The sequence below is a fragment of the Dendropsophus ebraccatus genome, chromosome 8 (genome assembly GCF_027789765.1).
Source record: "Dendropsophus ebraccatus isolate aDenEbr1 chromosome 8, aDenEbr1.pat, whole genome shotgun sequence".
Classification (NCBI taxonomy): Eukaryota; Metazoa; Chordata; class Amphibia; order Anura; family Hylidae; genus Dendropsophus; species Dendropsophus ebraccatus.
The window spans coordinates 91387099-91531277 of record NC_091461.1 but is presented as its reverse complement, the minus strand read 5'-3'; the positions used below and the strand labels follow the sequence as shown (position 1 = coordinate 91531277).

The following is a 144179-nucleotide window of genomic DNA, read 5'->3' as shown; positions in this document are numbered from 1 at the left end:
TTGGGGAGCACAGGGGAGCTATATACTATTGGGGAGCACAGGGGTCTATATACTATGGGGGAGAGCACAGGGGGCTATATACTATTGAGGGGGAGCACAGGGGGGCTATATACTATTGGGGGAGAGCACAGGGGGGCTATATACTATTGTGGGAGAGCACAGGGGGGCTATATACTATTGGGGGAGAGCACAGGGGGCTATATACTATTGTGGGAGAGCACAGGGGGGCTATATACTATTGTGGGAGAGCACAGGGGGGCTATATACTATTGTGGGAGAGCACAGGGGGGCTATATACTATTGTGGGAGAGCATAGGGGGGCTATATACTATTGGGGGAGAGCACAGGGGGGCTATATACTATTGTGGGTGAGCACAGGGGGCTATATACTACTGGGGAGAGTGCACAGGGGGGCTATATACTAATGGGGGAGCGCACAGGAGGGCTGTATATAACTGGAGGAGCACATGAGGGTCTATATACTACAGGGACACCTTAAAACTATGGAGGCACAGAGGGGTGTAACTATGTAGGAGTACAGAGGGGTGTAACTACTGTATAGGGGTACAAGGGACCTAACTACTGTATGTGTTGGAGCCTAAAATATTTGTCTGGCAGATTCTGGAGAGAAGATTCACAGCCAGGAGAAGACTTCAAGGTGGCCCACGCTGGATGGAGAGAAAAAGAAAAGGTGACAGACTCTGATCGGAGAAGACGCCTCCGGTGAGTCACTGGATGTAACTTCACTCTGTTATAGGCTTGTACTGATAGGGGTCATGGTGTGGCGGTATTATGTAATGGTATCAATGGTGATATCTTTCTGTTTTGTTTAGTGCAGTTTTTATGTAATATGTAATCACTGTATGGTGGAAATAGTGTTATAAGGTAACTACTGTATGTATTGGGGCTCTTGATACAGTGTGGGGGCAAATTCAGTACATTATACAATGTGCAGAAAGGTAAGGGGGGGGGGCCCACTCTTGAGGGCTGTGCACTGGGCCCACCAATGTATTAAAACGGCCCTGACTGTACCATGTACTGGAGCCCCCCCGCCCCCGGGCAGTATCAGAAATGAGATGCTGTGAGCGGGGGAGACTGTATTCATAAGCGCCGCGCTGTACTAAATCAGCCGCGCGGTGCTGATACTACAGCGCGGCGCTTATGAATACAGTCTCCCCCGCTCACAGCATCTCATTACAGATACTTCCCGGGGGCGGGGGGGCTCCAGTACATGCATTCCACGTCCGTTATCCGTCAGGATCACGGAACGTGGGAATGCAGCCTTAGTCCCCCGGCTGATGTGCGGCTGCCCGGGGTGTCCCGTCCTGTCCCCGGCAGCGCGCATCTGCTCTGTGATGCGCGCGCTGCCGGGGACAGGACGGGACACCCCGGGCAGCCGCACATCAGCCGGGACCAGACCAGAGAGGCTCGACGGGGGAACGGAGGGCAGGTGATTTGTGTGCTGTTTTTTGTTTTTGTTTTATCTGCTGTGCAGGGGGGGGGGGGAGAGGGGGACCATCTATAAGGTAGGGGGGGGGAAGGGGGCCATCTATAAGGGAGGGGGGAAAGAGGGGGACCATCTATAAGGGAGGGGGGAAAGAGGGGGACCATCTATAAGGGGGGGGCCATCTATAAGGGAGGGGCGGGAGGGGGACCGTCTATAAGGGGGGGGAAGAGGGGGACCATGTATAAGGGGGAGAGGGGGACCATCTATAAGGGAGGGGGAAAGAGGGGGACCATCTATAAGGGGGCATCTATAAGGGAGGGGGGAGAGGGGGACCATGTATAAGGGGGGGAGGGGGACCATCTATAAGGGAGAGGGGACCATCTATAAGGGAGGGGGAGAGAGGGAAGAGGGGGACCATCTATAAGGGGGGGGGGGAAGAGGGGGACCATCTATAAGGGGGGGGGAGAGGGGGACCATCTATAAGGGGGGGAGAGAGGGAAGAGGGGGACCAACTATAAGGGGGGGGGGAGAGGGGGACCATCTATAAGGAAGGAAGAGGGGGACCATCTATAAGGGAGGGGAAAGAGGGGGACCATCTATAAGGGAGGGGGGAGAGGGGGACCATCTATAAGGGAGGGGGGGAGAGGGGGACCATCTATAAGGGGGGGAGAGGGGGACCATCTATAAGGGAGAGGGGACCATCTATAAGGGGGGGAAGAGGGGGACCATCTATAAGGGGGGAAGAGGGGGACCATCTCCTAAAAGATCAGCACCCTCCTCTCCTGACATCCTCTGTGCTGCTGGGACTTCTCCTATAGGATTAGCACCCTCCTCTCCTGACATCCTCTGTGCTGCTGGGACCTCTCCTATAGGATTAGCACCCTCATCTCCTGACATCCTCTGTGCTGCTGGGACCTCTCCTATAGGATTAGCCCCCTCCTCTCGTGACATCCTCTGTGCTGCTGGGACCTCTCCTATAAAGTCAGCCTCCTCCTCTCCTGACATCCTCTGTGCAGCAAGGGACCAAACATTATGTTTATTGGGGACAGCAGTGGGGGGGGGGGGCAGTAGTGGATTATAATGTGGGCGGATTGACGGGGGGGGGGGGGGCGTCATTCTATAGTTCGCCTCGGGCAGCAGAGAGGCTAGAATCACCCCTGAGTACAGCCATACAGTGTATATAGAGTCATTTATTATACAGTGGTCAGTCTATAGCGGTAATATTGGTCTGTATATAGTGTATATAGAGTCATTATGCGGTGGTCACTCTATGGCGGTAATATTGGTCTGTATATAGTGTATATAGAGTCATTATGGGGCGGTCACTTTTATGGTGGTAATATTGGCCTATATATAGTGTGTTTTCTTCAATAACGGTATGGAGGTAATATTTGGTCCTGATTATAGTGATTTTTTTTAATTTATTTTTTTAAAGCAATTCATATAAATAGTTCTTGTATTTACACCACTAGCGGCAGTCCTGACATTTAGCGGCAGTCCTGGCATGTAGGGGCAGTCCTGGCATTTAGCGGCAGTCCTGGCATGTAGTGGCAGTCCCAGAATGTAGCGGCGGTCCTGACATGTAGTGGCGGTCCTGACATGTAGAGGCGGTCCCGACATGTAGAGGCAGTCCCGACATGTAGAGGCAGTCCCGACATGTAGGGGCAGTCCCGACATGTAGGGGCAGTCCCGACATGTAGGAGCAGTCCCAAAATGTAGCGGCGGTCCCGGCATGTAGCGGTAGTCCTGACATGTAGCGGCAGTCCCGGCATGTAAACTTCTAAACTGAGTAAGGGCCCTAATACATGGAGCGAAAATTGTCCGAATCAGGACGCTATCGCACTGTGAGGACACTGGGGAACATGATCAGGTAGTATATATCACAGACAAGGCCTGAGGACACCGGGGAACATGATCAGGTAGTATATATCACAGACATGGCCTGAGGACACCGGGGAACGTGATCAGGTAGTGTATATATCTTTATTGTTTACTATATACAGCAAGGATTGCACACACATCACTAATGATATACTGTATATATACACATAGGGGGAGATTTATCAAACATGGTGTAAAGTGAAACTGGCTCAGTTGCCCCTAGCAACCAATCAGATTCCACCTTTCATTACTCAGATTCTAAGTAGGTGGAATCTGATTGGTTGCTAGGGGTAACTGAGCCAATTCTTCTTTACACCAGTTTGATAAATCTCCTCCATAGCTTTTGCTGTAGTAGGCTCTCTAAGCGAGCTCCATTCTACCAGATTGGCGCTCACTTCTGCAGAATATCAGGCCGTGTAATACGGCCTTAAAAGTGGCCGTATGCTTCCAATAACTGCTGGCTGAACATTCCTTCAGCTGACAATTATCTCTCCCATCTGGTCCCGTCCTCCCCATACACAGAAATTTGGCACATCTGAGTTTTCCTGTGTTTTATATGATAGGGTAAAGCCATAGCCATACAGATCTGATGGCGGCTTATCTCTCTTAGAACAAAGAGGTTGGGCATTGATTTTCCATCAAGCTCGATCCCCTATGTCCACTGATATCATCTGTCAGAGGACTGTCCAGAGAGCCCCATACACCTTACACTGATGGCCGAACCCACCAGGAGCAACAGGTACCACCAACAAAAGAGTAAATGGGGGGACTTTAAATTGTTGCTAAAATATTTCAGCATTTGGGGCCCCACCTTTAACTTTGCCCAGGGCCACATCTAGTCTAAAACCGGCCCTGATGCCAATGGGACGATAGGGAAGATGTGATTTGTGGGTAAAACATTTCCCACATTCTGGACATCAATATGTTTTTTTCTCTGTGTGAGTTCTTTCATGTGCAAATAGAGATGATACCAGGTTCAAACACTTTCTACATATGGCACAGGAAAATGGCATCCCCACTGGATGAATTTTTTGATGTTGAACAAGAGATGCTTTCCGTGAGAAACATTTCCCACATTCTAGACAACAAAATAGCTTCTCCTCTGATGTTTAACAAGAACTGATTTTTGAGAACATTTCCCACATTTAGAACATGAGTACGGTTTCTCCACTGTGTGAGTTCTTTGATGGTCAACAAGATTTGATTTCTGTGTAAAACATTTCCCACATTCTTGGCATGAAAATGACTTTTCCCCTGTGTGATGTCTTTGATGTTAAAGAAGGGCAGCTTTCTGAGTAAAACATTTACTACATTCTAAACATGAAAATGGCTTCTCTCCTTATATGTGGCGCACACACACAGAGGTTGCACCCCTTCTGCTTGCTGGTGGGAGAGAGGGCCGCAATGCAAATAAATCATCATGAAAACAAGCGTTTGTGAATAGGTTTAATTGCTTCTGGGCCCTTGGTGCCACAACATGGTCTCTGTGCCATATAATAAATGTCCCCAAGGTCTTTTACAGCCTTATATCTTAAAGTGTCACTGTCTTTATAACTTTCAAAACCTAAATCAAAAGTAGATGTGCTATAAAGCAAGTTTGCAATTTACATTTTTTTTTTTTAGTTCTAGGATCTTCTGCTCATTGATTTCCTCCTGTATCAGGAACTGAGGTAAAGGCTCCATGATTAGGTGCAGAGTTCTTATCGATTTTTCAGACACAGGGGCTTGACGGTGCTTAATAGACATCTTCTTCACTACTGTGTAATCCTGTTGATGAAGATACTTGTTAACACCTATTACTACATACATTTACAGACCCCCTCACCTCTTTACTCATCTATATCTTATTAAAGGGAAACTAACAACAGATCAGAACACTCTAACCTGCTTTTATGTTCCCATAGAGCACGGGATGCTGAGCATGAAGGTCATTTTCTTACCTTCATCTTCAGCACTGTTTTAGTTAAATCTTCAGTTTACTTAATATGTAAATTAGTTGGTTTGGTGCACTGGGGGAGGGACTACAGCCCTTAGTGCACTGATTTGTCCCTCCCCTTCCCATGAGTACTGAGGCAGTGCTCTGTAGTATGAGAGGGGCGGGTAGATGGCTAAATTGGTGCATTGAGGATGGTAGTCCTGCCTCCAGTGCTCCTCGCTGCCTAATTTTCATCTAATTAAATTATAGGTTTACATAAACTGATGCTGAGGATGAAGGTAACAAAATGGCCTATATTCTCAGTGATCTGTGCCATAAGCGAACATAACGGCAGGACAGAGTCTTGTAACCTGCTGTTACTTCCCTTTTAACATGCATAAGTATGATGTACTATGACATCCCAGAATCCGTTACCTCTCCAGTCAGCTGGAAGAGCATTTCTAGGATTAGATTTATTATACTGTCTGCCATCTTTTTCCCGTCTCCACCCATCCTAGAAACAATCTTATATTGTAGGTTTTTTATTGAACATATTAGAGACACATTGGATTCCAATTAAGCATCCTTTTATAAATTCTGAGATGCTTTTGGATTTTCCAGATTTTCGACTTCACTGAATGTAATGTTGAGAACTTCAATAAAGTAGTTCACACAGTGGTGTTGTCTTATGTTTTGTATTGTTTATTTTATTTATTTATTTTACAGACACATACATATAATTATTATATTACACATTATATTCAATTTTTTTTTCTTCTTTATAACCTTTAGTAACTGCATATGATACCCATAGTGTGTTGTATAATCACCTTGCTCCTTGTAAATTATTTTTATTATTGGTAATATATATATATTTTTTTATTTTATTTTTTTTAATAGCTCTTCTTCAGGCTTTCATGATTTACAAATGATAATCTATATTCTACATCAACTTTCTCACAGATCAGCTTTGCAACATAGAGCCATGTCGTAGACCATGTTAGTCAACTGATATCTGGACTGTTTGCTGCCCATGTCATTTAGTCCATATGTTGAGGAGATGAAGTAACATCCTGAAAAATCACATTGCCACTACCAATTTTCTATTGATGTAATACGTATCCACATTTTCCGTGTATAGTTGTGCATTGACTGTAGAAGCTACTGTTGATTGGTACTTTGCAGCAATTCGCTTTAGCGGTCTGTAACCTACATTTCTACTGTTTAGGTTATTTCCTGTAATAAGTGTATATTGGTGATTTGTATAACTTTTGGGGGGCAATACAATACTTTAATAAAATTTTCTCCTTAAGGCTACAAACCCACTTGGCGGGTCTGCAGCGAGTCCCCTTGCTGCGTATTTGCAGCGAGACTCGCTGCAGATCCCGGCCCTATACTTTTAATGGCAGACAAACACGCAGCAGGGATGTACTTCCCTGCTGCGAGTTTGTCTGCAGCCAACCCCATTAACCCCCCGGCCGCCGGAGCTGATACTTCACCTGATCCCGGCTCCGGCGGTTCCCGATGTCTTCAGCAAGCCGGAGCGGGGACCAGGTGAAGTATATGCTCCAGCCAGCCGCCCGCAGCCCCTTTAACACCTCCCGCAGCCCAGGCCGCCCGATCGCCCCCCCCCCCCCCCCCACAGCACCGATCGCACGCCCCCACCAATTGCCCCGGCTGCTCGATCGTCCCCCCCGGCAGCACCGATCGTCCCCCTGCAGCCCCCATCGGGGGGGGGGGGGGGGCCATCGAGCGGCCGGGGCTGCAGGGGGGCGATTGGGGAGGGGCGTGCGAGCGATCGGTGCTGCGGGGGGCGTGCGATCGGTGCTGCGGGGGGGGGGGGGGGGGGGGCGATCGGGCGGCCTGGGCTGCGGGAGGTGTTAAAGGGGCTGCGGGCGGCTGGCTGGAGCATATACTTCACCTGGTCCCCGCTCCGGCTTGCTGAAGACATCGGGAACCGCCGGAGCCGGGATCAGGTGAAGTATCAGCTCCGGCGGCCGGGGGGTTAATGGGGTGGGCTGCAGACAAACTCGCAGCAGGGATGTACATCCCTGCTGCGTGTTTGTCTGCCATTAAAAGTATAGGGCCGGGATCTGCAGCGAGTCTCGCTGCAAATGCGCAGCGAGGGGACTCGCTGCAGACCCGCCAAGTGGGTTTGTAGCCTAAGGGTGCGTTTACACATACAGGATCTGCAGCAGATTTGATGGCGCAGATTTGAAGCTGCAGATTCAAAGCAAGTCAATTCTGGGCCATCAAATCTGCTGCAGATCCTGTACGTGTGATTGCACCCTTAATGGTGGTTTTTCTCTAACTTATTACCGTTGTCTCCTAAACGTTGACCTCTGTTCTGCCCATCTCTTTATTTGTTGTCTTGTGCATTCTGTATTATGCCTGCTGCTTTTCTATCCTGATTCATTGACATGTTCCTTGTTCTACCTGTATGTTTTCCTTTTATAACCCTTCTGTTTAATCCACACCGACAGCTGGTGTCCATTGTGTCAATTAACAATTCTCTAGTTGGGGCCATGTTTGCATTCAGTTAACCCTTTGATGACCAGGCTAATTTTTGTTTTTGTGATTTTGTTTTTTCTTCCCTGTGTTTAGAAGGCCAAAGCGCTTGTATTTTTCAGCTACAGACCCACAAAAGCCCTTATTATTTGTGACACCTGTTGTAATTTGCAATGACAGACTTAAAGGTGAAGTCCGGCGAAAATTTTTATTAAAGAAGAGGGACACAGGGCACTGGAGGGACACTGAGCATCCCTCTGCCATCATCCTCTCCAGCAGCCACAGCCCGCACAGCTCTGGGAGTCGGGTCGTGACATCACCATTTTATGGTGTAAAGTGTATGGTGCTCTCCTGACTCATCTGTCGGTGGAGATAAGGGTTAGGAAAATTAATTCCCGATTCCTTTGTTCTAAGAGAGCTAAGCCAGAGCTCTCTGGCTGCAGCTTAACCCTTCCCATAGAGAACAAAGAAATGCTGGACAGTGCTGAAAGTTCCAATGTATGGAGAGGATGGGGAGATATAGTTTGTCCGTCAGTTATTGAGGGTGTATGACCACCTTAGTTGTGGTGATTCCACTAGTTGTCAGCGTTTGTCTACCATTAGTTTTATTCCTGTTTAATGGTAACCAAAAAAGGTATCTTCCCTCCATGACTCATCTGATGTTTAGCAAGATCTGATTTCTGAGAGAAATATATCCCACATTCAGAACATGAATATGGTTTCACCACTATGTGAGTCCTCTGATGTCTACCAAGATCTGATTTCTGGGTAAAACATTTTCCACAGTCCAAACATAAAAATGGTTTCTCCCCAGTGTGAGTTTTTTGATGGATAATAAGATATGATTTCCGAGTAAAACATTTACCACATTCTCGACATGAAAATGGCTTTTCTCCCGTGTGAGTTCTTTGATGTTCAACAAGAGTTGTTTTAAGGCTATAACGCTTTCCACATTCTGAACAAGAAAAGGGCTTCGCCCCTGTGTGAATTCGCTGATGTCTATCAAGATCGGATTTCTGTTTGAAAGCTTTACCACATTCTGAACATAAAAATGGTTTCTCCCCAGTGTGAGTTCGTTGATGTACAACAAGAGTTCTTTTGAGGGCAAAACATTTGCCACATTCTGAACATAAAAATGGCTTCTTCAGTGTGTGAGCTATTTGATGTTCAAATTCGCTTTGGCGGCCTTTTTGTATAACAGAATGTGATAAATCAGCAGATAGGACCTGTTTAAAAGGATCTGAAGACAGAGATTTGCTGTGAAGTTCTGAGGGTATATCTAGGTAAATGACATGCTCATCATACATATTTCGAGTGATATAACAATCATCTGCTTTAGACATCAGGTGTCCCTCTGAGCTCCCGATAAAGTCACCTGCCAAAAAAAAACCAATTAAAATTTTTTGAATAATTTCACTTTAAAACTTGAGCATTGATATTTAATAATTCATTATAAAGAATGGCACACATATTGCAAGGCAGGTAGCAAAATTCTATTAGTAATTCAAGCAAAACAGATTCCAATCTACAACACTAGGCCCAGTAAGGACCAGTAGATCATTATACAGAAAAAAGAGAGCTTTGGTCAGCTCTCCTAGAACACCATTCACACTAGGCAGGAGCACGTTGCTATGGCTGAATTTGCAAACATACAAAAACACAGAAAAATGCAACAGCTCATGCAATGAGCAATGGCAAGATACAGACCCACTACAGACATGAAAATTGTTAAAAGCAGCCCTCCCCAACTGCCAAAAAAAAATTCCCACAAAAATAATGAGGCTTTTGGTTACCATTTAAAAACAGTGTAAACCACCCCACCACGATAAGGTGGCCTCATATCGGGGTGGACCTTACACCGTACTATGGCCTCTCCATGTCTGTACTGGGTCTGTATCTTGCCATTGCAGTGAGCTGTTGCATTTTTCTGTATTTTTGTGTGTTTGCAATTTCAGCCATAGCAACGTGCTCCTGCCTAGTGTGAACGGTGTTTGAGGAGAGCTGACCAAATTGGTCTTTTGTTCTGTGTTCTGCCTCTACTTGGTCGTGCACTCCACCCATCCCACCCAGGTGGTGTAATTACTTTTGCAGGTCCATTTACACAGAAAGATTATCTGACAGATTATCTGCCAAAGATTTGAAGACAAAGCCAGGAATGGATTTGAAAAGAGGAGAAATCTAAGGCTTTCCTTTATTACCTGATCTCTGTTTATGTTCTGTTTCTGGCTTTGGCTTCAAATCTTTGGCAGATAATCTTTCTGTGTAAATGGACCCTAAGATGGATCTTGCATGCCCAGAGCATAGGCGTATTTCATGCCATGGAGAGGCCATAGTACAGTGTAGGGTCTACCCCGGCATGGGGCCACCTTATCGTTGGTTGGGTGGTTAACACTGTTTGCAAATAGTAACTAAGAGCCTCATTATTTTTGTGGAGATTTCTTTTTAGCAGTTGGGACGCTGCTTTTAACTATTTTCATGTCTGTAGTGAGTCTGTATCTTGCCATTGCGGTGAGCTGTTGCATTTTTCTGTGTTTTTGTGTGATCACAATGTTATACCATCAGGCTCTTCAGATGCAGTTTCCCACTTCTGTATCTAGGCCAGAAATTTTGTAGGTTCACATGTCAGTGTATGACCACTGTTTTCTAGTAAAAAGCTGAGTGATGAAATACAATGGGACTTGTGACTCTGTGCTATAGGGTAACATACAAAAAGCAGGGTGGAACAATGAGCAGTATAGTAATGTTTGTAGCCATGGCTTTGGAGTGGATTTAATCCAAGAAGGATTTTTTTAAATCACCTGGTCCCAGTACGTTATACAGATTTGTAAATTACATCTATTTAAAAAAAACTCAAGCTTTTCAGTACTTTTCAGCTGCTGCATGCCCTACAGGAAGTGGTGTATTCTTTCCAGTCTGACACAGTGCTCTCTGCTGCCACCTCTGTCTGTGTAAGGAACTGTCCAGAACAGGAGAGGTCTGTTATGGGGACTTGTTACTGCTCTGGATAGTTCTGCTAACAGTTGATTTGAAAAAAAAAAAAAAAAAAAAAATTCTCTGTAGTAGCCCTTTAACAAATACACTTGTTTTGTCTAAAAGGACCTGCTTACATAACAGCCCCACAAATGGGTGTACAAACGTATGCTTATGTAACTAACTGTGGCTGTCATCACTGATATGAGGGCACTGGGTCATCTGAGCACATGCACATAAAAAGGAAGCCATGGCATGTTATTTTTTAACATGTCAATTCTTTGGGCGGATGGCGGAATCTGCCTGAGCATAAAATGGAGCCTATGGGACGGGCGGAACTTTAAAGGACAACTCCCGCGGGACCCCAAAAAAAAAAAAAACACACACACACACAGACACCATACTCACCATCTCTCCGGTGACGATCGCCACTCGATTCGCCCGCCGCCCGCCTCTCCGTCGCCGCCGTCCGCCATCCAGCGATGTCTCCGACTTCCGGGTCCAGGGGATGGAAAAGGCTGCCAGTGCGCTTGCGCACCGGCAGCCTTTTCATTGGCTGGAGCGCATCACCTGGCTTCCAGCAAGCTCAGCCAATCAGGGCTGAGCAAGCTGGAAGCCATGTGATGCGCTCCAGCCAATGAAAAGGCTGCTGGTGCGCAAGTGCACCAGCAGCCTTTTCATCCCCATTCACTTTGCATGAAGACGCCGAGGAGGAAGAAGACCCGGACCGCCCCTCGGCTCTGACGTCGTCGTCACCAGATGCCGCCCCGGAGAAGAGGACCGTGACGATCGTAATAGGTAATGTATACATTCTTTAACTTCCGGGGTGGGGGGTCGGGGGTCCGAAAGTGGGGGAAGGGGGCCAGGCCGGGTATTTAACCACATTACAAAGTTATATAACTTTGTAATGTGTGTTAAATGAGCAAAAAAAAATTTTTGTGGGAGTTGTCCTTTAAGCTTGGGTACTCCGCTCGGAATCTGTAGTGTGCACATACCCTAACAATTATACAAAGCACAGTGTGTGGCTGTATTATAGTCAGAGGGCAGAGTGTGTAGCACTATTATAGACAGACAGAACAGACATTATTGTAGCCTGTACATCAGTACAGACTAAGCGACTCTATGGTTACTCACCTTGGGGGTAATCTGTAGGAATGTTTTCTTTACACTGCTCATCTCCCTTCAGAAATCTTTCTACATGTTCCATTATAGCAGTAACATTATTCAGATCTTTACCCTAATTGAAAAAACATGCTGTAAAATTCAGCTGAGACTTGGATAAGTCATGTGAAATTTTTTAGGTGACCTAAAATGATCATGACTAGCAAAAATTACAATATTTTTTGAGCCAAATGGCTACAGGCATTCTAGAAGATGGACATAAATAATAGATAACTTCTCACTGATAACCTTGAAGAGTTGCAGAGGAGCACTAAGGCCCAGAAACGCTCCTTTGGCCTATGATCGGCCTGTGTAATGCTGCGTTTACACGGAACGATTATCGTGCGAATTCGCACAATAACGGTCGAATTCGAATGATAATCGTACGTGTAAACGCAGCGAACGATCAACGATTGATCTTTCAACAGGTTCCCAAATCGTCGTTGATCGTTCGCAAAAAATTCCGTGTGTGTGTTCCGTGTGAACAGTCGTTCGCCGATTTAACCAATGTGTGAGATAGGCTTTAAGCGATCGCAAAACGAATTTCCGTACGATATATCGTACCATCTAAACGCTGATCGTTCTAAAAAAAACAAAACATTACTCCGACATCGTTAATCGTACGATCGGGCGAATTATCGTTCCGTGTAAACGTAGCATAAGAGTGACATTGATCAGCTGTGAAGCGGGAAAATGCCTGATCCTCAGCTGATCATATCTTTTGTGCAGGCTTTAAAATCTATTGCTATAGGCCGCACATCTTTCTGTGTTAACAGGGAATGTGCAGCTGATAGCAATAGATTTAAATGGCCACATAAACAATACAGTGACCAATTGTGTGGCCTGGCCACTCAATTCTTCGTGCCTTCTAAATCTCACTGATCTCACTTCTAAATCTCACTGATAGGCACTTGCTTGTGTCCTTGCACGGCCTCATATCGTGTCAAAGGACCCCTAGACAGGTATAAATCCAACCTATTGGTTCCATATCAACATAGGTGCGAAAAGTGTTAGAAAATCTAGGTAAAGTCTAATATCTATGGTCTGCTTTATTCCTAAAATCTCTGCTCTTCTCAATAAACAACTGTAAAACAAGTCATACTGTTGGATAAAGCAAGACTGAACACAAGGCCTTCATAGCTCTTTGACAGATCACAGGTAATATTTTTAGAAAACTTATTTCCATATACCTTATAATCCCATGGAATACTGTGATTTTCTTCTGAACAATCTTGTTGAATAGAAGGACTCGGACATCTGTCTGGTGTTTCTATCTTGCTGGGTCTAACTGTAAGAGACATTTACGTGACTGACTACATTCTTTCAGCAGAAATAAAGGATGTGTGTATTCAGTGATGTCTTACCTGGTGATGTGCAGGACTGGTGCTCCTCCCACATGACGTCACTGTATAGATCTTTGTGTCCTTCTATATACTCCCACTCCTCCATGGAGAAATGGACAGTGACATCCTCACATCTTATAGGGACCTGAAATACACAATTATATAGTCATCTTATATCCAGAATAATATTAACCCTTAGACAACCCAGGACGTATAGTTACGCCATGGAAGTCTGTCCCCAGACAACCTAGGGCGTAACTATACGTCCTGGGTGTTTCTCCGGCTATGAAGCGTGCTCCGGAGCGGAGCTCGCTTCATAGCAGGTGGGGCGACCGCGGCGTTTAAGTGTAAGTGACAGGGGGAGTCCCCTGTCACTTACCGATCGGGACCCCCGCAGTGTTACTGCGGGGGTCCCGATCGTTAAAACGGACTGCCGGAGGTCTCTCACCTGCCTCCGTGCGGTCCGATCGGCGATCTGCTGCACTAAGCCTGCACAGGCAGGCTCAATGAGCAGATCGCCGATAACACTGATCAATGCTATGCCTATGGCATAGCAATGATCAGTGTAAAAATCAAAGTACTGTATGTAAAAGTCCCCCAAAGGGACTTCAAATGTGTAAAAAAAAAATTTAAAACTCTAACACACTGCCCCAAAGCCCCTCCCCCAATAAAGGTTGAAATCACCCCCCTTTCCCATTATATAAATAAAACATATAAAAATAAACAAATAAACATATAATATACCGTAGCGTGCGTAATTATCCAATCTATTAAAATATAACAAGCGTCATTGCGAACGGTAAACGGCGTACATGAAAAGAGGGAAAAAAAGTGCACGGATTACCGATTTAATGTTACATTATATACAAAAAAAAAATTAAAAAAAGTGATCAAAACGTCCGATCTTCACAAATATGGTATTAATAAAAACTAGAGATCATGGCGGAAAAAATGACACCCCATACAACCTCATAGGTGAAAAAATAAAACCGTTATAAGCGTCACAATAGGGCTATTTTATTTATAATTAATTGCCAAAAAAAAGGATTTCATTTAAAAAAAATATATATATATAACATTAGAGAATTTGTGTAACCTGCATATGGTTGTGTTCGGGCTGACCTATAGAATAATAGTATCATGTCGTTGTTACCATATAGTGCATTACGTAGACACAGGAACCCCCCAAACATTACCATATTGCATTCTTTTTTACGATTTTACCAATTTATACTTCATAAATAATATATTTGGGATTCCATCATACATGTTATGGTAAAATGAAAGATGCCATTACACAGTACAACTATTCCTGTAAAAAACAAGCACTTACATGGCCTGTAGATAGAAACTGAAAGTGCTAGAGCTCTTAGAAGGGGAGGAGGGAAAAACAAAAACACTAAGATCAAAATTTGCGCGGCCCACTGGGTCATTTTGGGCCTGGTCCTCAAAGGGTTAAAGGGACCATCCTTGGTGGCACTTGCCACAGCGTAGCTGCATATGCCAATGATTTGCTCTTCTTCTTGTCCTCCTCTGGGATCTCTTTCTCTACTCTATTGGCTGAAATTAAAACTTGAGCAACTGATAGCAATGTTAAACAATAGACTGGAAGCCTTTGAGAAAGTATTGTCGTCATGGGATATTGGGTCCAGAGGGAGTCACACAGACCTCCTAGCTATGCTGGCTAATTATCTTGGTTGAGGGCAGTCTCTTATTTCCCTCCCCTTTCTCCCTATGTCTCTCATCTTGTCTTACCCCCTGGTCAAAGCCAAATCTATATGAACTAGGAACGTCTTTACTATGTATACTATTAGAAAGATGAGTATTTTTGCTGACTACATTTTTGTAATGTTATCCTTATGATGATCTGTATGTTCTATTGTTTGTGAATGATTTTTGAAAATGTATTAATAAAAATAGTCTAATAAAAAAAAAAAAAAAGCTCATCACTTGGTTCCTATGTACTGGTCAAGAGACATGTTTAACTAATAAGCCATTGAAACTAAGGGCCCTATTACATGGGATGATTATCGTGCGAAAAATCGTTAAATCTTTCGAATTTAAACGATCATAGTTCTGTGTAATTGCAGGCAACGATCGAAAAATCGTTCGTATGTCGTTGATCGTTGATTTAGATCTGAACCTAAAATTATCGTTCGCTAATCGTTTGCTGTAATTCCACGTTCGTTCGCTCAAGTTCCGCGTTTTTTCACTAATCGTTCAGTGTAATTGCACATTGTTCATTGTTTTTCTGGAATCAGAAGGAATAAACGATCATAGTAACGATAGCAATAACGATCATAGTAACGATTGTAACTAACGATTATCACTCTGTGTAATATGGTGAACGATTTCAGGTTAACGATAAACAATCTTGTTTGCGATTGTTTATCGTTAGTCGTTAATAGTTAAAAATCGCTCAGTGTAATAGGACCCTAACTTTCTCCCCCTCCTACAATGGATCAAACTGAATCTAGTATCTCTTCCAGGCTTTATCGACCTTTATGTTGGGTAAATTAGTTTCCAATAAACCGGTCCAAATTGCCAGTTCCAAGCCCAAATTGCCTAGTCTGATGGTGGCATTGGGCTTCCTGATATTGATGCTTATCATCAAACTGCCCATTTGATAAGGGTTGTAGACTGGTGTTGCACTAAGGGGCACAAGAAATGAATATCCATGGAACAGGTCTTCCTTCACACCCTACTAGGGGCTGCTATGGTTAGGGAGGCAGATCCCCTTGAAGGTGCAGCCACCCTGCGATTAGACCCACCCTAAAGTAGTGTCTAATGGTGTGTTTACACAGAGATTTATCTGACAGATTTTTGAGGCCAAAGCCAGAAACAGACTATAAACAGGGAACCAGTCATAAAGGAAAGACTGACATTTCTCCTCTTTTCAAATCCATTCCTGGTTTTGGCTTCAAAAATCTGTCAGATAAATCTCTCTGTGTAAACGCACAATTCCTCTTTCCCTAATGCAGATATTTATCCATCTTAATGTACCTGGCCTTTCCCCCAGAGACTGTGACGCTTGGACGCTGGGGCATCTCTCCCATTAAAAGTGTGTTTTTGTTTTGCTTTTCTAATTATTTACACCTTTCATATTTTTTTTTTTTATCAAAAATAAAGAATAAAAAAAACAAACACACAATGACAGAGTCATCATCCAGACACCACAATAATATTACAATATAGTGTCCCAGCATTCGCAGCAGCGCTCACCTCTCCAGTCAGCAGTTCTATGATCTTGTTGGCGAGTTCTAGGATCTTCCGTTCACTGATTTCCTCCTGTATCGGGGTCGGAGGTGAAGTCTCCATGAGTGGGCTCAGCGATCTTTCCCATCTTTCAGACACGGGAGCCCGGCAGCGCTCACTAGGGCTCTTCTTTACTACTGTGTAATCCTGTTTATGGAGAGACAACTTCATACCAATGACTACATACATTTCTACAGTGTGTCGCCTGTCCACTCATACACATATATTATTATCATGTTATATGACATCATTCTCAACATTGACAATTGTTGTTATTATGTAAAATGACATTATTCCCAGTATCTCTCACCTCTCCGGTAAGCCAGAAGATTATCTCTAGGGTGAGATTCAATATAGTTTCTGCCATCTTGTTCCTGTCCCTATCCCTGTCCATCTGTGATGCGTCAATCCAAGAAATTATATTACAAAGAAGATATCGACCGAGAAGCCCCTATGTTGTATGAACCTAAATGGAAAGAATTTTTTTTTTTTTTTTAAATAAAATAACTGGATATAAGTGGCAATATTTGAGGAGATATAAAAGAGGACCTGTCAGCTCTCCTAACAAATCTCTTGAAATCCACGTTAGTTCTTAACCACATATGTACAGAACCCTGGAGGTCTGTAAAACCTAGTCAGGGGCTTAAACCTAAACTGGTACTTTTTTATAAAAAAATGGGTGATGTGTAAGATTAGGGGGGACTACTGGGACACCCTGGGATCTCCAGAATGGGGCCCTGATTAATTGTTATGAATGGAGTGGTATGCGCACCGCCGCTCCATTAAAGAGGTAGTGCGAGCTAAACAATTATTCACAAAATAACACACATTACAAAGTTATACAACTTTGTAATGTATGTTATGTATGTGAATGGCCCCCTTCCCCGTGTTTCCCCCCACCCACGCTAGACCCAGAAGTGTGGTGCATTATACTCACCGCATCTCATGTCGACCCCCGTCCGCCATCTTGGGACAATGACGTAGTCTTCGGTAGGCTGGACAAACCACTCCATCCGCCCCATCTGCCGCCAATCGCGGCTGAGCACAGTTATGACGCGGCAGAGGGGGCCGGCATGAGGGACGGATGGAGTGGTGCGGCCGGCCTACCGAAGACGACGTCATTGTCCTAAGATGGTGGACGGGGGTCGACATGAGATGCGGTGAGTATAATGCACCACACTTCCAGGTCTAGCGTGGGTGGGGGGAAACACGGGGAAGGGGGCCATTCACATACATAACATACATTACAAAGTTGTATAACTTTGTAATGTGTGTTATTTTGTGAATAATTGTTTAGCGCCGCACTACCCCTTTAATTGTCTATGGAGCTGTGAAAGATAATTAAGCGTTGTATTCAGCTGTCTCCAGCAGCTCCACAGACATTGAATGGGGTGGCGGAATGCTGCATTTACACGAAGCGATAATTCGCTCAATTGATCGTTTAACGATTTTGAAGCAACGATTTGGTTTTTATAACGATCAGCGTTTAGACGAATAAATGATTAGAAAAAGTTAGAAAATTTGTAAGAAAAATTGTTATTGCGATCGTTTTTAAGATCGCTTAAGCCCATCTTTCACATAGGGTGAATCTTTGAAAGAATGTTTACTCGAAGCGATCTGCAAATTTTTAGCGAACGATGAACAACGATTTGAGAACATGTTGAAAAATAAAAATTAACGATTTCTCGCTCGTCACTGTGTTTACACGCAACGATTATCGCTCAAATGTGATCGTTATTGGGACATTTCAAACGATAATAGTTCCGTGTAAACGCAGCAGAACACATACTTATCTTGTTTGCCACTTCATTCAGAGCGATCATAAATCTGTTACTTGTCTGACAGATATTCCTCCCAGCCTCACATGCACGCTTAGCTGAAAAGAAAGTATGGATAGTAACAGGGAGAGTATTGTGGTTTTATGTTTTGGCTGATTGGTGTGCGCAGACACAGATGGAGAATGTGTATACATATGCTCCCAATAACCAGTCTAGTAGTATGTGGAGCTCCTTTTCCTTTAGAATATTGGCCCATATGGACAGGTTAGCGCTTTACGGTTGCTGCAGATTAGATGGCGGTGTACTCTAAACAGTTTGTCCCCTATAGGACTGGGGCAGAAGATGGCAGCCTGGCTAATTATAGATTACACTTTGTTCCCTATAGAACCATCAGAGGTAAAAGTCAGTACCAACATATATGTCCACCGGTACCTTGTGAGGAATGCCGCACACAGGCATTTATGACCCAAGGACTCCCTATTTAAAGGGATATGCCCATCTCAACTAATATAGTTATAACTGTAGGGGACATCAAGACAAATATTTATGCAAGTACATGTTTCCTCCTGATATGCTGCTGTTTCCCTCCCATTGTTGACAGCCTGTTGTCTGGGTTACTGACCACCACTCTGCTCTAAAAGCAGTGGTCTGGCTAGCTTTTCTTTTACCAGAGGAATATGAGAATGAAAGCTGAGCTGTGATTGGTTGCTACGGACAGCAAATAGGCTCCCCCTCCCCTGTATATAAAACCCCTGTGCCACCTTTGCCATTTCCAGGTCAGACTGATTAGAATAGTGTATCAAAGGTATTTCAAATCTATTGCAGATCAGTTGCGGGAAATCTGCAGCAAATCAGCATTGTGTGAACATCCCCTTTAAGTAAATAATGTTAGGGCTGACATCTCATTCAGGGTATATTCACACCTACAGGAACTGCGTGTGCAATCACTCCAGTATACAGGCATACATACAAGGAGAAATAGAGCGTCACACACCTCATTCAGCAGTAGTTATGTGGATGCACTGTGAGTACAGGACCTGTGATGATGTCACAGTCATGTGATCAGACATGTGTGGGAGGAGTCAATGAATCACATGATCAGGTTTACGAGCTCAGTGTTTGCAGCAGGGAACATGTGGCAGTGCTGTGTGCTTATACTGTAATTTCTGTAATATGGGAGCAGGGAGGGGAGTTATACTGTAATTTCTGTAATATGGGAGCAGAGGGGGGGGGGGTATACTGTAATTTCTGTAATATGGGAGCAGGGAGGGGGGTCCATTTATATGCCGAGAAGCCAACCGGGAGATAAGAGAATAGGTAAAGGCAGCCAGTAGTTTATAATGAAGCATGCATTTATAAAAAAGCATGGCATGCATCTCTTTTGGGGCATCCCATTATTTTATTAGCCATGGCAGCGGCTGCCTGGCACTGATCACTAAAGTTGAGTTTACTGTCCACCCAGTGGCGTGACTCCCATAGAGGCAGGGTAGGCAGCTGCTATAGGGCCCGTGCAAGAGGGGGGCCTGGGGTAGAAGGTAAGAGTGTGTGTCCTTCTGCTTAACCCCTTATGTACTGCAGTGTGTAAGTGACCCAATGTTTACTTACATGCTGCAACACAAAAAAAGGGTTATCAAGCAGAAGACAAAGATCTCTGCTTCATTGCACTGATAACCTCTGACCTCTGTTCTCCAGCTGCGCAATCAAGTAGGAAAGGAAAATGTGCAGAGCTCCGTAAGCATATATATATATATATATATATATATATATATATATATATACACGCAGTGCTTTGTGTTGTGCGTAGGGGGGGGGGGGGGGCGTGAATCCTAGCTACACCCCTGTGTCCACCAATACCCCCAGGTCCTTTGTGGTAGCAGTTTTACCCAGTGTTTTATTATTTAGCACATTAGTAAACATAACTGGATATCAGGCGCTAATAAGGACCAAAAAGATTTTATAATTCTGTTCTACAATGCTTGTGGTAAGCCTGGTGGGTTGCATGTACCCCTCCATACCTCATGTCTATTAGACACTGCACTAGAGTACCCCAGACGTGTGCATGCAATGCGTGAAAATACACTAAATGCAAAGTGGGGAACCAAATACAATTGTAACCCCTCCATACGCAGTAATAAACATTCCAGTCCAGTATAAAGGCTTTATTCTGATAACAAAATCAGCACATCATACATCCATAATAAACTAATTTCCTTGCATAAAAGGAGTATTAATTATAAACAAAACAAAAAAAAAAAAATAAGAATGGTCTCTTGGGTGCAGTTAAAGGGGTACTCCATGATTTTTTTTTTTTCTTTCAAGTAAACTGGTTGATTTGTAAATTACTTCTATTAAAAAATCTCAAGTCTTCCAGTACTTATCAGCTGCTGTATGTCCTGCAGGAAGTGGTATATTCTTTGCAGTCTGACACAGTGCTCTCTGCTGCCACCTCTGTCCCTGATAGGTACTCTCCAGAGCAGCAGCAAATCCCCAAAGAAAACCTCTCCTGCTCTGGACAGTTCCTGTCATGGACAGAGGTGGCAGCAGAAAGCACTGTATCAGACTTAAAAAAAAAAAAAAAAACATTTCATGCAGGACATACAGCAGCTGATAAGTACTGGAAGACTTAAAATTTGTAAATAGAAGTCATTTACAACTTTATATAAAACTTTCTGAAACCAGTTGAAACTGAAGGGAGACAATCTAACCTGCTGGTAGGTCCCTATAGCACACGGGGAGCTGAGGATGAAGGTAATTTTCTTACTTTGTTCCTTTTGCCAGTTTCGGGAACTTTGTAGTTTATTAGATATGTAAATTAGGCAGTTTGATGCCCTGGGGTGGGACCACCCTCAGTGCACAGATCCAGCCTGCACCTTCTAATGAATATTGGGGCGGCGCTCCTCACTGCAGAGAGATGGCTAATAAGTCATTAGGAAGGTGGGCCGGCCAGGGTGGATCGCCCCCAGTGCACCAAACCACCGGCTCTATTCATTGCTATGGAGCGACGTAAAGAGCCGAGCACAGTGATTGGTTGCTAGGGACAACTAAGACAATTCGACTTTACACCAGTTTGATAAATCTCCTCCATAGTGAATATTGCAGCAGGAATGTATATGAGATTTTGAGGAAGTAAAATGCTGCAAAAAATCTGCAAGTGTTACAGATTTTACTGCGTCTGAATATCTGATTCACCGTTTATGCCTAAATATTTTCCAAAATACTTATTAAAATGGCTACTTCTCTGTGTGAGTCGCTTGATGTTTAAGGAAAGTTGATTTGTGGGCAAAACATTTACCACATTCTGGACATGAAAATCTTTTCTTATGAGTTTTTTCATGTGCAGTTACAGCCGACTTTTTATTAAAATCTTTCTTACATATGGAACATGAAAATGGTTTCACCGCTGTATGAATTTTTTGATGTTTAATAAAAGGTGCTTCTCTTGAGAAACACTTCCCACATTCTGGACATGGAAATGACTTCTTCTTGTGAATTTTCTGATGTTTAATAAGAAGGTCTTTTCGTGAGAAACGCTTTACACATTCTGGACAAGAAAATGGCTTCTGCCCTGTGTGACTCCTCTGATGTTGAACAAGATTTGATTTCTGTGAAAAACCTTTTCCACATATATTACATAAATATGGCTTCACCCCTGTGTGAATTCTCTGATGTCTTTCAAAATCAGCCTTTTTAGTAAAACTTTTTTCACATTCTGAACATGAAAATGGCCTCTCCCCTGTGTGAATTCTCTGATGTACTTCAAGAATTGTTTTGAGGGCAAAGCATTTACCGCATTCTGAACATGAAAATGGCTTTGTTGGAGCATGACGTTTCTGATGTTTAACAAGATACTGTTTGTGGGTAAAGCATTTCCCACATTCTGGACATAAAAATGTTTTTCGTGTGTGAGTTATTTGATGTGTTATTAGAGAGAACTTAAAGTTAAAACTATTTTCACATTCAGTACATGAAAATGGCTTCTCTCCTGTATGAGTCCTTTGGTGTGTATCAAAATTGGATTTTCTATAAAAGCATTGTTCACATTTAGAACATGAATATTTAGTCTTTTCTATGTGAATTCTTTGATGTGCAACAAGATTTGCTTTCCCAGGAAAACATTTCCCACATTCTGGGCATGAAAAAGGCTTCTTTAATTTATGAGTCCTCTGATGTTTAACAAGGTCTGATTTACGATGAAAACATTTTTCACATTCAGAACATGAATATTTAGTCTCATCTATGCGAGTTCTTTGATGTGCAACAAGATTTGCTTTCCGAGGGAAATATTTCTCACATTCTGGGCACGAAAATGGCATTTTCCCTGAGTGAGTTCCCTGATGTTCAATAAGATTGTGTTTATTGTTATAACATTTCCCACATTCTGTACAGGAAAACAACTTCTCCCTTGTGTGAGTTTCTTGATGCATAACAAGAGTTGATTTGAAGGTAAAACATTTGCCACATTCTGAACATGAAAGTGATGGCTTTTTCCTTTGATAAATGTGCCTCCGAGTTCTTGGTACAGCCATCTGCCAAAAATAAAATATTTTATTTTTGAATCAGTTAAACATAAAACTATTGACATTTTATAACATTCTGTATAAAACTTATTCAATCTGAAGCACCATTAGGTCCCGTTCACACTACAGAATCGGCACCCCTGCCGCCGAATCCTGCCTTCAATGTGTTTAAATGGGAGGGCTTGTACGCCTCTGCTCTCCGCGCCTCCCTGCTTAAAGAATTTACATGTCAATCCTTTGAGCGGAGAGGTGTGGAGGCACACGAGCCCTCCTGTTCACAGAGATTGAAAGCAGGATTCGGCACTGATTCCAAAGTGTGAACGGGGCCTTACACAGAGAATATCTGCTACAATACAGTGACTGAATTTTTTTTTTTTTATTACAGATTAACATCAAAGATATCTAAATAGAACATAATGCGTAACATAGAGTACAGGAAGGATAATATAATCACCCCCCGACATGTTGGCCATTTAACACATGGCTAACAAAAAGACAACCGGTTGAATGTCATTTAGATAAATAGAACCAAGAAATAAAAACATAATGAACCCCTGGATCAAATCCTACAGGGTATATGTATTTAGTCGTGTGTATTACCTGATGAAGTTAGGGGCTGGTGCCCCTTCAGTATAATGTCCTTGTACAGATCCTTGTGTCCTTCTATATACTCCCACTCCTCCATGGAGAAATAGACAGTGACATCCTGATACCTTATAGGAACCTGATACATACACAATAATACAGTCATCATCCAGAGACAATACCTCATTATTATTACTGTATAATGTCCCAGCATTCCCAGCAGCGCTCACCTCTCCAGTCAGCAGCTCTATGATCTTATTGGCCAGTTTTACAATCTGATCATTAGTTTCCTCCTGTGTCGGAGACTGAGGTGAAGGCTCTATAATTGGGCTCAGAGCTGTTCCCACAGGGGCCTGGCAGCGCTTACTAGACGTCTTCTTCACTACTGTGTAATCCTATGTATGAAGAGACATATTAATAACTATGACTAGGGGCGGACACAGACTGCATAGGGCCCCTGTGCAAAAAATTCTCCTGGGCCCCCCCATAAGCAAACTATGCCACCTCATTCCTGGCTGCCCCCCATCCCTACACACAATCCCCAACCTGACCCCCCAGTGGTCCTCCAGGTCATCAGGATGCCCAATGCTGGGATCGCCAATGTATGACAACCAGGTGAGGTCCCGAAGCAGGGCAGGAGCATGGAGCCGCTTTGGCCGGCCATGGCTCACATATCCAATGCGGTATGTAGGGCGGGGGGCAGTGGAGGGGTTCGCTAGACTGAGGCTCATAGTCCGAGCCTGAAGGGCCCCTCTGTTGGCCTGGGCCCCTGTGCAGCCGAACAGGTTGCACAAGTGATATTTCCGTCACTGCACTACATATACAGTATTTAAAACCCCCCTTACCTCTCCACTCATACACATGTATTATTATAATATAATACGGCATCATTCCCAGAATCTCTCACGAAAATGATCTTATGAAAACATCGACCAAGAAGATCCTATAGTGGAAGAATCTGAATAGATAGTGAGCTCATGTCAATCACACAAAAACCCATGTAAAAAAAATAATCAAAAACTCAATTATGGGGATAAGGGGAAACATATAAAGCGATAGTAGTGTATACTGGATGTGTAAATGTTGTATTCTCTCTGGTATGAATTGGAACATAAGTTTATTTACTTGTAAGTGAAGTGCCCCCAAGTTTAAAAGGAGTTGTCTGAGGAAAACAAAAACTTTGCCCATGGATGGGGGTGGTGAAAATAATAAACATTCTATACTCACCTCCTCCTGTCCAGTCACTTCCAGTCCTGCACTGGTTTATGCTTCTTCCAGGTTGTCCTGACCCCATAGGACTTGCCTACTGAGCCAATAGGACAGGACAACATACAACCTGCAGGGGACTTGAGCAGAAAATTATGGCAGGTTTAGTATTTTTACACCAACCCCTGCTGTGGAGAAAATGTTTTTCCTCGACAACCCGTTTTTTTTTAAAGAGATTATCTGCAGAGAAGAAGATGGCTAAAGCCTACTGCTCATCGGCACCGATTATCAGTCATGATAATCGTGTGCTGATAAAACTACATCCGCGCTTGATGTCAAATAGTTGCACAGTGTCTGATATTGCTGAGAACACCCTCGCACACTGTGTGCGTTTTGGAAGGAGGGGGAGAAAAAGTTTCAGCACTGCCAAGCAGGTGGGTTCAGCTGTCTACTGCTCACTAGACAACCCCTTTTAGGGTCCATTTACACAGAAAGATTATCCGACAGATGATCTGCCAAAGATTTGAAGCCAAAGCCAGGAAAAGACTATAAACAAAGATCAGGTCATAAAGGAAAGATTGAGATTTCTCCTCTTTTCAAATCCAGTCCTGGCTTTGGCTTTAAATCTTTGGTAGATAATCTGTCAGATAGTCTTTCTGTGTAAATGGACCCTAAGGTTAAAGCAGCTCCTTTTCATTACTATACCAATCATTGGATGCAGTAGTAGCGCTATATCCGCTGCGTGAAATCCGCTGCGAATCCGGTACGTGTGAAGCTACCCTAACAAAAATTTAGCAGTTTTTTTTTTACAGCACTATAATTCCATTTCACATACACCAAGGTTTTTTTTTTTTTTACAACATTGTAAAATGACTAATGTATTGCTTACATCCACTAATGATGTTTTGTTGGGAATAAGTTAGAATTGGGTATTTTCAAGTGTCAAAGAGGAGTTGTGGCTCTCTGGCCGTGCCGCACTCTGTCACGCCTCCTCCTTTTAAATAGTAATCATCTCAGCCTTCAGTTCCTGCGCCGCTGGTGATGCGCACGTTCTGTGTCGTAAACTTGTTCAAGTGCCATAGCCAGGAGGAAGAGCGGCACATGTATGCCGAGCAGTGACTCTTACGTCCGTCAATACGGTTGCACCGCTCTTTCTGGCTGCAGTGGAAGTTTAGCCGTACGGGAACTGGAGGCCAAGATTAAAATAATATTCAAAAGGAGAAGAAAGGAACCACCAAGGAGGAGGGGGGACAGAGGGCGGCATGGCCGGAGAGCCGCAACTCCTCTTTGACACTTTGTTACACTGAGAAAATGAAGATAGCACATTTTCTGCTACATGGACGGATAAGCTACAGGTATCACGTTGTATACAGGGATGTGACCGATCTAACACTGTCAGCAATTCAGCTGTTCGAGCACTGACAGATTCCCTTTAAGAACGTGTCCATGTAGTAGTATAAGTGAAACATTATGACGCTAAAAGTAGTCACTAGTAAACTTGTTTTCTGTGGAAAACAGCGCAGCTACTGACATGAATATTAACATACCTTGACCATTGATGAGTTCATGACCATGTGATCAGTAACAAGCAAAGGGAATCGGGGATGCTGAAAAAGCTAAAAGACTTTTGATGATATCATGATCATGTGATCAGCTACAGGTAAAATCAGGCTCCAGGTTGTGCTTCTGGAGGAGCTAAAGGACCTTTGATGATGTCATGACCACATGACCAGTCACATGTATATTAGGAGTCAGGTTAAAATTTTAAATTTAGAATATCCAATATTAGGTCAAGGAGAATTAATTAGACAAAAAATTTTTTTCAAATAGAGGTGCTTTCAAATTTTTTACCTCTTAAGGACATAGGACGTACCGGTACGTCCTATGTCCTCACTTGCACTTCCAAGCTTTGAAGTGCCGCGATCCCGGGTGCCGCGAGTAGCCCGGGACCGCTGCTATTAGCGGGCACGGTCTGATCGCCGTGCCCGCTAATTAGCTAATCGGAGGCAGCTGTCAAAGTTGACAGCTGCCTCCGATTACCGGAGGCAACGTTTCCCTGGTGTCTAGTGGGGGAGATCGCTCCTCCGGGACCTTGTCCCGGAGGAGCGATCTCCGTTACTGATGCCGGCCGGGGACGCGTCCAAGATGGCGCCGTCCTCGGCTCGGCACTCGTTCGTTTTCGGCTGCAGCAGCCGAAAGCAAACGAGTGCCGATCTCATGGATCTCTGCAGCATATCTATGCTGCAGAGATCTCAATGAGAGATCCAAGTGTATATACTAGAAGTCCCCCAGGGGGGCTTCTAGTATATGTGTAAAAAAAAAAAAAAAAGTGTTGTTAATAGTAAAAAGCCCCCTCCCCTAATAAAAGTCTGAATCACCCCCCTTTTCCCAGGTTTTAAATAAAAGTAAACAAATAAATAAATAAATAAACATGTTTGCTATCGCCGCGTGCGTAATCGCCCGAACTATTAATTAATCACATTCCTGATCTCGTACGGTAAACGGCGTCAGCGCAAAAAAATCCCAAAGTGCAAAATTGCGCATTTTTGGTCGCATCAAATCCAGAAAAAATTTAATAAAAAGCGATCAAAAAGTCGTATATGCGCAATCAAGGTACCGATAGAAAGATCACATCATGGCGCAAAAAATGACACCTCGCACAGCCCCATAGACCAAAGGATAAAAGCGCTATAAGCCTGGGAATGGAGCGGTTTTAAGGAACGTATATTGGTTAACAACGGTTTGAATTTTTTACAGGCCATCAGATACAATATAAGTTATACATGTTATATATCGTTTTAATCGTAACGACTTGAGGAACATGCATAACAAGTCAGTTTTACCCCAGGGTGAATGGCGTAAAAACACATTTCCCCCAAATAAAAGAAATGCGTTTTTTTTTTTCAATTTCACCACACTTCGAATTTTTTTCTGGTTTCGCAGTGTACTTTATGCAAAAATTCAGCCTGTAATTGCAAAGTACAATTAGTGACGCAAAAAATAAGGGGTCATGTGGGTTTCTAGGTGGAAAAATGCAAGTGCTATGACCTTTTAAACACAAGGAGGAAAAACCGAAAACGTAAAAACGAAAATGGGCCATGTCCTTAAAGGGTTAATAATTTTAGTCCAAGAAGAAGAATGGAGACAACCCAGTTGGAGAAGATGTGAATTTTTCTGTGGCATTCACCTGCACTGACTCCCTTATTCAAGTGGTTGTCCAGGAAAAATCACGTAGGAGGTGGTGGGGGTGCCGGCCTCTGTACCCCTAGCCAATCTCCGTATTGGGCCCCGCCGGCTCTGTTATGAATAGAGTATGGCATGTGACCCACGGCTCTATTTATTCCTATAGAGCGCCAGAAAGAGCTGAGTACGCTGGAAGAGCATACTCAGCTATGCAAATCATTGATTATGTAAATTTGCATAATCAATAAACAGTGCCATTTCTTTGCCACAATTTGAAAAGAATCGCTGTAAAAGGCAGGAAAAACACAGCAAAACCGCACTGTGTGGACACAGCCTAAGCCGAATCTCTAGCACTCGCTGGGAGCAGTTGATATGAAAGATTTTTTTTTTTTTGTGAAATACCCTTTTTAACCCTTTGAGGACCAGGCCCAAAATGACCCAGTGGACCGCGCAAATTTTGATCTTAGTGTTTCTGTTTTCCCTCCTCCCCTTCTAAGAGCTCCAGCACTTTCAGTTTTTTATCTACAGGCCATGTAAGGGCTTATTTGTTACAGGAATAGTTGTACTTTGTAATGGCGTCATTCATTTTACCATAACATGTATGATGGAATTCCAAATATATTATTTATGAAGATATAAATTGGTGAAATCGCAAAAAAGAATGCACGCTTCATAGTGGGAGAAACACCCAGGGCGTACAGTTACGCCCTAGGTCGTCTGGGGACAGACTTCCATGACGTAACTATACGCCCTGGGTCGTCTAAGGGTTAAGGATAACTTTAATCTTTAGCGAGCATGAGAATACGCTGTGAAAAAAAAACCTGCCACCACACTCCCCATATACGGTTTTCTTCCAGCAGCGCAGTTGATTGCATTGTATAGAATGAGTAATATATATATCGGTAATATATAAGTGACTTTCGGCTATGATATTGTGTTGTAAACATGTACACCATTAGACTACGCCATTGTACACAATGCTGCTTGCACTAGGTACACTATATGGGGGGAGGGGGTGAATTTATAATTTGGACGTACAAAAAACGTGTATTTAGGAAACATATATGTAAATCAATGGGAAATTGATTCTGCTGTATGTCATACAGCAGCAGCCATTAACGTACAGATTTTTTTCCTTTTCAAAGGCTTCAGCTTCGCAAACACCGTCACTGCGATTTGTAAGATGCTAAATCATGATAGAGTTTACTTTCATCAAAGTTCCAAGCTGCCTGTGGAAATCAGGGACAGGTTCCCTTTCATTTAAATGATAAATGTCATATAAGTTATCGCTGAATGCTTAACCAGGCTTATGCACTCCCCATCATTCAGCACTCAGTACCCCAAAATGACAAAGGGAGAATAGAGCGGACCTTTAGACCTTGATTGGAGTTACCTGTCATAACTTCAGCTGACTGGGACAGGACTTAGGGTCCTCTTACATTTAAAGATTTGTTATAAACATGTGCCTTTATGGGGCACAAATTGAGCAACTGGACTGCATGAATGATCCTTGTATCATTCGTGCAGCCATAAAAACTGACAGCACAGATATGTATATATCCATGCTGTCTGATTCCAGATCACAAGCAATGCATACTTACCTTCTGCTCTGCTGCTGTGATCTGGCATCCAACAGTTCTGCTCTCCGGTATCTTCAGACCCTGCTTTATATGGCTGTCAATTATTCTGGAGGAGGTGGCAGCCTGAAGATACAGCAGTGGCCAGAGGACGGGAGAGACGGATGCCAGATAACAAGCAGCACTGATGTAAGTATGCACTGCTTGTGATCTGGAAACTGACAGCACGGATATATATACATATCTGTGCTGACAGTTTCCCTTTATCACTATTGGCCGCACATCCCGTTTACACAGGAAAATGTGTGACCGATAACAATGTTTGAAGCCTGCTCTAAAGACACAAGCAGTGGATGATTGGGAATTTGCCGGTCCTCAGCTGATTTCTGTAATTTTTACACAGGACGATTTAGGGCTGGGCGATATAAACGATATGCCAAAATATCGTCATCAATTCGGTTGACGATATAGATTTTTGTCATATCGTCATATCGCGATATACCACGGAGCGGTAGTGAATAAGCTTCTCACTTACCGCTCCGTGGTACCGCGCTGCAGGGCCTCCCGTTCACGCATCGTCAGCGCGCTAGCGCGCTGATGCGTGTGACGTCAGGTCTCCCAGTGCATGCTGGGAAGAAGACGCGGCCCGTCTCGCCTCGCGGACTCCATCAGCCAGCCCTGCAGGAAAGGTAAGTAGCAGAGGGTCGGGGGCGGCAGATGGCTTGGCATGGGGCTGATGATGGCCCTGGCTGGGGGGACATGATGGCTGGCATATGAAATGGCTGGAAAACTGAGAGGGGAGATGACTGGCACTGGGGGGGGGGCTGATGACTAGCAACGGGGGGGCTGATGACTGGCAAGGGGGGCTGATGACTGGCAAGGCGGGTGATAACTGGCACAAGGGAGGGCTGATGACTGGCACAGGGTGGGCTGATGGCACAGGGGAAGGCTGATGACTGGCAAGGGGGGCTGATGACTGGCAAGGGGGGCTGATGACTGGCAAGGGGGGCTGATGACTGGCGCAAGGGGGGCTGATGGCACAGGGGAGGGCTGATCACTGGCACAGGGTGGGCTGATGGCACAGGGGAAGGCTGATGACTGGCAAGGGGGGTGATAACTGGCACAAAGGGGGCTGAAGGCATAGGGGAGGGCTGTTCACTGGCACAGGGGAAGGCTGATGACTGGCAAGGGGGGGGTGAGTATACACACAAAAAAAAATTTATATATTGTGATATATCGTTATATCGTGCATGCATCAAATTATATCGTGATATAAATTTTAGGCCATATCGCCCAGCCCTAGGACGATTATTAGCCGAAGGAGTTTTTCTAGCAATTCTAAAAAATTGACCAATGGAAAGGACTGCCTGTAGAGCTCAGATACAGGATTGCGTACAGATCTGTAGAGACTTATAAGCCATTCATGCTCTAGTAAGAATTCTGGGAAGAGAGATATTCTTTTTGTCCAACTTTTTACCACAATGGAGGAGATTTATCAAACATGGTGTAAAGTGAAACTGGCTCAGTTGCCCCTAGCAACCAATCAGATTCCACCTTTCATCCCTCACAAACTCTTAGAAATGAAAGGTGGAATCTGATTGGTTGCTAGGGGCAACTGAGCCAGTTTCACACAATGTTTGATAAATCTCCCCCATTGTTCCTGCATGGTGAACAGCGTAAACGAAAAGAGTATCAGAAACAAAGTTATAAAAAGTGATCAATAATTTATTATTTTTTTAACAATATGATACCAATAAAAACTAGAGATCATGGTGAAAAAAATGACGCCCAAATCAGCATTATGGCTCTTAGAAGACTGGGAGGAACATTGCTTCAATGTGACCTGGACATCCTTGTATCAAAGACACACAGGTCATGAAGGGGTTTATAAAAAAAAGAGGACCAAATGTATCAACTTTCAAAGCTTTATTATAAAAAACACACACACAGGAACACTGAAAAAGATTGCATACCAAGTGTTAAAAAAATAAAGCGAAATAACAATAAAGACCCAGGCATCTATAATATCTGGGCCCAGATGTATCAATCTATGTGAAACAAAAACTGGTGTGATTTGCCTACAGTGACCAATCACAGCTCAGGTTTCATCTTACCAGAGCTGTAAGCTGTGCTGTGATTGGTTGAGATGGACGAATCACAACAGTTTTTGTTTCACATAAATTGATAAATCTTCTGTTACTTTGCCTGTAGATAGAACTATTGATGCACACTTGGATCTGACCCCCACAATGTCAACCAACGTATATGCTTTTATACGCCCCATATCCTATTACCTAGCCCAATGCTTACTGTTAACAAGCGCTAATCTTACAGATCTGACAAGGCTTAACCACATGAACAATCCCTGCAGCTCTTAGCGTCCATCATTTGTTGACTGCACATCCCTTATTACACAGGCTGAAAAGCAAGTATTTTTTTATTATGCCACTAAGGGTGTCCAGAGCGGTAGCAAATCTCCATACAAAAACCTTTTCTGCTTTGGGCAGTTCCTGTCACTGTCAGAGGTGGCAGCAGAGAGCACTGTGTCAGACTAGAAAAAATACACACTTTCTGCAGGGCATACAGCAGCTGATAAGTACTGGAAGATTTCAGATTTTTAAAGCGAATGTACCATCAGGTAAGTGTTGCATATCAATACAACGGTGGCATGGTGAAACATAGAAAGAAGGGGGGGGGAGGAGGGTATGGTGTACCCTGAGCTTAAAGCGAATGTACCATCAGTACATTCGCTTTAAGTCTTGCACATGGATAGAATGGCGCCGGCCCGGGAAAGCCAGCGCCGCAGTCCTTTTTTTCAACTGTGGCCCGGTTCCGCGTACAGAGCCGTTCTATTCCCGGGCAGCGCTGCTGAAACACTGGAGGCGGGCCAGCAAACCCACAGTGGGAGGAAACCCCCTCGCTCTGTGCTGCGGCTCCATTGATTCTAAAGAAGCCACGTCACAGAGGGGGTGGGCCAGCCCATCTCCAGTGCTTCGGCCCCGGACGGTGCCCGGTAATAGACTAGAGCCATGCGTGGCAACTGGGCCGTGGTTCAAAACAAGGACCGTGGTACTGGCTTCCCCGCGTTGGCGCCGTTCTATTGATATGCAACACTTAAAGCGAATGTACTTGATGGTACATTTGCTTTAAATAGAAGCAAATTACAAATCTATATAACTTTCTGCTACCAATTGATCTGAAAGGAAAAGATTTTCACCAGCATTCCCCTTTAAGTTCCATACAGTACCTACATAAAACACCTTTTTTACACATGTAATTTAAAGCCAAACATATATAGATGATAAAAAAAAAAAAAAAAATCGAAAGTTTTGCATAAAAAAATCTAAAATCTACTAAAAAGAATGTTCTCTTTATAACTTTTAAAAATATAAATAATAAAATAAAGAGCTTCAAATGTAATAAACCCCTTTACTTGCCTCTCCATTACATTTGTTCTGTGACCTCAGTGATGGCTGTACTACTGGCATCATGGCTCTCATCGCTGAGCAATGATGCTAGTATAGAGTATCACCACCGATTAGTTAGGTTTAGGGTAGGTATGGGATTCTTGTATATTTCCAATAGAAGCAGATTATTCCCCAAACCTGCATGGTATGGATTTACCGGGGTTAAAAGTGTGCAGCGTGGGGCAGTACCACCATTACATTATCCACAAACCGAACATTCTTCATTATTACATTGAAGGACAACAAGATGTGAGCTACTTCTCAGTAAGAGTTGCTTGATGATTAAGGAGAATGGATTTGCGAGTATAACGTTTCCCACATTCTGCACATGAATATATTTTCATGTGCAATTACAGCCGACTTTTGGTTAAAAACCTTCTTACACATGGAACATGAAAATGTTTTTTCCCCTTTGTGAGTTTCTTCATGTTTAACAAGAGTTGCTTTACTCGAGAAACATTTCCCAAATTCTGAACATGAAAATGTTTTTTACACTTTACACAGTTTTCTGATGTGCATTTGAGAAAGAATTTCCACATTCTGCATATGGTAATGACAAATTCTTGTGAGTTTTCTGATGTTTAATAAGCGTTGTTTTCCGTGAGAAACACTGCCCACATTCTTAAGAGGAAAATGGCTTCTCCCCTGTGTGAGTTATCTGATGTTTGACAAGACCAGATTTCTGAGAACAACCTTTTCCACATATATTACATACATATGGCTTTACCCCTGTGTGAATTCTATGATGTCTTTCAAGATTTATTTTCTGAGTAAAACTTTTGCCACATTCCGAACATGAAAATGGCTTTTCTCCTGTGTGAGTTTTTTCATGTTTAACAAAAGTTCCTTTACTTGAGAAACATTTCCCACATTCTGAACATGAAAATGGCATTTTCCCTAAGTGAGTTTTTTTATGTTTAACAAGAGTTTCTTTACTCAAGAAACATTTCCTACATGCTGAACATGAAAATGTTTTTTCCACTTTGTAAGTTTTCTGATGTGCAATAAGAGGTGCTTCATTTGAGAAAGAATTTCCACATTTTGAAGATGGAAATGATGAATTCTTGTGACTGTTCTGATGTGTAATAAGAGATGATTTCTGTGAGAAACACTGCCCACATTCTTGACAGGAAAATGGCTTCTGCCCTGTGTGAGTCATCTGATGTTTGACAAGATCAGCTTTCTGAGAACAACCTTTTCCACATATATTACATACATATGGCTTCACACCTGTGTGAATTCTATGATGTCTTTCAAGATTTGATTTCTGAATAAAACTTTTGCCACATTCTGAACATGAAAATGGCTTTTCCCCTGTATGAGTTTTTTCATGTTTAACAAGAATTTCTTTAAACAAGAAACATTTTCCACATTCTGAACATGAAAATGGCCTTTCCCCTGTGTGAGTTTTTTTATGTTTACCAAGAGTTCCTTTACGCGAGAAACATTTTCCACATTCTGAACATGAAAATGGTCTTTCCCCTGTGTGAGTTTTTTCATGTTTAACAAGAGTTCCTTTACTCGAGAAACATGTCCCACATTCTGAACATGAAAATGGATTTTCCACTGTGTGAAATTTTTCATGATTAACAAGATTTTGTTTAGTCAAGAAACATTTCCCACATTCTGAACATGAAAATGGCTTTTCCCCTGTGTGAGTTTTTTCATGATTAACAAGATTTTGTTTAGTCGAGAAACATTTCACACATTCTGAACATGAAAATGTTTTTTCCACTTTGTAAGTTTTCTGATGTGCAATAAGAGGTGCTTCATTTGAGAAAGAATTTCCGCATTCTGGATAAGGAAATGACGAATTCTTGTGAATCTTCTGATGTTCAATAAGAGTTGCTTTCCGTGAGAAACACCTACCACATTCTTGACAGGAAAATGGCTTCTGCCCTGTGTGAGTCATCTGATGTTTGACAAGATCAGCTTTCTGAGAACAACCTTTTCCACATATATTACATAAATATGGCTTCACCCCTGTGTGAATTCTATGATGTCTTTCAAGATTTGATTTCTGAAAAAAACTTTTGCCACATTCTGAACATGAAAATGGCTTTTCCCCTGTATGAGTTTTTGCATGTTTAACAAGAGTTGCTTTAAACAAGAAACATTTTCCACATTCTGAACATGAAAATGGCCTTTCCCCTGTGTGAGTTTTTTCATGTTTAACAAGAGTTCCTTTACTCGAGAAACATGTCCCACATTCTGAACATGAAAATGGATTTTCCCCTGTGTGAAATTTTTCATGATTAACAAGATTTTGTTTAGTCGAGAAACATTTCCCACATTCTGAACATGAAAATGGCTTTTCCCCTGTGTGAGTTTTTCCATGATTAACAAGAGTTCCTTTACTCGAGAAGCATTTTCCACATTCTGAACATGAAAATGGCTTTTCCCCTGTGTGAGTTTTTTCATGATTAACAAGATTTTGTTTAGTCGAGAAACATTTCACACATTCTGAACATGAAAATGTTTTTTCCACTTTGTAAGTTTTCTGATGTGCAATAAGAGGTGCTTCATTTGAGAAAGAATTTCCGCATTCTGGATAAGGAAATGACGAATTCTTGTGAATGTTCTGATGTTTAATAAGAGTTGCTTTCCGTAAGAAACACTTCCCACATTCTTGACAGGAAAATGGCTTCTGCAATGATGGGCCTTTGCTGTATTGAGTGGAGTCTATATCTGAGTTATTGGCATGGTCTTCATTTATATGTTGAGCAGTACAATCTTTCTCTGTGTTGCTGGTCATGCAATCTGCCAAAAATAAAACTGTTATGTTTACTGTAACTTTCATTGTTGTTTCGAGAACTTATGATTTTTATACATGTTAAAAGACACGGCTTTAATACACAGAGTGATATCTGTCCCAATCGGACTAATTCAGCAAATAATCGCTCTGTGTAATAGGGCCGAGTGAGGGTGCATACCCATCTGGGACCCGCACCTATCTTTAGACTGAGGGCTCCGTTGCCCCCTCTGACCTTTTCATGGCTACCTATGGGCCGCATAACAGGCATCTATTTATTGGGGGGTGAAGTGTAGGTTTAGATCTCTGTTTGCTGATTGTGAATGAAAACATTCTAGCTCCATCCAGACTCTTAACAACATCTATAACACTTACAATATACAGAGCTGTGACGCAAAGACAGGTGCATATGCCTACATTCACTGACAGCAAACAGAGATAGAACTATAACTTTTCATATTACAGAAAGCTAGGCTCAGGGACACATGTAAGTCTATGGAAGCAGCACAGGTGCATGGAGATGATGCAGATAATGTCTCCTGGGGGTCGGGTTACCAAGTCAATAGACAGCTAACCCAGCCCTCAGAGAGGAGATCACATGTCATGTGAGGGAGGGGGGGGGGAAGAGGGAGCTGAGCGTGGTCATAGTGGACCCATAGTAGAGGATTTTAGACATCTAGAGCGGATAAGAATGAGGAAAAAAACAGGGAAAGGGTGCAAGTTAGGTTATACATGTATATTAGATGTAGGGTGGTATTAGGAAAGAGGATTGTTTAGAATATTGTTTTTGTTACCCGGATAACCCCTTTAAGGCCCTTTCAAATGTGTCGATATTTGCTAACAAGTGTTCCTAGGAATGCTTATTCAGCCAATAATTGGCCCATGTATAGGTGCCAGAGATCAGCCAACGCTTTGGAGACCCACTAATACTCTTTTACTATTCCTGTTCTCCTAGTGTTAGACAATGCAGCGGATTATGTACAATCTTATGTCTCCTACTGTACTAAAGAGTCACAGAGCTGTTGTTCGTGCCACACTCTGGTATGCATTCTCCTCCCTCTTCATGAATAATCAATTCTGCCCGGCCTCCTGCTCACTCAGCTGTCAGATTGCAGATCAGTCCTCTGTAGGCAGTTTATGTCTGAAAGAATCTCTTCTCCCTAATGTGTTGGAGCTGTGGTCTATGGGTAAGTCACCTGTCTAGAGACCTGCCAGCAGTTCATTCTCTGGTTCGAATCCCCTGATGGAAATTAAATAGATGTCTTTTTTTTTCTCATTATTCATTCAGTATCATTTTAAGGCTATGTTCACACACAGTATTTTTGCTCAGTATTTTGCAACCAAAACTAGGAGTGGATTAAGAACACAGAAAGGCTATGTTCTCACACTGCTGAAATTGAGCGGATGTCATTTAACCCCTTAAGGTCAAAGCCAATTTTCGTTTTTGCGCTTTTGCTTATTCCATTTTAAGTTTAAAATTCCATAGCGCTTGCATTTTTTCACCTAGAGACGTATATGAGCGCTTATTTTTTGCGAAACCAATTGTACTTTGTAATGACAGGCATTATTTTTCCATAACATATGCTGCGAAACCGGAAAAAAATCATTTGCGCTGTCAAATTGAAAAAAAAACTAATTTGTTTTGATTTCGGGGAGTTTTGCATTTACGCCGTTCGTCCTATGGTAAAACTGACTTGTTATGCATGTTCCTCAAGTCGTTACGATTACAACAATATATAACATGTATAACTTATATTGTATCTGATGGCCTGTAAAAAATTCAAACCTTTGTTAACAAATATACGTTCCTTAAAATCGCTCCATTCCCAGGCTTATAGCGCTTTTATCCTTTGGTTTATGGGGCTGTGTGAGGTGTCATTTTTTGCGCCATGATGTGTTCTTTCTATCGGTACCTTGATTGCGCATATACGACTTTTTGATCACTTTTTATTACATTTTTTCTGGATTTGATGCGACCAAAAATGCGCAATTTTGCACTTTGGAATTTTTTTGCGCTGACGCCGTTTACCGTGCGAGATCAGGAATGTGATTAATTAATAGTTCGGGCGATTACGCACGCGGCGATACTAAATATGTTTATTTATTTATTTATTTATTAATTTATATTTATAAAATGGGAAAAGGGGGGTGATTTGGACTTTTATTAGGGGAGGGGATTTTTTATTAATAAATACACTTTTTTACTTTTTTTTTTACATGGACTAGAAGCCCCCCTGGGGGGCTTGTATATACATAACACTGATCTCTCATAGAGATCAATGCTGTGTATATACACAGCAAACATCCATCAGATCGGTCATAGATTGCTATGGCCTGCTGCAGGCCATAGCAATCTATTGCCGAGCCGGGATCAGCGTCATTCCGACGCTGAGGCCCGGCACGGGCAGAAGAACGGATCTCCCCCCCCCCCGCGATCGCATCGCGGGGGAGAGATCCGACCCACTAGACACCAGGGATAGTGTGCATAAAGCACTTCAATGCAGCTGTCAGGTTTGACAGCTGCATTGAAGTGCTTAATTAGCCGGCGCGGCAACGGGACCCGCGTCGCTAACAGAGGCACTGCCCGGCTGCACGTGTCAGCCGGGATCAGCGGGACCCCGCTCTGAACACCCCCCGCGGCACCATGACGTATCAGATACGTCATGGGTCGCTAAGGGGTTAATGGCAAATATCGGACGTTGTTTTAAAATAACAGTAATTATTTGCCATTAAATGGCGGCCATCCACTCAATTTCAGCACCTCAGGTAGGGCCCAGGAGCTGACAGATTCCCTTTAATGTTAATTCGTTCATCCCTAGTAATTTGGCAATGGACAAAAGAAGCTGTAACTTATGTACCACGGTGGTACTGTGGCAGTCACAATATCACTTTTAGAGGTTTATATATTTAGTTGTGTATTACCTGATGATGTTTGGGGCTGTTGGATCTTCATGAGGTCTTTGCACAGATATTTGTGTCCTTCTATATACTCCCACTCCTCCATGGAGAAATGGACAGTGACATCCTCATACCTTATAGGAACCTGACAATAATAATAATAGTCATCATCCAGACACATAACCCCATTAATATTACAGTATAATGTCCCAGCATTCCCAGCAGCAGCGCTCACCTCTCCAGTCAGCAGTTCTAGGATCTTGTTGGTGAGTTCTAGGATCTTCTGTTCATTTATTTCCTCCTGTATTGGGAACTGAGGTGAAGCCTCTGTCATTTGGCTCAGCGTTCTTTCCGATCCTTCGGACACAGGCGCCTGGCAGCGCTCACTAGAGGCCTTCTTCACCACTTTGTAATCCTTTTTATACAGAGATACATTCAGATACATTTACAGACCCCCTCATCTCTTCATTCATACACATGTAATATGGCAGCATTCTCAGGATCTCTTACCTCTCCAGTAAGCCAGAAGATTATCTCTAGGGTGAGATTTAATATACCGTCTGCCATCTTGTTCTTTTCCTTATGCATCCTTGGGGGAACAAAATGGTGGAAGAAAATTAGAGATGAACGAATCTACAGTATTAGCGAAGCCCTTTGCTACAATCGGCTGTCAGCTTGTCAGCCGGCTGCCCTTGAACTCCGCTCTGGGTGCCTGGAAAAGCTGGATGCAGTCCTAGGACAACATCTAGATTTGCCAGGCACCAGGAGCGGAGATCAAAGGCAGCCGGCTGACAAGCTGACAGCCTATTGTAGCAAAGCGCTTTGCTAATACTTTAGATTCGGTCATTCCTAAGGAAAATTATCTTATGATGATATCGAATGAGAGGATCCTATATTGTAGGAATCTGAATATAAAGAAAATGCGCCAATGTCAATCACACAAAAACTGCAAGTACCAGAAATATGGAGGAACAATTGGAGAAAACTAGTTGAACACATTGGGGGGCATTTATTAAGTCCGGCGTTTTTTACGCCGGAATTAAAAATGCCCCCGCAGCTCCGGCGCTACGGAGATTTATGTAGAGGCGGACTGCCTCTACATAAATCCCGTGTGCGCCGGTGCACACCGCCGAAAACCTACGCCAGCTGTGGACTGGAGTAGGTTTTCGGCGTATATTTGGGCGGAACGGATGGTAAATCGAGCGGACTCTGAGTCCGCGCCCTCCGTTCCGCCCACTACACGCCCCCTTTTCGCCCCCCTGGCGTACTTGGCGGAAAGTGCCGATTTGCGAATATATTATTCGCAGATCGGCCATTTGCGTATAAAAAAATACGCAAATCGTCACTTTCCGCCGAAAATCATCCGTTCGCAGGATGATACATGTGGCCCCTTGACTTTCCTTCATGTTTATCTCCCAGTAACCTTATCCTGCAGTTCATTTACATTTGTCACATTCTTTGCCTCACACACATTCACCTTTCATCACCAGTATATCACTAAGGATAGGCTATCAATATGCGAAATTGCAACTTTTATTGGAGGGCAATGGGGGATATCCAGATGTGGCAGCCCTGCAGAACCTTTATAGCTAAATTGTGGCAGGCCTGGAAGCCTTCACTAGGCTTCTGGCTGCCATGACAAGCACTGTAGCAATATGTATATGCTGTGTATGGCCTCTAGGGGTCTCACTACTTATATTGTTCATATTGGTCAACTGTACTGTGATATATCTTGTTGGTTGTTGTTCAGTAGTTACCTCATGTGTAATGGCAGCTAGCTGGGGCACTGAATAAAATGTCTGCTACTTACTACACTGCCTCTGGATAAAGCACCAACTAACAGAACATGGTGGCAGCTGGGTACAGGACCTCTGAAAAGAAAGTCTGCTGTCTACAAATACAGATTGTGTGAAGCTACAACTGCACAGAAAATCATAGCAACTGTAAGTGCAAACCCCTCATATACTGCACTATGGAGACTAGCAAGCACCTGACTGTTTATGGAGGGTGCTCACAGACTGCCTGTGGCATCCTCCATAAGTACCCCTTCGCCCTGTTTTCCTTATGGCCGCCAGGAAAGGGTTAATAGAGGAACGTTTTACTCTCCCCTCCTCCTCTTTCCTAGTGTCAACCCCCCTTCCCCTTTTTCCCTCACACATGTGTTCAGTGGCCAATTAGTATAATTCCCAGGCTTGAGAGCCTATCAGGGACCAGAAGGAAGTTACACCAGACCTCATTTATAAGGGTTAGCGCAGCCCGCGCTTTCAGTCTACTGCTTACAAGAGCGGTTTCCCGCCTTCCCTCCCCTTGTGAAAAATGTACATGTTTATGTGTTGTTACAGTGATGCGTTTAAAAAACAAACATATATATATATATATATATATATATATATATATGGAAATCCTTGAAGATGTTAAATAATTGAAGATGTTAAATAATTGTGTGTGGGTTTATAAGTCACAGCTGGCTGAGTACACCTGCCCAGCAGGTTAATGGGTTAAGCGGGCGTTTGTGTACGGCGGGAGTCCGCCGGTGGCACACCGTGGCTTCCCTCCTGGTGAGTTGGCACGTAGTGCCGGTTGGTTAATTACGGTTAAGAGTACGGTTAATAAAAGCTGTGGCCGGCCATCACCCAGCAAAAGCAGTTGAGAGTTGTGTTTTTATTTCCTGGCGGCGTTGGGGAATATGGTGCAGTCTTACATGTTTGGTTTGGAGATCTAGGCAGTCTGGCCTGAAACCCCCTCAGAGACTGGATGTCACTTCTTCCAACCTCTCACAGACATGGAGACACTGGAAGGAAGAGTTTACTCTGTATGTGGATCTGACAGTGGCCGCCAGAGAAGAGCAGAGGAAAGTTAAAGGAGACCTGTCACCCCCCTCGTGCCGGGGTGACAGACTCCCGACCCCCGTTAGAGCCCCCTATACTCACGTGATCCCGCAGGGTCCCGCTTCCTGAGCCGGACGGGTCATGGAGATATCAGCGCCCGAAGCCCGGCGCGCGCACTGACAGCAGAGTCAGATGCCCTTAGAGAATGAATGGGGAGTCCGATTCTCTATGGGCATCGGACTCTCCTGTGAGCGCGTGTGCTGGGCTTCGGGCGCTGATATCTCCGTGACCCGACCGGCTCAGGAAGCGGGACCCTGCGGGATCACGTGAGTATAGGGGGCTCTAACGGGGGGTCGGGAGCCTGTCACCTTGGCACTGGGGTGACAGGTCCTCTTTAAGCTATTTTACTACTTAGTTGGGGAAAAAGGCAGAGAAATAGCCCAGACCCTGCTCCCAGACAGCACAGACAGCCTGGCACTGACAGACCTACTGCAGGCATTTGATAAACACTTTGACCCCAAAAAGAATAAGACAGTGGAGAGATACAAGTTCTTCTCAAGGAATCAGGAGGCTGGGGAAAGTGTGGACAGATATGTGACAAAGCTGAGGAGACTGGCTGCAACCTGTGGGTTTGGGGACATTAGAGATTCCCTCATCAGAGACAGAGTACCCTCAAAGTAACGGTAAAGCAGAGTCAGCCGTGAAAACAGCTAAAAGACTCATGTGGAAAGCAAAACAGGCAGGTACAGATATATACCTTTCCATACTGGATTACAGGAACACACCCACACAAAGCCTAGACACCAGTCCAGCACAGCGGCTTATGAGTAGACGTACAAGGACTCTCCTACCAACTGCAAGTCGATTGCTAAAGCCAAAATTTGTGGGCAATGTTAAAGCCAAACTGAAGAGGAATCAAGATAGGCAGGCGTTCTATTACAATAAATCTGCAAAGGATCTGCCTGTCCTCCAGAGAAATGAAAATATACGGATTCAGCCAATAGACAAATATGATAAACACTGGCAAAAGGCGAAGGTTGTTCAGAAAGTGGGACCACGGTCTTATGAAATTCTCACAGAGGAAGAAAGAAGATAGAGGAGAAATCGGAGACATCTGAGAAAAAAACAAGAAAGAGATGATACAGGACCTTAGGAGTATTATGTGGACACTCAAAGCAATGAGACTATCAATACAGGCAACAACGAAACAGAGAATGTTGGGGAGCATGGGGAGAACTCTAGACAGAGACAGCCAGTCCCAGAAAGTAGTGTGCCAGAATCAGAAGAGCACCAAGATGTGGGTGAGGAAACCCGCAATGTTACACGAGCTGGCAGAACAATCAGAAAGCCAGTTCGCCTCAAGGATTATATATGACTTATAGCTATTCCCTATATGTTTATGTTCACAATTTTGAGTTTATTATAGTTCATTTGTTTTTCATTCCAAAGAGAAAGGATGTAGCAATATGTATATGCTATGTATGGCCTCTAGGGGTTTCACTATTTATATTGGTCAACTGTACTATGATATATCTTGTTGGTTGGTGTTCAGTAGTTACCTCATGTGTAATGGCAGCAAGCTGGGGCACTGAATAAAATGTCTGCTACTTACTACACTGTCTTAGCCTCTGGATACAGAACCAACTAACAGAACAAGCACGTTGTAATAGGGGAACAGAGGGTCAGAACACAGAGGGAGCCCCCCTGTTACCTAATCACAATGTGTCTGTTATGGCAGCCAGCTGGCTGTACAAATATATCAATAGCTTCTTGTGTAAGATGGGTAGGGGGGCCCAAGTTGACCTCTTGCACCAGGGCCCAAGAGACATTAGCCGAGCCCCTGGACAGCAGCTATTAGCCGACACGGCAGAATCGGCCATGCGGGCTAATTAACCATTTAAATGCTGCAGTCAAATCAGACAGCTGCATTTAAAGAGAACCAATCATGGACGAAACTTAAAAAAATTTTATTCCTTAATTAGATGCAAATCATAATGCGATGCCCTGGCCCCTGGGGGCCACTTCCGCAGTGCTGGTGTTATGAGCGGGCAATGACCGGGGCAGCTGCAGGGGTTATACTTGTCACGGTATAGGCCCGAGGGCGGCACAGCTGTAGGGCCGGTCTGTGGAATCTGCGGGTGATGATGGGCATGCAATTCTTCGCTGCACCTAGTCAGGGCACCAGTTAGTGGACACCAATGCCAGGGTTCAGTAACAGCTGTTTTATTATAGAAAAGGTAACTAGTAGCAACAGTTCTGTCCGGATGCAACCGGGTATATAGCAGGCTCGGACAAATAAAGCAGGAGTGGTGCTGCATAGGCTGTGAGAATACGTGCCGGATGATGGGAGTAGGAGTATGAGAGGAATAGCGTTGCTGGGTGGATTAGCTTGAGAATAATACTTGCTGTGAATCCTTGCAGCGATGAGGAGAGATAACAGAATGACACCCAGATGAGAGAGAAGAATCCGGTCACTTGAGCAGGCAGATACAGCCGAAGACTTGAATACAGCAGAGCACTCGATCCACAACTCCTCTGAGGCAGGAGAGGGACGACACACATCCTCCTTGCTTGGAAGCAGGGGGAAGACTAACTTGTTAGGAGGAAGTGGGAGGTCACATGGTTGCTCCTGGCCAGAGCTAGTCGGCCATTGGAGGAACCATGGTTACAGGTCACGTGATCAACAGCCTTGCATACCACTGTACACTGTAATAATACACAGGAATACATGAGAACACACATGAGAATGCACATTACCAGAGAATACTAGGGGAAAACCAGCAGCAGTTGCAGTGCAAACACTTACCAGAACAGGCATAGACACAGCAAGAGAAATGGCCATAATAGGAGTAGTAGTCTGCATGTTCTGGGACACTGCATACCTCCCTAGCAAATTTGAGCCGACCTCGGCGAATCTAGAAGGCAGCAAACATGAATAGACTGGACAATCAAACAACAGGAATGAATTATGAGAGTGAGTGTGATGAGGTGTGTGTTTCCCACGCCCAAGGCACAGGTGAGAAGAGAGAGAATGAGAAACCCTAGTGGCAGGACTTCACCTAGGGGTGCCTAACGTACTCTGGCGACCAGGTAGCTAGTGCGTGAACCATCTGACGTGTAAGCCAGGACAACTTAACTGCTGGCGGGGGACCCTCAATATTCCAGCCAGTTAGACAGTAGGTTTTCTGTTAAATGTGTTACCCTACTGGAAAAGAGAACTGTGAAGACCTGTGTACTACCTTGGCGTGTCTGAGTAGTGTCTTGGATATCTGGAAGAGAAAAGAACAAAATAATAAAAGCAAACATACATGGGGAGCTCCCTTTCATACCACTCAATCACACACACAAGCACTCCACAGGCCAAACACACGAAAAGGTATCCAAGGTGCGATATGTATGGACAAGTGTGAAGGTTAGGCATGACTATGTGTGATAACTACTGTGTTGGGACAAGACAGAGGCGAACAAATACTGGAAACAAAAGGAAAGGAAACACAAGGGACAACAAATACTGCGAGGTCTTGAGGAGAACTGGCTCACATGAATCTGAATGAAACCTGAGAGAAATCTGAATGAAAATCTGAGAAAAATCTGCATACGAACTGGCTCAACTAAATCTTTCCAGCTATAGAGATAATAATAATACACAATAATGAGACTGGATGAGAAAATACACTCCTACATAAACTGGACTTTCTCTGAGGTATATGTAAACTGACTTCTCTTACTCAGAGGAGGAGCTATCTGACTGGAAAATATACTGTTTTACAAAAGAGGCACTCTACTCTGAGGCAATCTATGTAACCTTGTGCTTACTCAGAGGAGGAAATACAAAGACTCCGATAACACTGGAATGCAATAGTACAATAAGTGCAATAGTAGAAAAAAGTGCAATAATACCCTGTGTGGAACACACAATCACAGGAAAGTGCATTAGGAAGGAATGGGTTAAGTGTCTCTGTGAGGTAGAGTCTCTTTTAGGCAATTGGAACATCGTCCATGTAAAAGGCTCTGGGACAGGCACTAGAGAACTTTTTGTTACTGTAAGTGTCCATCAGCTCATGGCTGGTTAGTACAGGGAACTTGGTCAGGAGGACCAGGCACGAACCTTAAACGTTGCAGGAACTAAATGGTGGAACAGCACACAAAAAAAAACACAGTCATAGAACTCAGCCTTTGAAGAGAACACCTAATAGAGGTGTCCTGGAGGACCCCAAATGGCACCCCTCTTCTTCTCCCAGGGGTAATACCGGGAGGAAGCCGGAGCAGGAGCCTCATCTGCTGCGGTGGTGACCACGAGGCTAGGGGTCACGGTGGTCACAGGAGAGACAGTAGGGGCCACATGGTAGGTAGTGGTGGTGGTCGCAGCTTTAGCCACGGCAGTGGTAGGGGGAGTCACCGTAGTAGCCATGGTGAGGGGGGCTTTAGCCACCGGAGGTAGCAAGGTTAGGGCCTGCTTGATCTCATCCGCCAACTTCTTGATAACCGGGTCGTTCCCTAACACCCACTGAGGCAGGGATGGTGTCTCGGGCCCGGGGAGCCTCCAGGGACTGGCGTAGCAGGTGGCCTTAAAGTTATTCCCCTGGCTAGAAGCAGGAAGAGGGGCGCCCGGAACCCCGGTACTCACGGATCCATCGTTTTCTGGCGAGGTCGATCCTCCTGTGGAGAAGGCAACCTCGGGAGTGCTGGAGCAACGAGATCCCGGTGAGACACTGGCGATGGAGACAGGCTCTTCCTCCGGACCGTTGGAGACTGGTGTAGAGCCCCAACTGATATCGCTGTCGGAGGGTAGCGGCATTAGCAGGCACGCAGGATTGAGCAGAGGCAGACTCTCAGGCAGTGTAGGCATCACAAGCGCTGGGGCTGCAGGCAGGTGCTCTTCATAGGCCGCCATCTTGCGTTCCACTGGCCGGAACTTGTAGCAGGAAGGGGAGGAGCGCCAGGCTGGAGGATCAGGCTCCAAAGTCTGCCCAGCAACAATGACGTCAGTGGAAGCGGCCGGCCAATCAGGAGAGACACAGTCATTATCAATGGCGCCAAGCAATTCCCGCTTCTCGGCCGCATGGCAGTTAACCCTCTCGTCACTGGGGGATGGCGCAGGTAGAAATAACAGCAAGAAGCGGCCATTTTGTGTACAGTCCCAGCCGTGCAGCGACTCAGTTATCAGAACTCCCATGGCAATTTTAGCAAAGTCTCTGGAGACGATATTAAACTGTAGATCTGGTACACCGCATGGCGGGTATATCCTGTTCGTGACGCCAAAAATGCGATGCCCTGGCCCCTGGGGGCCACTTCCGCAGTGCTGGTGTTATGAGCGGGCAATGACCGGGGCAGCTGCAGGGGTTATACTTGTCACGGTATAGGCCCGAGGGCGGCACAGCTGTAGGGCCGGTCTGTGGAATCTGCGGGTGATGATGGGCATGCAATTCTTCGCTGCACCTAGTCAGGGCACCAGTTAGTGGACACCAATGCCAGGGTTCAGTAACAGCGGTTTTATTATAGAAAAGGTAACTAGTAGCAACAGTTCTGTCCGGATGCAACCGGGTATATAGCAGGCTCGGACAAATAAAGCAGGAGTGGTGCTGCATAGGCTGTGAGAATACGTGCCGGATGATGGGAGTAGGAGTATGAGAGGAATAGCGTTGCTGGGTGGATTAGCTTGAGAATAATACTTGCTGTGAATCCTTGCAGCGATGAGGAGAGATAACAGAATGACACCCAGATGAGAGAGAAGAATCCGGTCACTTGAGCAGGCAGATACAGCCGAAGACTTGAATACAGCAGAGCACTCGATCCACAACTCCTCTGAGGCAGGAGAGGGACGACACACATCCTCCTTGCTTGGAAGCAGGGGGAAGACTAACTTGTTAGGAGGAAGTGGGAGGTCACATGGTTGCTCCTGGCCAGAGCTAGTCGGCCATTGGAGGAACCATGGTTACAGGTCACGTGATCAACAGCCTTGCATACCACTGTACACTGTAATAATACACAGGAATACATGAGAACACACATGAGAATGCACATTACCAGAGAATACTAGGGGAAAACCAGCAGCAGTTGCAGTGCAAACACTTACCAGAACAGGCATAGACACAGCAAGAGAAATGGCCATAATAGGAGTAGTAGTCTGCATGTTCTGGGACACTGCAATAATTTAATTGACATTTGCAAATATAATTAATTATTTTTATTGTCACGTTTTTGAATTATTCCCTTTTTACTTTCCTGTCTCGAGCCGGCTCTTTTCAAAAGAGCCGGCGCGAGACAGGAAACTCCCGTCATGCAGAGTGGCAGGAAAGGTTCCCACGATCCTTTGCCTGCCGCTCTGTTAACACACAGTGATCTCGCGCTATACAGCGCAAGATCGCTGTGTATTATCTAAAGTCCCTCTTCTCTAATCTATTTATGAAGATACAGACTGCCTCTGCAGTCTGTATCTTTATACTTTACCTAATCCTCTTCTTCGGTGCAGCAAGGCCGGCGGCGCCATCTTGATTACGTCACTTGCGTTCCAGCGGTGGAACGCAAGGCCCGTAATCAAGATGGCGGTGCCCGGCCTTGCGGCACTGAAGCAGAGGATAGGTAAAGTATAAAGCTACAGACTGCAAATGCAGTCTGTATCCTCATGAAGTCTATCTATGAAGATACAGACTGCCTTTGCAGTCTGTATCTTTATACTTTACCAGATCCTCTGTTCCCTGGCTGTTCCGGCGGCGCCGCCATCTTGATGACGTCACTTGCGTTCCAGCTGTGCGTTCCAGCGTGACGTCATCAAGATGGCGGCGCCGGAACAACCAGGGAACAGAGGATCTGGTAAAGTATAAAGATACAGACTGCAAAGGCAGTCTGTATCTTCATAGATAGACTTCATGAGGATACAGACTGCATTTGCAGTCTGTAGCTTTATACTTTACCAGATCCTCTGTTCCCTGGCTGTTCCGGCGGCGCCGCCATCTTGATGACGTCACGCTGGAACGCACAGCTGGAACGCAAGTGACGTCATCAAGATGGCGGCGCTCACCGGAACAGCCAGGGAACAGAGGATCAGGTAAAGTATAAAGATACAGACTGCAAAGGCAGTCTGTATCTTCATGAATAGACTTAGGGAGAGATGTACTGTCATAATAGGGACAGTTATATTTAGGTGATTGGTTCTCTTTAAATGGCTTTTAACCCTTTAAGGACATGGCCCATTTTCGTTTTTACGTTTTCGGTTTTTCCTCCTTGTGTTTAAAAGGTCATAGCACTTGCATTTTTCCACCTAGAAACCCACATGACCCGTTATTTTTTGCGTCACTAATTGTACTTTGCAATTACAGGCTGAATTTTTGCATAAAGTACACTGCGAAACCAGAAAAAAATTCAAAGTGTGGTGAAATTGAAAAAAAAAACGCATTTCTTTTATTTGGGGGAAATGTGTTTTTACGCCATTCGCTCTGGGGTAAAACTGACTTGTTATGCATGTTCCTCAAGTCGGTACGATTAAAACGATATATAACATGTATAACTTATATTGTATCTGATGGCCTGTAAAAAATTCAAACCGTTGTTAACCAATATACGTTCCTTAAAATCGCTCCATTCCCAGGCTTATAGCGCTTTTATCCTTTGGTCTATGGGGCTGTGCGAGGTGTAATTTTTTGCGCCATGATGTGATCTTTCTATCGGTACCTTGATTGCGCATATATGACTTTTTGATCGCTTTTTATTACATTTTTTCTGGATTTGATGCGACCAAAAATGCGCAATTTTGCACTTTGGGATTTTTTTGCGCTTACGCCGTTTACCGTGCGAGATCAGGAATGTGATTAATTAATAGTTCGGGCGATTACGCACGCGGCGATAGCAAACATGTTTATTTATTTATTTATTTGTTTACTTTTATTTAAAACCTGGGAAAAGGGGGGTGATTCAGACTTTTATTAGGGGAGGGGGCTTTTTACTATTAACAACACTTTATTTTTTTTTTTTTACACATATACTAGAAGCCCCCCTGGGGGACTTCTAGTATATACACTGTGATCTCTCATTGAGATCTCTGCAGCATAGATATGCTGCAGAGATCCATGAGATCGGCACTCGTTTGCTTTCGGCTGCTGCAGCCGAAAACGAACGAGTGCCGAGCCGAGGACGGCGCCATCTTGGACGCGTCCTCGGCCGGCATCAGTAACGGAGATCGCTCCTCCGGGACAAGGTCCCGGAGGAGCGATCTCCCCCACTAGACACCAGGGAAACGTTGCCTCCGGTAATCGGAGGCAGCTGTCAACTTTGACAGCTGCCTCCGATTAGCTAATTAGCGGGCACGGCGATCAGACCGTGCCCGCTAATAGCAGCAGTCCCGGGCTACTCGCGGCACCCGGGATCGCGGCACTTCAAAGCGGGGCCGCCGCGCGGCCCCGCTTTGAAGTGCAAGTGCGGACATATGACGTACCGGTACGTCATATGTCCTTAAGAGGTTAAAAGTCTATGTTTTAATGGCAGCCCTATTGCTGCATCCATCTTCTGCAGCCATGGGGAATCAAACGCAGAGGGTTTGAGTTCAGACAATATTGCCGAACCTGAACATTTTACAGGTTTGCTCATCACTACTAGTAAAACCTAATAGATCATAATAGATAAAAACCATTAATAATAACATACCTTCACTCACACAGGAATTAGTTGCAAAGCCACTGATGATGTCATGATCATGTGATCAGTAACAGGCATAGGAGGAGGGTGGAGGCTAGAATGTAGCTGCCAGAGGTAGGTCTTGAGGACCTTTGATGACATCATGCCCATGTGACCAGTCTCCTGTGTGGGAGGAGCTATATTCCTCTGCAAGGCTTTCTATGAGGGTAGATGCTAGAATGTATCCTCTCCTTTAAGGTGTGATGTCACCAGGAGGGGCGGGGCCTCGACCGGAAGTAGGAAGCAGTGAGCTGCTGCACCATTCACTGTGCAGAAACAGAGGGAAGGAAGCTGCAATATCCACAATAACATGGAGGGGTATACAGGGAAGAGGACTGGTGTGTGTGGGGTCTGTATACAGGGGAGAGGACTGGTGTGTGGGGTCTGTATACAGGAGGAGAGGACTGGTGTGTGGGGTCTGTATACAGGGGAGAGGACTGGTGTGTGGGGTCTATATACAGGGGAGAGGACTGGTGTGTGGGGTCTATATACAGGGGAGAGGACTGGTGTGTGGGGTCTGTATACAGGGGGAGAGGACTGGTGTGGGGGGGGTCTGTATACAGGAGGAGAGGACTGGTGTGTGGGGTCTGTATACAGGAAGAGAGGACTGGTGTGTGTGGGGTCTGTATAGAGGGGGAGAGGACTGGTGTGTGTGGGGTCTGTATAGAGGGGGAGAGGACTGGTGTGTGGGGTCTGTATACAGGGGAGAGGACTGGTGTGTGGGGTCTGTATACAGGAAGAGAGGACTGGTGTGTGTGGGGTCTGTATACAGGGGAGAGGACTGCTGTGTGGGGTCTGTATACAGGGGAGAGGACTGGTGTGTGGGGTCTGTATACAGGGGAGAGGACTGGTGTGTGTGTGGTCTGTATACAGGGGGAGAGGACTGATGTGTAGGGTCTGTATACAGGGGGAGAGGAGTGATGTGTAGGGTCTGTATACAGGGGGAGAGGAGTGATGTGTAGGGTCTGTATACAGGGGGAGAGGAGTGATGTGTAGGGTCTGTATACAGGGGGAGAGGAGTGATGTGTGGGTTTTTATACAGGGGGAGAGGAATGGTGTGTGCGGGCTCTGTATACAGGGGGAGAGGACTGGTGTGTGTGGGATCTGTATACAGGGGGAGAGGACTGGTGTGTGTGGGATCTGTATACAGGGGGAGAGGACTGGTGTGTGTGGGATCTGTATACAGGGGGAGAGGACTGGTGTGTGTGGGATCTGTATACAGGGGGAGAGGACTGGTGTGTGTGGGATCTGTATACAGGGGGAGAGGACTGGTGTGTGGGGTCTGCATACAGGGGGAGAGAACTGGTGTGTGGGGTCTGTATACAGGGGGAGAGGACTGGTGTGTGTGGGGTCTGTATAGAGGGGAGAGGAGTGATGTGTGGGGTCTGTATACAGGGGAGAGGACTGGTGTGTGGGGTCTGTATACAGGGGAGAGGACTGGTGTGTGTGTGGTCTGTATACAGGGGGAGAGGACTGATGTGTAGGGTCTGTATACAGGGGGAGAGGAGTGATGTGTAGGGTCTGTATACAGGGGGAGAGGAGTGATGTGTAGGGTCTGTATACAGGGGGAGAGGAGTGATGTGTAGGGTCTGTATACAGGGGGAGAGGAGTGATGTGTGGGTTTTTATACAGGGGGAGAGGAATGGTGTGTGCGGGCTCTGTATACAGGGGGAGAGGACTGGTGTGTGTGGGATCTGTATACAGGGGGAGAGGACTGGTGTGTGTGGGATCTGTATACAGGGGGAGAGGACTGGTGTGTGTGGGATCTGTATACAGGGGGAGAGGACTGGTGTGTGTGGGATCTGTATACAGGGGGAGAGGACTGGTGTGTGTGGGATCTGTATACAGGGGGAGAGGACTGGTGTGTGTGGGATCTGTATACAGGGGGAGAGGACTGGTGTGTGTGGGATCTGTATACAGGGGGAGAGGACTGGTGTGTGTGGGATCTGTATACAGGGGGAGAGGACTGGTGTGTGCAGGGGCTGTATACAGGGGAGAAGTCTTGTATGTGGGGGGGCTGTATACAGAGGAGAGGACTGGTGTGTGGGGGGGGCTGTATACAGAGGAGAGGACTGGTGTGTGGGGGGCTGTATATAGAGGAGAGGACTGGTGTGTGGGGGGCTGTATATAGAGGAGAGGACTGGTGTGTGGGGGGCTGTATATAGAGGAGAGGACTGGTGTGTGGGGGGCTGTATATAGAGGAGAGGACTGGTGTGTGGGGGGCTGTATATAGAGGAGAGGACTGGTGTGTGGGGGGGCTGTATACAGGGGAGAGGACTGGTATGTGGGGTCCCACACTGGCCCCCTGTATACAGACCCCCCACACTGGCCCCCTGTATACAGACCCCCCACACTGGCCCCCTGTATACAGACCCCCCCACACTGGCCCCCTGTATACAGACCCCCCACACTGGCCCCCTGTATACAGACCCCACACACCAGTCCTCTCCCCTGTATACAGACACCGTACACCAGTCCTCTCCCCCTGTATACAGACCCCGCACACCAGTCCTCTCCCCCTGTATACAGACCCCGCACACCAGTCCTCTCCCCCTGTATACAGACCCTGAACACCAGTCCTCTCCCCCTGTATACAGACCCCCCACACCAATCCTCTCCCCCTGTATACAGACCCCACACACCCCAGTCCTCTCCTCCTGTATACAGACCCCCCCCACACACCAGTCCTCTCCTCCTGTATACAGACCCCCCACACACACCAGTCCTCTCCCCCTGTATATAGACCCCCCACACACTGCAGTCCTCTCCCCTGTATACAGACCCACACACACACCAGTCCTCTCCCCTGTATACAGACCCCGCACACCAATCCTGTTCCTTGTACAGACAATGGTGTATTACACCAAAGGATTCCTGCCCGTTCCGTCTGATAATCATTTGGTGTAATATTCCATGTTATCAGCTGATTGTGGTCTTCAAACTGGTTGAGTAATCCATATCACAATAGAGCTGCTGTCTACAATGGGCAGCTTGAACAATCTAAGGATTTTTTGGGCTGCCCCTCCCGCAGTCCCCCCACTCACTGTCTGTGCGGGTAATAACACAGACAACGAGCGGGGAACAAAGGGGAAGCGAGCCCTGACCTAACACATAGCCGATCGATTTCACCTCTTAATCATGCTGTGTAATATGACCCGCTCAGGGAGAAGCTCAGAGGAGAGGATATGCTCAGAGGAGAGGATACATACTAGACTGTATACCCTGCAGTGAGAAAAAACATTCTAGACCAGAGATGTCAGGCCCTCCAGCAGTTGCAGAACTACAATTCCCACCATGTCTGGACAGGTAAGGCATGAAGGAAAATGTAGTTTGTAACAGCCGAGGGACAAAGTCTGACACCTGTGCTCTAGACCTTTCAAAACTGCACTTGCTAGAATGTATGCCCTCTCAGAGGAGAGGATACACCTGGTGGAGATGCCCTCTCAGAGGAGAGGATACACCTGGTGGAGATGCCCTCTCAGAGGAGAGGATACACCTGGTGGAGATGCCCTCTCAGAGGAGAGGATACACCTGGTAGAGATGCCCTCTCAGAGGAGAGGATACACCTGGTAGAGATGCCCTCTCGGAGGAGAGGATACACCTGGTAGAGATGCCCTCTCGGAGGAGACGATACACCTGGTAGAGATGCCCTCTCGGAGGAGACGATACACTCCAGACATTTCAATACTAAACATTCTAGAATGTATGCCCTCTCAGAGGAGAGGATACTCGATGGACTTTACATTACTAGGCTATGTTCACACATAAAACACAGCACTCGGTTTTGGTTGAAGAAAGAATGACCGAAATACTATGTGTGAACATAGCCCTAAACATGCTAGGATGTATACCCTGCAGTGAGAAACTCAGAGGAGAGGATACATTCTAGACACTTCAGTACTGAACATGATGCTAGAATGTATCCTCTCCTCTGAGTATATCCTCTTTTCTGAGTTTCTCACTGCAGGGGATACATTCTAGCATGTTCAGTACTGAAATGCCTAGAATGTATCCTCTCCTCTGAGTCTCTCACTGCAGGGGATACATTTAGCATGCTCAGTACTGAAATGGCTAGAATGTATCCTCTCCTCTGAGTGTATCCTCTTTTCTGAGTTTCTCACTGCAGGGGATACATTCTAGCATGTTCAGTAGTGAGAATGCTAGAATGTATCCTCTCCTATGAGCCTTTCACTGCAGAGGATACATTCTAGCATGTTCAGTACTGTAATGGCTATAATGTATCCTCTCCTCTGAGTATATCCTCTCCTTTGAGTTTCTCACTGCAGGGAATACATTCTAGCATGTTCAGTACTGAAATGGCTAGAATGTATCCTATCCTCTGAGTCTCTCACTATAGGGGATTTATTCTAGCATGTTGAGTACTGAAATGCCTAGAATGTATCCTCTCCTCTGAGTATATCCTCTCCTCAGAGGGTATATATTCTAGACATTTCAATACTAAACATGCTAGAATGTATACCCTCAGAGGAAAGGATACATTCTAAATATTTAAATACTGAACATGCTATAATGTATACCCTATAGTGAGAGACTCAAAGGAGAGGATATACTCAGAGGAGAGGATACATTCTAGCCATTTCAGTACTGAACATGCTATAATGTATACCCTATAGTGAGAGCCTCAAAGGAGAGGATAAACTCAGAGGAGAGGATACATTCTAGCCATTTCAGTACTGAACATGCTATAATGTATACCCTATAGTGAGAGCCTCAAAGGAGAGGATAAACTCAGAGGAGAGGATACATTCTAGCCATTTCAGTACTGAACATGCTAGAATGTATACCCTATAGTGAGAGCCTCAAAGGAGAGGATACATTCTAGCCATTTCACTACTGAAGATGCTAGAATGTATCCCCTACAGTGAGAGACTCAGAGGAGAGGATACATTCTAGGCTCTTGTTAAGGTTAAATTTAGATGTTGACCCCTCTCTATGGAGAAAAGTCAAAAACCCAGGTACAGGATGGTTTTTAAATGTATCTAGAGTTGTAACCTGCAGTATTACCAACTCGTTACTTATAAATCACGGACACAGATAAGACATTGTATCATGATTATAAGCCTGGATAAAATGGCCCAAGTTTTATTATGGTAATCACATTTTATAGTCAGATAAAATATAGGGTGGTAACAAATGCTAATAAGGCATAGATGAGGCGGTGCTAGTGATTTAGATATTCAGTCATGCGCAATGGCATCTATATTAGTATTCATTATTATTATTCAAAAAGGTCAAAAAAGTTAGAACAATACATTCTTTGCAATGATACTTTCACATTATTCCCACTGTAAGGGTACTATTACACGGAACGATAATCGGCCGAATTGGCCTGATTCGGCCGATTATCGATTATATAGGTTAGACCCTATTTTTGTCGGCCGGCGTCTAACGATATACATTACCCATCCACGTTCCAGGGCTGCTCCTGCTGTCCGCTTCTCCCGGGGTCCCGTACGCGCTCTAGCTTCACAGCAGCCTGTCAGCTGATAGGCCGCTCAGCCAATCACAGGCTGCGGCGGTCCCGGCCTGTGATTGGATGAGCGGCCTACCAGCTGACAGGCCGCTGTGAAGCTAGAGCGCGTACGGGACCCCGGGAGAAGCGGACAGCAGGAGCAGCCCTGGAACGTGGATGGGTAATGTATGCCAGTTTAGCAAGGGCTTCAAGGACATCGGTAACGATGTCCTTGCAGCTCTTGTCAAACGATTATCGGGCCGTGTAATAGACCCAGTAAACGAGCAACGATCTAGCAGATCGGCGCTCGTTTACAGGTATTATCGGGCCCTGCTCGGCCCGTGTAATACCACCCTTACAGACAGTCAACTTTCCTCTGAGAATGTTCTTGAACGCTGCTAAAGATGTCTCTGAGTGAAATAGTTCTTGAGACAAAACATTCTTTCTAGTGTCCATATCAGAAGTTTTCCAAGGTAAGAAATGTCCCAACTATATGTTAACCCTATCAGGGACTCTCTAATGCGCTGGAGCTTCTAAGCAAGAGGCCTATATATATGTAGTCATAGAGGTACGCTGCAAGCAGGTAAGATCACATCCCTGAACTTGTCAGTCCCCCATTTGACATCCGTGAAGCTTGGACTGGGATCACTGGAGTTGGTGAATAGCCAGATGGTTCCTCAGATGCTCTCCCAAGCCGACGAGTGTTGCTTGAGGGGCCACATCTTCTCCAGGGGTGGACCCATCCTCCAAGTAGTAGTCTAGCATCCAACCTCTAGAAATGTCCAGGCGACACAGATTTCAAGAGAACCGGAAAAGGAAGGGAAAACAGTTAGTTACTCTTTATCTAAGAATTGATCTTCTCCTCTTTCGAGGTTTTATGCGAAATAAAATACACATAAACACTTTGACTAACAGATCAGTATTTTGCATAAGACCACCTGGAAGAGACCCTGAAGGACTCCCATTAGTTTATGGGCATCACCATAGGATAGACAAAAATAGTACTATACGTTTTATTGAAAGTTATAGATGGCGGAATAAACTTTCTGCAGATGTGGTAGGTATATCTGCAATAACCGAAAGAAAATACTAAACAATGGGTGAGTCTGTACAGTATACATCAATATACAGCTTAGTTACAACAAAACAAATAAAAGCTTATTATCAATACCCAAACTAATATATGTATATGACAAATACCTCTCTGGATTTTATCAAAATAACCAAACCTTATTGTCTCATCACTCCTGTCCCTAAGATTTGTCCCTAATCTTGACTACAGATGTAGCCCCCTTCTCTAGGTCCCTTTACCGTAGGACTGCCCCAAAAGGTGGAACAATCCTCCGTCCCGAACCTAACCTAGTCTCCTGTCACTCCTACGTCTCCCTGTGACATTGAGTGATCAGACAATAAGTTCTTCACTGTATATAACAGACTTGACTATCACAAGGACTTTACCACGTCGGCATCATGTGGGTATTGGAAAGTCACAAAAACTAACTTTAACCCCTTGCCTCCGCACCCTGTTTTGGCCTTAATGACCAAGGACTATTTTTTAAATCTGACCTGTCTCTTTATGTAGTGATAACTCTGCAATGCTTTTTACTATCGCGGTTATTCTGAGATTGTTTTTTCGTGACATATTCCTCTTTATGTTTGTAGTATACTTTGGTTGATACACTCAGTATTTTTTTGTAAAAAACACAACATTTGCACAAAAATTAGAAAAATGTACATTTCTTTATATTCAAAATTCTCTTTTCCTAAGAAAGATAGTCATGTCACATAAACTAATTATTACTGTAACATCTACAACATGTCTGCTTTATGGTGACGTCATTTGGTGAACGTCCTTTTACTTTTTAGGATGTTCGAGGGCTCCGAAATTTTGCAGCGATTTTTCAAATTTTCAGGAAAATTTCAAATTCTGATTTTTTTTGGGGACCAGTTCAGTTCTGAGGTGGATTTGTGGGGCCCGTATGTTAGTTACCCTCATAAATCCCTCCACTGTAAAAACTACACCCCTCAAAGTATGCAAAGTAACATTTCATAAGTTTATTAACCCTTTAGGTGTTTCACAGAAATTTAAGCAAGTTGGAGGCAAAATTTAAAATGTAAATTTTTTTGGCAGATATTCCATTTTAATTCATTTTTTCCTCTTACACAGCAAATACTAACTGAGAAATACCACTCACTATTTATTCCCCTTATTCCAATGTTTCTAGAAATCCCCCATATGTGGCCGCAGTGCGTCACCTGACTCAACCACAGGCCTCAGACATGACAGAGACCTGGTGAATTTTGGGGCCTTTTTTTATTTCACGTTTTCTTTAGCCATTATACCATGTCACAGAGGCCTTGCGGTGCCAAAATATTTGTGTAAGACAAGTTGAAGTTCCCATCGGTACCATTCTGAGGGACATGTGACACCCTGATCAATTTTTATGAAATTTTTTATGAGGCGGTACAAATAAAAAACCCAATTTAGCAGCCGTTTTTCACCATTTTTTTGTACGCCATTTACTATACGTTACATATGACATATTATCGTTATTCATCATGTCGGTACAGTTACAGTGATATCCATTTTATATAACTTTTGTTCTAGTTTATGGAATTATACTATAAAAACTGTTTGTGTCTTGCATATTGTAAGGGCAGTAATATTTACATTTTTTTGCCAATGGAGTTATGTGAGAGAGTTTTTTTTTTTGTGGCATAATCTGACATTTTTAGTGGTACCTTTTGGGTACATGTATCGTGTTGATAGCTTTTTTTTCTATATTTTTTTATATTTTTTAGGGGGCGGGATTAATAAAAAAATTGTCATTTTGGTTAGGTTTTTTTTTATTTTTTTTATTTTTATAGCGTTAATCGGGCGGGATAATTAATATAACCGGTTAATAGACAGGGTCATTACAGATGCGGCAATACCAAATATGTGTATCTTATTCATAGGGGATCATTTATAAAGGGGGATGGGGAATGTGTATATATATTTATATGTATTTATTTATATATTATATATTTATTTAATTAACTTATTTATGTATGTATATATTTATGTATTTATTTAATTAATTACTTAATTATGTATTTATTTGTGTGTGTTTTTTTTTTTTTTTTACTTTCACTTTTACAGGTATATATATAATGCAGTACAGCACCTGATCTGTGCTGTACTGCATTATATAGTGAATGGGCTGTCAGTGTTACACACTGACAGCTCATTCTAACGATCAGGTCCCTGCACTGTGCAGGGTCCTGATTGTCACTAGCCATAGTAACCCAGACGCACCGGGTAGCGTCTGGGTTACTATGGTAACCCGGGGGCGCAGCTCCGGGGTTCGGCTAGCTGGCAGCTCCCGGCGGGGGGTACTGGAGGCTCCCGGTGGGGGGAGGACTGGAAACTCCGGGCGGGGGGAGGACTGGAAGCTCCAGGCGGCGGGGGGACTGGAGGCTCCGGGCAGGGGTTGTGGCTGCAAGCTCCGGCCGGCCAGGCGGGAGGGGGTGGCGCTGCAAGCTCCGGGCGGCAGACTGGAGGCACGGGGAGGACATCAGTAGTGGCGGCAGGAGGAGGCAATGTGCCGCAGCCTCCTCCTGCCGCCCGATCGGCGAGGGAGACAGCAGATCTCCCCATAGACGCTGCGGTCACAACGACCGCGGCGCCTATGGGGTTAACTGTCATGGGGGAGCACGGCACCCCTCCGGGCAGTGGCAGCAGGAGGAGGCTGTGTGACCCGATCTCAGATATGGACAGAGGGGGGAGGCAGAGAAGGCATGACGTCCAGGGACGTCATGATGCATTCTGCCACGGCTTTTCATGACGTCCCTGGACGTCATATTGGGGGAAGGGGTTAAAAAGTTTCTGAAAAGAAAAAGTTTAGATGTGAGCAAATCTTATCTCATGGCAAAAGCAAAAATAAAAAAAAGTTGATTGCTACATAAACCAAAAACAGCATAACAGGTAAATGCAATAAAATCTCCACAATGTGATCTACTATGTAACCACTATATTCACTAATAATAACCAATCAGTGAATTCACAATCGTCAGTAAGAGATTCTCAAAATTTCCACTTCTTTTTAGTCTTTTGACTTCATTTTGTACCTAGAAAACGTCTTTATGATTAGATCACACAGGTCTAATGACTGGTCACATGGTCACATCTCTTCCTTTACATAATCATATAGTATAATACATACACCAATAATATGAAGTAACTTGGCGCTTATTACAGATATAATATTTGGATCCTACTGAATTATCTCTTGTCTGACTGAGATCATCACATATTACACATAAAATAACCACCATAGAAATACAAGCAAAGTATATACTATACATCATCTAAGGTTTCAAACTTTTTTTTTAAATATACCATATGATCCTTTTTGTAATAGTAGCATTGGTATGGATTCTTTATCCTTAAACCTATCTTTTGACTGACAGGCCTCTTTACAGACACTTGGACTCTGGGCCTCAGTTATATCGCTTCTTTTAAGGCCACTAGTATCACCTCAGACATTGGCTTTGTTTTCTCCCATAGCTTTGGCTGACCTGTAAAGAAGACACCAGTACAGACAAGGACATACCTATATGGACCACCTGTAGCAGTTGGATGACGTCCACTAACATTCCCTGAAACAGGCAGGAAGATGACAGACTATGCAGACAGGCACTTTACGGTATTACTTACAGTAGGTTATGGCAGGTGTAGATAATACAGCCGTACACAACCCTCTCTGCTATATTTGTTGTCCCCTGGGCCGCCCAATGTGAGGATACTACACCACATTACACATGGCTTCCTTCTGCTGGTTTTGTCAGATAACTTACAGTGAGATACAAGGCGGTTGGCAAATAGTTATTGGATGCCATCTTTACCCCGTACCTCCTCTCCATCCGCTGGTCTCACAGCTTGCCGCTGATTGTCTCTGGAAAAGACTTAAAAACAAACAAATCCACATCTCCCCCTCCACCTGTACACTATGTACGGTTACCTCAGGAAGAGACTGGAAACATCTCCCCATTCCCTTGTACGCTTTGTAGAGATACCTTGGGAAGAGCACAGAAACCACAGCATCGGCAGCTTCATCCATCATCCATCACCCTTTTTGGCATCAGGGTTTGTCTGCTTGAACGTTGCGTCAGCCGCTCTATGGCAGCTTTTCTTCTTTGAACAGTTTTTTTTTTTTCTTTTTTTTTTTTTTTACAAGTGTTTTTGGTAAGCCCAGGGACCAAACAAATCTCTCATTTGCCAATTAACCCATAATAGTGGGCTTCATATAGACATCTGCACAGTTACCTTCAACCATCTTACATGTCTCAGTGATTGTCCTCACCTCCAGCTTATGGCAGGAGCGGTTTCTGCAGTGGAACGTCACGCTGCATGGCGGTCACCATATATCCTTGCGTCTTGTGTCATCCATCTTTGAAAAGTCTGGGATAATCTACAATGAAAACTTTTAAACTTTCATTAATATTTGGGCTTTCAATTACATTTTCTTCTTTCACAATTTAAAATATCAAACACAATAAGTAACAAAAACATCCTTATTCAAAAAAAAAAAATCAAAATATTCACCTCTATCCCCTCCCCCATTCGAATCTACATCAAGAGGCAACAGAGATGCTGGATTCAATGCACTTAGCAAAAAAATATATATATATTGGGGGGCATAAGGAGTGCAGACTGGAGCCATAGATATGGGTTTGGCTTTACTAGGGATAAGACAATATACACTCACCGGCCACTTTATTAGGTACACCTGTCCAACTGCACGTTACCACATAATTTCTAATCAGCCAATCACATGGCGGCAACTCAGTGCATTTAGGCATGTAGACATGGTCAAGACAATCTCCTGCCGTTCAAACCGAGCATCAGTATGGGGAAGAAAGGTGATTTGAGTGCCTTTGAACGTGACATGGTTGTTGGTGCCAGAGGGGCTGGTCTGAGTATTTCAGAAACTGCTGATCTACTGGGATTTTAACGCACAACCATCCCTAGGGTTTACAGAGAATGGTCCGAAAAAGAAAAAACATCCAGTGAGCGGCAGTTCTGTGGGCGGAAATGCCTTGTTGATGCCAGAGGTCAGAGGAGAATGGGCAGACTGGTTTGAGCTGAAAGAAAGGCAACAGTGACTCAAATAGCCAACCGTTACAACCAAGGTAGGCAGAAGAGCATCTCTGAACACACAGTACGTCGAACCTTGAGGCAGATGGGCTACAGCAGCAGAAGACCACACCGGGTGCCACTCCTTTCAGCTAAGAACAGGAAACAGGCTACAATTTGCACAAGCTCATCGAAATTGGACAGTAGAAGATTGGTAAAATGTTGCCTGGTCTGATGAGTCTCGATTTCTGCTGCGACATTCGGATGGTAAGGTCAGAATTTGGCGTCAACAACATGAAAGCATGGATCCATCCTGCCTTGTATCAACGGTTCAGGCTGGTGGTGGTGGTGTCATGGTGTGGGGAATATTTTCTTGGCACTCTTTGGGCCCCTTGGTACCAATTGAGCAACGTTGCAATGCCACAGCCTACCTGAGTATTGTTGCTGACCATGTCCATCCCTTTATGACCACAATGTACCCAACATCTGATGGCCACTTTCAGCAGGATAATGCGCCATGTCATAAAGCTAGAATCATCTCAGACTGGTTTCTTGAACATGACAATGAGTTCACTGTACTCCAATGGCCTCCACAGTCACCAGATCTCAATCCAATAGAGCATCTTTGGGATGTGGTGGAACGGGAGATTCGCATCATGGATGTGCAGCCGACAAATCTGCGGCAACTGTGTGATGCCATCATGTCAATATGGACCAAAATCTCTGAGGAATGCTTCCAGCACCTTGTTGAATCTATGCCATGAAGAATTGAGGCAGTTCTGAAGGCAAAAGGGGGTCCAACCCGTTATTAGCATGGTGTACCTAATAAAGTGGCCGGTGAGTGTATATATATATATATATATATGTCATAAACTAGTTTGCTCTAATCATCACAAAACTGTTAACCCTAAAAATAACAAATAAAAAAAAAAAAAAATAATAATACATCTTACACTCGGCTAGTCCAATTTAACCTTCTTTTGCTATAAATCAAATAAAAGACCCCTTATAGATGAAATGTAAAACATACAAGATATAGAATAATTCTTTTTATCAGAATTCTTTTTGTCAGAACCTTCAGCTTAATTTGTACCATTATTAGCTGAAATGAATCCATTCCTCCAGTAAGCGGCTCTTATCAGTAATGGCCCTATTTCACGGCACTTTTTCGAACGATTATCGTTAAAAAAATAGTTCAAACGACCGCTCGCTAACGATATTCGTTCAGTGGAATAGCTATAAACGAGCGAACGACAAGAGCGAAATCATCGTTGAGTCGTTCACTATCTTTTTTCAACATGTCGAAAAAAAATCATTGGTCTTTGAACAAGAATTGGCAAATCTTTTCGTTGAATAAAAAATCGTTAAATCGTTCTTAAAACGTCTTTCAAAAGTAGGTGTGTTGTATTCTAATTAGAATTAACTAGTTTAGTTTGATTCGTTCGTTTGAACAATGTAGTAGCGCGGGTTCATACCACGTGGAGGAACGTTTAAATTATGTAGGCGTGTTCTAAGATACGTCATAGGCTTGAAATGTTTTCTATTCGTTCGTAAAAACAGAGGACACGAGCAGTTTGTACCGAGCATTCCTTCACGTACATTCAATTATAATTTTCTCAGAACGTTCGTTCGAGGATATTCGTTTGTTTCTTTTTTGTGTATTACATTGATTAATCCATGGAGAATTGTATCTTCTATCATCCATTTTACTTTAAATTTAGGATCTTTTTGTTACTATTTAAATTTTTCCATTATATAAATGGTATGTGTGAGTAACAAATGTTCCATCCGTGGCAACCATAAATTGGTTGATATATATATATATATATATATATATATATATATTTTTCTCTCTCTCTCTCTCTCTCTATATATGTATATTTATTTTAAACACAAAAAAAATGTAGTTTTTTATATATATATATATATATATATATATATATATATATCTATCTATATCTCTCTCTCTCTATATATATATATATATATATATATATATTTATACATATTATATATATATATATATATATATATATATATATATATATATATATCTCTACATATATATATATATATTTAGATATATAGAGAGATGTTTATATATATTTTTACCTACAAATGTATATAAATGTACATGAAAATATGTAATTTTTTTTGTATTAATTTTAAATATTTTAATGTATTTTTTTCATAAATTATTTGTTAAGCATTTTATCACATGTATATATTATTATTTTAGCAATTTGCTTTACTAATTTTAAAAATTTAGTTTTTTTCTCTTTTTTTAACAGAGTGGAACACGAAAACAATATCATGCGTGATTTTATAGAACTATATCGTTCCTTACCTTGCTTGTGGCAAGTGAAAAGTACCAATTACCATAATCGTCACAAAAAAATGGAAGCATATGAAAAGTGCATTTCCTTTTTTTAAAAATTCTATCCTGCTGCCGATATTAAATTTGTCAAGGCCAAGATACAAAATATGCGTACAGTTTATAAAAAAGAATTGAATAAAGTTGAGAACTCCAAAAAATCGGGGGCAGGAGCTGAAGATGTCTATGTTCCACGTTTGTGGTATTTCGATTTGCTGTCATTCACGCGGGATGAGGAAATTGGTAGAACTTCTATAGGCTCTTTACCGCCTGCCGAGTCGAGTTTTGAACAAAGTCCTGGACCTAGTGCCTCACTTGATGAAGAACTATTGAGTGGGAGTGAAAATGTAAGTACTGATCAAAAATGTTTATACCAAATCTCTAAATCGTATTCTAACATTGCCATTTTGGTTCTGCAAATTGTGTTAAGTTCAACCTCTTCTTCCCGGGGAACCGGCTGATATGTTGCACTGGTAGAGGACCTCATCTTCTCAACCGCAATGTTAATTGGAAAATGCGTTGTGGGGGGAGTAGGAAGGGGTGGATTTTGCAGCGCACGGTGGTGCTTGTGGTTTTCCGGCAAAACCCAAAATGCTGTAATAAACAAAGTACTACCTGGGGATTATAGCAGCTTCACTTTTAATGAATCTGCGGATACTGCCACTGTACAATGTGATGCCTTCGTATATGTTCCAATGTTGCTGTGAGTAGTGTACTGTAGCATTTCGGACTAAAATTCAAGATATTTGCTGTTATTTATTTTCTATAGGCCACACAGGAATTGCAGGAAAGCATAGAACCAAATGACACTTCCACCAGCAGCTGCAGGACAAGTACTCCTATAGACAGTTCATCTTCTTCAGTTTTGAGTACACTATCCAATATGCTGCCTGCAGCAGGAATGGAAACTCAACGTAATGGAAAGAAAAGAAAAATAAGCGAAATCCAAAAGAACCAGTGAGGTGCTAAAAAAAAGCAGATTCATTTTTCTCAGGGGGAGGAATAGATGAATATGAATACATTGGTGGCAACGTGACATCCAAAATGCGGAGGATGGATGAAACTCAAAAATACCACTTTGAAAGACTGCTAACAGAACTCCTCTTAAAAGCAGTTGCCAAAAAACTAGATGACAACACAACCATCTGTCAACGTCCACCTATTTCTCCGCCTCTGCCTCCAAATACAATGCAAAGTCCACGACCACAGCCATATGTACAACCACATGATTATTATTTTTCTTCTGGTTACCAAGGCCCCAATTCAAGCCAGGACTATACTTTCACACATCTATAGTTTTGATATTTATGTATAATTTTTTTGTATGATGCTTTGCACTTTACCTAAAAGTTTTTTAGTTTTTTTTATATTAATTTTATGTTTCAATGTTAGCGATTACTTAAAGCCATTGATAAATAAAAAAATAAGAATAAATGTTTTTTACAGCCAAAAAGTTTTGCAGCTGTCTTTACAAATACTTGTTGTGTTGCATTACCATTATTGTTACTGACACCATGCTTTTAATCACAATTGAATGTCAGGATAAATGTAATATTGATTCAGGTCCTATAATGAAATAATTTTGACTGTCCAATAGAAGCCAAATATCATCAACACTACTGTAGTACTGGCTAGAAGATAACTACACACAACAGACTATAGAGCTTTCAAATGTGCTCTCACAGTTTGCACAGTCTTGGGTTTCTGCAGGCAAGCCTTTTTTTCCTTGGCAAACTCCACAAGAGATAAATTTTTCAGCATATCTATAAATGTGAAGTGTTTTTTTTAAGATTAGAAAGGTCACGACTACTGGAGTGGATTTATGAAAAAATTTCATTGGCTATATACCCATAATCCAACCCCCAAAACCAGTAGGACCTTCATATAGCTGCTTTTAATCCAAGGTCAGTCCTGGGGTCAGTTCACCAGGGGATGCACTACAAGTTATCATCCTTCAGCGTTGTGTGTATCGGCCAGGGCTTACATTGCATATTCATTAGCCTGAGAACACCTCTCCGCCCTTCATCCCCTATGTCCTCTACATTTGGACTGACCCAGGAACAATGAATGCAGCTTGACCTTTGCACAGGTGTATTAACGATACAGCCCATGGTCCATATGCACGCAGCTGAGAAATAGTAAGCAATGAGCCTGAAGGTTTCAAATAATGAGGAGGGTGGGGAGGGAGGACAGAGAGGATGTGACTGCATATACAAATGTAAGCCCCAGTCATTAGACACAGCGCTGCAGGATTATAGCTTTTTTTTTTTTTACAATAACTGCATCCGCTGACAAACGGACCCCATGACGGATCTTCGGTTACAACATGGTATCAGAAGTTAAAAGAGATGTGGGGAAACAGATTATGTGTACAGAACCTCTTTAATATAAAGTAACATTGAGGGCAATTTAAAATGACAAAATTTAACATGAGCCGGGAATTATTAATCTTGACGGCTCCAAAACCCCTGTGCAGTCACATTGAGGTGGCTGTAATTTGTGTTTAAAATTGCCCTTCTGGGAGGTTAATAACGGACATGGGTCAATCACTGTCGTAGAGTCCGCTTTCAGCAAGAACATTTTGCATACAAAGTTTTTTGGGATAGCCTATTTCCTGCATTGCGACATGACATTTTCATGACCAAAAAAAGAAAAGAAAATGCATGTAGCGGACTCCCCGCATGTCCTTACAGCATATGTATTAACATGCTGGAAGCGGCGGAACAGTATCCAAAAGTGTGGCACATCTGATTCATTACAGTACAGTACTTATGAATACAGTGCCCTAACTTCAAGACTGTAATGACAGATGCTGTCAGGACAAAGGAGGACTCCGGTACATCCATTCAACATCTGTGTTCCTTCTAGCACACGGAAAGTGTGAATGCACCAAAAATATCTGCCATGTTAACAATAGACACAGGGACGGTGCAGGGTCACATGCTCCGACATGTAGTCCATTTTCTGGACATAACTTCACACAGCAGTACAGCACAACCTGTAGGAGAGTATGAATATAGTTCTCAGAAGTACACACGGAGCAGCTGAGAAAAAGTTTAATATAAAGTACTGAAAGTACTGAGCCGGTAAATAGGGAAAACAAGGTCAGTAATACAACCCTATATACTGGTAACAATTGTACAAAATGTACAATCATGAAGTCATGTTAACTTAACATAAAATAACTTATGCATTACAAAACTTGTGTAACATTTACAACCTGATATGTGAGCATTACATTTTTGGCATGCCAATTGAATTTTAAGATTCAATGGTCACTTGAACATTGACCTCTGAGCAGGGGCGTAGCTAGGATTCATGGGGCCCCATAGCAAAAAAACTGTATGGCCCCCCCCCCTCCCCCCAATGCGTATGATGCCTGGAGAGCTGTAAGTGTTTAAATGTTCACGGAAGTCTACTGATGCAGCTGTATCAGTACAGTCCTGAAAAGATTTATACACTTCCAGCATCATATTGATATGATGTCAAGAGCAACTTCACACTCTGTAACCTCTGTGGATTACGAAGTGTGGATATAAACCCTTATATTTGATTCTAGACAGTTATTCTTAACAGTATTATATAGTACTAAATTTAGGAAGCAACGAAGTGGTGGACTGACACACTGACTCGTGTCACAAAAGGTATTTATTAGGTGAAAAACACACATACATGTTGTGTAAGTCTTAATAACAACTAGGACAGGTTATAGAATACGTGTACCTATTAATCCCTGCCTAGTCTCTAAAAAGGGTCCGCTAGGATAGGGCGTCCCCCTCACCATACATAAGTGACCCTACACTAGTAGAGGAACGCAGTCCACTTGTCCGACCCTTAGTGTAGGTTAAGAGGTTCAGTAGGTATCAGGTGAGTAATGATGACTAGTTCATGTATGCACTTATGTATAGTCTTGTAGTCAGGCTATTTATGGATCAGTAGAGATTCGCTGGCCACTCAACATCCATGTATTAATGTAAATCGGGCTAGTATTAGATTAGTAGGAATTTGTAGAAATTCAATGTCCACTTGTCATCTGACACATTTCCCCCAAATAGTACATAACCGGGTTCATCAGGGATGGTAGTGGATTCCAAGACCACTGGAGTGGTGTGTGAGATCTGGTGAAAGAAGTGCATCTAGGTCAGAAAGGTTGTCAGGTGGACATATCGGTACGTGTGTATATTAGTAAGATAGAAAAAGCATGCGTCCATTACCTCTCTGAGATATTAGATAGTCGTTGAGCATATCATAGGTTGTAGAAACAATAGATACTTCTGATCGATGTAGGCAATATTGTTATATCATGGGAGGGTAAGAGGTTTTCCCACATACATGAATAGATACATGAATTGTAGTCTGCAAAAGAGATCAGCAGAAAAACTGTTTATGCCGGTTAGAGAAGGTTGTGGCGCATGGCATAATGATGTCATTGCGCCGCATGCATTCTGTGGGACGCAAGTGAGGGCAAAAGGTTTGCCCTTCCTGTGTCTGTTGCCAGAAAGGATATTGCGTGTGTGACGCCGGTGACGTCCCCGCGCGTCTGGTATTGGTAAATGTGTATTTGCAATAGGCTATTTGCACGAATTAATTAACAGTATTATAGAATTTACCTGCCTCTTTATTAGCCGACAGAGATGATCCGGATGTTTTCGTCACGTTTGGACAATGTGAGAATTAAAACCCTGAAAGCAAATAAAACCGAAGCAATCAAATTCCATTCTATTGTGTTTCCAACTGGTTATTTTTATACATTAGACTGTAAATACTTACATTAATTGATGACGAACGCCCAGATGTAAATGAACAAAAATGTTTTTCAACCAGAACCATACTTTAAACAAAAGGTTTTCAACATTCAACAAGAAAACAGTAAAGCACTATGCCAACCTATAAAACAAAAAGCAAAAATTCGTTTTTTTTAAATCCAGCCTAGTATACCTTTTCCCATTTTGTGTAAACAGCTCATGTATACCATGAAACCAAAAACCTTAGTATTTAATATAATTGTAACAGTTAGAAATCCATGTAGTAGTTTCTAGGTTTAAAATTTTGTTACCATTTAGTCACAAACAATGTGGGAAATAGGGTATACATGAGCTGTGCACATACCTGGACAAAGGATGTCAAGTTAAACAGTGTAAAAAATATGAAAATAACTTCATGCAATTGAAACAACACACTGATAAACTCTGACAAATAGAAATGGGTGTACTAATAAAACACATTAATATTATCAGTAAATTTGGGTTGGAATGTATCTGTGGTAATAAATGAAGAAGATAATATTAATGTGTTGGCAATAAAATGGGTGAACTAATCTGCTTGGACTTAAAACAGGTTCATCCAGGCAAATTCTGGGTCTAAGTAGAGTCACCCATTTCTAAAAGCAAAAACTTTTCCAACTTGAATACTCACTCATTACATTATTTTTCAAAACTGACGTCTACGTGCCTTGCTTTCAGCAAATTTGTCAATAATGCTGTCTATGACATTGTACTTCTCAAATAATTTTTAATCAATTTTACTTTCGAGAAGGACCTTTCTGCAGAAGCCAGTCACGGGAACAAAAAAAAAAAGCTACGCACACCTCTGATAAATTAAGATGACAGAGCACTGTTCTCCACTAAGAGCAAATCTGCAAGGTCTTTCACGGACAGTGCCTTTTGTATGTCATTTTTAAGTGCCGATCTAAAACTAAGAAGCTGCCCTGGAAATGCTGTTGAAAGATCTTTGTCATACTTTTGCTGAAGTTTAGATGCAGCTTCAAATAAAGCATCATCAGATGCAGAAGCCAAAACTTCTGGCTGGATTATTTGAAAACGCTCAACTACTTGATTCATTCCTTTAAACCTGTTTTTCAGCTGACTTATAATTATATCTAGACAGCTGTAAAAAAAACTGTAACTTTAAACCTCTGTTCGGGATCTTGTAGCCTCTCATCCACACATATTTCATCAAAGTGATGTTTCACTTTAGGAACTCGTTTTTGTTCAAAATGTGGAGAAATTTTCCAGGTGTTTGCCAATGAGACAGCATTTTCTTTGGCAACTTCAAAATTGTTCCTAAACCTAGAAATTTCTTCAGTGACATTCTTAATTAAATGTGTTGCTTTCGACAAATCCATGCTTTCAGCTTGGAGCATTATGGATAGGGCATTAACACTTTGAAATACTTTAGTTTGAAGGACCACTAAGAATACAAAATGGAATGACTCCATTTTCTTTTTTAGTCTCATTGCCTCATCTCTTTCACTCTTTTTGGATGAGAGGATGATGATTTTTGACAATGTTTTCAAAACATCTGGAAAGCGAAATCGCAGAGCAAGCAATGCCTCATAACGTGACGACCAGCGTGTTGGGCACAATTTCTTTAAAGTTACTGTAGACTGGCTTGTGAACGAAGACAGAATTTCCCAACGCTTTACACTTTCTGCAAAAAATTTATATATGGTTTGAACCACATCGCTAAAATTGGAAAGCTCAGTAATTTCAGAAACAGCATCCTGAAGCACTAGATTCAAGTTATGTGTAGCACAATGCACATAGAGAGCGTTTTCTTCCTTTAGTAATATTCGAGACTGGACACCAGAATAGACACCACTCATTGTAGCTGCACCATCATAGCCCTGACCTCGACACTTATCTAAAGAAAGACCATGCCTATCAATGCATGCCAGAATATGTTTTTCAATACCAGCAGCACTCTGGTCATGCATGGCCTGGAAGCCAAGAAAACTTTCAAGTATACAGACATCTGTAGCTCTCATATTATTGTCTCTCTTTACAGACACATATCTGACCACCTGACTCATCTGGTCTACCTTTGCAATGTCCTGTGTGGTGTCCATAATTAGTGAGTAAAACCGAGCTTGGTGCACTTCAGATAAGATCTCGTTTTGAACCTGTGTAGATAAAATGTCAATTAATTCATTTTGAATTTGGGGACTCAGGTATTTGGTTGTGCGCTCAGGTAACTGTAGCAGTTGCTTTAGAAGAGGATCATACTCGGCTAGGAGCTCTATGATTGCAAGAAAATTACCACTGTTACTTTTTCCAATTTTCTCTCTGTGACCACGAAAGGCCATATTTCTAGCCATTGTCAAGGTGACATTAACTATTCTTTTTAAAACTTGCCTCCAGAAGTTTTTCTCTTTTCTGATTTGCCTTTCAATGTCTTGGTCTATAGTTCCCTCCCTTCGCCACTGATCATAAACCACACACGCTTCAACATGAGTATGTGAGGATTCGTGAAGCTGAATTTTGGTAGACAAACCCTTCCAATTTTTTATGCCTTGGGCCCAAGCTGGGGTTAATCCCATTTTTTTGTGGTCGCCAAACAGCCAACATGGTTCGCAATATGCTGCATTTAATTTTGGAGAGTAACACAGCCACATAACGGGAAATGTCATGCCTGTTTTGGTTACTCTGTGATAATACGCCTCTGAAAAACATCTTTTTTCTAAATCATTATCTCCTGGGAAAGGTCCAGGAGGTCTGCAAGGACCATTTGAGATTACAAATCTTTTTAAACTTCCATCAGTTATTGTTACTGGGAAGTTTGCTCTGTCTGTCACATATTTTTCAGTTGCAAGACTTTTGATTAATTCGCTGGTATCAGATTCCATGACAGATTCACTACAAGGCAACTCAGTTTCATCTGAATGAGGGAAGTCTTCTATACAAAGGTCTTGACTGTCTGCTTCAGTGATACTGCCAGTTTCAGAGATACTGCCCATTCCCTCGGATGTACTTTTTTCACTAAACTGTGTAGATTCCTGCACTACAGTCTCAGCAACTGAGGGACAAATACTTTCTGACATAAGGCTGACATTTTGAATGTTCTCAACAACTGAAGAACTTTCCCCAGTGCTAGAAGCACTAAAAAAAACTAGTAATTTTGGGGAGTTTTTCTGATCTCTGGCTTTCCCCTTTCTTTTTTTTACGCTTTTGAGCACCACTGAGATGTTGGTAGGTTGACATAATGATAACGTTTTTTTTTCTGTAGAAAGAGTATAAAGAACCTTAAATGTTCCCTGTTTCAAACACCTCCAGTTCATAGCCTATGTGACTCCTAACTTATGTATAAATCACTTCATTCACCTAAAATGACCCCTTACCCCACAGAACCAGCTGCAATGCCTTGTCACTAGGTGCCCATATTTCCTGCAATCTGCTTACCATTGCCTGTTAAGGCCAAAACTTCTCTAGCAACAACCTCAGCAAGACAAATTGTAGTTTTGCAACAGCTGGAGGGCCGCAGGTTGTGCACCCCTGACTTAAGATATGCAGCCGTCCAGGGGGTGCTTACAGTGGTGTAGCTAGTACCATGAAGGCAGACCACTCTTCAATGAATGCTGAGAACCAGAAGGAGGGAAGGGTTGGGGCATGGGCCCCCTTGGAAGTTGCGTGGTCTGCTTTCATAGTAGCTACGCCAGATCACAGTTGTAATTAAGATAAGAATTTTATTTACCTGGAAAACACCATAAAAACAGCATCTCTCCAAAGTCTATCGTGTGTTAACGCCTGCAGAGCTTTTGAATCTCAGCCTGTCATGTGTGATACCAACTGCAGAGCCAGTGTATGTTAGGGTACTATTACACGGAACGATAATCAGCCGAGTTGGCCCGATTCGTCCGATTATAGCTTCGTGTAATAGATACAACGATCGGCCGATGACAACAATCATCAGCTGATCGTTGATATAGGTTTGAACCTATAATTGCGGCCAGTGACTGAGGATATACATTACCCATCCACGCTCCAAGGCTGCTCTTGCGATCCACTTCTCCCCGGGTCCCGCGCGCTCCAGCTTCAGAGTGGCCTGTCTGAGCTGACAGGCTGCTTAGCCAATCACAGGCCGGGACTGCCGCGGCCTGTGATTGGCTGAGCAGCCTGTCAGCTCAGACAGGCCACTCTGAAGCTGGAGCGCGCAGGACCCGGGGAGAAGCAGACTGCAGGAGCAGCCCTGGAGCCTGGATAGGTGAGGGCAGCAAGGACATCGGTAACGATGTTCTTGCAGCCCTTTTTAAACGATTATCGGGCCGTGTAATAGGCCCAGTAAACGAGCCCTGATCTAGCAGATCGGCGCTTGTTTACAGTTGTTATCGGGCCCCCATCGGCCCATGTAATACCACCCTTAGCCTGTCATGTGTGCAACAGTCTCAAGAGCCAGCTTATCTCAGCCTATCATTTGTGATTACAGTTTACAAAACCTATACTGTATATCTTATCTTGTACTGTGGTGCTGAGGTAGTGTATCTAAGCTGACCATGTGTGATTCATTCTGCTGAACTTCTGTAGCTAAACCTATAACCTATGTGATACTATATACTGCACTACTGTATTGTGTGATACTGGCTAGGATCTAAAAGCACATTTCTTGTCTATGGATGAGCATGTACAGTATACATATATCAGGATCCAGAAACACATTCCATGACAACAAGGCATGCACATACAGTATAAGGTATATTATATATGAAGATATAAACATATTGTATACATATTAGAGGGGTATAATATATATATACCCCTCTAATATGTATCTAATACATACATATATACTGGATTACATATATCTATAGGGTACGTATGAGGCGTACAAATGAGGGGATGGGTGCAGGTGATGGGGCCCTAAGTGGTGTGTCCTTGCATGGGGCTCCACAACTGGCCTGGGTCACACAATAGCTGCTAATATAAACACATCAACAACAGGCCAGAGGGGCAGTGTGAAGCAAAATTTATGCATTTTGATGGTGCCCATACCTTGATATCGCAGGTCTTCCCAGCAGGTCACGTAAGCGCAACAGGCAGCAGGTGATAGATGGAGGATGCAAGCTGCTCCTCTGAGACTCCGTCCCAGGGTGGGCAAGGAGGGAAAGGATCGTTCCAGCAGAGGTGCTGCAATGTAATGGGATAAACATAAGGGTATTATATACATATTAGAGTGGTATATATGAGGGTATTATATACATATTAGAGTGGTATATATGAGGGTATTATATACATATTAGAGTGGTATATATGAGGGTATTGTATATATCCCTCTAGTATGTATATACTACCCTCATATTACCCCTCAAGCATGTATATACTACCCTCATATTACCCCTCTAGTATGTATATACTACCCTCATATTACCCCTCAAGTATGTATATACTACCCTCATATTACCCCTCAAGTATGTATATACTACCCTCATATTACCCCTCTAAAAAGTTTATAAAATCTTTATATACTGTATATTATATATGAGGATAATACTGTACTATTACTGAGGATATTACATATGGGAGAGGTATATAGGATGGTAATATATGCATATATGAGGGATTTATATACATATTAAGGCTATGTTCACACTACGTATCTTTCCGGTCCTAGTGTGAACCGCGAATATACGCACGTAGTTTTGAGGTTGATGCGATGTGTATACGATGAACACCCGCACAGTGCACACTACGTATGAACTTACGACCGGATCGTATACGGCGCTGTGAAAAATGAACAAGACCATTATTTGAGGCCGGAAATGTTTTATTTAACTCACGGCCGTGGATTTCCATGCGGTCCCGTACGAAGTACTTATTTCAGCCAAATTGAACTTGATTTTTCGATCCAAAAGGTTCTGTGTGTTTTATTGGGCTGGCCGAAGATTTCCAAGTAAATGACCTGCCTCAGATCGCTTCGAAACAAGCTAGGGAAGCATAACTGTACTACGGGCGTATGTTCGCGGTCCGTACGCAGTGTGAACATAGCCTAGAGGAGTATAATATACCCTCACATATACCACTCTCACATGTATACCTCTTTTTTATATGTATGCACAGTAATAGCCTCATATATTATTATACACAGTATATATGAGAATATTAATGTATATACATAGGGGAAAGGTATTTGCAATGGTATTACATGCATATATGAGGGAACAATTTCCACATTAAAGAGGTATAATATATATATATATACCCCTCTCATATGTATATTGTACCCTCATATATACATTATAATAGTACCATCACAAATACCTTTCCCCTATGTATATACATTAATATTCTCATATATACTGTGTATAATAATATATGAGGCTATTACTGTGTATACATATGAAAGAGGTATACATATATACATATCAGTGTGGTATATATGAGGGTATATTGTACTCCTCTAATGTGTATATAATACCCTCATATATACCTAAACTTCTCCCATATGTTGATCTTTGTATAGGGCCCCACAGCTACCTAAGCTAAACACATCAGACGGACCACTTGGGAAATTGTACTGTGTACATGAAAAATTATGGAACTTTATGGTGTACACTGTACCTGCAGCTGGTCCTCTCTTGTTATTGCAATTTGCAGCCACTGCAGTAAGATGAAAACAGCAGACCACGTGCCAGGAAGCTTGCTAGAAGATGGACTCCTCAGCGTGTGGGAGCAGCTCTGGTAGGAGGAGGATCTCTGGTCCGTAGGGGGACGGGCGGAAGGCGGGCTGAAGGCAAGTTGCAAGCCGGGTGAGGTAATGCGTGACGCGCCAGCGTGACGACAACCATCGCGGCCGCGAAGTCACGCTGCGAGGCGGCCTGATGTGTGATCCACGGGGGGGGGGGGGGGAATCATTGTCACAGTCAGCGGTCAGCACTGTCTATTAGCATCCACCGTGGATGCAATCATGCAGGCCACATGGTTTACCGCGGGGGCCCGGGCCCCCTGCATCCCCGGGCCCCATAGCGTTGGCGTACCCTGCCCCCACGGTAGCTACGCCAGTGCCTCTGAGTAATGTAGCCAATTGGCTAAACATGGTTTGCATATTTCTGACACACCGTGCCAGAACAAACAACTGCAGGTTGCATGATTTAAGGATGGCTTGCAATTCTGCATTGTTGCTGGAGTCTGGAGTTTTCTTTTCTTCATTAATGACTTCTGTAAAAAAAAATAAAAAAAATAAAAAAATAAAAAAATTAACATACAACAAATACATTTGTATTAAATTACAAGTTATCAAATTTATGAATGATTTACCAACTACTGAGGAACTGCTGCTGCTTTGACTGGATTCTTTTTTTTCATCCATTACAATTACTGGAAAAAAAAAAAAAGTCCCAATTTCACTGGTCGTCTATAGGAGAAAACGTGCGCCCTCGCCGTTTGTTTGCTTCTTGTTCCCCGCTTGCTGCCGGCGCCAATCAACGCGGCTGAAGCGCACGGTTTAGTGATGGTGGGCGGCGGGAGGCTGCACGTGGATCGCAGAACGTCCGCGCAGCCCCTATGATAAAGCTGCGTTTGCTGCTAATGCTCCTATTCCACCTAGCGACTGCACCATATCGCTGCTATATCTCTCCCTTGTTTTTAAAAATGTTTAAAAAAATAGCGAGTGCAACGGTCATCCATCATAAACGATGTTGGTTGATCGTTGCTCTGTATTCCACTATCCTCGTAATCCGCCGATATAGAACAAATGTAAACAATATTTCTTCCGTTGAATAGTGACTCTAAAAAAAACATTACATGTATAAAAAATTGGAAATACTTACTGTTAAAAAGGTCTTCCGGTCCAACCGTTGACTCTGCTCCTGCTAAAGTAACTTCATCTTTTGAAAAAGGGTAGAAAAAACAGTGTGAATTAAAAAATAAATACAATTTTAATAAGGTGCCTTTATGCAATTACAAGATTTGGTAACTATAGCTGCAATGAATATACAAATATATATATATATATATATATATATATATATATATATATATATATATATATATATATACACACATATAGATATATATGCATATATATCTATATATCTATATCTATATATCTATATACATATTGTAGGGATCTTCCCGGGGGATGGTGTGTTTGGACACAGTTCACAGCAGACTTGGACTTAAAATAACAGCTTGGCGTTTATTTGCAGCATAAACAGTCCCTCAAACAAAATACAGCAGCACCGTGCTTTAAGAATAAAACAAACAAAAAGGTCTTGCCCGTCTGGGCGCTTACTAACAGGTCTTCTCACCTATCTGACACTTGATCACAGTGCGTCTTTCACCTTGATATCGCAGGGTGTATATAAGCTCCAGCAGTGGCTGCATTCGCAGATTCCACCAAACACACACACAGGCTGTTCACTCCTGGCTGAGAGCAAGGACCTGTACACTGAGCCCACCTTTTGCCTTCTCAGGCTGATTGGGATCAGAGCTCACCTGATCCCAAAACCCACACTGGATCGAGGGGGAGGGAATGGCAGATCCCACTACCAACCTATCCGCCATTCCAGTAAATCCGGCCCGGAAAAATTAAATAACGACTCAGCAGCATATCACTGCTGAGCAACCGATCTCTCCCAGATTTACCATCTCACACTAAGCTGTAACCTAGGTGAGATGTACACCCCCTCGCACACTTTACCAGTGACATGTCTACAATATATATATACATATATAGACTTATAGACACATATAAATATATATACACACACACATTATATATACACACACATATATACACACACACATATATATATGTGTATAAATGTATGTGTGTGTATATATATCTATATATATATCTATATTTATATATCTATATATGTCAATATATATATATATATCTATATCTATCTATCTATATCTATCTATCTATCTATCTATATCTATCTCTATATATCTATATATCTCTACATCTATAGCTATATCTATATATAGATATATACACATAAGTACACACACACACACACACACATTTCGATATATACACATATCTACATGTACACATATCTATATAAATATCAATATGTTTTTATATCTATATATATATCTACATATATATCTATATGTATATCCAACTATCTATCTATCTATCTATCTAAATATATATAGGAATCTTTCACTGACTTATGTTTATAAATTCAAAACTCAATTTTACGATACAGATGTGCTGAGACTTCTTGCGCAAATTTTTTTAAAGTTAAATAAAATTATAATTTCCCACCTTGCTTTGGAACAGGACCTTGTGTGTCTGGAATATCCCAAGCCACCGCCATTAACTCTTTGTCCTCCATTATGACATTTTCAAAACACAGGTAATCTGGGTCTATTACATAAGGACCAAAACATAGAGGACACTATTAGCAAACTATGATAACAGAGTGTAAAGTGAGTTTTACAATTTATCAGAAAGTAAAATTAATTTTACACAAAGTTGGAGCGCATGGTTAACTGTTACAAATGGTGATGAATAGCTTCCATAACATTAAAAATAATAGAATAATCCTTCGGTGTCATTAGGACAACAGTTATGTTTACTCAACTCTTTAAATTCACCTTATTATGGTGCGTTCACACCTACAGGATCTGCAGCTGATTTTCTGCAGCAGATTTCATTTAAATAACTGAACACAGCATCAAATCTGCTGCAGATCCTGTAGGTGTGAACGCACCCTTAGCAGATTTTAACACATCCAATAGCATATATTATCCCACTGTATTGGATTAATATCCCTGACGCCCCACCGTGTACATTGCCCGTTCTGATTTCCCTCTGCTTTTCATGCTCCCTGTGGCGCGGCATTAGACTACTGTGGTTTAACACAAATACTGTCAAGGGTATGTCTGTCCCCCTTAAAATGGTATAATACCCTTGAAAGTCACGGGATCATCAGCAGGTTTTCCCAGTTAATCTGCAGCTTCCACTACACTGTGGATCCAGTATTAGTGAAAGCATAATTAAAATTTGTAATGTTAAACTGTCACCCCCCATGCCGGGTTGACTGGCTCCCGACCCTCCTTAGAGCACTGTATACTCAAGTGATCACGCCGGGTCACGCTTCTGTAGATGGTGGGGTCAGGGAGATATCAGCCTCTGCAGCCAGACAAGCGCGCTCCTCCGATGAGTCCTACGCTCATAGATAATGACGGAGCTCTGGACTCTACTCTCATTCTCTATGAGCGTTGGACTCATCAGAGTAGCACGCCCGTCTGGCTTCGGGCCCCAATATCTCCGTGACCCGAGCATCTCCATAAGCGGGACCCGGCGGGATCACGTAAGTATAGGGTGCTCAAATGGGTGGTCAGGAGCATGTGTACCCGTAACGGGGGGACAGGTTATATTTAAAATTATTGGAGATAAGTTTTAAAATATGAAACCGGTACTCACCTGTAGTAGAAACAGCAGTTGTGCCTTTGCTCGCAGTGGCGTCAAGTTCGCTTACAGAAGCTGACAAATTTTCCAAATGTTGATCTACAAAATAGGTAAGTTGGTTAATACTCTTGATTTTATACCACTATAAAGACACAAATAGGCATAGTCAAAGGCTAGTGCACAAATGTTTGTTTTCTGGTGTTTTTTCTCCTATCTCACATAGTGCTCTCTCTTGCCACCTCTGTCCATGTCAGGAACTGTCCAGAGCAGTAGAAAATCCCTATAGAAAACCTTTCCTGCTCTCCATTATGTAAATAATACAACTTGGTGCAGGGCTTACAGCAGCTGGAAAAAAATGATGCTTTTGCTATTGTAATAGAAATAAAGTCCAAATGTCTGTCACTTAATGGCAGTATTTTTTTAAAAAGTAAAGGAAAAAAGTATAACTAGTGAACAGGCATGTTTTTTAAAGGATGTAGTCTAAATAAGTTCTAGCAACATGCATGATGTTGGCTGTTCGTTGTTGACTAAAATCTTCATACAATAGCGCTATAACTCACCATCTGTTGGGACAGTTGCTAAAGATGTGTCCAGGTTGGTTTTTTTTTTCGGTATTGAAGGTATGTCTAAACTGGAATCTTTAAAAAAACAAATAAGAACATTTGTACAAACATGTTACCCATAAAAGCATAGCTCCAAATTATTAGAATTTTTAACAAAATTCTACAACCAAAAATAAAATATTTATAATTTAAAACTATTATAGTAAAGGCTTAAATTTATTTTCCTACAGCAATAATTAATTTTCAAATTTTACAATAAATAGAAAAAATGGTCAAGTAAATAAAATGATAATGTGATGATGTGACTACCGACATAGCATGTTCCTTTCACGTTCAAAAAAACATTGTGATGTCTTTTCATGGATAATGGTGATAATCTCCCAGAGCTGTGCGGGCTGTGGCTGCTGGAGAGGATGATGGCAGAGGGATGCTCATTGTCCCTCCAGTGCCCTGTGCCCCACAGTGTCCCCCTGCCATCATCCTCTCCAGATGGCACAATCAACACAGAGTGGTGTTATCACCATGGGACACTGGAATAGAGATAACCATGATGTCCATGAAGTGAAATGTAGTTTAAAAAGGGAAAAAAAAGGTAAATTGCAATTGACCAACACGGGTTTCTGATAAAAAGGCTCTATTGTTCATAGTAAAATTTGTTTAATAATGGTTGCTAGGGGCAATAGACCCATTTACACTTAAACTTGTGTTTGTCTATTTCAATTTTTCTATAGAAAAAAAATTAACAAAAAAAAGAATTTAGTGTTATTTCAAACTAAAACAAAAAAAAAACACCCCTTAAAGATTGCCAATCTAAATATTAATAGTATTTTGAATGTCATGAGACTGTCAATAGATTAAATATATTAGAATATGCCTACCTTTTTCTTTTCCATTGTTTTCATGGCTGCACGCTTGTTTTACTGCAGGAAAAAAAAGCTAAATATGTAGTACATTGTTTCGTTCGTTATTGCGAATGCGAAGCGATTATAATAAACGCTTAATTTTATTAACTCGAAGTTCCAAAGAAAAAAAAAATTGGTTCATAACGAACATACGAACATTGCTCTATGTGCTATAATGCTCCGTTCGAATTTGCAAACATTTATATGCCACCCAAAAAAGAAAGAAAATGTGAAGCAACTCAAATCGTAAAAATGAAGCGTTCAATCTAAAAAATCGATGAAAAGAAACGAACGTTTTTTCCCCATTACTACCCCCAAGATGATTTAAAAATAAATAATCCTACTCACTTTTTTTCTTGTTTACCGAGCGTCGAATTCGCTTCAGCTTACAACTTTCCTTTAACTTCAAGTCCGACCACTTTTTTTGGAGTTGGTCTTTACTCCTTAAAATACCAAATTTTTCATTTAATCTTTCGATTATTTTGTTCAAAATCCTCTCTTTTCTGGAGTTTGGAAGAAAATATGGTCTTTTCACCATGTCATAGTCGTACCGGTCCATTAGTTCGACAAATAGACTGGTCTCCCGCCAGCCTAGCGGTGACGCGCGCCTCTTCACATCCATAGTCTGTGACAAAGTGCACGCGTAATTGTACGCATGCGCTTATATTCGTTTACGAACGTAATGACGTTCCAAAATTCGCCCATTTTTGTGTCCATAGACTTTCATTGGAACGTAAAAAGCACGCCGCTAGTACACGTGACTTACGTTCGGCACCGCCCAGTTAAAAATGGCGATTGATTGCGCACTTTTAATTAAACCGAGTAAATATTCGCTGGATACGAATGAATATTCACAATTTGTATTAAAAAAACAAACTCAAAGGGGACAACATTTGGGGAGGGGTATAGGGGGCCTGCTATAGGGTGGCCATCTATAAGGGGACAACATAAGGATGGTGTTTAAAGAGAGACAACACGTGGGCCTTCTATAAAGGTGGACAACACAGTGGTAGTTATTAATCCGCACAATTAATTATACTGCGTTGACATTATTCAGCATCTTGTGTGTCTGTTACAGTGAGCATGGTTATGGTGGCCAGAAGTATTCATTGTCTGTTAACTGTGTAGTGTAGTAATGTCAGCCTGTAAGGGTAAATTGCCATGGACGGATGTTAATTTAGCTCAGTAAAATAATGCTTTTAACACAGGTACATCCGCTGGGGATACACCCACTAAAATATCTAGCTAGCAGCAGGTTTGTATTTCTACAGCCGACCCCAAAACCCCACGGTGCACGTATAATACATAACGGTAACACGACACCGGCAAGACGCTGCACATCCGTCCATGTGAATTTAGCAGATAAACAACACAACACAGTTAAGGTACACGGCCTGCTTCTGGGCCCGGTGACCTACAATGAAACAACACATACTAAATAACATTGATAGAAAAGGGGATGTATCCCAAGGGGAGTTTCCTGAGTTAAAACCGCTGCGCATCCACTCATGTGAAATGATCATAAGGGTGCCTTGACACGTGCCATATTACTGTGTGGTTTGTGGGATTTTTTTAATGCTAGTGAAACACCAACAAAAAAATTAATAAATTTGTTGCCATTTTTAGGCAAGTTTGGTACGATAAAGACGCTGCAATACGGTCTGTGTGACTGGATTAACATATGTCAGTGTAACATATGGTGTGTAGTATTATACAGAGAAGGTGGCATACTACACGAGGGAAAGCCAGCACCACAGTGTCTCACAACTCTGCAGCATGCTCTGTCCTGATGGTGGCTCACAATACGTTGCATCGCAGAGAGGGCTTCTTTTGGTGGCCAGAGGCAGCTGTGCACCGCCAGCCACAAGAGCTCCCAAAGCTGTCCCCCATTCCTTTGTTCTTCCATCTCCATGGTGCACAAGCGGTACGCCGGGAAAAAGCGCCAGGCCAGTTGAGTGTGTGTCTGGCAGGGTGTGGGAGTCTGGGGGCCCATATATTTTTTTGCTATGGGGCACCATGAATCCAAGTTACGCCACAGACTAGCAGCCTATCAAGACATAAGAACCCCCACCCCACACACACACCCCAAAAAAATTTAGGCTGTAGTCTTCACACAAGTAGGATTGGAACAGTGGCATGGCATACTGTATTTTGATACTGCTAGACAAGTGCCTGGTTCTATTTTTAGAACATTGTCCATTGATGTTTGATAAATCATTAATAGAAAGGCGTCTAATAACATGATTTCATTTTTGTAAAAGAATTTATTTTTTATTTTGTGACTGAACTCTTTTAAAACAAGTCAACTATGTTTTAAAAACTCGCAGGTTTGACAACACAAGTCTACTATGTTTTTTTTTCCAGTGTCAAGATAGGATGAGGATATTGGCTTTTACAAGTAGTCTTCTTGCCAAGTTACTGATCCTTCGCCATGAAAGTAATTTTTATATAAATCCCTAGCTTTAATGGCATCGTGACTGTGCCGATGGGAACTGGTTGGCTGTAAGGATGTTAATTCGTTCACTGCATCCAGTTGCACTGATCCGCTCTCTTCACAAGACGAAGTTGAATAGGTTTGGCTTTGGTGTCTTCTCAGAAAATTGTGTAACACACAGCAAGCCATAACCACTTTGTCAATGTTTTCTGGCTTGAGGTTTATGGCCGTATGGAAAATACGGAATCTATTAGCCAAGATTCCAAAGGTATTTTCTACAACTCTCCGGGCACGAGATAATCTGTAGTTAAAAAGTTTTTTTTCCGGTGTTAGATTTCGGGAAGGGTATGGTTTTAGAAGATTAGGCTGGAGAGGGATCGCATCGTCGGCAACAAAAACAAAATTTAAATTTGAAACAGTTTTCTCGTTGCCTGGCAAACGCAGAGCAGACTGAAGAATTCAGTACGCTCCAAAACACCACCATCAGACATTCTGCCATTGGTACCCACATCCACCATCAGAAATTCATACTTAGCATTGACAAGGGCCAGTAAAACAATAGAAAAAAAACCTTTATAATAAAAAAAAATATGATCCTGAATTTGGCGGCTGTGTTATCCTAATGTGTTTACCATCAAGGGCCCCTCCGCAGTTGTAGAATTGCCATAACTCCATAAAGTCTTCGCCAATAGCCAGCCATTCCTCTTCACTGGTAGGAAACTAAAAAATAAATGTATAACAAAATTTTATGGAGATAAGCAAAATTCAAGTAAAATTTTTTATTACAAATCACAGAAAATGTTAACATTGTTGATGGGGTTTAGTTATAGGCCTATTGCACAGAATGATTATCGCTCAAAAAATCGACCCAAAATCTGATAGTTAACAAGCACGTTGCATATGCCATGAACCCAAGTGAAGGGGAGAAGGCCTCGTACTTATGCATTGTATTTGTGTATATGTACATCGGACTGTAGGTGTACATATATATATATATATATGTACCTCAGTGTGTGTGGGTATATGTGACTGTATGTGTACATAACTACCAGTGTGAGTGTGTGTGTATATACACACTCACATTATGTTTTATTAATTTTTTATTAAAAACACTCTCATAAAATACAACATTTGAAGTATAAGTAAAAGGAGGTATCAGTGCTCTGGCCTGCCCAGTTGATAGAAGTTGGTCCTCCCTCAGGAGTCCATAATCTAGTCTATTCAGTGTAGAGGAGGCTAGAATAGAGTGGGTAAAAGGAGTGTCTTCAAAATTTCAGTACATAAGTACATAAGTACAACTATTGCTAAGCATCACATTTATTTTCTGTTATTATTATAAGTATTAAATAAAATAGTGGTTTAAGTTGAAATGGGCACCATTGACATTTCAAAAGTTTAGATCACTAGCAGTCGGGATGTTCAGACCGCCAGCGATCAGGAACGATCAGGATAGAAGTGCGGCTTAGTGCACTTCCTCTCCACTCAAGCGACTGACAGCCACTCCCTGATCACTCACATTGATCCACACTTTTGATGATATGTCAAACTGTTTTTGTAACAACAGGTACACCGACACTTGAGGATACAGTGGGGGATCAAAACTGACTGACACCAGCATTTGGGCATCCATGACTCACGACTACCCTAATGAAGTATTTGAGTTATGGATATCCCTGCAGCCATTCACTTTCCATTCTGCACCTTGGAGCAAAAAGCATTGGCAATGAAATTGAATGGATGGAGGTGTGTGTGTGACTTAGATACTTTAGCATCCCACTTTGACAGGGAAATCGCATATCAAGTGCTGGTGTATAGGAGGCCTTACATGACTTACACCACATTTGCACTTCACTTGAGAAGCATGGCTTATATCTGCTTTACAATGGGAGTATTAAAGAAACTATTATACTGGGCTCCTGACTTGCTGAACAGTCTTTGTCCAATCGTTGAGAGCCCCGCCGTTCCGGAGATACTGGCATCAGTATCTCACCGGCTATGAGTGCACTTTAGTGCGCCTCCGCGGCCATATACCATTAAGCTCTATGGTGTTTCCGAGCTTGGTGCTTGGCAATTTTCAGAAACGCTATACAGATTAATGCCTATGGCCACACTAAAATGCACTCACAGCTGCTTGATACCGAAGCTGGTGTCTCCTGAACGGTGGGGCACCTGTAGTCATTCAAAGTCTGTTCAGCATGTTATCCCCTTTCCTAAGTGGCCTAGATAGAAATACCCCTTTAAGGGCCATTTACACTAGCTGATTATCAGCCAAACGTTAGTTTATCAGAATGATCCGGACGATAATTGGCCTGGGTAAATGCAGCAGTGATTAGCCCACAAATGGCTGATTGCATCTTTTGCTACAGCCATAAAATCATTGTTTTTAGTCGCGTATCTCCGGGTGTAGATACAGGATGTGCTGCCGACACTAATGATGACAGGCTGCAGGAAGGAAACAGCAAATCGATCATGTTGCCCACCTGCTCAATTAATCGAGCAGTGTGAACCCTCGAGTAAACAAGCGCCGGTCTAATAGATTGGCACTCGTTTACCTGACCGTGGGGTAATGTAAACACAGCCTTACTTTTATATTAGAGTATAGCGATGGGGGATAGCGCTCATCCAATATAAAATAAACACAATTATAGACAAACTCACCCGGTGTATGTGGGTATGGGAAAAAAAAAAATTTCCCCACCCACTCCACCTATATCCAGAGTCGTAGTAATAGGGGTATCACTCTCCGTCCCAATGGGATCATCCAAACATGGAGGGCGCTCAATCAAATACCCGGGGTGGAGTCACACCGGTGGAATAACAGAATAGAACAAAAAAAAAAAACAATAGCGCTCAGAGGAAGACACTCGTCTATGTAGTGTGAAGAAAAAACTTTCCAAGAGTGATATAATCCACTTACTTCACGGTGGGGGAAAGATCATGTCCACTGACCGAACCCCCTCCAGGACGCTTATCATCAAACGGCATCAGAAGGCATATAGCAGGCATATATTCCAAGTAATGGTTTATTCCAAATATAAACGGCAACGCGTTTCAGTGGGTATTAATTCCACCTTTTTCAAGCCAACAAAGTTTACAATGAATGAAGTTTTTATAGTAGTGATTACTTACATGATCACCGGAGAGCTGTATGGATCTCTCGTCAGGCCGGAAGTGACGCGACGCACGGCAGACCGGAAATGCCCTGCGTTCCATCATGCGTTCCACCTCAGACGGCAAAACAGGAAATGCCCTGCGTCTCATCGTGCGTTCCACCCCTAACACGTATCTCCAAAGGCTAAAAACTGACCGGATACACTAAAAACTGTTATAACAGCATATGTAAACCAAAGTAATCATTCTTAATAGTATATAGAATCAAAACAATGAACAATACATAAGACCTAGTTTATATTCTAATAATGAACATTCAAAACATACTAAATTTGCTAAAAATTACAATCCCAAATATCAAGTATTCTAAATGAATATTATTAAAAGCAACCATCAAAAAAGACTATTATAAATAGAAAGAAAAAGGTAATCCCATATATAAAAAAGGGGAATAGGGTAATAAATATAGCAGCAAAAACTGGGAGGGGGGGGAAAGAAAAACTGTTAGTCCCCTAACTATACTACCATATCTAATGTTAGATGACATAAAGAGTGGTGATCCCATAAATGATATTGAATAAATAATGACAATGATATGGTGAGTGGCTATAACAATGATAAAACACACATATGCACATACACACAAATATACATACATAAATATATACATATATACATATACATTCATATAAAACCAACCTCTACGATGTGAATATAGGGGTCTCAAATATATATGTGAATATGTGAGCACGGGCACTAACCATTGCGCGTCCACCCACAACCATCTTCTTCTACCTATATATTAGGCGTAAGGAACTGTAATGATTGAATCGATTAGAATACCTGTTCCAAGGATTCATTTAACCCGTGGGGGCTTAAAGAATTCATTCTGAAGATCCAGAACATCTCTTTATGGCAGAGAGTTCTGTGATCCTCCTTCAAAACTCTCTCTATAGGTGTGATAAGTAATAATTCAGGGTTACTATTATGTACTTCTAAAAAGTGTCTTGAGACACTGTGCAATAAATAATTATGACGGATATTGAACCTATGTTTATTTAATCTTTGTCTAAGTGTGTTTTTTGTCCGCCCGATATATTTTAAATTGCACGGACATTTTATCATGTATATTAAAAAACTCGAATTGCACGTCAGGTGTTGTTTGATGATAAATGGGGCGTCTTCCTCAGGGATTTCAATATTCCTCCTATTATGTGTAATGTGAGCGCAACACTTACAGCGTGCATGTTACGGCCGCGGCGGCGTCCCGCGTTCCGGGCCGCCGCCGCGACCGCTACCTGCCCTATGCAGCAGCCGGTGTCCATAGTCGGGGACCCGGCGCTGCTGTCACCTCGGCCCCGGGGGGCGCCTCACCTCTCCACGCTCCTGTCTCCCGCTGTGCCGGCCGGCGCGCGCGTCCCCGCCTCCTAGGGCGCGCGCGCGCCGGCTGTCTCAGATTTAAAGGGGCAGTGCGCTCCTAATTGGTAGTTGCACCCAATCACTCCCCTATAAATCCCAGCATGCCCTGTCCTTAGTGTTGGAGCCTCTACATGCTTCCCATAGCGTTTGGCCCAGCCCCCTGTTGTTCCTGTGTCCTGTCCGTTACCTGGTCCCAAGTCCCTGTTCCTGAGTCCTGTCCGTTACCTGGTCCCAAGTCCCTGTTCCTGGTTCCTGTTTCCCTGTCACTCCACCTGTTCCCGTGTCCAGCCTGTCACGTGCGCTCTCACCTGCAGACCATTGCCTGTGCCATCTCCTGCCACGCCTCGCCTGCCGACACCAGCAACCAAGCCAGGGGTAGCGACCTGGGGGTCGCCTGCCGCAGCAAGTCCATCCCGCCTTGCGGCGGGCTCTGGTGAAAACCAGCGGCCCCTTAGACTCCGCTCCCTGGTGAGGTTTGTGCCATCGCTGGTGTCGGTCCAGTGGATCCACTACTCCGGGCGTTACAGTGCACTACCACATTTATAGCTGCCTGGTGTAGATAGCCAACCCCTCGTGACGAGTGACAGAACTCTCTGCCATAAAGAGATGTTCTGGATCTTCAGAATGAATTCTTTAAGCCCCCACGGGTTAAATGAATCCTTGGAACAGGTATTCTAATCGATTCAATCATTACAGTTCCTTACGCCTAATATATAGGTAGAAGAAGATGGTTGTGGGTGGACGCGCAGTGGTTAGTGCCCGTGCTCACATATTCACATATATATTTGAGACCCCTATATTCACATCGTAGAGGTTGGTTTTATATGAATGTATATGTATATATGTATATATTTATGTATGTATATTTGTGTGTATGTGCATATGTGTGTTTTATCATTGTTATAGCCACTCACCATATCATTGTATTTATTTATTTAATATCATTTATGGGATCACCACTCTTTATGTCATCTAACTTTAGATATGGTAGTATAGTTAGGGGACTAACAGTTTTTCTTCCCCCCCCCCCTCCCCGTTTTTGCTGCTATATTTATTACCCTATTCCCCTTTTTTTATATATGGGATTACCTTTTTCTTTCTATTTATAATAGTCTTTTTTGATGGTTGCTTTTAATAATATTCATTTAGAATACTTGATATTTGGGATTGTAATTTTTAGCAAATTTAGTATGTTTTGAATGTTCATTATTAGAATATAAACTAGGTCTTATGTATTGTTCATTGTTTTGATTCTATATACTATTAAGAATGATTACTTTGGTTTACATATGCTGTTATAACAGTTTTTAGTGTATCCGGTCAGTTTTTAGCCTTTGGAGATACGTGTTAGGGGCGGAACGCACGATGAGACGCAGGGCATTTCCGGTTTTGCCGTCTGAGGTGGAATGCAGGGCATTTCCGGTCTGCGTCGCTTCACTTCCGGCCCGACGCGAGATCCATACAGCTCTCCGGTGATCATGTAAGTAATCACTACTATAAAAACTTCATTCATTGTAAATTTTGTTGGCTTGAAAAAGGTGGAATTAATACCCACTGAAACGCGTTGCCGTTTATATTTGGAATAAACCATTACTTGGAATATATGCCTGCTATATGCCTTCTGATGCCGTTTGATGATAAGCGTCCTGGAGGTGGTTAGGTCAGTCGACATGATCTTTCCCCCACAGTGAAGTAAGTGGATTATATTACTCTTGGAAAGTTTTTTTCTTCACACTACATAGACGAGTGTCTTCCTCTGAGCGCTATCGTTTTTCTTTTTTGTTCTATTCTGTTACTTTTATATTAAGATTAAGTGGAGTGAAGGCACCTTCATAGTCTCTATAGTTGCTAAGTATAGACTTGTTTGTCCCCATTCATGGACGTCAAAAAAACATAATTTAATTACGTCGCGCAACCAGAGCTCAACTTTAATCTCACAAAAATAAGGGCAAGACAACATATGTTTAGTTTAAACATAGAATCTAGATTGAGATAAAGGGTGTATATCATCTGACTTTCGTTCCACGACGGCGTTGCGTCTTTGCCGCGCATGTGCAGTGCGGCAGGAGAAGATGCTGACGTACTGCGCTGGAAGCCGCCTAGGACCGTGACTAGGTCAGCCCACCATGACAACTTAGAGCTCATTACCATACGGCACAGGACTTCAGAAATGTAAGATTGCGGGGTAATAAAGGAGGGGACGGAGGGTACAGGGGAATGTTTGGGAAGCGTGCTGGGTGATGTACCAGCACGTTTCCTTATCAATGGGGGCAATTTCGGCGTGATTGGTTCCCTTTAAGGGCCATTTACACCAGCCAATCAGCAGACACAATAGTTCCAATAATTGGCCAGTTTAAATGCGGCATCAGCCAATAAACAGTTGGCCAGCAGATCACATCTTTTATGGCCGCAATCAGTTATCATCCTTACATCTCCTTGTGTAATGGGATGTGTGGCCAACACTAATAATGATGGGCTGTACAAACGATACAGAGCTGAATTATACAAGCCACCCACTTCATCGAGCAAAGTGAAGGCTTAAGTAATCAAGCGCTGATCTAGATTGGGGCAAGTTTACTGACATCAGCCAGTGTTTACAGGTATTTAACCACTTTAACTTTTATTCTTCAATTTTCTGTCTGACATAGCAGGTAGGAATATTGGTTATTTTGTGTGCCTCATCTAACCAACTTTATTCTACATAGTTTTACAGCAATCGCTCTTCCATGAAAGTTGTTTGAGAAGATGTTGAGCATTTGACTACAGTATACTGTATAACCCAATATAGGTAAAATCAAGTCTTTTTAGTCACATCTCTGTACATTTTGATAAATTTTTTTCCCTTGTCTTGCTAGCTTTAACATGTTACTTTTACTTACTATGGAAATCTTCCTCTTTTTTCATCCTCTGGTCTACTAGCATCAAACATCGCACGCTGATAGTGTCAGTATGTATTGAACTTTGTTCCTTAGTGGATTTCTGTCATTCAGTGTCTGATAGAAATACAGCAGTGATACCTGACAGCTGAGCTGTAACTTTGTAGTCAGTTCAGACATTGGATGCCTTAGGACTAGGGATGGTCTGAACCCGCTGAGGTTCGGGTTCGGATGAACCCGAACGCTCGGCATCGGATTCCAGTGGGAAGACCGCCTGGAAAAATGGGATACAGCCTTTGGCTATGGCTGTATCCCATTTTTCCAGGCGGTCCTCCCGTTGGATCCGCCCGCTACACGGAGCGGGCAGACAGTGGGAATCATTACCGAGGGTTCGGGTTCGTACGAACCCGATCCGAACTCGGTTCGGACCATCCCTACTTAGGACCTAATGAGAGGGTGAGAGAGGAAGATATATCCTAAGCATTCTCCTAATCCTTGGTAAAGTCTGGTATGACTTCTCCAGGGATTGAGAGCAATTGATTTATCATAGCAGACTTTACCAAGGATTGGAATATTGAAAGCACAAGGTGTTAAGAAGCACCTGTCACCAAATTCATAAGGGCAATTGGTTATGGCAAGTTGCTCCTCACTACTTGTAAGTGTAAACAGAATTAGTCCAGAGACAGTCAAAATTATACAACTTTTAATATATCTATTTCTATACACACATACACACTTTTTTAAACATTCTTAACAGTAAACAGACCACGAAGAGTCTACAGATTATAATAAACTTGCATTTCTAAATATAAATACTGTAAAACAAACTTGTCATTCAACTGTGCAACAATATTTGCTTTTCAAAGTGCTTTTTGGACTTTTTGGACTATAAATTTACAAAATCAACTGCATTACTGAGCGCAGAGATCGCAATAAAAGTTTCTCTTTGTCTTTACCCTTTTGTCATCCTTATCAGGGCTGACACATGAGAAGTGGTACCAACACTTGCATTTTGAACATTCCACCATGGGCTCTCCGTGTTGGTAAATGCGGCATGTGCACAATGTTGTCAGTTGTATTTTTGGTTGATGTATTTTTCTGTTTCCTCTTGTCACATAAGGGAACATAACAAGTTGCCCCTTCTCTAGGCGGGATACTAAGTGAGGACACATATCTAACTATCTTCTTTAAATTGATCCCTTCCAATAAGGCAAGGGCATTTGCAAGGCAGCAAATGTTCTTCACTTCTAGAACTTCGTTCTCCCCATCAAACAAAGGTTTATACAGTTTGATGATTTGTTTTTTCAAACTGTTAAAAAAATTTGCTTACTGCCATTGAATCATAGATTGTGACGTCTTTTCTGAATCTATGAGAGAGCAGCCAGTGAGCTCCAACATGATGGATCTGTATGATTTCATTACAGTCTAACAATGGTACCTCTGTGTGGGACATTACAATTGTGTCAATGAAACCTGAGACCTTATCTCTCCTTTTGGAGAGCAAAAACTGTCATGCATTTATTAAATTGTCATCTAGCCATTCATTTTGTGTTATTACCTCCCTTTCTTTCATACTCTAACGAAACTTGCTCACAGTCACCCAAATTGATTCTGTTATTTCTGTGCTAAACACCTCTGCCTCATCTGAATCAGCCAGAGTTTCCCACACATCCTCTTTCCTTTTATCAGCCTACAAACCAAATCTCTGCAAGTCTGGCTGCTTGGATTTACCATACTTCTTTGTGGTAGATCCTTAATTGTCTGAACTACAATTTTTGTGGTAATGTCTTGTAGCATTATCCCATGATCCTTGGGTGCCTTCTCCCATGATTTTGCAACCAGGTCTTTCAAAGTAACAGATAACTCTGTTAGATATTCCTCATCTGAAACAAAGACCAAATCCTGTAGCTGTTTCAGACACTGACTGCAGACCCTCATTAAAATATTAGGTTTTTTTCTTCGACAGGGAGGCAAGCTCTATATTAATGGATTAGAAAGTGCATATAAACTTGTAGATTTACTAATGTCCAGCAGCTCAAAGTCTGTTCCAAGATCTGGTTCTAGAATGTTTTTAAAGCACTCCGAGTCAAGGAGGAAGAGTGGGTTTAGGCTATAAGTAGGCTTCAATTTTTCCCACTTGTATTCAGTCAGTCTAAAAATGGCACACGTGTTTGCAAGGCATCAGGTACTTCTGCCAGTCCTTGCATCCGCAGGTTGGCATCTCACCACCCAAGTTAACAGTATAAATCAGGTCTTTTTCCGACTCACTTTTTACTTTAAAAACCCCATTCTGCTCATCTTTTTCCAAAACGTGTGTCTCATCCAAGCAAGAGAAGTAGCGTTGCATTGTGTGTTTAATAAATTCCTGAGGACGGTTTCTCAAGAACAGTGGCACATTAACTCCATATTTACGGTAATGTCCACAGCTTCTCAAATTCTTTTCCATATACCTAAAACAAAAAAAAGGTACTCTGTTATATTTAAAGATTTTCAGGAAATCTCACCTGACCTGATGAAGTGGTTTTTACCACGAAATGCATTGTCGGATTATGTTCAATAAAAACACTACTGTATCTTATAATTAAACTCGGATACAGCATCATCTTTCCTGAACTTTAGGCGTCTGCCACGATACGTGGGTAAAGAACTCCATTCTTCTTTACAATACTGAATAAAGTTTTTATGTCATGTATTTTTTTTTTCCACATATAATGGCTAAGTAATGGAACTGGCTGATAGACTGTTCCATTACTAACCAGGGGCTTAGGGTTAGCCTTAAAACAGATAACACGAACCCACAATAATACCCCAGTATCCACCGCTGCTAGGGGTACCTGGAAGAACTGGGCACAGTCAAGTCCAGAGCATCAAAAATGCTCTGGTACTGGGGTAGCTGCAAGCTGCGATTGTTAGGGTGGGGAGGGCCAGTATCTATGGCTTTTCACATCCTGGCTTTATTAGGTTGCTGTTGCCTTGTTTTGATATGGCTGGTTAAGGAGATGATAGGGGATCAGATCCCGCACTTTTTATACATTTTTTTTAAAATCAAGTGTGGTCCCCCAGCATCTCGATAACCAGCCAGATACAAATAAGGAAACAGTAACCTAATAAAGCCAGTATAGGAGTAGCCATATATACTGGCCCTTCCCACCCTAACAATACCAGCTCACAGCTGCCCCAGGGTCTTATTTGTGACGCTCTGGGGCGGACAATATCCAGCTCTTGGCGGTACCCCTGAAAGCAGATGGCACAAGGGTAATAGTTGGGTTTGTTAGCTTTTTTAGGGTTAACAATGTACATAGTAATGGAACCGTCTATCAGACAGCTCCACTAATAAACCTGTATATATGAAAAAAAGCAGACAAGACATCAAAAAGCACAAGACACCATTTCACAGAGAAAATTATATTCTATGTAGCTGACAGAATCTAACAAAACAGGGACCATGAAAAAGTAGAGAGAATACTTAAGGCTGGTATTACACAGAGATTATCGTTCGAAAAATCGTTAAATCGTTCGGATTTGAACGATAATCGTTTCATGTAATAGCAGGCAACGATTAAACGACCAACGAGAAATCGTTGATCGTTTAATAGGATCCGGACCTATTTTTATCGTTTGATCGTTCGCACATTGTTCGGTGGAATAAGAATTCGCAGCTGAAATGTATGCAATACCGACGACTAAATGACCGTAAGAACGATCATAAATAATGATCATCGTTCCATGTAATTGGGCGAACGATTTCGGGTCGTTTGCCTTAGAGGTCGTTTAAGATCGTTTATCATTAATCGTCGAAAAATTGCTTGGTGTAATAGTACCCTAACTGTCCTAATAGGAGTTCTCTTCTCTCCTGCCATCAGCTGTGAATGACTAGGGCTTCATGCCTGTGCTGTAGTCAAACAACAGACATTGCAGACCCTGGAGGTCCAACTTCACACGTGCAAAGGAAGGTCCTCAATGCATCCACAGCTATCGGTGCCAGGACAGGGAAGTATTTACTCACTCACTCACAGTTTAGCTGATTTATTGTGGTTTATTTTGGGTTCAATTCAGACAAACTCAAATTTTGATTTGTCAGGTTTGGCCAAAACAGATTGCAAACATTTGAAAAGTTGATTCATCTCTAGTTAAAATAAATGAAAGATACCGTGTCAAGCTCTTTTTCTTCAACGCTGCTCTCATTCACAGTACATGTAGTGCCACTTGCACTAATGTGATCAGCGCTCTTGATGTTTTCAGAGATGGCAGCAACAGCTTGAGAGAAAAATATAAGTGAAAAAAATATATAACAATTCTAGTAATTTAACTTAAAGTGTATCTGTCGTCAGAAACATGTCAAAAGTTTATAACACACAAAAACCTGATCATCACTTCCAATGGCATACAAACTCAGGTGCAAGTTGGGTCGGCCAGTATTCACACACATACTAAACTAAGGCCAACAGCACAACTGAAAAACCAAGGCTTCTACATGACACTATTCACACACACTTACCACTATGCTTGCCAAGATGAAAATAAGCTCTCGGCACATAGTTTGTTCAAAGTATGCCTCCTATCCGCTACGTAGAAGCGGCTTCTTGTAGGATAGGTCCCTAAGTCTCACCTTTCCTGGGCATCCATGCGTACATGCAGGCACACAAGGTGGGTTGAGACCTGACCATGCATCACTTAAAAGACACCGAGCAGATAGGTGGGTGCAAGTATCAGAAGGGACGGCGGCTTCTACGCAGCGGATAGGAGGCATACTTTGATCAAACTATGTGCCAAGAGCTTCTTTTCATCTTTGCCACCATAGCAGTAGCCGAGTGTGAATGATGTCATGTAGAAGCCTTGTTTTTTCAGTTGTGCTGCTGGATTTAGTTTAGTATGTCAAAAGTTTATACCACTGGCAGTCCGAGTGTTCAGACTGCCAGTAATAAGGAGAACGAGTGGAGAGAAGCGCAGCTTAGTGCATGCTCTCCTCTCCCGGGTCAGACTTTAACCCTCCCATAGAAGTCTACGGGAGTTCTGGCAAACTCTCGCGCCGGGAGCTGAGTGTAGGTGTGCTATGCCGCCACTTCTCTCAGCTCATTCTCCTCATTGCTGGCGGTCTGAACACTGACCGCCAGCAATATAAACTGCTGGGCGTGAGTCTGTTCCATAGAAAAAGTGATTGCCCAACATGGAGAGAATGTCCTTACACAGGGCGGAAGAACTGGGAACATTATGAATGACAGTTACCCTGTCAGTTACCCTCACTGTTATCAGAGTCCTTTGCGCTCTGTACAGCAGTCAGTGCTGGCATGCTCTGCTCTGGACGACCTGCTACCTGTCTGCTGGGCCATTCTGTTCCCAGGAGTAAAATCTGTGGAGTTTAAGAGGGGACAACAAACTATCAGACACAAAGGTAATATGTGCGATGGGGACAGTAGAGGCATAAAATCCTGAGGAAAGCCTAAGCTTTGCATGGGGCAGGACATGCATCACACCACAGACCAAATCAGATACCAAAATTCCAAGACATAATATAATTCCAACCTCCTGTACTTTATGTGGCCTCTGACACCAATCCAACTAGCAACAACATTCTATTAACAAACATTCTTTCACACAGGTTGTACAACATGGCCCCCAACTAATCTACATGTTACCCCCACTGTAAGAGACATGGGATCTACCTCACAAACCTCCATTTCGCACCTTTGTCAAACAAGAAGCCCTCAGCAACGCATGAAGCATACAACCTGCACAATAAAAACACCAATAGCAACGATTTGCACCCTGTTACCATTCCCACTGCCCTTCTTACACTATGATCCCAATCACCCACTACACCCACAGTGCTTCAATATACAGTACTAAACCCCATGAACAACCCCCCACTCAAATGATGCAACAAGCAAAACCTCACCACACAGCTGCACCCATTCATGCCCCTTTACACACTTCAAATTGGTACCTCATGGTTTTCTCCAACCAGAGTGGTTCAGTGTGAGGCTGCGTTCACACTCATAATTTACGTCCGAAATAGGAAAAGGATAGTTGAAGAACAGCCATTTTTGGGCCGTTTTTGACCAAAAACTGCAGTTTTTTTCAGCCATTTTCGCCTTTTTTGCGAGTTACGTCCGTAAATTATTAAGTGTGAATGCAGCCTTACTCATTTGACCCCCACGCTCCAAAAATACGCACTGGATGGGCCCCTTGCCCAAGCCCTATTGACTCTCCATGCACATGGCTCCACAACCACCCCACAAGCACCCTTGTCTCTCCATGAGCCCCAGGACAAACCCCCAAAACCTGTCCATTTGCCACCTCACAATCAACCCATACCTCTCTAGGTGCACCAGCACAAGGCCCCCAATGTCTATCCAGGCACCCCCTCCCAACCCCCAATCTATTTCTGTGCATCCCACACCTCTCCATGCACCCCCCCCCCCCCCATAAAAAAGGGAAATTTTGGCAGCACATCTATGACTCTGTTCACACTGCAGGTTGCACGCTGCTTGTGGCTTAAGTACAGACAAAAAACAAAAGGTGCAACAGCAACCCACAGGTGTAAGGGCTTACCATATATTCTCCTCCCAGCGTACACACGGTAAACACCTACTCTGTAGATATTAAAAATGTAAATATAATTTATTTTTTTAAATCTTCAAGCACACCTCACACAAGCCCATGCCATGCCCTCATCTCTCCATGTACCCAACACAAGGGCCACCATCTCCATGCACGCCCATCCCCATATCTTTGCAGGCGTTGCCACAAAAGACCCGCCACCCCCCATCTCTTCATGCACCGCACACACAAGTTCCCACCTTAATCTCTATGTGCCCACCAAAACTGCCCACAATCACACCCATGCAATTCCCTTGTCCCTCCATGCTCATGCACTCCACACACACCCATATCTCTGCGTGCACCCCACATCTCTCCACGCAACCGCCCTGGTTTCTTAAGGCGCGTTTCTCTCCAGACGCACCATACACAAACCCCTCAAAATTTCTCCAGGCACCCTCCACAAGCATCTCAACATGCGCACTACCACACACACTCCCCCAGATTTCTCCAGAGCCCCCCCCCCAAACCACCTTTCTGGGGCTCCCATACAATCCCCCTGCAAACATCTCTGTAGATCACAATACACAAATTCCCCCACATTTATCCAGTGCCCCCCTCCACCCCACAAATGTGTCCCCGCACCACATGTGCTCCCCATATTTCTCCAGAGACCCTTACAAGCATATGTCTGCCCCCAAACACAAGCTCCCCTGTATATCTCCAGAGAACCCTCACAAGCATATCTCCAGCCCCCCCCCCCCCACACACACACACACAAGCACCCACATATTTATGCAGAGAAGCCCTCACAAGCATCTCTAAGTCCACACACAAGCACCACCATATTTCTCCAGAGACCCTCCACAAGCATAACTTTCCCTCACCATCTTTCCCAAGTCGCCCCCCCCCCCTACAAGTCCCCACTTGTCTCTTCATATACCCCACACACAAGCACCCACCATAATCTCTATGCAGATCCAATAAATTCCCCCCAATCTCACCCCATGCAATTCCCTTGTCTCTCAATGCACCCCACATAACCCCCCAACTCTTTCCTCATGACCATCCTGGTTTCTCAAAGTACCCCTCTTTACAGGCGCACCATAGACAAACCCTTACATCTCACCATGCAACCACCCTTGTCTCTCCAGCCTCCATTTCTTTACATGCACCCCCACAAGTTCTGCCATACTTCTCCAGGCACCTGCCACAAACAGATCTCATATTTCTATAGACTCCCCTCTGCACACAAGCTTCCCAAATTTCTCCAGACACCCCCCCCACACACACACACACAAGCATCTCTACATGCACACTCACACACATACTCCCCATATTTCTCCAGAGACCCCCCAAAACTCTTCTGACTGCACCTCCCTGACACACTCCCCCATTTTTCTCCAGGCACACCCCACAAGCATCTCTGCCCCCACATACAAGCTCCCCCATATTCCTCTTGACATGCACCCCACAAACGCTCCCATACACAAACCCCTCTATCTCACCATGCAACCCACCTCCCCTCGTCTCTCCAGGCTCCCTTATTTCTCTCTATGCACCCCCACCCCACCCAACAAGCACCCCTATATTTCCACAGAGACCACACAAGTTCCCCCATATTTCTCCAGAGACCTTCACAAGCATCTCCCCAGCGGCCTCCCCCCCCCTTTGTCTTTCTATGCAAACTTAAGTCCTCTCAAAGCATGCCAACTCCCCCCCCCCAGATCTCTCCTCTTGGCTCCCTACACAGGCACCCCCCGCACACAAGCCCATCCATATTTCTCCAGTCACACCCTCGCCTCCCCCACAAGCATCTCTACGTGTGTACTCCCACACACAACCCCACATATTTCAGAGACATCCCCATTGGCCTCCCCTCCCCCACACAAGTTTCCAGGCACCCCCAAGCTACATTTCAAGACTTTCACAAGCATCTCTTCAGCCAACCTCCACCACATACGTTTCCCGGTTGGGGGGAGATGCTTGTGGGGGGAAAGGCATCTCTCCAGGACCTCTCCCCACCACCTATTTCTCCAGACACCCCACAAGCATCTTCTGAGACCCCCCCCCCCACATGCTTCCAAATATTTCTCCAGACCCCCCACAGGCATCTCTAGCCCTCCCACCACACATGCTCCCCATAATTTCTCCAGACACTCCCCCCACAAGCATCTCTCTAGGCCACACACATTTCCCTATATTACTCCAGACCACCTCTGCCACACACGCTCCCCCATATTTCTCCAGACCCCCCACCACATGCTCCCCAGACCCCCCAAAAGGCATCTCTACAGGACCCCCCACACGCTCCCCCATATTTCTCCAGACCACCCATAAGCATCTCTCCAGACCACCACCCTGCGACATGCTCCCCCATATTACTCCAGACCCCCCCGGCAAGCACCTCTCCAAGCCCCCCTCTCGCCACACGCTCCCTTATATATCATTACCCCACACACACGCTCCCCCATATTTCTCCAGCCCCCCCATCACTCACACCCCCCTATATTTCATCAGTACACCCCCACAAGTATCTCTCCAAGACCCCCCACATATTTTTTTTTTTTATATATATATATATATATATATATATTTTTTTTTTTTTTTTTTATTAACTTTTCAATAAAATGAGGAAGGGAGTAACAGAAAGGAGAAGGGGAGGGAGAAGCTTAAGAATAGTAGCAATCGGTAAAGATACATTAGCCATGTAAACATATGACATGGGTTGCTGTCAGTGATGGAGAGTTCTATAGGTGCATGGTCTGAGGTAACCATTGGGAGGATGGCCACATCTTCTATAAGTGGGAACAGGTCAAGGGAAGTAAGGAAGTAGTCTATCCTAGATTGGGAGTTACGGGCATGGGAATAGTATGTGTAGTCACGTGAGGTGGGGTTGTTTATACGCCATGGGTCACAGAAAGAGAACTGGGACATGAGGTCTAGCAGGATAGCTGCTGCTGGTGCATCTGCATTAGAGTGGCTCGATCTATCGACTGCCGGGTGGGTTGTGCCATTGAAATCTCCACATATTATAAGCTTGTGAAGTGGCTTTGGCAATAGGAAATTAAGCGAGGAGAAAAAGTCAGCATTTGGGTGATTTGGGGTATAAATGTTTAGTAGGCTATATCTAGTAGAATGAATGGTGACATCCAAATACAGGTATCTTCCTTGTGGGTCTGGACAGGTTTCGTGGATTGTTTATGGGAGCGAGCTGTGGAATAGTATGGCAACACCTCTGGATTTGGAGGTGTAAGGGGCAGAGATACATTCCTTTATCTAGTGTGCCTTTAACACTCCCTTACTGCCTATGGCCCAATGTGTCTCCTGTAGAAATACAACTTGTGGTTTGAGCCTGTGGAGATGGGTTGTGATTTTTTTCCGCTTTACCGCAGTGTTGAGGCCTGCTACATTCCATGAAATTAGTTTTAGATTGTGGTGTATGTCCCTTGTGGAGGGTGTAAGGGTGTTTGTACTCATCCTACCCCAGTTGGCGGGTGTGTAGCAAGGTTAAGGTCCTTCAGTCGGAGGTGGAGATCTCCATCCTAGCCATCGGAGAGCTCCTGAGATGCAATTGGGAGGGGATCCGGGTGCCCGGGGGGGGAGGAAGAGGAAGCGCTTTTCTGCAGAAGCAAAAACAACATGTTACTTATCATGAGAATAAAGGCAAATAATAACAAAAACTTGTGGTTGCAAAGTGCAACCGAAAGGGAGGCTAGTATTGGGCCTCCAACATCTAATCTTCTGAACATGAAATAGAAAATGGAGAAGAATCACGCTTTCCAGGAAGATGAGAAATTAGCCAGGTATATCTCTTAGCAGGCATCTTCTAGCTTTTTCTGGATCATTATAGAAGACTGGCCTGCCATTTTTGAAGGTTTTCAGGCGAGCAGTGTATAAGAGCTGGAATTTGACATTGTTGTCAAAGGTGTTTGCAGATAGGTGTGAATGCTCTGTGCTTTGCAGACACTGCTGCAGAAAAGTCTTGGAAGATGAGTATTTTTTGGTCACGCATTTGCAGGGATTTTTCCTGGCGTAATGCTTTGAGGACTTTTTTCCATGATGGTCCAGTTTAGATACTTAGCAATAACTGGCCGAGGTCTCTGTCCTCTCTCTTCACTTTGTGGTCCAATCCTGTGAGCTCTTTCAATTGTGAGCAGGTCAGGGTCTAACTCCATCTGTAGGGCCCCCGGAAGGGCCTTGGTGAGATAGTTTGTGATTGACTGGGATTCCCAAGAAGCGTAGATTGTTCCTCCTATCTCTGTTTTCAAGGTCCTCCAGTCTGTCACGTAAAATGATTTCCGCATTTTGCCGCTGCGTAATAGACTGTTCCATGTCTTGCACTGAAGTCTCTTGGGATGTGACACGAGTCTCAAGATCGGCTATTTTCTGTGCATTAGCGGAGATATGTACTAGTGCGGCATTTATGGAAGTGTGGAGGACATCAAATCGTTTGTCTAGCAAAGGTAGCAGGTAACTGGAGACTTCCTGGGCTAGCGAGGCCGCCTGGTTGACCTCTGGGGAGGAGAAGGCCATGCTCCTGGCTGGAGACAGGTTCGGTGACGTTATATCATCTGGGGGCAAGTTCTCAGGGGATGCTTGTATGACATCATCCAGTAGCTGAGAGAATAAGATCGCTGATGTTTTTTAAAGGTTTTTTGGGGGGATTTGTTTGTGGAGCTCTTGGTCTGTTGTTGTGATTGACCACAGGATTGTGTTGAAGCTCTAGTTGTATTGGAAGACATTGTCTTGGTGATGAACTTGTCCATCAACACGCATAGAAGAGAGGAGAGAGTAGGTAAGGGTCAGTCCTGGTGTGTGTTATCCTGTGTAAGCAATCAAATCCACAGTGAGGATAAGGCCAGGAAAGAGCTAAGTTTAGCTCAGGGGTCCGGATGATTTGAAGTTAAAGGGGATATCCAGTGCTACAAAAACATGGCCACTTTTCCCCCTACTGTTGTCTCCAGTTCAGGTGTGGTCTGCAGTTAAGCTCCATTTACTTCAATGGAACTGAGTTTCTAAACCCCACCCAATGTGGAGACAACAGTAGGGGGAAAGTGGCCATGTTTTTGTAGTGCTGGATAACACCTTTTAAATGCGTCTCCGGCGCAGCTCTGGAAACAGTTTGGGAGCAGAATTATCATGAGGAAGTTGCTTTATGTAATTCTGCCACTAGGTGGCACTGCTGACAGTGTGAAAATGAAAGGTTCGGGATCTCTGTCAGAGGGGTAAACCCCAAGGGGGGGAGCCAAGCGTTTCTTGGTATTTATGGCAGTGCGGAGAGGAAGCCAGTTGTCGGCCACTAGCACGCCAGTACAATGGGAGGGGGGGGCGCGGATGCAATAATCACTTGCAATCAGCTGGTGGTGCTGTCTTATAAGAACTTGTAGTGATGCAAATATAAATGTGTCACAGCAATAGTTCTTTCAAGTTATTTCCAAGAAATGCACAGAATTGGTCACTGTAGCTGCAGCAAGAGATGTGGTGGGTGCGTGGTAATACCAAGAGAAAGTTGGATCCTGGTTTGTATGGGTGCAGTTCACTATTCTCAGTGTACAGTGATGCAGAAGAGTGCATCACAATCGGGCTTGTAATGAAAGTGGCTCTGCCGTTCACAATACGTTGTAATTAATTAATTTGGTCAGCAGGTGGCTCTGCAGTTCACAGTACATTGTAATGAATCATTTTAGCCAGCAGGTGGCTCTGCAGTTCGTGTTTACATACCATAGGGTCACGTGACGGGCGGGGCCATGTGACCAGTGACGTCAGACCTCCTTTTACCCACTTCATTCTAGCCCCTACCATAAAGAAGCATGGCATGCATATCTTTTGATGCATTCCATTATTTTATTAGTCATGGCAGCCGCTGTCTGGCACTGATCACTAAAGTTGAGTTTACTGTCCACTTAGTGGCGTAGCTACCATAGAGGCAGGGTAGGCAGTTGCTATGGGGCCCGTGCAGGAGGGGGGCCTGGGGGAGAAGGTAATGTGCTGGGCCACTCCGCTGAGAGTAGTAGTAGGTGGTAGTACTGGGTAGGGACCCGGTTAGCCACTTGCCTGATGGTATGTCACAGTATTGGCACAAGTGATAGCAGCTGTAGACCGGGAACCTGACCAAGGGGAGGCTGAGCAATTCTTCGTTGTCCTTAGTCAGGGCACCAATAATTACATTAATGCCAAGGTTCAGAAACAATGATAGTTGTGTATTTATTATAACGGTGGTAACTCTAAGCAACAGTCTCTCCGGATGCAACCGGGAATAAGGCAGACTTGGATAAGGCAGAGTAATGGGTGATGCTGCAATAGGCTGTGATGGTAGCGTACTGAATGATGGGAGTAGTAGTAATACTGAGGATAAGAGGCTGGGCGGAATGGAGCTGAGATGAATACTTGCTGTTTCTGATGATGAGAGATGGTGGGAGTAATAACTGAAGACAGCACCCAGATCTTGTGGTTAGGATGAGAATCTTGAGAACTTGAGAATAGAACACAGCCACGTCCCAACTGGACCCGAACACTTCTAGTCAGTGCAGCAGCCGGTACCGCAAGGTTGCGGCCTTGTGACACAGGAGCAGCAGCAACACACACTCTTCTCCCCTAAAGGTGGAGAGAGGACTGAGGTAGGACAGGAAGTCACGTGGTATTCCCAGCCAAAGCTCGATGGCCATTGGAGTTACCATGGAAGCAGAGGACAGTCACGTGACACAAAGCCATTGCATCATCACACCGTTAGGACATATTGGACCAAATATACATGAGAAGTACCACACTTAAACACTGGGGGGCGACATAATACCATTAGGCACTGATAACTGAATATGCATGAGAAATAAATGAAATAACAGACCTGAATACTGAGAGGGGTGACACAATACACACAATTTGCAGTGGACCATAGCTTTCCAGAACAGAGGCAATAACATATTGACTGACTCAGATATAAAGATATAAAGTAGGAAAGGAAAATGTGCAGAGGTCAGGGGTTATCAGTGCACCAGCAGTAAAGCAGATATATTCACAGTGCTTTGTGTTGTGTGTAGGGGGGCCCCTTAAAAGTTTTTGCTATAGGGCCCCGTGAATCCTAGCTACGCCCCTGTGTCCACCAATACCCCCAGGTCCTTTGTGGAAGCAGTTTTACCCAGTGTTTTATTATTTAGCACATTAGTAAACATAACTGGATATCAGGCGCTAATAAGGACCAAAAAGATTTTATAATTCTGTTCTACAATGCTTGTGGTAAGCCTGGTGGGTTGCATGTACCCCTCCATATCTCATGTCTATTAGACACTGCACTAGAGTACCCCAGACGTGTGCATGCAATGCGTGAAAATACAGTAAATGCAAAGTGGGGAACCAAATACAATTGTAACCCCTTCATACGCAGCAATAAACATTCCAGTCCAGTTTAAAGGCTTTATTCTGATAACAAAATCAGCACATCATACATCCATAATAAACTTATTTCTTTACATAAAAGTAAAAAAATAAAACATGAAAAATTAAGTGTTAATTATAAACAAAAAAAAACTAAGAATGGTCTCTTGGGTGCAGTTAAAGAGGTACTCCATGTGTTGTTGTTTTTTTTAAATAAACTGGTTTTACAAAGTTATATTGATTTGTAAATGACTTCTATTAAAAAATCTCCAGTCTTCCAGTACTTATCAGCTGCTGTATGTCTTGCAGGAAGTGGTGTATTCTTTGTAGTCTGACACAGTGCTCTCTGCTGCCATCTCTGTCCCTGATAGGTACTCTCCAGAGCAGCAGCAAATCCCCATAGAAAATCTCTCCTGCTCTGGACAGTTCCTGTCATGGACAGAGGGGGCAGCAGAGAGCACTGTGTCAGAGTGAAAAGAAAACAACAGTTATGCAGGACATCCAGCAGCTGTATGTCATTTACAAATTTATATAAAACGTATATAAAAACAGGTGATTTGGAGAAAAAAAAAGTTTTGGCAGAGTACCTTTAGGGTAAATTCACACGGGCGTCTCGCATAAGAAATCCGCAGCTAATCCGCAATACACGTATTAATAATAATAAGAATAATAATATGTGTATTGCGGATTAGCTGCGGATTTCTTGTGCGAGACGCCCATGTAAATTAACCCTTATAAAGAGTTTTATTTAAGGGCCTCAACTGTAAAAAAAAAAAAACACAACAACCTATACTCACCTACAGCAATGCAGTGCAGATCCAGTGGACTAGTAGTGGCCTGGTGACATACTGGCCTGGTGGTTCCCATCACTGAGGGTGATGCCAGTAGTACTGCAGGTGACCAGTAAGGACAATGTTCTGCAGCTGTCCCATGCAGACTAGTGTTAAGCGGATCTGTCAAAATGTTTGAATTTGGCAACATTACCCAGACCCAAACGTTCAGCCTTTGATTTCTCATGGCTGCAGAAGTTGGATGCTGCCCTAGGGAATCCTGGGAAATAGGCTGTGTCTGTAAAGAGCGACGCAAAGAGCCGAGCACAGCGCTCTTCTGGTGAACTTTCTGTCGCTCCATAGGCATAAATAGAGCCGCGGGTCACGTGCCAACCAAAGGCTCTATTCTTAACAGAGCTGGCGGGGCCTGTTACAGAGATCGCCAGAGGGTTCAGGGGTGGATAGGGGAAAAGTGAATTGGGTGTAATATTTCCTATAGTTTGTCTCCTGTTTTGTGAGGATTCTGATGGTTATGTTATCTACCAGGGAAAATACATAGAGGAGTTTTATCAAACTGGTGTAGAAAGTAGAATTGTCTTAGTTGCCCCTAGCAACCAATCAGATTCCACTTTTCATTCCTCAAAGATTCTTTGAAAAATGAAAGGTGGGATCTGATTGGTTGCTAGGGGCAACTAAGACAATTCTACTTTACACCAGTTTCATAAATCTCCTCCATAGTGAATATAGCAACAGGAATGTATATGAGATTTCGAGGAAGTCAAATGCTGCAAAAAAAGTGTTACAGATTTTACTGCGGATCCAAAGCAAAGTCCACAACTGTGCTTCGGAATATCTGATTTACGGTTTATGCCTAAATATTTCCCAAATTACTTATTAAAATGGCTACTTCTTTGTGTGAGTCGCTTGATGTTTAAGGAGAGTTGATTTGTGGGCAAAACATTTACCACATTCTTGACATGAAAATCTTTTCTTATGAGTTTTTTCATGTGCAGTTACAGCTGACTTTTTATTAAAATCCTTCTTACATATGGAACATGAAAATGGTTTCTCTGCTGTATGAATTTTTTTATGTTTAATAAAAGGTGCTTCTCTTAAGAAACACTTCCCACATTCTGGACATGGAAATGACTTCTTGTGAATTTTCTGATGTTTAATAAGAAGGTGTTTTCGTGAGAAACACTTTCCACATTCTGGACAAGAAAATGGCTTCTGCCCTGTGTGACTCCTCTGATGTTGAACAAGATTTGATTTCTGTGAAAAACCTTTTCTACATATATTACATAAATATGGCTTCACCCCTGTGTTCACCCTCTGATGTCTTTCAAGGTCAGCCTTTTTTAGTAAAACCTTTTTCACATTCTGAACATGAAAATGGCCTCTCCCCTGTGTGAATTCTCTGATGTACTTCAAGAATTGTTTTGAGGGCAAAGCATTTGCCGCTTTCTGAACATGAAAATTGCTTTGTTGGAGCATGACGTTTCTGATGTTTAACAAGATACTGTTTGTGGGTAAAGCATTTCCCACATTCTGGACATGAAAATGTTTTTCCTGTGTGAGTTGTTTGATGTGTCATTAGAGAGAACTTAAAGTTAAAACTCACATTCAGTACATGAAAATGGCTTCTCTCATGTATGAGTCCTTTGGTGTGTATCAAAATTTGATTTCCTATAAAAGCGTTGTTCACATTCAGAACATGAATATTTAGTCTTTTCTATGTGAATTCTTTGATGTGCAACAAGATTTGCTTTCCCAAGAAAACATTTCCCACATTCTGGGCATGAAAAAGGCTTCTTTAATTTATGAGTCCTCTGATGTTTAATAAGGTCTGATTTACGATGAAAACATTTTTCACATTCAGAACATGAATATTTAGTCTCATATATGTGAGTTCTTTGATGTGCAACAAGATTTGCTTTCCGAGGGAAATATTTCTCACATTCTGGGCACGAAAATGGCATTTTCCCTGAGTGAGTTCCCTGATATTCAATAAGATTGTGTTTATTGTTATAACATTTCCCACATTCTGTACAGGAAAACAGCTTCTCCCTTGTGTGAGTTTGTTGATGCATAACAAGAGTTGATTTGAAGGTAAAAAATTTGCCACATTCTGAACATGAAAGTGATGGCTTTTTCCTTTGATAAGCACTCTGATTATAAACACCATTTCTGTGACTATTTTTGTGTTTAACAGTCGATGAATCATTGTGACGTTGAACTGAGGGTATATCTAGGTTAATGGCATGCTCTTCATGTGTATCTTGAGCAATGAAATGTGACTCCGAGTTCTTGGTACAGCCATCTGCCAAAAATAAAATATTTTATTTTTGAATCAGTTAAACATAAAACTATTGACATTTTATAACATTCTGTATAAAACTTTTATTCAATCTGAAGCACCATTAGGCCCCGTTCACACTACAGAATCGGCACCTAGATTCCGTGCAAGAAACCTCTGCCGCCAAATCCTGCCTTCAATGTGTTTAAATGGGAGGGCTTGTGCACCTCTGCTCTCCGCGCCTCTTTGCTTAAAGAATTGACATGTCAATCCTTTGAGCGGAGAGGTGTGGAGGCACACGAGCCCTCTTGTTCACAGAGATTGAAAGCAGGTTTCAGCGCCGATTCAGAAGTGTGAACGGGGCCTTACACAGAGAATATCTGCTACAGTACAGTGACTGAATTTTTTTTTTCAAATTACAGATTAACATCAAAGATATCTAAATAGAACATAATGTGTAACAGAGTACAGGAAGGATAATATAATCACCCCCCGACATGTTGGCCATTTAACACACGGCTAACAATAAGACAACCGGTCGAATGTAATTTAGATAAATAGAAACAACAAATAAAAAGATAATCAACCCCTGGGTCAATTCCTACAGGGTATATGTATTTAGTCGTGTGTATTACCTGATGAAGTAAGGGGCTGGTGCCCCTTCAGTATGATGTCCTTGTACAGATCCTTGTGTAGATCCTTGTGTCCTTCTATATACTCCCACTCCTCCATGGAGAAATAGACAGTGATATCCTGATACCTTATAGGAACCTGATACATACACAATAATACAGTCATCATCCAGACACATTACCCAATTATTATTACTGTATAATGTCCCAGCATTCCCAGCAGCGCTCACCTCTCCAGTCAGCAGCTCTATGATCTTATTGGCCAGTTTTACAATCTGATCATTAGTTTCCACCTGTATCGGAGACTGAGGTGAAGTCTCTATGATTGGGCTCAGAGCTGTTCCCACAGGGGCCTGGCAGAGCTCACTAGACGTCTTCTTCACTACTGTGTAATCCTATGTATGAAGAGACATAATAATAACTTTCACTATATACATTTACAGCCCCCCTCACCTCTCTACTCATACACATATATTATTATAATGTAATACGGCATCATTCCTAGAATCTCTCACCTCTCCAGTAAGACAGGAGATTATTTCTAGAGTAAGACTTAATATACTGTCTGCCATCTTGTTGTTTTTTCTATCCATCCTTGGTGGAACAGTCGGGAAAATTATCTTGTGAAGACATCGACCAAGAAGATTCTATAGTGGAAAAATCTGAATAGATAGTGAGCCCATGTCAATCACACAGAAAAACCCATGTAAAAAAAAAATCAAAAACTCAATTATGGGGATAAGGGGAAACATATAAAGCGATAGTAGTGTATACTAGATAAAGTGTGAGTGTTGTATTCTCTATGGTATGGATTGGAACATAAGTTGATTAAAGAGGATGTACCACCAGGTACATCCTCTTGAATTTAACACACTGATGGCACGGTCATGGGGAAGCCAATGCCGCGGTCCGTTTTTTCGAGCCGCGGCCCGGTTCCCGTCTACGGCGCCGTTCATTCTAGCGGTACTGGGCCGTGCTGAAGCACTGGAGGTCGGCCGGGCCGCCCCCAGTGGGAGGGAATTCCCTGCCCTGTATGATGCGGCTCCATTGATTCTAATGGAGCCGCGTCAGAGGGGAGGGAATTCCCTCTCACTGGGGGCGGGCCAGCCGACCTCCAGTGCTTCAGCACGGCCCGGTACCGCTGGATAGAACGGCGCTATACACAGGAACCGGGCCGCGGTTCGAAAAACGGACTGTGGCACCGGCTTCCCCATAACGGCGCCGTTCTATCGGTGATTACAATTCAAGAGGATGTACCTGGTGGTACATCCTCTTTAACTTGTAAGTGAAGTGTCCCACAGTTTAAAAAGAGTTGTCTGAGGAAAACAAAAACTTTGCCCACAGATGGGGGTGGTGAGAAAATAATAAACATTCTATACTCACCTCCTCCTGTCCAGTCACTTCCAGTCCTGCACTGGTTTATGCTTTTTCCAGGTTGTCCTGACCCCATAGGACTTGCCTACTGAGCCAATACCGGACCGAGACAGGACAACACAGAACCTGCAAGGGGACTTGCACAGAAAAGTATGGCAGGTTTAGCATTTTTACACCAACCCCTGCTGTGGAGAAAATGTTTTCCCTCGACAACCCTTTTTTTTTTTTAAAGGGATTATCTGCAGAGAAGAAGATGGCTAAAGCCTACTGTCATGATAATCGTGTGCTGATAAAACTACACCCGCACTTGATGCCAAATAGTTGCACAGTGTCTGATATTGCGGAGAACACCCTCGCACACTTTAATCCCAAATGTGTGCGTTTTGGAAGGAGGGGGAGAAAAAGTTTCAGCACTGCCAAGCAGGTAGGTTCAGCTGTCTACTGCTCACTAGACAACCCCTTTTAGGGTCCATTTACACAGAAAGATTATCCGACAGATGATCTGCCAAAGATTTGAAGCCAAAGCCAGGAAAAGACTATAAACAAAGATCAGGTCATAAAGGAAAGCCTGAGATTTCTCCTCTTTTCAAATCCATTCCTGGCTTTGGCTTCAAATCTTTGGCAAATAATCTTTCAGTGTAAATGGACCCTAAGGTCAAAGCAGCTCCTTTTCATTACTATACCAATCATTGGATGCAGTAATAGCGCTATATTCTGCAGAGGTCATGTTATGTACATACTAAACAGCTGCACTCCATACCAATGACACTGTTGCAGTTATGTAAAGGGATACTGGAGGAGACCATAGGATTGGCACTGGACTGGGAGGAGATTTATTTTTGTAACTCTAAGGATACCTTTACACGTACTGGATTTGCAGCGGATTTCACTCTGTGACTTTGCAGCGAAATTCGCTGCGAATCCTTGTACTGTAAAGTTGAATGGGGTTACATACCCGCAGCGGAATTTTCATTCTGCTGCTAGTATGTGACCCGGCCCCTTTAACACCCCGCAGCCCCGTTCCAGAGCATACATTACCTGCTCGGCGCCGTGGCTGCTTGAGGCTCCCGTCAGTCCCTATCAGCCAATCAGTGCAGCACTGATTGGTTGAGTGGGACCGACGGGAGCCGGGAGCCTCACAGGCAGCCGCGGTGCCTAGCAGGTAATGTATGCTCCGGGCGCGGGCTGTGGGGTGTTAAAGGGCCCGGGTTACATATCCGCTGTGGGTATGTAACCCTATTCAACTTCACAGTACATGGATTCGCAGCAGATTTTGTTGCAAACTCGCAGCGTAAAATCCGCTGCAAATCCGGTACATGTGCCATAGCCAGGAAGAGCGGGACATGCATGCTGAGCAGTGACTTACTTCCGTCAATGCGAGTGCACCGCTCTTCTTGGTTGCAGTGGAAGTTTAGAATGCGCACCTCATCAGCGGCACGGGAACTGGAGGCCGAGATGCAATTAATATTCAAAAGGAGAAGGGAGGAACCACCAAGGAGGAGGCGGGACAGAGTGCAGGACGGCCGGAGAGCCGCAACTCCTCTTTGACACTTTGTTACACTGAGAAAATGAAGATTGTACATTTTCTGCTACATGGACGGATAAGCTACAGGTATCATGTTGTATACAGGAATGTGATCTAACACTGTCAGCAACTTAGATCATGTTCGAGCACTGACAGATTCCCTTTAAAGAGGATGTACCAACAGGTCCATCCTCTTTAACATGAACCCACGAATCGAACGCCGGCATGGGAAAGCCGGTGCCGCGGTCCGTTTTTCGGACCGCGGCCCGGTTCCCGTGCATGGCACCATTCTATGCACCGGAACCGGCTGGTGCTTAAGAACTGGAGGCCGGCCGGCCCGCCCCCAGTGGGAGGGAATTCCCTCCCCTATATGACGCAGCTCCCTTAGAATGAATGGAGCTGCGTCAATGAGGGAAGGGAATTCCCTCCCACTGGGGGCGGCCCAGCCGGCCTCCAGCGCTTGAGCACTGTCCGGTTTCGGTGCATAGAACGGCGCCGTGCACGGGAACCGGGCCGCGGTCCGAAAAACGCGGAAAAATCCACTAAAAATGTGATGTGAATGGGGCCTTCTATGGAAAACTTGTGACCATGAGGACTTACATGGATGGCAATAACCAGTAATCTATAGGATTTCTCCCACCTTTCCTGCACTGGGATCTATTTTTGTGGTAGAACAGATCGACCAAATACAGGTGTGCATGCAACTTTAGGCTATGTTACCACAGCAGGAGTTTATCAATAGACAGCCGTCATTTCGGGCTAATGATGGCTGCAAATAACTATCATGAACATTACTTGTGGCCGTCATTTCAGGCTAAAGTCCCTTTGTGAGAACATAGCCTTACAATAATTCAGTGGGACCATATGAGCTTCCGCTCTTCTGAAGGTGTTAGCTTATATACAGTATATCTGGTATAGAGTAAGCCGCAGGCCCCAAGATGGTGCTTGTCTCCTGAGGAAAACAGCGCAGCTACTGACAACATGAATACTAACATACCTTGACCATTGATGAGGTCATGACCATGTGATCAGTAACAAGCAAAGGAATCAGGCTGGGATGCTGGAGAAGCTAAAAGACTTTTGATGATATCATGATCATGTGATCAGCTACAGGTAAAGTCAGGCTCCAGGTTGTGCTTCTGTAGGAGCTAAAGGACCTTTGATGAGGTCATGACCACATGACCAGTTACATGTATATTAGGAGTCAGGTTAAAATTTTAAATTTAGAATAACCAATATTAGGTCAAGGAGAATTAATTAGACAAAAATTAAAATTTTTCAAATGGAGGTGTTTTCAAATTTTTAATAATTTTAGTGCAAGAAAAAGAATGGAGACAATACAGTTGGAGGAGATGTGAATTTTTCTGTGGCATTCACTTGCACTGACCCCCTTACTTATTAAAGGGGTAGTGCTATGCTCAGCCAATCGTGGTTGAGCAGCTGGTGACGCGGCAGAGGGGGGGCGGCATGAGGGAGGGCTGGAGCGGTCTGGGCGACCTCCTGAAGATCACGTGTTGGACCCAAGATAGCGGCCGGGGTTGACAGCGATTCAATAAGTGCACCACACTTCCGGGGTCAGAAGAACACGGGAAGGGGGCCATTCACTTACATAGCACACATTACAAAGTTGTATAACTTTGTAATGTGTGTTATTTAGTGAATAAATGTTAAACGCCGCACTACCCCTTTAAAGAGATTGTCCAGGGAAAAAAAAAATCACTGTTCCCCTATCCACAGGATAGGGGAAAAGTAGGAGGTGGCGGGGGGGGGGGGGGGGGGGCGGCCTCTGTACCCCTAGCCAATCTCCGTATCGGGCCCTGCCGCCTCTGTTATGAACAGAGTATGGCATGCGACCCACTTCTCTATTTATTCCTATAAAGCGCCGGAAAGAGCGGGGTACGTCAGAAGAGCATATTCTGCTATGCAAATAATTGATTATGCAAATTTGCATAATCAATAAAAACAGTGCCATTTATTTGCCACAATTTGAAAAAAATCGCTGTAAAAGCCAGGAAAAACACAGCAAAACCGCACTGTGTGAACACAGCCTAAGCCAAATCTCTAGCACTCGCTGGGAGCAGTTAATATGAAATAATTTTTTTGTTGAGAACTACACCTTTAAGGGTAACTTTAATCTTTAGTGGGCATCAGGATACGCTGTGAAACAAAACCTGTCACCACGCTCCCCATGCAAGCACATGCCGGATACGGTTTTCTTCCAGCAGCGCAGTTGATTGCATTGTATACAATAAGTAATATATAAGTGACTTTCGGCTATGATATTGTGTTGTAAACATGTACACCATTAGACTACGCCATTGTACACAATGCTGCTTGCAATAGGTACACTATATGGGGGGGCAGGGGTGAATTTATAATTTTGACGTACAAAAAACGTGGTCAACCACACATGTATTTAAGAAAAGTACAGTGGTACTTTGGTTTAAGAGTAACTTGGTTTATAAGCATTTTGGTTTAAGAGCTCAGAGTTTTTCAAAATTGTGACTTGGTTTAAGAGAATTGGTTTTGTTTATGAGCTCCCTGTACTGGGTGGGAGGGGGAGTGGGGGAGGGGCGTGGTCTGCATAGTGGGGTCTACAGCCCTGTACTCTGACCCAGGAAGTCTCCCTCACCTTCCATATCATAGCAGACCTACTTCAGGCTGGGGCTTACATCAGGGGACAGGACTGTGGAGGTAATCTCTCCATAGCTGTAACCCCTTTCTCCCCGGACAGAGAGCGCTGCATATATGTGCCCACATCTGTCCTGCTCATTCCTTCCTGCTCCCTGCAGTCTCTGTCAGCCTCTGTTTCTGAATGTTTGTTTCATTTGTTTTACATATTATTCAGAATAATAAATCATTATTTTTGGCGTGTGGACCAATTGTCTGCATTTCTATGATTTCTTATGGGACAATTGGCTTTGGTTTAAGAGTGATTTGGATTACAAGCACGGTCCCGGAACGAATTATGCTCGTAATCCAAGGTACCACTGTATATGTAAATCAATGGGAAATTGATTCTGCTGTATGTCATATAGCAGCAGCCATTAACGTGCACATTTATTTCCTTTTCAAGGGTATAAAACGTATGTTTTATGGAAACAAAAAAGCAGTGTGAACCTAGCCCTCCTCGTGAGATCACGTATATGCGGGGTTTATGTTACTTGTTTCAGCTTTGCAAACACCGTCACTGCGATTTGTAAGATGCTAAATCATGATAGAGTTTACTTTCATCAAAGTTCCAAGCTGCCTGTGGAAATCAGGGGCAGGTTCCCTTTCATTTAGATAATAAATGTCATATAAGTTATCGCTGAATGCTTTACCAGGCTTATGCACTCCCCATCATTCAGCACTCAGTACCCCAAAATGACAAAGGGAGAATAGAGCGGACCTTTAGACCTTGATTGGAGTTACCTGTCATAAATTCAGCTGATTGGGACAGGACTTAGGGTCCTTTTACATTTAAAGATTTGTTTCAACATGTGCCTTTATGCGGCACGAATTGAGCAACAGGACTGCATGAATGATCCTTGTATCATTCGTGCAGCCATGGAAATTGACAGCACATAGCATAGCATTGATCAGTATATGCAATCTAATGATTGCATATATTAATAAAAAGTGTAAAAATATAATTTTTTAAAAATATTTTAAGAAAACCCTCTCTCAATGAAAAGCAGGATTACTAACCGGTAATCTTGTTTTCATAAGCCCATGACAGCACCCCTGGAGAGGACCTCCCACCGCAGGACAGGAAACCTGTGAAGATAAAAGCTTGACACACCTCTCCACACCTCAGTTCAGAACAAGTATTCCAGCGGAAATAATAACTAAAGTCAGTAAAATAAAATTAATTTGCCAATTATAAAGGGAACTTTAGGGAGGGTATACATGAGGGGTGCTGTCATGGGCTTATGAAAACAAGATTACCGGTTAGTAATCCTGCTTTTACCCTGACGCCCAATGACAGCACCCCTGGAGGATTAAGCTAGTAATTCTAGTTAGGGGGGGACTACAGCTGACAAAACTTTGCGGCCGAAAGACAAGTCTGAGATAGGATTTAACTGGAGTCTATAATGTCTCAAAAAGGTATGAACCGAGGACCAAGTTGCAGCTTTACATATTTGGTCTATGGTGGCATCTGCTCTTTCTGCCCAAGATGTGGCGACTGCTCTGGTAGAATGGGCTGTAAAATAGGCAGGAGGACTTACTTTCTGAGCTTCATATGCCATAATGATAGCCTGTCTTATCCATCTACTAACAGTAGGTTTAGAAGCTGCTTTACCTTTGTTAGTGCCCAGAAACTGTACTAAAAGGTTCTCGGCCTGACGGAAGCTACTAGTAACTTCCAGGTACTTGAGGAGGCATCGCCTTACGTCTAAGGTATGAAAAGACTGTTCCCTGCTATTTGTGGCATTAGTACCAAAGGAAGGAAGAACTATGGGTCTATTCACACGTCAGTATATTTTTCCAATCCGCAAATTTCAGTCAGTATACAATCCGCAAATTCAGTCCGTATTGCATCCGTATTGCATCCGTATTGCATCCGTATTGCTTCAGTAAAATACAGACCCCATAGAGTTGTATTGGATGTGTCAGTTACTGTCCGTACTAGGGTCTGTCCTTTTTTTTTTGCGGAACGGATTGCAGCCCAGTACACAACACGGATGTGTGTATAGGTCCATTGAAATACATTGGTCCTATATTATTGCGGATCCGCAATTGCGGACAGGAACAGGATGTGTGAATAGGGCCTATCTCTTGATCTTTGTGAAAATCTGAGACTACCTTGGGAAGAAAAGATGGAAGTGTCTTCATGATGACTCTGTCATCTAGTACCTGGGTATAGGGAGGAAAGGCTGACAGGGCTTGTAAATCTCCTACTCTGCGGGCCGTGGTGATCGCTAAAAGAAAGGAGAGTTTGAGAGACAGGATCTTAATGGGCAGATCATCTAAAGGTTCAAAAGGTGGGCCTGTCAGAGCATCTAGTACTAGATTAAGATCCCAAGGGGGTTCCGTAACCCTCTTTGTATGAAAAGAATCTTCATCCCGGATGGGACGCTTCACAGGCCTCCTATCCGCAGGACAGGAAACCTGAACTGAGGTGTGGAGAGGTGTGTCAAGCTTTTATCTTCACAGGTTTCCTGTCCTGCGGTGGGAGGTCCTCTCCAGGGGTGCTGTCATTGGGCGTCAGGGTAAAGTTGAACACCTCCTTTCCTATTATACAAATAAAAATATGTAAAAAAAAAACACACACACAACAAAAAATTATATATCATAGTGTGCAGAATTGTTCTATCTATTAAAATATAGAAGTAAGGGGGAGATTTATCAAACAATGGTGTAAAGTGAAACTGGCTCAGTTGCCCCTAGCAACCAGATTCCACCTTTCATTCCTCACAGACCCTTTGGAAAATGAAAGGTGGAATCTGATTGGTTGCTAGGGGCAACTGAGCCAGTTTCACTTTACACCATGTTTAATAAATCACCCTTATTGTTCCTGCATGGTGAACAGCGTAAACGAAAAAAAGTATCAGAAACAAAGTTATATAAAGTGATCTTTTTTTTTTTTTTTTTTAACAATATAATACCAATAAACACTAGAGATCATGGCGCAAAAAAATGACGCCCCAATCAGCCCTGTAGGTGGAAAAATAAAAGCATTACAGCTCTTTGAAAGCGGGGAGGAACATTGCTTCATTGTGACCTGGACATCTTTGTATCAAAGACCTTTGGTCATGAAGGGGTTTATAAAAAAAAAAGAGGACCAAATGTATCAACTTTTAAAGCTTTATTATAAAAAAAATAACACACAAAGACTGAAAAGGATTGCATACTAAGTGTTAAAAAACAGAAGAGAGAAATAACAAAGATCCAGACACCTATAATATCTGGGCCCAGATTTATCAATCTGTGTGAAACAAAAACTGGTGTCATTTGCCCACAGCGACCAATCACAGCTCAGGTTTCATCTTACCAGAGCTGTAAGCTGTGCTGTGATTGGTTGAAATGGGCGAATCACAACAGTTCACATAAATTGATAAATCTTCTGTTACTTTGCCTGTAGATAGAACTACCAGAATGTCAGCCCACGTATATGCTTTTATACGCCCCATATCCTATTACCTAGCCCAATGCTTACTGTTAGCAAGCACCAATCTTACAGATCAGTGCTTGTAGAGACAAGGCTCAACCACAGGAACAATCCCTGCATCATTCCTGCAGCTCTTAGCGTCCATCATTTGTCCACCGCACATCCATTATTACACAGGCAGCAAGGATTGTTTTTTTTTTTTTATTATTATGCCACTAAGGGTGTCAAGAGTGGTAGCAAATCTCCATACAAAAATCCTTCCTGCTTTGGGCAGTTCCTGTCACAGACAGAGGTGGCAGCAGAGAGCACTTTGTCAGACTGGAAAAAATACACAGTTGCTGCAGGGCATACAGCAGCTGATAAGCACTGGAGGATTTCAGATTTTTAAAGCGAATGTACCATCAGGTAAGTGTTGCATATCAATAAAACGGCGCCAGTGCCATGGTGAAAGGTAGAAAGAAAGGGGCGGGGGGGGGGAGGAGTGTATGGTGTGCCCTGAGCTTAAAGGGGTAGTGTGGCATTTCAAAATTATTCACTAAATAACACACATTACAAAGTTATACAAATTTGTAATGTATGTTATGTTAGTGAATGGCCGCCTTCCCCGTGTTCCCCCCCACCCACACCAGACCCGGAAGTGTGATGCACTATACTCACCTGATTCGTGTCGACCCCAGGCCGCCATCTTGGGACAATGTTGTCATCTTTGGGAGGCCGGCTGGACTGCTGCAGCCGTCCCTCATGCCGACCCCCCCTCTGCCACGTCATCAGCTGCTTAGCTGCGATTGGCTAAGCAATAACTAAGCTCAGCCAATCGCGGCTGAGCAGCTGATGACGCGTCCCTGATGCCGGCCCCCCTCTGGCGCGTCATCAGCTGCTCAGCCGCGATTGGCTGAGCTTAGTTATTGCATGAGGGACGGTCGGCCTCCCGAAGATTACATCATTGTCCCAAGATGGCGGCCAGGGTCGACACAAATCAGGTGAGTATAGTGCATCAGACTTCCGGGTCTGGCGTGGGGGGGGGGGAGGGGGACACGGGGAAGGGGGCCATTCACTAACATAACACACATTACAAAGTTGTATAACTTTGTAATGTGTGTTATTTAGTGAATAATTTTGAAACGCCGCACTACCCCTTTAAAGTACATGTACCATCAGTACATGCGCTTTAAGTTTTGCACATGGATAGAATGGCGCCGGCCCAGGGAAGCCAGAGCCGCGGTCCTTTTTTTGAACTACAGCCCGGTTCTGCGTACAGAGCCGCTCTATTCCCAGGCAGCGGTGCTGAAGCACTGGAGACGGGCCGGCAAACCCACAGTGGGAGGAAACCCCCTTCCCTCTTTGACGCAGCTCCATTGAAGCCACGTCACAGAGGGGGTGGGCCGGCCCATCTCCAGTGCTTCAGCCCCGAAGAGTGCCCACTAATAGACCATGCGTGGGAACTGGGCCGTGGTTCAAAAAGAGGACATATGATATGCAACAATTAAAGTGATGGTACATTCGCTTTAAATAGAAGTAAATTACAAATCTATATAACTTTCTGCTACCAGTTGATCTGAAAGAAATACATTTTCACCAGCATTCCCCTTTAAGTTCCATACAGTACCTAAATAAATTACCTTTTTTACACATGTAATTTAAAACCAAACATAAATAGATGATAAAAAAAAAAAAAAATCGAAAGTTTTGCATAAAAAAATCTAAAATCTACTAGAAAGAATGTTCTCTTTATAACTTTTAAAAATATAAATAATAAAATAAAGAGCTTCAAATGTAATAAAACCTTTTACTTGCCTCTCCATTATATTTGTTCTGTGGCCTCAGTGATGGCTGTACTACTGGCATCATGGCTCTCATCGCTGAGCAGTGATGCTAGTACAGAGTATCACCACCGATTAGCACGGTTTAGGGTAGGTATGGGATTCTTGTAAATTTCCAATAGAAGCAGATTATTCGCCAAGAAGGAACACTGCAACATGATTGTATCAGCTCACCATACCTCAGTGATAGTTATATTGAGGCTCTCCGGAATTAGAAGCACGAGAGACCTATACTGCGGGCCGTGCATGTATACCTGCATGGTATGGATTTACGGGGGTTAAAAATGTGCAGCGTGGGGCAGTACCACCATTACATTATCCACAAACCGAACATTCTTCGTTATTACATTGAAGGACAACAAGATCTGAGCTACTTCTCAGTGTGAGTTGCTTGATGATTAAGGAGAATTGATTTGCGAGCATAACGTTTCCCACATTCTGCACATGAATATATTTTCTCATGAGTTTTTTCCCCGTGTGAGTATCATGTTTAACAAGAGTTGCTTTACTTGAGAAACATTTCCGACGTTCTGAACATGAAAATGTTTTTTCCCCTGTATGAGTTTTGTCATGATTAACAAGATTTCCTTTACTCGAGAAACATTTCCCACATTCTGAACATGAAAATGTTTTTTTACACTTCCTAAGTTTTCTGATGTGCATTTGAGAAAGAATTTACACAATCTGGCTATGGTAATGACGAACTCTTGTGAATGTTCTGATGTTTAATAAGCGTTGTTTTCTGTGAGAAACACTGCCCGCATTCTTGAGAGGAAAATGGCTTCTCCCCTGTGTGAGTTATCTGATGTTTGACAAGACCAGATTTCTGAGAACAACCTTTTCCACATATATTACATAAATATGGCTTCACCCCTGTGTGAATTCTATGATGTCTTTCAAGATTTATTTTCTGAGTAAAACTTTTGCCACATTCTGAACATGAAAATGGCTTTTCCCCTGTGTGAGTTTTTTCATGTTTAACAAGAGTTCCTTTACTCGAGAAACATTTCCCACATTCTGAACATGAAAATGGCATTTTCCCTGTGTGAGTTTTTTTATGTTTAACAAGAGTTTCTTTACTCGAGAAACATTTCCCACATTCTGAACATGAAAATGTTTTTTCCACTTTGTAAGTTTTCTGATGTGCAATAAGAGGTGCTTCATTTGAGAAAGAATTTCCACATTCTGGAGATGGAAATGATGAATTCTTGTGACTGTTCTGATGTGTAATAAGAGACGATTTCTGTGAGAAACACTGCCCACATTCTTGACAGGAAAATGGCTTCTGCCCTGTGTGAGTCATCTGATGTTTGACAAGATCAGCTTTCTGAGAACAACCTTTTCCACATATATTACATAAATATGGCTTCACCCCTGTGTGAGTTCTATGATGTCTTTCAAGATTTGATTTCTGAATAAAACTTTTGCCACATTCTGAACATGAAAATGGCCTTTCCCCTGTATGGGTTTTTTCATGTTTAACAAGAATTTCTTTAAACAAGAAACATTTTCCACATTCTGAACATGAAAATGGCCTTTCCCCTGTGTGAGTTTTTTCATGTTTACCAAGAGTTCCTTTATTTGAGAAACATTTTCCACATTCTGAACATGAAAATGGTCTTTCCCCTGTGTGACTTTTTTCATGTTTAACAAGAGTCCCTTTACTCGAAAAACATGTCCCACATTCTGAACATGAAAATGGCTTTTCCCCTGTGTGAATTTTTTCATGATTAACAAGATTTTGTTTAGTCGAGAAACATTTCCCACATCCTGAACATGAAAATGGCTTTTCCCCTGTGTGAGTTTTTCCATGATTAACAAGAGTTCCTTTACTCGAGAAGCATTTTCCACATTCTGAACATGAAAATGGCTTTTCCCCTGTGTGAGTTTTTTCATGGTTAACAAGATTTTGTTTAGTCGAGAAACATTTCAAACATTCTGAACATGAAAATGTTTTTTCCACTTTGTAAGTTTTCTGAGGTGCTTCATTTGAGAAAGAATTTCCACATTCTGGATAAGGAAATGACGAATTCTTGTGAATGTTCTGATGTTTAATAAGAGTTGCTTTCCGTGAGAAACACTTCCCACATTCTTGACAGGAATATGGCTTCTGCAATGATGGGCCTTTGCTGTATTGAGTGGAGTCTTTATCTGAGTTATTGGCATGGTCTTCATTTATATGTTGAGCAGTACAATCTTTCTCTGTGTTGCTGGTCATGCAATCTGCCAAAAATAAAACTGTTATGTTTCCTGTAACCTTCATTGTTGTTTCGAGAACTTATGATTTTTACACATGTTAAAAGACAACGATCAGCAGATGATCAGTCCTTCGGCTTTAATACACAGAGATCTGTCCCAATCGGACTAATTCAGCAAATAATCACTCTGTGTAATAGGGCCGAGTGAGGGTGCATCCCTATCTGGGACCCGCAACTATCTTCAGACTGAGGGCTCCGTTGCCCCCTCTGACCTGTTCATGGCTACCTATGGGCCGCATAACAGGCATATGTTTATCGGGGGTGAAGTGTAGGTTTAGATCTCTGCTTGCTAATTGTGAATGAAAACATTCTAGCTCCATCCAGACTCTTAACAACATCTATAACACAATATACAGAGCTGTGAGGCAAAGACAGGTGCGTATGCCTACATTCACTGACAGCAAACAGAGATAGAACTATAACTTTTCATATTACAGAAAGCTAGGCTCAGGGACACATGTAAGTCTATGGAAGCAGAGATGATGCAGATAATGTCCTGGGGGTTGGGTTACCAAGTCAATAGACAGCTAACCCAGCCCCCACAGAGGAGATCACATGTCCTGTGAGGGAGGGGGGAAGAGTGAGCTAAGCGTGGTCATAGTGGACCCATAGTAGAGGATTTTAGACATCTAGAGCAGATAAGAAGGAGGAAAAAAACAGGGAAAGGGTGCAAGTTAGGTTATACATGTCTATTAGATGTAGGGTGGTATTGGGAAGGGGGGTTGTTTAGAATATTGTTTTTATTACCTGGATAACCCCTTTAAGACATCAGCGGCGGCAGGCAAGTCATAGCCATAACCCAGCTACAGCTCCCATCACCTGCTCATACTATGAGCAGATGATTGGAGCAGTAGTTTAGTGTATATAGTCTGGATCGGCGGGAATGCAGCGGATCGGCGGGCGGCAGGAATGCGGCGGATCGGCGGGCTTACTGTGATATCCTAATGTACTGAATGAATACTTTTATGCAATACTTTGGGAAGCAAGGACGCTTGCTCCCCAAAGTATTCCATAGATGTATTTATTCAATAAAGCACACTGTACACTACATTACATTACTTTACATAGACATCTATAGAAACAATAAAGTTCCATAGACTTCTACATATAGAGGGCCCTCTGCTGGACACTCCATAGGAATTACAACTTTCGTTGTGACGTCACTGTATCTGAGAGAATTCTAACACTTCCTGATCTACTAAATTAAGGGAAATAGCCCTATACGTGCATTTCCCATAATTAATGTACATTAGAAATTTGTATAACTTTTCATTTGTATAACTTTTCATAAGTAATAACATATCAAAAATTTATTTTGGCCGGACTTCTCCTTTAACCCCTTAACGACCGCGGGCGTAAGTGTACGCCCCCAAAACCCGTGCCTTAACGCAAACGGGCGTACATTTACGCCCGCTGTTTCCCCGATCGCTGCGTGTGTATAGCAGGCCATCCCTGCTTGTCGGCACGGGGGGTGATTAACCCCTCCCGTGCTGACGATCGCCGCTATTGGCTGATCAATTCAGATCAGCATATGGCGGCGATCTGCAGCTTTCCGGGTCACCGGTGACCCGATGGCCCGGAAAGCAATGGCGACCGAGGACGACACCGACCGCCATTACTGTTAAAAGTAACGGTGGCCACGGTGCCACGTCCCGATCGCCGGGACCGGCCGGCCGGCCAGGAGCGGCCGGCCGATCACGGCGATATAAGTACCCCATGAAAGGGTTAAATACCTGCTGTGGACACCTCAGCTAGGTAGCTGAGGTGTCCAGAGCAGGTATTGACCCATACTCAACGGATCCAGCGTCCCGATCGCGTCTTTCGGGTTCCGAACGTGACTTCCGGGTTCCGAACGCGTCATCGTCTTCGTCGGCGTCTTCGTCTTTTTCCGGCGGTCCCCATCGGTAATCATCGGCTCCAGCGTCGTCAAACTTCGGCTTTTTCCGGAATTGGCGTTCTACTGCCCCCTAGCGGCTGATAAGTGTATATAATACACATATCAGTAGCTATAGGGTTGAAGAAAGATTTTTTTTTTTTTCCCCAATTTTTTTTTTTTTCTATTTTCCGCACCCTATCGCCGCTGAGTGCTGATCAGCATCGCACGTAAGTGCGCCGCTGATCAGCAACTCCTCCTTTTTGGTGTAGAGTGTTTTTTTCTATATCCTACAGCCACGGTCTGCTTATAAGTACCGCACATAAGTGCGGCATTTATCAGCAACTCCTTTCTTGGTGTAGTTTTTTTTTTTTATACTTAATGTTAAAAAAACATGTAAAAAACACCATTACACTACACGGAATAAAGTTTTACACTACACCACTACATACCCCATATACCAATCCCCGTATAAAGATGACCCCCAGGGTGTTTTCGGTGTCGGACGCATACGCTATTATTGCCTCCGACACCGAAACAGCCAGTGAGGATGAATGGGGGGGTCCTTTGTTCCTCCATTCATCCTCATCCTCATCATCCAGTGACGTGTCTGGGGGTAGCGTAGCGTACACTGCCCCCCAGACACGTCTTTTCCGCCAGTACCGTCCCAATAAGAGATCACAGTATGGCGTGAAATTCTACAAACTCTGTGAGCGTACCTCTGGGTACTATACAGATTTAGGGTACGTGCACACTGCGGAATGGCGAAGGATAACCCTTTGTGCATTCCGCAGCTGGCACCCGCCGGCGGACTGATGCAGGCGCGCGTCTCCACCCGTGTCATAGACTCCATGTTATGCTTGGGCGGATTCCATCGTCCGTCCAAAGAATGAACACATTTGACGGAGAGCGGAATCCGCCCGTGCATAGAATGGAGTCTATGACACGGACGGAGACGCGCGCCCGCATCAGTCTGCTAGTGGGTGCCAGCTGCGGAATGCACAAAGGGTTATCCTTCGCCATTCCGCATTCTGCACTTAGAGTGTATGAAGGAAGGGACACCCAAATCCAGCCCCCAGATGCCCCCCCCCCCATCCTCTGAGTTAGTGGGGAGATCGTTCGGGAACTGATCTTCCCACTGCTGGATAAAGGTTACCACCTGTACGGGGATAACTTTTATACCAGCACCCCCTCTTCCGGTCCCTCACTGCCCTGTAGCTTGCGGCATGATCCGAACATATCAGAAGTAGTAATAGCGCCCTAATATTTAGCAGCCATGGAGCGGACCCAGCTCTTCTGGATATGAAGGACCCCGTATCGCACCAGGACAACATTTTCCAGGTGACGTCCCCCACACTGGAAAACAGGAGACCCCAGAAGAAGTGCAGAGTGTGGCATAACAGGGGGATCAGGAAGGACGCCATTTTCCAGTGTGACACCTGTCCTGATCACCCCGGCCTCTGCATACTGGATCGCTTCAAGGCGCACCACACGTCACTGGGGTTCTACATTAGCTAAATTCTGTCCCTTACTCCTATTTCAGGGATCACGTTGATCCAGGGATTATTCTGATCGCCATTATGGAGTCAGGAAGGAATTTTTCCCCTGTGATGAGGCTACTGTCGTCTGCCTTACGAGGGTTTTTTGCCTTCCTCTGGATCAACACAGGTTGAATTTGATGGACACCTGTCATTTTCAACCTTATAAACTAATAATTGGCCTAATACCCCCAAATAAATTAGAATGGTCCCTTTTTCCCCAGCTAAATAGGTATGGCCGCCATTCCCATTAGAGGATGCCATGATGCAATTACAAAGCCTCTGTGCGGCCAGGACAGTAGAAACCCCCGACAAGTGACCCCATTCTGGAAACTACAGCCCATAAGGAATCTAACAAGGGGGGCAGCGGGGATATGGCCCCCTGGTGACGGCCACATTTGAGACGTGAAAATGAAAAAAATTTTCACGGCACATGTTCTACATATGTGCCTGTTACCAGTGGGGTCCATATGCTCACTGCACCCCTTGTTAGATTCCTTATGGGGTGTAGTTTCCAGAATGGGGTCACTTGTGGGGGGTTTCTACTGTCCTGGCAGCACAGGAGCTTTGTAATTGCGGCCATGGAGCGCCATTTGGATTTTGGAGGTTGGATTTGGCTAGAATGGATGATGAACGCCATGTCGCATTTATAGAGCCCTTGTGCTGCCAAGACAGTGGAAACCCCCCACAAGTGACCCCATTCTGGAAACTACACCCCTCAAGGAATCTAACAAGGGGTGCAATGAGGATATGGACCCCTTGATGACGGGCACATTTGTGCCGTGAAAGTGAAAAAATGAAATTTTTCACTTTCACGTCACATTGTTCCACATTTGTGCCCGTCACCAGTGGGGTCCATATGCTCACTGCACCCCTTGTTAGATTCCTTGAGGGGTGTAGTTTCCAGAATGGGGTCACTTGTGGGGGGTTTCCAGTGTTTTGGCAGCGCGAGGGCTCTGTAAATGCGACGTGGCCCTTGAAATCCATTCCAGTGAAATCCAGCTTCCAAAAGCCAATTGGCGCTCCTTCCCTTTGGAGGCTCGTCCTGCGCCCCCTTGGCACTTTATGTCCACATGTGGGGTATTTCCGTACTCGGGAGAAACTGCGCTACATGTTTTGTGTTTTTTTTTTCCTTTTATCCCTTTGTGAAAATGAAAAATTGAAGTCTAGAACAACGTTTTAGTGTAAAAAATACTTTTGTCTTTTTTCACGCCATATTGTTGGGAAAATCTGTGAAGCACCTGTGGGGTCCAGATGCTCACCTCACCCCTTGTTACATTCCTTGAGGGGTGTAGTTTTCTGAATGGTGTCCCTTTAGGGGTGTTTTTTAGGTTTTGGCACCCCAGAGCCTCTGCCAACCTGAAGTGGTACAGTCAGAAATGACCAAATATAACGGAGCCATTGAAATGCACTAGGCGCTCCCTTATATCTGAGGCTTGTGGTTGCGTCAAATAGCGCAATAGGGTCACATATGGGGTATTTCTATAAACTGCAGAAACAGGGCAATAAATATTGGGGTGCATTTCTCTGGTAATAAGTTTATAATTATGAAAAATATTGGATTACAATAAAATCTCTGCACAGAAAATTTAAATTTTCAAATTTCTTACACACTTAGCTTTTATTTCTGTGACTCCCCTAAAGGGTTAAAAAACTTTCTGGATGTGCTTTTGCAGAGTTTGGGGGGTGCAGTTTCTGAAATGGGGTGCTTTGTGGGGCTTTCTAACATACAGTCCCCTCAAATACACTTTAAACCTGAACAGGTCCCTAAAAATATCTGATTTTGAAATTTTACTGAAAATTTGGAAATTTGCTGCTAATGTTTTACGCTTTCTATTGTCTAAAAAAAATTAAATATAGTTTAATAAATGCTGCCAACATAAAGTAGACATGTTGCTAATGCTACTTAATATATAATTTATGTGGCATAACCATTTTCTGTATAAGCAGAAAAGGTTTAAAGTTGGAAAAATGCATTTTTTTACAATTTTTCACGTTATTTTGTTTTTTTTCATAAAGATTCGTAATAAGTATCGACTCCAATTTACAAGAAATGTGAAGTACAATATGTCACGAGAAAACAATCTCAGAATCAGCCGGATAGGTAAAAGCATCCCGAAGTTATTAATGAATAAAGTGACACAGGTCATATTCATAAAATTTGCTCCGGTCCTTAAGGCCATTTTAGGCCCGGTCCTTAAGGGGTTAATGGCAAATATCGGACGTTGTTTTAAAATAACAGTAATTATTTGCTATTAAATGGCAATCATCTACTCAATTTCAGCACCTCAGGTAGGGCCTGAGTAATTTGGCAATGGACAAAAGAAGCTGTAACTTATGTACCACGGTGGCACTGTGGCAGTCACAATATCACTTTTAGAGGTTTATATATTTAGTTGTGTATTACCTGATACAGTTTGGGGCTGTTGGATCTTTATGAGGTCTTTGTACAGATATTTGTGTCCTTCTATATACTCCCACTCCTCCATGGAGAAATGGACAGTGACATCCTGATACCTAACAGGAACCTGACACATAATAATAATAGTCATCATCCAGACACATAACCCCATTAATATTACAGTATAATGTCCCAGCATTCCCAGCAGCAGCGCTCACCTCTCCAGTCAGCAGTTCTAGGATCTTGTTGGTGAGTTCTAGGATCTTCTGTTCATTTATTTCCTCCTGTATTGGGAACTGAGGTGAAGCTTCTGTCATTTGGCTCAGCGTTCTTTCCTCCGACCCTTCGGACACAGGCGCCTGGCAGCGCTCACTAGAGACCTTCTTCACCACTTTGTAATCCTTTTTATACAGAGATACATTCAGATACATTTACAGACCCCCTCATCTCTTCATTCATACACATGTAATATGGCAGCATTCTCAGGATCTCTTACCTCTCCAGTAAGCCAGAAGATTATCTCTAGGGTGAGATTTAATATACCGTCTGCCATCTTGTTATTTTCCTTATGCATCCTTGGGGGAACAAAATGGTGGAAGAAAATTAGAGATGAACGAATCTACAGTATTAACGAAGCGCTTTGCTACAATCGGCCGCTGGCTTGTCACCCGGCTTCCCTTGAACTCCGCTCCGCTGAAAAAACTGGATGCAGTCCTAGGACAGCATCTAGATTTGCCAGGCACCCGGAGCAGAGATAAAGAGAAGCTGGCTGACAAGCTGACAGCCGATTGTAGAAAAGCGCTTTCCTATTACTTTAGATTTGCTTATCCCTAAAGAAAATAATCTTATGACGATATTGAATGAGGGGGTGTTATATTGTAGGAATCTGAATATAAGGAAAATGCGCCAATGTCAATCACACAGAAACAGCAAGTACCAGAAATATGGAGGAACAATTGGAGAGAACTAGTTGAACACATTGACTTTCGTTCATGTTTAGCTCCCTGTAACCTTATCCTGCAGTACATTTACATTTGTCACATTCTTTGCCACACACACATTCGCCTTTCATCACCAGTGAAAAGCTATGGCGACTGATAGCATGGTGGAACTTTAGTAGATTGTACTGATGTTTTATTGATTGTATTACATGGACAAGCCCTTAAACAGGGTGTTTTCTGGGATTAGAAAAACATAGCTGCTTTATTTTAACCCTTAGATGACCCATAACATACCTGTATGCCATAGCATTGCTAAGGGGGTACAGACAGGGCTCATGAGTTGAGCCCTCTCTGTACTACCCACTTCTGACTGCTATCAGCAGTCAGGGACCGCAGCTCGGCCATATCGGCTAATTAACCATTTAGATGCTGCAGTCAAATCAGACAGCTGCATTTAAAAGACTTTTAAAAGGCTATGTTTTAATGGCAGCCCTATTGCTGCATCCATCTTCTGCAGCCATGGGGAATCAAACGCAGAGGGCTTGAGTTCAAACAATATTGCCGGACCTGAACATTTTATAGGTTTGCTCATCACTACTAGTAAAACCTAATAGATCCTAATAGATAAAAACCATTAACAAAAACATACCTTCACCCACACAGGAATTAGTTGCAAAAACTTCCTGAACTACAAAGCCACTGATGATGTCATGATCATGTGAACAGTAACAGGCATAGGAGGAGGGTGGAGGCTAGAATGTAGTTGCCAGAGGTAGGTCTTGAGGACCTTTGATGATGTCATGCCCATGTGACCAGCCTCATGTGTGGGAGGAGCTATCATCCTCTGCTCGGTTTTCTATGAGGCGGCTGGTTTCCCGCCTTTCATGAGGCAGCAGTATAGTGAGTGCAGTGTATATGATCAGCAGGAGGTAAACCACTGTTTTGAGGGGTGTGTGGGTGCACTGTTATGTGATGCTCTGCAGGGTCAGTGTGTGTGGGTGCAATGTTCTGCAGGGAGAGGTTTGTGGGTGCACTGTTATGTGATGCTCTGCAGGGAGAGGTTTGTAGGTGCACTGTTATGTGATGCTCTGCAGGGAGAGGTTTGTGGGTGCACTGTTATGTGATGCTCTGCAGGGAGAGGTTTGTGGGTGCACGGTTATGTGATGCTCTGCAGGGTCAGTGTGTGTGTGTGGGTGCACTGTTATGTGATGCTCTGCAGGGACAGGTGTGTGGGTGCACTGTTATGTGATGCTCTGCAGGGAGAGGTTTGTGGGTGCACGGTTATGTGATGCTCTGCAGGGTCAGTGTGTGTGTGGGTGCACTGTTATGTGATGCTCTGCAGGGAGAGGTGTGTGGGTGCACTGTTATGTGATGCTCTGCAGGGACAGGTTTGTGGGTGCACTGTTATGTGATGCTCTGCAGGGAGAGGTTTGTGGGTGCACTGTTATGTGATGCTCTGCAGGGACAGGTTTGTGGGTGCACTGTTATGTGTTATGTGATGCTCTGCAGGGTTAGTGTGTGCGGGTGCACTGTTATGTGATGCTCTGCAGGGACAGGTTTGTGGGTGCACTGTTATGTGATACTCTGCAGAGACAGGTTTGTGGGTGCACTGTTATGTGATGCTCTGCAGGGTCAGTGTGTGTGGGTGCACTGTTATGTGATGCTCTGCAGGGAGAGGTTTGTGGGTGCACGGTTATGTGATGCTCTGCAGGGTCAGTGTGTGTGTGGGTGCACTGTTATGTGATGCTCTGCAGGGAGAGGTGTGTGGGTGCACTGTTATGTGATGCTCTGCAGGGACAGGTTTGTGGGTGCACTGTTATGTGATGCTCTGCAGAGACAGGTTTGTGGGTGCACTGTTATGTGATGCTCTGCAGGGTCAGTGTGTGTGGGTGCACTGTTATGTGATGCTCTGCAGGGAGAGGTGTGTGGGTGCACTGTTATGTGATGCTCTGCATGGACAGTTGTGTGGGTGCACTGTTATGTGATGCTCTGCAGGGACAGGTTTGTGGGTGCACTGTTATGTGATGCTCTGCAGGGAGAGGTTTGTGGGTGCACTGTTATGTGATGCTCTGCAGGGAGAGGTTTGTGGGTGCACTGTTATGTGATGCTCTGCAGGGAGAGGTTTGTGGGTGCACTGTTATGTGATGCTCTGCAGGGAGAGGTTTGTGGGTGCACTGTTATGTGATGCTCTGCAGGGTCAGTGTGTGTGGGTGCATTGTTATGAGATGGTCTGCAGGGGGGGGGTGCACTGGTATGCAATGTTCTGCAGGGTCAGGGGTGTGTGGATGCACTGTTGTGAGATGATCTGCGGGGTCAGGGGTGTGTGGATCCATTGCTTTGGTTGAAAGCCCAGTGCACCCCAGCCGCCAGCAGTGATACCCCCACCCTGTGGCACTGACCGTACCCCTTTGTCCCCTGGACCTTCAGTGCTGGCCACCACAGCCCCAACTCCCCTTCCCCCCGCTACCTGGACCCCCCCCCCCCCCAGTGATGTTCACAAAGACCGGACACCATCAACTACCCCCACCCGGGACCGCAGTAATGATCCGGCTCTCTGAGTGGCACAACTACATCCCCCCCCCCCGAACTTACTGATGAAGACGGGCTCTGGGCTTCTGCTCCTGAATCGCTGTAATGATCGACTATGCCCGCCCCCCCCCCCCCCCCCCCCCCCCCCGGACCTCTGCGGTGCTGGCCGTCACAGCCCCTAACCAGCCTGTACCCTGCCCCCCATTATCCCCCCCCCCACCCGGGGTCGCAGTAAAGATCATGCCCCCTGAGTGGCACAGCTCCCCCCTCACTGATGAAGACGGCCCTGGGCTCCTGGACAGCTGTAATGATTAATGATCGGGCCCCCCATTCCTGGATTGTTGCCATGGTGTCCAACTGCAGCTTTAAAGGAAGGCCCCAGCGGGTGAGATGGGGGGGACCTCACAGTGCAGAGTGATGAGTGCCCCTCTGACCGGGAGCCCGATGGAGTGGTGCCCCTTGTATAGCGCCCTGCTTGCTTTCCCCTCCGTCCACCTCCACACTCCCCCTTCCCCTGAACCTCAGAAGTTCTCCTACCCCCCCCCCCCCCCCCCCCCAACTGAAGGCGAAGATCCCCCTACCTCACCATACCCCGGACCCCCACCCGAACCTCAGCAGTCCAACCGTCCCCCGGACAAAGGGGCTGATCCTACATCCCAGGTCTGACGGACCTCAGCGGTGAAAATATCAGCAGTGACAGCCTGACAGGAGAGGTGAGATTACCCCCTAAAACTACAACCCCCACCATGTCCTGCTAACAGCTCATGATGGGAGTTGTAGTTTTGAAGCCTGTGGCCATCCAGAACTACAACCCCCATCATGCTTATAGGCTGATCATTTTGGGAGTTTTAGTTCTGCAGCAGATTAGAGGATGACAGCATAGGAGGAGGAGGCGGCAGTGGCATAGTAGAACTACATCTCCCAGCATGGTGTGGTGATATGAAGCACTACAGTACACAAGGGGACATGTGATGTGTGTGGAATGTATGTTGGCACACTAGACCATAGGGCTGGGCGATTAATCAAATTCAATTAATTTGCCCAGAATTTTAGAATTGAATTGAATTTTTTGTGAATATCGTAAATTCATCGTAAAAATCATTGCGGGCGGTGAGGTGTACGAGGAGAGAAAGAGCTGCACAAGGCTGAATGTGGTTCTTGTGGCCGGCATTCTCTGCCGGCCAAACACCAGGAGCGAGACGCCCATCAGTCACTCTACCGCAAGTGACCATCTGAACCCGTGCAGTGCGCGGGTTCAGAGGTGGGCGGTGCCTGGGAGCAGAGGGTGCACTCCGTACTGCAGGGGAGAAGGACATGTCCCAGAGAGTGCCGGCCACATGGGGACTACCGCCTCCCTGTACAGCCGGCAGCGGAGCACCCCCAGATGTCACAGCACACTGGCAGCCGGGGGAAGAGCAAGCGGAACAGGTAAATACAGCCCTGCTCCCCGGTCTCTGGAGGAGGCTGCGGGGGCTGCAGGGTAAGGTGATCGCATTGCTACGAGTCCTGGAGCTTTACAGCAGGATCAGGGGGTGCAGTGTAAACCCCCAATCCTGCTGTACAGCCCCAGAGCCTGCAGCAATGCGATCACCTTACCCTGCAGTCCCCGCGGCCTCCAGAGACCGAGGAGCTCCATGTGCGGCCGGGAGGAGGTGTGTCCAGCTACCCCAGTCCCATCTGGCACCCCCAGCCCCTCCCCCAACTGCCCCACTTCACTCTGTTCCCCCCAGATGTCCCCCCCATTCACCCCCAGCCACCCCAGTCCCCCTCTGTCACCCCCAGCTGCCCCAGTCTCCTCTGTTCCCCCCAGCTGCCCCAGTCCCCCACCCTCTGTCTATAAGGGGAACTCATCGTTGCACAGTGAGGTCTGTAAAAGGAACACTGGGGCACCAAATCAGGAGTTCTGGATGCTTTCCTGGTGTGCATCAGGAAAGCATCCAGAGTTCTGGTGCTCCCGTATAGTTCTACGGGGGCATCTGTGCCAGAATTTCGGATGAAATTAGGACAGAATGTGAAAAATCCTGACCTATTTTCCGGAACAGACACCCTTCAGAAAAAATCCTGAAATGTGTCCATGACTAATGTACCCCTATGGGTCTGGAAATCTGGACAGATTTTCCGGATTTGTGACACATGATAGGTGTGTGTGGGGGGGGGGGAGGAGTTGTTTCTTAGCAATTATCACTGCTGGCGAGAATGAGATGGGTGCAAAACATCACTGCTGCGGTCCCGGGGGACTTAGCGATCATCATTGTGCTGAGGTTGGGGGGGGGGGGGGGGGGGGGGGGGGGGGGGTAGCTAGATAGAGGAATGCTGCCAAGAGTGCCTGTGGTCTGCTCCCAGCCTAGTGCTCCCAGTCTAGTGTCCGCTGCACTGGCACTGTGCCTGCCTGGGAGGGGGGGCTGGTGCCTGCAGCTCCATGCAGGCGCCCGCAGCTCCATGCAGGCGCCCACCCCTGCCTGTCACTTGCACCCAGCCTGGCCTGTCACCAGAATTCCGGACACTTTCCTGATGTGCATCAGGAAAGTGTCCAGAATTCCGGCATTTCCATAGACCTCTATGGGCTGTCTCAGACATCTTTGCGACATATCCCTGCATCGGATACAAAAAAAAAACTGTGACTATAACCTTAATTTTCAAAATAAAGGTATAATGTTGATTGCATAAAAAGCCTTGTACACACTATTAGTTTATACAACCAGAACCTGCTGACAGATCACTGTGCAATATTAATCTTTAAATTGTTTGTAATAAAAGTTTATTTAAAAAAAAATGGTTTCATGTTTTTATTGGGGTGGGGGAGAGCTGGGGGTGTTGTTTCATTGTGTTTATTGGGGTGGGGGAGAGGTGATCAGCTGCTGATTGGCTGAGCTGACACTGCACAAGTCTTTGCTCAGCCAGTCATCGCCTGCAGCAATGCCCCGCCTCAGCCGCTGAGTGGCTGATGGTAGATTTGAAGAGACAGAGCACAGCACACTAAAAGCTCAGTGTGCTGGGTACTGGAGAAGGAAGATGTTGAAGGTGAGTATGGAAGCTTTACCCGCACTGCACCCATCCCAGAAAGGAAGGGGGCGTTTAACCCCCCTTCCTTGCGGGGATGGGTAAAGAGTGAGATTGGTCTGGCCACTAGGGAGTTGGTGTGGATACAGTGCATCCTCACAACCCCATCGTGGGCCACATTGTTCAGTATGGCACCAAAAGGGTTAAGTGGAGATGCGATGCATCCTCACTTAACCCCTTGTGTACCGGACTGTAAGCAGCATCTGGCAAGATGCTGTATATTGTAAGGTGCAAAACACCTGTCAAAATGATGGGTGTTCTGCTCCTGCCCTTTTTTGTGTCTCCCCTCTTGTTTTTCAGATATTGGTAAACAGGCTTGTGACTGATTCGGTGGACAATGTCAATGACCAGTGTGGTCAACGAGGAGTGGGGGGGGGGGGGGGGGGGGGGGGGGGGTTATTTTTTGAATAAAACATTATTTTTTTTTCAACTTGTCATCTTGGTATAAAATGGCTAACACTAACCCCACCTTCCCCCCCATTATTACCCCAGTACCCACTGCACCAAGGTTGCTGGGTACCCTATACACACACATACATATATATTCCGAGTGAGTTGGGGGATGCGTCTCCCTGCGTGCTGCTCATTGGCAGGGTTCAGAATGTAAAAGTTACAACATTTCCCCATGTGGGTTAGTTTTTTTTATTTTTTCTACATTTTTAAGCTTTAGGCTATGTTCACACTGCGTATGAATCCGGCTGTAGTTCGTATGCCGCCGTACATGTGCGGCCGAAACTACGGGCGTGGGAAAAATCGACATGCGGCCGGATGATACAAACTGCGAACATACGCCCGTAGTACAGTTATGCTTCCCTAGCTTGTTTCGTAGTGATCTGAAACAGGTCAGTTACTTGGAAATCTTCTCCCGGCCCAATAAAACACACAGAACCTTTTGGATCGAAAAATCAAGTTCAATTTGGCTGAAATAAGTACTCCGTACGGGACCGCTTTGAAATCCACGGCCGTGAGTTACAACATTTCCATTCTCAAACAATGGTCTTGTTCATTTTTCATGGCACCGTATACGATCCGGCCTTAAGCTCATACGTAGTGTGCATTGTGCAGGCGTATATCGTATACTTCCAAGCGAACGCATCAACCTCAAAACTACGTGCGTATATTCGCGGTTTGCACTACGGACAGAAAAATACGCAGTGTGAACATAGCCCCAAAGTGAATCCGTCAGTGACTGGACCCGAGGTGCTAACAGTGTGTATCCCCTTGTGTGCATTGAACCTGTCTACAAAGCCTCTGTGCAGTGGGATTTTTCCACTTTACAAACAGTCTAACCAAGTGTCAAAGAGGAGTGGTGGCTTGGCATTTATGCCGCATCTCGGCCCGCTTCACCACTACTTCTTCCTCCCCTTTTTAATGCATATATACCTATTCGCCTGCCTCCTGCTCCCCGATATCATTATGTTGCTAATCGTGCATGCGTTGTTGGGCAGAAGTGCGGTGCACACATGCTGAGGGCCTGAAGCCAATGCCCTCTGCACCCTCCTCTTCCGCCCTATGGTGCATGCAGGAATGGTGTTATCAGGAGCACGCCCTCAGAGGGAATTGTCTGTGCAGACGTGCAACAACGTGACTACGACGGGGAGCAGGAGGCAGGCTAATGGGTAAAATGCATGAAAATGGGGTGAGGCGGGCCGAGGTGTGGCCCAAATGTCAAGCCAGTACTCTTTGACACTTGGTTAGAGTGCGTTTGTGGGAGTTTAAACAAATTACTGCAGGGAGGCTTTGTAGAAAGTGACCATGCACACCTATACTACACTGTCAGCATCTTGGGTCTGGCCCGGTGCTGACAGATTCCCTTTAAAGCCTGCCTATCAGAAACAACCTCTTTTAGATTATACGGTATGGAGAGAAAGGAGCTGCTGCACCTCACACCTATGGCTGACACTAAGGGTCTGTTCACACAGAGCAAGAATGGCGGAATGCCGCCAGCCTCCGTGTCATAATGACCTTGTATGGGAGGCGCGTGTGGCTCCTCTCCCTGCGCTGAAGAATGAACATGTTCATTCTTCAGCGCCGAGAGATGCAGTGTGCACCTCCCATAGAGTGTCATTAAGACACTAAGGCTGGCGGCATTCCGCCGTTCTTGCTCTGTGTGAATGGGCCCTAATGCTTCTCGGCTACATTTAAAAACCAACGCCAGGATGATGGTATGTAATTTGATTAAACCATATTGCCTCGTGTACCACGTGCAGGTCCCCTGAGTCCCTACACTACACACTGTCGGTCAGTGACCGCAAACCCCGCAAAGCGAGCGCAAGCAGGGAAGGGAGGCCATAGAATGGTCCTGCAACCTCTTTTAGATTACTTTATTATTTCCAGTCTGGAGAGCAGGAGAGGTTTTCTATGTGGATTTTCTACTGCTCTGAACAGTTCCTGACACGTACAGAGGTGGCAGCAAAGAGCACTGTGTCAGACTAAAGAGAATACATCACTTCCTGTAGGACATACAGCAGCTAATATATACTGGAAGGTTGGATGTTTGTTAAGGAAATTACATATCTCTGGCACTAACCCTTACAATACCCATGTGCTGACATCTCTCCTGCCTGTATAATGTGGCAGATGGATCAGTGAGTTCCATCCACCTCCCATTCTCCTTGTAGATGGATCAGTTCCCTCTGTGTGGTGTAAGGACTGTGGCTGTCTCTCTCTGAGCTTGTCAGGCTCAGCTTTTTAGTGAGTGATGAGTTGCCATGTAGGTTACCAAAGCCCCCCACCCCCAATCTCTGACAACCAGGGACTCCAGGGGTAGGACCTACCTCTGGCAACTACATTCTAGCCTGCTCACACTGAATAGGTTAGACTCCGGAGGTAGGAATTACTTTTTAGCCAGGACCTACCTCTGGCAACTACGGGCAACTACAGGCTTCAGGGGTAGGACCTATTTCTGGCAACTACGGGCTTCAGGGGTAGGACCTACCTCTGGCAACTACATTCTAGCCTGCTCATAGTGAATGGGCTAGATTCCGGACTCCAGGGGTAGGACCTACTTCTGGCAACTACAGACTCCAATGGTAGGACCTACCTCTGGCAACTACATTCTAGCCTGCTCATAGTGAATGAGCTAGATTCCGGACTCCAGGGGTAGGACCTACTTCTAGCAACTACATTCTAGCCTGCTCACAGTGAATGGGCTAGATTCCGGACTCCAGAGGTAGGACCTACTTCTAGCAACTACATTCTAGCCTGCTCATAGTGAATGGGCTAGATTCCGGACTCCAGGGGTAGGACCTACTTCTGGCAACTACAGACTCCAATGGTAGGACCTACCTCTGGCAACTACATTCTAGCCCGCTCACAGTGAATGAGCTAGATTCTGGACTCCAGGGGTAGGACCTACTTCTGGCAACTACGGGCTCCAGGGGTAGGACCTACCTCTGGCAACTACATTCTAGCCTGCTCACAGTAAATGAGCTAGATTCCGGACTCCAGGGGTAGGACCTACTTCTGGCAACTACGGGCTCCAGGGGTAGGACCTACCTCTGGCAATTACATTCTAGCCTGCTCACACTGAATAGGTTAGACTCCGGAGGTAAGAATTACTTTTTAGCCAGGACCTACCTCTGGCAACTACGGGCTCCAGGGGTAGGACCTACCTCTGGCAACTACATTCTAGCCTGCTCATAGTGAATGAGATAGATTCTGGACTCCAGGGGTAGGACCTACTTCTGGCAACTACGGGCTCCAGGGGTAGGACCTACCTCTGGCAACTACATTCTAGCCTGCTCATAGTGAATGGGCTATATTCCGGACTCCAGGGGTAGGAGCTACTTCTGGCAACTACAGACTCCAATGGTAGGACCTACCTCTGGCAACTACATTCTAGCCTGCTCACAGTAAATGAGCTAGATTCTGGACTCCAGGGGTAGGACCTACTTCTGGCAACTACAGGCTCCAGGGGTAGGACCTACTTCTGGCAACTACGGGCTCCAGGGGTAGGACCTACCTCTGGCAATTACATTCTAGCCTGCTCAGTAGAAAACAGTCTAAATTCTGTACTTCAGGGGTAAAAATTACTTTTTAGCAACTCCTGGGGTAGGACCTACCTCTGGCAACTACATTCTAGCCTTCTCCTACTGAATGGGCTAGATTCCGGACTCCAGAGGTAGGACCTACTTCTAGCAACTACATTCTAGCCTGCTCATAGTGAATGGGCTAGATTCTGGACTCCAGGGGTAGGACCTACCCCTGGCAACTACATTCTAGCCTTCTCCTACTGAATGGGCTAGATTCCGGACTCCAGAGGTAGGACCTACTTCTAGCAACTACATTCTAGCCTGCTCATAGTGAATGGGCTAGATTCTGGACTCCAGGGGTAGGACCTACCCCTGGCAACTACATTCTAGCCTGCTCACACTGAATGGGCTAGATTCCGGTCTCCAGAGGTAGGACCTACCCCTGGCAACTACATTCTAGTCTCAACCATAGGAGGAGGGTGGAGGCTAGAATGTAGTTACCAGAGGTCTGTCTTGAGGACCTTTGATGACGTCATGCCCATGTGACCAGTCTCCTGTGTGGGAGGAGCTATATTCCTCTGCAAGGCTTTCTATGAGGCAGCAGTATAGTGAGTGCAGTGTATATGATCAGCAGGAGGTAAACCACTCTTTTGTGGGGTGAGGGGTGTGTGGGTGCACTGTTATGCGATGTTTTGCAGGGTCAGGGGTGTGACCCTGGGCTAGGGAGCTGGAGAAGCTAAAGGACCTTTGATGACATCATGATCATGTGATCAGTTACATGGATAGGAGGAGTCAGGCTGGAGGCTGTACTGCTGGAGAAGTTACAAGGACCTTTGATGACATCACGATCATGTGATCGGCTGGGGGCTGTACTGCTGAAGACGTTACAAGGTTGAGAGTGTAGAGCAGGCTAGAATGGAGTGGGTAAAAGGAGTGTCTTCAAAATTTCAGTTTACATAAGTACAACTATTGCCAAGCATCACATTTCTTTTCTGTTGTTATTATAAGTATTAAAATAAACTAGTGGTTTAAGTTGAAATGGGCGCCGTTGACATTTCAAAAGTTTAGATCACTAGCAGTCCGGACGTTCAGACCGCCAGCGAGGATAGAAGTGCGGCTTAGTGCACCTCCAATCCACTCAAGCGACTGACAGCCACTCCCTCACCACTCACATTGATCCACACTTTTGATATGTCGAACTGTTTTGGAACAACAGGTACACCGACACTTGAGGATACAGTGGGGGATCAAAACTGTCTGACACCAGCATTTGGGCATCCATGACTCACGACGTGATTACCCCAATGAAGTATTTGAGTTATGGATATCCCTGCAGCCATTCTCTTTCCATTCTGCACCTCTAAGATTTATTCCTTGGAGCAAAAAGCATTGGCAATGAAATTGAATGGATGGAGGTGTGTGTGTGACTTAGATACTTTAGCATCCCACTTTGACAGGGAAATCGCATATCAAGTGCTGGTGTATAGGAGGCCTTACATGACTTACACCACATTTGCACTTCACTTGAGAAGCATGGCTTACATCTGCTTTAAGATGGGAGTATTAAGGAAACTATTATACTGGGCTCCTGGCTTGCTGAACAGTCTTTGTCCGATCATTGAGAGCCCTGCCGTTCCGGAGATACTGGCATCAGTATCTCACCGGCTATGAGTGCACTTTAGTGCGCCTGCGCGGCCATAAACCATTAAAGAGGAACTCCGGATAAGAAAAACTTGTTTTCTATTAAAAGTACATTAAAAGTTATATAGATGTGTCTATACAATGTATTACCGTATCTGTGCGGTTCTGCCACACTGGTAGCTGATAGAAATCCAGGAACTGAAAAACTTCCTGTTTCAACTTTCGCTGATTGTGCAAAAGTCTACCGAGAAATTAGGGCTGTGTTCACACATGTTGGAGTGTCATTGCAGTACTGCAGTATCTGCACAAAAATGATGCAGTAACACAAATAGAAAATGCTAAACAGCAGAGAGGTTAAGAGCCGGCACTGCCAATCCCACCTGCACAAAAAACAAGGCATAAACATTATATCTCATGTAAGATAGTATCGAATAAAGTCCTTTTTGTGGGAATCAACATCAAAGATAAAAGATGCTTGATCATAATATGTGTGTGGAAAGGGGAAAAAAATTATTTAAAAAGTTCTTTGCTTTATTCCAATATCAGTGTTACAGGCAGAGAATACAGCGTGCTGTGCGGGTGGGACCACAATAAAAATTATAAAGTACTGCAAATAATTCAGTAACACAATGAAACTGCAATGTGTGAACACAGCCTAGATGTTCTGCAACAGCTTTTGGCGGGGAATAGGTAGGGTGGGGGACTGTGATGGAACAGCTGAGGTAAAGCAATGCACTCTGGAACCTGTAGTACTGAGCACATCTGCTCAACCAGGAACTACAGAAGCACAAAACAGAACTCCCCCCCCCCCCCCCCCCAAACAAATGGATTTTTGGTAGTTTCAAAACTGGGATAGACAGGTAAGTAATGCTTTATGCTTCTGCAGAAGTTTCATTTTTTTTTACCTCTACCCGGAGTTCCCCTTTAAGCTCTATGGTGTTTCTGAGCTTGGCGCTTGGCAATTTTCAGAAACGCTATACAGATTAATGCCGATGGCCGCACTAAAGTGCACTCACAGCTGCTTGATACCGAAGCTGGTATCCTGAACGGTGGGGCACCAGCAGTCGGTCAAAGTCTGTTCAGCAAGTTATGCCCTTTCCTTTTGGGAGGGGAGAAGTGGCCTAGATAGAAATACCCCTTTAAGGGCCATTTACAGTAGCCGATTATCAGCCAAATGTTAGTTTATCAGAATGATCTGGACGATAATTGGCCGTGGTAAATGCAGCAGCGATTAGCCCACAAATGGACAAGTGGTCGTTTGTCAGCTGATTCCATCTTTTGCTACAGCCATAAAATCAATGTTTTTAGTCGCGCATCTCCGGGTGTAGATACAGGATGTGCTGCCGACACTAATGATGACAGGCTGCAGGAAGGAAACAGCAAATCGATCATGTTGCCCACCTGCTCAATTAATCAAGCAGTGTGAACCCTCGAGTAAACAAGCACCGGTCTAATAGATTGGCGCTCGTTTACCTGACCGTGGGGTAATGTAAACACAGCCTTACTTTTATATTAAGATTAAGTGGAGCTAAGGCACCTTAAATATAATTTAATTACGTCTCGCAACCAGAGCTCAACTTTCATCTCACAAAAATAAGAGTTCAAGTTTGTATGGGCAAGACAACATATGTTTAGTGTAAACCTAGAATCTAGATTGAGATATAGGGTGTATATCATCTGATTAATATCGTCCATGTGACTTTTTAAGAGACTGTCACTAGGTTTATGCTATTCTATCACATGGGAGCATAACCTAGTGACAGACACTGATCAGAATGATTACTTAGATCGTTCTGAAGCTGTTCCCAATATATTAATGAAAGTGCTGTAAGCTTAGCATTCTTAGAATTCTTCAGCACACATTGACTCTGCCAACCCAAGCACTACTTGTCAGTTCAGCTATATCCTCCAGGATCAGCAGAAGCACTCAGCCAGGAGCACGAAATGCCGTCATCCAGCCACCACTGATGTCTGGCGTCTTCCCTGTACCACCTTTTAGGATTTTTACCTGCACACAATAGAAGTTTTCAGTGTTACTCGGGTGAGTGCCCATCCTTTTTTTTCTCCTTCACATTTGGATTTTCATATGTTTTGCTGGTACACCCCCAAAGCTGTGTGAGCCTAGCCTCTCCTATCATTGCTATTGCCGGGTCTTCATCATTACAGCAGACTGCTGCCAGCCTCCTCTACCCATTGCTTCTGTCAGCACATTATATTGCCATCCATAGGGCAACATAACCTAGTGACAGATTGCCGTTAAAGCAGTTTAGATAAATACAACCTCTGATCTTTGTTATGAGTTGCTGGCCAACTGCAAGTATACTGTATCCTACAGAAATGTTTGTGCAGTAAAAGAGATCAGAGATCTGACAGATCAACCATAAGCAGCAGTTATAAGCTGGCAACATACAGTTGCATCTCCAATCAAGGTTGCATAGAATCAGAGAGATCTTAAAGTGAATGTACCACCAGGCCCAGGCTGAAGCACTGGAGGCGGCCGACCCACCTTTAGTGGGAGGAAACCCCCGCCCCTCTATGATAGGGTTCCATTGATTCTAATGGAGTCACGGCATGGAGGGGCTAGAGTTTCTTCCCACTAAGGGTGGGTCGGCCCGCCTCCAGTGCTTCAGCCTGGGCCTGGTGGTACAGTCACTTTAAGGGCCATTTACACCAGCCAATCAGCAGACACAATAGTTCCAATAATTGGCCAGTTTAAATGCGGCATCAGCCAATAAACAGTTGGCCAGCAGATCACATCTTTTATGGCCGCAATCAGTTATCGTCCTCACATCTCCTTGTGTAATGGGATGTGTGGCCAACACTAATAATGATGGGCTGTACAAACGATACAGAGCTGAATTATACAAGCCACCCACTTCATCGAGCAAAGTGAAGGCTCAAGTAATCAAGCGCTGATCTAGATTGGGGCAAGTTTACTGACATCAGCCAGTGTTTACAGGTATTTAACCACTTTAACTTTTATTCTTCAATTTTCTGTCTGACATAGCAGGTAGGAATATTGGTTATTTTGTGTGCCTCATCTAACCCACTTTATTCTACATATTTTTACAGCAATCGCTCTTCCATGAAAGTTGTTTGAGAAGATGTTGAGCATTTGACTACAGTATACTGTATAACCCAATATAGGTAAAATCAAGTCTTTTTAGTCACATCTCTGTACATTTTGATAATTTTTTTTCCCTTGTCCTGCTAGCTTTAACATGTTACTTTTACTTACTATGGAAATCTTCCTCTTTTCTCATCCTCTGGTCTACTAGCATCAAACATAGCACGCTGATAGTGTCAGTATATATTGAACTTTGCTCCTTAGTGGATTTCTGTCATTCAGTGTCTGATAGAAATACAGCAGTAATACCTGACAGCTGAGCTGTAACTTTGTAGTCAGTGCAGACATTGGATGCCTTAGGACCTAATGAGAGGGGAGGATATATCCTAAGCATTCTCCTAATCCTTGGTAAAGTCTGGTATGACTTCTCCAGGGATTGAGAGCAATTGATTTATCATAGCAGACTTTACCAAGGATTGGAATATTGAAAGCACAAGGTGTTAAGAAGCACCTGTCACCAAATTCATAAGGGCAATTGGTTATGCCAAGTTGCTCCTCACTACTTGTAAGTGTAAACAGAATTAGTCCAGAGACAGTAAAAAATTATACAATTTTTAATATATATATATATTTCTCTACACACATACACACTTTTCAAACATTCTTAACAGTAAACAGACCACGAAGAGTCTACAGATTATAATAAACTTGCATTTCTAAATATACTGTAAAACAAACTTGTCATTCAACTGTGCAACAATATTTGCTTTTCAAAGGGCTTTTTGGACATTTTTATGAACAGGCTATTTAACATAAATTTACAAAATCAACTGCATTACTTAGCGCAGAGATCGCAATAAAAGTTTTTTTTTTGTCTTTACCCTTTTGTCATCCTTATCAGGGCTGACACATGAGAAGTGGTACCAACACTTGCATTTTGAACATTCCACCATGGGCTCTCCGTGTTGGTAAATGTGGCATGTGCACAATGTTGTCAGTTGTATTTTTGGTTGATGTATTTTTCCTTTTCCTCTTGTCACATAAGGGAATATAACAAGTTGCCCCTTCTCTAGACGGGAAACTAAGTGAGAACGCATATCTGACTGTATAAACTATCTTCTTCAAATTGATCCCTTCCAATAAGGCAAGGGCATTTGCTATTGCAAGAAACCACAATCACTGGCATCCTTTTGCTTCTGACAGCAAATGCTCTTCACTTCTAGAACTTCGTTCTCCCCATCAAACAAAGGTTTATACAGTTTGATGATTTGTTTTTTTAAACTGTTAAAAAAATTTGGTTACTGCCATTGAATCATAGATTGTGACGTCTTTTCTGAATCTATGAGAGAGCAGCCAGTGAGCTCCAACATGATGGATCTGTATGATTTCATTACAGTCTAACATTGGTACCTCTGTGTGGGACATTACAATTGTGTCAATGAAACCTGAGACCTCATCTCTCCTTTTGGAGAGCAAAAACTGTCATGCATTTATTAAATTGTCATCTAGCCATTCATTTTGTGTTATTACCTCCCTTTCTTTCATACTCTAACGAAACTTGCTCACAGTCACCCAAATTGATTCTGTTATTTCTGTGCTAAACACCTCTGCCTCATCTGAATCAGCCAGAGTTTCCCACACATCCTCTTTCCTTTTATGAGACTACAAACCAAATTTTCGCAAGTCTGGCTGCTTGGATTTACCATACTTCTTTGTGGTAGATCCTTAATTATCTGAACTACAATTTTTGTGGTAATGTCTTGCAGCATTATCCCATGATCCTTGGGTGCCTTCTCCCATGATTTTGCAGCCAGGTCTTTCAAAGTAACAGATAACTCTGTTAGATATTCCTCATCTGAAACAAAGACCAAATCCTGTAGCTGTTTCAGACACTGACTGCAGACCCTCATTAAAATATTAGATTTTTTCTTCGACAGGGAGGCAAGCTCTTTATTAATGGATAAGAAAGTGCATATAAACTAATGTCCAGCAGCTCAAAGTCTGTTCCAATATCTTTCAAATTAGTTTGTGAAGAAGTTTCACCGGCACTACTCCTAGCACTTGGCTAGATAATATAGCTGGACGTAAAAATGGACTGATGTGGCACAGTGACGGGGGTGCTC

At 43.8% G+C, this 144179-nt stretch overlaps 3 protein-coding genes, 1 long non-coding RNA gene and 2 pseudogenes across 5 annotated transcripts; 1 reads left to right on the top strand and 5 right to left on the bottom strand.

Moving 5' to 3' along the window:
• Positions 1–4245: 4245 nt before the first annotated feature.
• On the bottom strand, positions 4246–22748 carry LOC138800065 (zinc finger protein 585A-like; annotated as a pseudogene).
• An 8489-nt stretch (positions 22749–31237) lies between these two features.
• Positions 31238–128547, bottom strand: LOC138799564 (zinc finger protein 585A-like). 2 transcript variants are annotated; one of them, XM_069980926.1, is made up of 5 exons: positions 128435–128547; positions 38954–39032; positions 38679–38858; positions 38468–38588; positions 31238–35553 (listed from the first exon to the last, which is right to left on the bottom strand). In XM_069980926.1, exons 2-5 carry the CDS (start codon positions 39029–39031, stop codon positions 33416–33418), a joined length of 2517 nt encoding a protein of 838 aa, XP_069837027.1. In that variant the 5' UTR covers position 39032; positions 128435–128547; the 3' UTR covers positions 31238–33415. The 2 variants fall into 2 exon arrangements, with proteins under 2 accessions (XP_069837027.1, XP_069837026.1); XM_069980925.1 differs by lacking the exon at positions 128435–128547 and adding an exon at positions 49912–50015.
• On the top strand, positions 59895–65214 carry LOC138799618 (uncharacterized). The gene is made up of 3 exons (XR_011364284.1): positions 59895–60102; positions 63824–64253; positions 64676–65214. It is a non-coding gene; the product is annotated as an uncharacterized lncRNA (long non-coding RNA).
• LOC138799614 (zinc finger protein OZF-like) lies at positions 105761–106701 on the bottom strand (annotated as a pseudogene).
• On the bottom strand, positions 106680–108780 carry LOC138799608 (oocyte zinc finger protein XlCOF8.4-like). Its single transcript, XM_069981051.1, has 4 exons — positions 108477–108780; positions 108192–108356; positions 107965–108100; positions 106680–107353 (listed from the first exon to the last, which is right to left on the bottom strand). Exons 1-4 carry the CDS (start codon positions 108552–108554, stop codon positions 106680–106682), a joined length of 1053 nt encoding a protein of 350 aa, XP_069837152.1. The 5' UTR covers positions 108555–108780.
• Positions 119349–120994, bottom strand: LOC138799589 (oocyte zinc finger protein XlCOF6-like). Its single transcript, XM_069981001.1, has one exon. The coding sequence runs from the start codon at positions 120990–120992 to the stop codon at positions 119463–119465; it is 1530 nt and encodes a 509-aa protein (XP_069837102.1). The 5' UTR covers positions 120993–120994; the 3' UTR covers positions 119349–119462.
• Positions 128548–144179: the final 15632 nt, after the last annotated feature.

Coding starts and splice junctions, on each gene's coding strand:
- LOC138799564 (XM_069980926.1), bottom strand. CDS start 39,031: ATGCATAAGGAAAAGAACAAGATGGCAGACGGTATATTAAATCTCACC. Junction 38,589..38,678: donor TAGAACTGCTGACTGGAGAG/GTGAGCGCTGCT, acceptor TATTATTGTCAG/GTTCCTATAAGGTATGAGGA. Junction 35,554..38,467: donor ACAGCCCCAAACATCATCAG/GTAATACACAAC, acceptor TATTTTTGGCAG/ATTGCATGACCAGCAACACA.
- LOC138799608 (XM_069981051.1), bottom strand. CDS start 108,554: ATGGATAGAAAAAACAACAAGATGGCAGACAGTATATTAAGTCTTACT. Junction 108,101..108,191: donor TAGAGCTGCTGACTGGAGAG/GTGAGCGCTGCT, acceptor TGTATGTATCAG/GTTCCTATAAGGTATCAGGA. Junction 107,354..107,964: donor CCAGCCCCTTACTTCATCAG/GTAATACACACG, acceptor TATTTTTGGCAG/ATGGCTGTACCAAGAACTCG.
- LOC138799589 (XM_069981001.1), bottom strand. CDS start 120,992: ATGACCAGCAACACAGAGAAAGATTGTACTGCTCAACATATAAATGAA.